Genomic DNA, 144,179 nt, shown 5'->3' with positions numbered 1-144,179 from the left:
CTTGGCTTTAATAGGCCCGTTTCAATTGGCTACGTAGCTAAACTAGCTTGCTAGCTAGCTAGTGCAGTTAGTGATAAATGTTGTGGAGAGGGCCTGGCTAACTAATAAATATCACACCAATGCTATTATTGAGCGAGCTAGCTAGTTGTTACCTACACAGTTCTCATTGCAGCTTTTTCTGTGCTGTAGCTAGCAACAACCATATGCATGGCGTAAGACGTTTGCTAAGTAGCTAGCTAGTTAGCTAAGTGTTTAGCAAGCAAACCAGGCCCAAACAGGGCATGCCGATACAGATAGGGAGACTTATTCAGCTGGATATTTTACAATGCTAGATAAACCATACATTAGAAATTCCATTTCACAGGCTGTAGCTACGTTTTAGCTTGACAGTTCACGTACAGAAAGCGAACGCTACGTCGTGGTGATAAAATAACGTAATCTTTACCGAGCACGGCACGCACGTTACGACGACAGACATATTGAAGCATCCAGTGTTAACGGTCTGCTACTAGCTAGCTTGCATAGTGAGGAGCAGTTGGTTGCTTGTTAACTAGTCACAGAGGCACCCATCTGCCTGTTTTTAATAGTAGCTAGCTAACGTGACACTTTTTGAATAGGTTCTCGTCTTACCTTTTGTTTTCAGATTTCAGAAATGGCTGCTACTGTTGCAGTGCTCAAGAGTAAGGCTAGTTAGCTGCTTTCGCTAACGTTGACCTAACGAGATGTTTACGGGCGTCGGTTTGCGCAGTCACGGATGGTGTTATCGCAGAGTTCCATAGTCGTGATAGAGAATTTGGCAATCGATTTGGAGTACAGTGATCCCTCGCCACTTCGCGGTTCACTTATCGCGGATTCGCTATTTCGCGGATTTTCATAATGCATTTTTTTTTTTTTTTGGTGCATTGTGCTCTGCATTCTGATTCGCTAAAAACTCACTCCCGCTTCTTGTATCAAAACATGCTACGAATTGTGCTATCATTTTGTCGTCTCGTGCAGTTATGTGTACGTACATAAAACAGCTTGGCAAATTTACATTAAGTTGGCCAGGAAGGAAGGAAGGACTAACGCTTGGTCGCTTAGCAACCATGGTGCGAATGGCCACTGAACTTAAGCGAGTAGCTGAGGAATGGGACCCTTTGATGAGCCGTTCATTACAGTTCTCCAACGTAATCGATGGTGGCATGTCGGTGTACAAGGATCTTTTTGCAAAGAAGAAAAAAGAGCGACAACAGCTGCCTATCACTATGTTCTTCTCCCGAACAAACACACCTGCACCGCGGGCTTCAGAAGAAGAGAACACTGCAGAGCGCAGTCAGGATGCAGCGGCCCAGTCTGAAGAGCAGTGAAACGGCCTACACGTGAGTCACTGTATTTGTATACATGTAATAGTTGCTAATTGTAAAAAAAAAAAAAAGTTTTCTATTTCGCGGATTTCACTTATCGCGGGTCATTTTCGGAACGTAACCCCCGCGATAAACGAGGGATTACTGTAATATAATTAATTGGATATTGACATTTCATATTTATTACATTATAATATCACAAGAAACACAAAAATGTAAGCAAATATGTTTGTCTTTGCCAGTATTGAATATTAACTGGTCTGTAAAATACCATTCAAGAAAATGCCCGTATTTAAGTAATTAATTCATAACAAACACCGTGTGTTAGTTACCACTTTCATGTTTAACTACATATTTGACAATAACTATCTGACATAGATGGGCAGATGGGTCAGTTAGGACAATAGTCAATCATGATTGTTCCTGGTTACAGATTATTGAGCTATTGGCTTAGTTGGTTTATGGGTGCTGGCCTGTCATGTAACCTAGTTCATAAAATACAATGCATAATGTGTAGACACATTACTCCTCTGTATTGTTGGCTTACAGTGCATTCGGAAAGTATTCAGACCCCTTGACTTTTTCCACATTTTGTTATGTTACAGTCAGTGGTGTAAAGTGCTTCAATAAAAATACTTTAAAGTACTACTTAATTCGTTTTTTGGGATATCTTTACTTCACTATTTATATTTGACAACTTTTACTTCACTATATTCCTAAAGAAAATAATGTACTTTTTACTCCATACATTTTCCCTGACACCCAAAAGTACTGATTGTATTTTGAATTGCTAGCAGGACAGGACATTGTTAAATTCATGCACTTATCAAGAAAACATCCCTGGTCACCCCTATTGCCTCTAATCTGGTGGATTCACTAAACACAAATGCTTAGTTTGTAAATTATGTCTGAGTGTTGGAGTGTGCCCCTGGCTATACGAAATAAAATTTAAAAAAGAACATTGTGCCGTCTGGTTTGCTTAATATAGGCAATTTTAAATTATTTATACTTGTACTTTTGATACTTAAGTATATTTAAAACCAAAAACTTTTAGACTTTTACACAAGTAGTATTTTACTGGGTGACTTACACTTTTACTTGAATAATTTTCTATTAAGGTATCTTTACTTTTACTCAAGTATGACATTCGGGTTCTTTTTCCACCACTGGTTACAGCCGTATTCTAAAATATACCCCATAATGACGAATCGAAAAAAGTGTTTTAGAAATATAGACAGGCACGCACCTGTCTATATAAGGTCCCACAGTTGGCAGTGCATTTCAGAGCAAAAACCAAGCCATGAGATTGAAGGAATTGTCTGTAGAGCTCCGAGACAGGATTGTGTCAAGGCACAGATCTGGGGAAGGGTACCTACCAAAAAATGTCTGCAGCATTGAAGGTCCGCAAGAACACAGTGGCCTCCGTCGTTCTTAAATGGAAGAAGTTTGAAACCACCAAGACTCTCCCTAGAGCTGGACGCCCGGCCAAACGGAGCAATCGGGGGAAGGGTCTTGGTCAGGGAGGTGACCAAGAACCCGATGGTCACTCTGACAGAGTTCCTCTGTGGAGATGGGATAACCTTCCAGGAGGAGAACCATCTCTGCAGCACTCCACCAATCAGGTTTATGTTAGAGTGGCTAGACGGAAACCACTCCTCAGTAAAAGGTACATGACAGCCCACTTGGAGTTTGCCAACAGGCACCTAAAGGACTCTCAGACCATGAGAAACAAGATTCTCTGGTCTGATGAAACCAAGATTGAACTCTTTGGCCTGAATGCCAAGTGTCACATCTGGAGGAAACTTGGCACCATCCCTACGGTAAAGCATGGTGGTGGCAGCATCATGCTGTGGGGATGTTTTTCAGCGGCAGGGACTGGTAGACTAGTCAGGATTGAGGGAAAGATGAACGGAGCAAAGCAACGAGAGATCCTTGATAAAAACCTTCTCCAGAGCACTCAGGACCTCAGACTGGGGCAAAGGTTTACCTTCCAACAGGACAATGATCCTAAGCAGACAGCCAAGACAATGCAGGAGTGGCTTTGGGACAAGTCTCTGAATGTCCTTGAGTGGCCCGGACTTGAACCCGATCGAACATCTCTGGAGAGACCTGAAAATAGCTGTGCAGTGACACTCCATATCCATCCTAACGGAGTTTGAGAGGATCTGCAGAGAAGAATGGGAGAAACTCCCCAAATACAGGTGATCCAAGCTTGTAGTGTCATACCCAAGAAGACTCGAAGCTGTAATCGCTGCCAAAGGTGCTTCAACAAAGTACTGAGTGAAGGGTCTGAATACTTGTGATATTTCACTTTTATACTAAATTACCAAAAAAAAAAAAAATTCTGTTTTTGCTTTCTCATTATGGGGTGTGTGTAGATTGATTAGGGGGAAAAACAATTTAATACATTTTAGAATTAGGCTGTAAGATCAAGGGGTCTGTTAGGCTGTAAGATAAAAAAAAAATCAAGAGGTCTGACTACTTTCCGAATGCACTGCATGTGAAAGGAACATGAACAATGTATCATTATAGATAGGCTACATAGTTCTCTAAGGAGTATAGTTCTCTACATAGTTCTCTGTCTCAGTATGTAAAAATGTAATAAAATGTATGCACTCTACTGTAAGTCGCTCTGGATAAGAGCGTCTGCTAAATGACTAAAAATGTAAAATGTAAAAATGAAATGATGGATCCCATGAAATCATCATGGAATTGTTATTCAGTGTGTATTTATTCCTTGTGTCACTATTTCTATTTTATGTAGGCCTATATTTATCTTTAATTCTGCATTGTTGGAAAAGGACCCGTAAGTAAGCATATTACTGTTAGTCAATTCCTGTTGTTATTCCTCTATGGGATCGGTGTCCCTAAACCGGGACAGTTGTTGCTAATGTGTCTAGAATGACGTAAGTAACAGCCAACTTTCCAGGACATAGACATGTCTAATATGAGGATAAAGCTTAAATTTGTGTTAATCAGTGAAAAAATACCATGCTATTGTTTGAGGAGAGTGCACAGCAACAAAACACATCACGGCAACTAGTTTGATACATTCACCTCTGAATCTTGCTCTGATTTGTCATCCTAACGGTCCCAGAGATAGAATATAGAGTAGTTTTGTTTGATAAAATCAAATGTTATATTCAAATGTAGGAAATTGGTTCTACAGTTTGAACCCCTGCTGTCTCTGGAAAGAAAGAAAACGCATGTTTTTTGGTTTGTATTATCTTTTACCAGATCTAATGTGTCATATTATCCTACATTAATTTCACATTTCCACAAACTTCAAAGTGTTTCCTTTCAAATGGTATCAAGAATATGCATATCCTTGCTTCAGGTCCTGAGCTATAGGCAGTTATATTTGGCTATGTCATTTTAGATGTAAATTGAAAAAAATGGTCCGATCCTTATTGAGTAGCATGTGACAAATACAATTTGATTTGATCTGTTTTTCCTCCCACCATGATGGCATGTATTGTGGCATGCCTGACTGCATGTTTATGCTTTATTTAGCACCAAATTGAAAACAAAGCCTAAATGTTGAGAATGTGACAGCAAAGATATTGATAACTAACCACAAATGATAACTATAAATAGGTTTCTCCTATTCATCTGGGGGTGACAGAAAAGTGCTCGCCATCACTAACCAGGTTTACATCCAAACTTTTTATGTGAGGAAAGTACATATCGGATAAAGCATGTCCTTACAGGCCTGATAGAAACGGAACTTTCCAAATGTTGATTAAACAAAATATGCTAGACAAAATTTGATTTTTTTTGTGCCAGTAAATGAATATTAGAGAAATGCCGGTGGAAATGCTTATGCTCAAATATTGATTAAATAACCATCATATAGAAGTAAAGTCACGCGATGACATTTTGCGTGGTCCTCCCACTAAGACTCGTCGGGAAAGCATGCAGTTTATTAATTTATTAAGGTACAGATTGAATAAATCTGGGGGAGGAGTACAAGGTGATGAGATTGATTCTCCTTTCCCACAGGGTGGTGAAAGTGGAAGGGGATGAGCTTGATTCTCCTTTCCCATAGGGTGGTGAAAGTGCAAGGTGATGAGCTTGGTGCTCCTTTCCATTAAATATCTAGGGTCTTATTCTGGTGACATGATGATCAATGCTTGATTGCCGTTTGAAAAATAAAAATAATCTCGCTCTTTTGTAAAGCGGCAGGGACAGATTATAATGTTTATGCATATTATAATCTCATTATAGACTATAGGCTATGTGCGCTCTAGCGGCTAGCCAACAGTGCACAGATAAATTAACTTAAATGCAGCTGAAAGTCTATTATAGCCACACAATTTTTTTTACAAATAGCTAGGTTTCCATCCAATATTGCGTTATTTAGCAAGTGTCCACACTCTGGTGTGTCCCCACTCTGGTATTGGCAAGTGCGCTCTAGTCAACAGCACTCATCCCCTTCCACTTTCACCACCCTGTGGGAAAGGAGAATCAATCTCATCACCTTGTACTTCTCCCCCAGATTTATTCAATCTGTACATTAATAAACTGCATGCTTTCCCGACGAGTCTTAGTGGGAGGACCACGCAAAATGTCATCGCGTGACTTTACTTCTATATGATGGTTATTTAATCAATATTTGAGCATAAGCATTTCCACCGGCATTTCTCTTATAATTCATTTACTGGCACACAAAAAAATCTAATTTTGTCTAGCATATTTTGTTTAATCAACATTTGGAAAGTTCCGTTTCTATCAGGCCTGTAAGGACATGCTTTATCCGATATGTACTTTCCTCACATAAAAAGTTTGGATGTAAACCTGGTTAGTGATGGCGAGCACTTTTCTGTTGACTAGAGCGCACTTGCCAATACCAGAGTGGGGACACACCAGAGTGTGGACACTTGCTAAATAACGCAATATTGGATGAAAACTTAGCTATTTGTAAAAAAAAATTGTGTGGCTATAATAGACTTTCAGCTGCATTTAAGTTATTCTACTAGCTGATAATGTGGATAGAATAGGGTAATAGGGGGAAACTAGCTCCCTAGCGTAACTGCCCTCCCCTGTAATTCACAAAAACATACATTTTGAAAAGGTTGTAGATATATTCCAGTGAAGGTAGATCTATATATATTTTTAAATATACAAGTAGGAAAGCCTTAAGATAAATAATCCACTTGTTTAAAGAGAAACATTTAGATAACTTTTTAGGAAAGTGGTAATATGTTGGATGAGTGTGTTGGGGGCAACCTGCCCCCAGGGGCTAGTTACCCCTTTATGGTTATGAATGTTTTTCTACCTGTCATTTAGACAATGATTAGCCCAGTTAGCACTCGTTTATGCTAACTTACTAACTAGCAACTTCACAAGCAGTAAATGCTAGCCAGTTAGCTAGTTAGCATAAACTGCTAGGAATACTAGCTAGCAACCTTAACGTAACTTAATATCAGTTGTAAATGTTTCCACTAGTGACTGATAACTTTACAGTTAATGCAACTTTATAGCCTTTTAGCTATTTTACACATCATTTTATGTCATATAGCTAGATAGCTATCTACATTTTTAAGAGAGCTTTTCAATTGGCATCTCTCCCCGTTTTCAGTCACATGTGGGGACTGGATTAGGTGTGAGCAGTGACGAAGGTGGGCTCATGAGTTGTGCTCCAATTTTCCTTGGGATAGCTTTATTTGTGACCTACAGGCACAAATTAGAAGCATAAGAGAGTTGCCACATAATTCGTTAAGGTATTGTTATTAAATGTTATATTCTAATGTTATTATTTATATTCCATTCCAATATTATATTCCAATGAATTATTGTTTTTATTAATTAAAAACAACCATTGAAAACCTTTTGCTCCTGAATGTCATTTTAAAGACTGCTGGGATTTAAAATCTTGTATTATTCCAAACATATTTAGTGCAATTGTACATAATGGATTGTATGGAAAAGTAACAACAAAGAAAGAACAAAGAAAATTAATGTGCAGGTGAGTTAAGAGGGACTTTACATCAAATCTCCTCATAGTGCAGATATTAATGGTGACATGTGCAACACCATTTCCCTGCATATTATTTGACAACTAGACATAGCTTTTAAGTACTGCTTTCTAAAGAATTTGTAAATAAAACTGATTAAATGGATTTTAACACACTTGTGTGAAACCCCATGCCATAATCCTCTACCTGGGTAACTTCTAAAAACAACATTTCATGAAATAACTTAAAAAGTGTCAACTGTAGCCATTTATTTCCCTTTATAGTTTATTCGTCTAAGCATGTCCTTCATCCACATACCAATTTCTTTCCAAACGTAGCTTTTTTGTGTCAGCAATTAGACATTGTTCTTAGGAGGGAGGGCTAGTTACCTTTTAGTACCTTATGTCTTACAACCAAAAGAACATTGACAACATCCAGTACACTCACATTTTATTAGTCCATTACACAGTTAGATCAAGACAGACTCCCCTTCAACAATCCATGCCATTTATGTAAAAAGCAATGCATGTCAGTGTGAGTTTGTGAGTTTATATGTGTGTGAATTGTATGTATGTTTGTGTCTGTGCATGTGTGTGTGGGCGTGCGCAGCACATTTGAAATTCCAGCCATTAGAATGTATTCCAACCATTTAGAAATGTTAAAATCTACTGTTTGAAATGCTGGTGGTGTTGATGTTTTAGTGAGAGAAAAAAACGTTATACTGTAGGGATGTGTAGAGAGATGAAGAGCTATGACAGTTGTGATATCTTGCAGGTAAACTTGTTCCCTATTGAATGACAGATGAGATTGCAGGATGTAGAGCAGAATTATGATTTTTGACACAATAATTCCTCGCTAAAAACACACTTCACACAAGCTGGGAAATGGGAATTCCTTTCAGTAAAGCCTTCTTATCCAGAAAGGTCTGCTTGCAGCTCCTTGTTCCGGCGCACTTCGGCTGCATGCATCTCCTAGGAAAAACCATTAACACCACAAAGAGAAATCTGTCAAGACGCAGGTGACAGGTTATGTTGTCTACAGCCTAGAAATATGTCAGAGTACTTAGCTAGTTCTGTTCTGAGCATAGATCTTTATTTCTCTGACCAAGAAAAGGTGGGGCGTCAGACTTAGAGATAGAGCGGAGAGAGAGAGAGAGAGGAGAGAAAACAAAACAGGCCCTCACCTTCTCACGGAGCCGCTGCTTCAGTGAGTTCAGGTATGCCTCCCGGTTCGCTTTCTTCACCTCCATTTTGGAGTTGAGCTTCTCTTCCGCCATCTTGCTGAAGTTGTTGTTCTCTTCCATGGCCTTGTGCAGCACCTCCTTCTCATGCTCCCTCCGCTCAGCCAAATGCCTCAGCACCTGAGCCTCCTGGGACTAGGGAGCAGAGAGAAAAAGTGCACTCTTTTCATGCACAGATTTTGTTAGCAGTGTATATTTACTGAAAATGAATGTCAGTATACGGCAGTAGTATGCTAACCCAATGCTAACTTTTATGATTTTCCGTAACCCTAACCTCACTTAAATTAACTTAACCCCTGTCCCTTAACATAACCTTGACCCTAACCATAACCAATTTCTATCCCTATGCTAAAGTGTTTGTTTGCTGGTAAAATATCCAGTTCCTATTATGTTGTAGGAAAGACTGATGATAAAATCATTTCCCCAATATCAGGGAATTGAATCAAAATGCTAATGAGTAGCCTGATCATTTATTGTCAAAGCATTCAACCAGATTTTGCCCCCAGACTTCCACATACACATTTCCCTCCTCCCTACGATATATTCCAGCAGCCATGACAGGCGCTCCCCAGACTTTTCTTTCCCTCAGGGAACCCAATGACAGGTCTGTCTGGGTCTGTCTGATACGCAGCGATTAAGCATTGAAGCAGTTCTCACCCAACAACGATAATTAGTCATCAGTTTTTCTAATTAAGTGGAAATGCAAGGTAGAAAAAGGCTCACAGAAAACCCAGGAAATCCCCCTAACTGAACTAGGATGATGAAGCAATGGGTTGCTACGTTTTCATGAAATGTCAGATATCTGTCTCTTTTTCAAGGTTGTGTTCATTAGGGCATGCGACAGAAAACGTTTTGAAAAGTTTAGCAATGGAAAAAGACAATAGGTATTTCTTATTGGACAAGTCCAGGTCATTTTTCTTCCATTTGTTGCCTAATGAACACAACCAAGCTCATTCATGTGTGACAGCTCTGGCATTTCAGTAGAGGGTCTGGATGTCTAGAGAGAGACTGGTATTTGTTTCCCCATCTCATTCATCTTTCCTTACAGCTTCTTCGCCTCCTTCTCCCCATTGAGTGATGATCTTTTCCTCATTTCACTTAATCTCCTGTTTACGCCTCTTCTTTCGTCTCTCCTCAGCAAAGTCAATAGCCCTTTACCTCACCAGCTTCTTGTCTCTCCTCCTCCTTTTCCTCCCTCTGTCTCCCTTGCCTTGCCTTCCCTTCTCTTACCTTAAAAATGCCTTATGCCTTGAGCTGTTCTTGTCTATTGATGTTCTGTATTATGTCATTCGTATTTTGTTTCATGTTTTGTGTGGACCCCAGGAAGAGTAGCTGCTGCTTTTGCAACAGCTAATGGGGATCCTAATAAAATACCAAAAAATACCTCTCAGCAAACTAAATTAACATACTTCACATGTTTTTTTCCTCTCCCCTCCTCCGTGACTTCCTTCATACACTTGCACCCTTCCATCATACACTTGCACCCTTCCTTCATACACTTGCATCTGTCATCCTCTCTTACCATCCTACTCTCCTCAGCAACCTCCATGAACTCTATGAACCTGAAATGCTTTTCCCCCTCCTCACCCCCCCATCCTCACTTCCTTCTCTTGCACTCTCCTTCCCCTCTGTTCCCATCTCTTACCTTCCGCCTGTCCTCAGCAACCTCCATGAACTTCTATCTCACCTGCTTTCCCCCCCACTCTCTCCCTATCCTCCCTTTTCTTACTCCCTCCCTCCTTTCCCTCCATCCTCTTGTCTTACCTTCCTCCTCTCCTCAGCTGCCTCCAGTCTCCTCTGTAGCTCATCCAGGGAGATGTCCCTCTTGGGGGGCGAGGTCAGGGCGGGGGGAGAGGCCAGGGGACTGGGCCTGTCCGGGGACAGGTCGGTGGGGGACTTCAGGATCACCTCAAAGGACTGGCCCGACAGTCGCTTGTTGATGGGCTTCACCTCCAGGTCTATTGAGAGAGACAAGACAAATAAGACACACAATGGCTGTTGTGCATTACCCTAGATGGGTGGGTGCTACACATTGGTGGTAGATTGTATGGCCGGTAATTCATCCTATGTAAAGTGTTTTGAGACTAAGAACGAATTTAAAGCCAAAATACAACATTCACATTAAAAAACAAAGCACACTTTGGGCTGACCTCCAAATTGGTAGTTGGTGGTGGGGTATGATGTCTGGGGGTATAGGCAGGAGCAGATGAGAGACATCATGGACATCTCCTTGATCTTCTCTGTGTAGGCTTTAAGGAACAAGGAAACAACGAGAGACATGGTAAGATATTCCAATGATATACAGGGTAAAATAATCGTCCTATTTTTATTTGCCATATTCCTTTGTGACCATGGCAACCATGGCCCCAGGTTTTTAGGAGGAAATGTAGTTAAGAAGGCTAGTATTACAAGGCTGTATACAGTGCAGCTGGGATGAGATTGAAGGTGTGTCTGCTATAAAAACGTGAAAGTGCAGTAATGGCACTTTCACAGCAGATTGAGTTAGAGACTATTGCATTACCTGCCAACTGGACTAGTTTTTAAATTTCAGCACTTTGGCAGAGTCATGTGAGTGTGTGTGTGCGAGAGAGAGAGAGAGAGAGAGAGAGAATGAGTGTCCCTGGTGCTACCCATACTGTAATTACAATGCTAGAGATACTTGTAATCTACTTTTACCACTATGCATGGTTATGCAAATCCAATAACCAGGGTCGGATTACCGAACGGACACGCAGGGATATGTGTGTCATCCCCCCCCCAGATAGCATATGATAGCAAAATGTGTAGAATAGCAGGAAATTTGCTTTAAATTGCAAAATTCTGTCTCAGCCTCAATGCAAAATTGTGCATTCGGAAAGTATTCAGACCCATTGACCTTTTCCACATTTTGTTACGTTACAGGCTTTTGATAAAATGTATTAAATTGTTTGTTTTCCTCATCAATCTACACGCAATACCCCATAAGGTTTTTAGAAATGTTTTTGCAAATGTATTACAAATAAAAAACTGAAATATCACATAGACATAAGTATTCAGAAAATGTACTCAGTACTTTGTTGAAACACCTTTGGCAGCATCAAGTCTTCTTGGGTATGACGCTACAAGCTTGGCACACCTGTATATCGGGAGTTTCTCCCATACTTCTCTGCAGATCCTTTCAAGCTCTGTCAGGTTGGATGGGGAGCGTTGCTGCACAGCTATTTTCAGGTCTCTCCAGAGATGTTAGATCGGGTTCAAATCAAATCCAGGCTCTGGCTGGACCACTCAGGGACATTCAGAGACTTGTCCCGAAGCCACTCCTGCATTGTCTTGGCTGTGTGCTTAGGGTCGTTGTCCTGTTGCAAGTTGAACCGTTGCCCCATTCGGAGGTCCTGAGTGCTCTGGAGCAGGTTTTCATCAAGGATGAAAACATCCCCACAGTATGATGCTGCCACCCCCATGCTTCACCGTAGGGATGGTGCCAGGTTTCCTCCAGACGTAACGCTTGGTAATAAGGCTAAAGAGTTAAATTATGTTTACCAATAGAAGGCAGTATTAACTCAATACAGGGTTTGCTTTCTGCTCTCCATAGCCGTTTAAATGTCTGTCCACATAACCGTGCTCGGAAAAAGTCTTAGGTAGCTTACGCCAAGTGTATTCCGGTAATGTTATTCTAGGTTCAAATGAAATACTAAAATGTATTTACGTGTCCGGTGTCATGAATCTAAGAAGCATTCTAAGATACTACAGAGTCCTTCCCCAGATCTGTGCCTCGACACAGTCCTGTCTCGGAGCTCTACGGACAATTCCTTCGACTTCATGGCTTGGTTCATGGTTCATGGCTTGGTTTTTGCGCTAACATGCACTGTCAACTGTGTGACCTTATGGTGTGTGCTTTCCAAATAATGTCCAATCAATTTAATTTACCACAGGTGGACTCCAAACAAGTTGTAGAAACATCTCAAGTATGATCAATGGAAACAGGATGCTCCTGAGCTCAATTTCAAGTATTATAGCAAAGGGTCTGAATACTTAGGTAAATAAGGTATTTCATTTTTAGTAAACATTTCTACAAACCTGTTTTCACTTTGTCATTATGGGGTACTGTTTGTAGATAGATGAGGGAAAAGTGTATCCACTTTAGAATAAGTTGTACGTTGTAACGTAACAAAATATAGAAAAAGTCAAGGGGTCTGAATACATCCCGAATGCACTGTATAGAATAGCAGGACATTAGCTTTAAACTGAAACATTTTCTCTCAGCCTCATGACAAAATGTGAACAATAGCATGAGATGAGCTATAAAACAGCAAATGTTTCTCTCTGACCCATGGCAAAAAGTATAGAATTGCAGGAAATTTGCTTTTAAACTGCAACATTTTCTCTTTGCCTCAAGACAAAATGTGTAGAAGAGCATTATACAATTGCAACATACCAAATGCGGTAGTCCGGCCCTGCCAATAACTGTGGTAAAACCAAGCCCAAAGTTAACCCACCAAAGCTTAAGATGGCTAGCTCTGATAATAGACAGTATTGGGTTGTGTTCATGAGGCACCAAACGGAGAAAAAAAACAGACAAACAGCGAGGGACTTTCGTTCTAGATTGCTGAATGTTTTACAGCCTTTTTCCCTTGCATGCCCTTATGAACCCCCCCCCCCCCAAATAAATAGCTGTGACACAAAGCAACTGTTTAGCATTCTGTCCCTCTGGGTAATGAAGCTCTGTCTAAGGTTCACACCCAGATCAGTCAGCAGAGGCGAGGGAGAAGACGCAGCCTACAGATCACAGTTACACTTAATCAATACAGGTCTAATTACTATTGTGTTAAAGGTCAGTGTTCTCATTATTTATGGTCTAAGATATGATCAGCAATGTGGGGGACATGTAGCTTTTAGGCTTGTTTGTCAGGGGAATTTCATTTACGACTTCTATGCTGAAGGCAGGGTTTGTCTGGAGGTCGCTGATAGGACACATGAAGGGATTATCCAAGTGCCAGGATGTACTGTAGTCAGGTTTTGGGGAGTGAACTGGGGCTGAATGGATTTAATACCGTTGAGGTAGAAGGTTTGGTAACGCTTAATGTACTTAATGTAGCTTCTTATGAAGTGTTATTTTGCCATATGGACATTCACAACACCTTATAGATGCAGTCAACATTATGAAACTGTATAACAAAGCAAACAGGTATGAGAGGCCGTGATATGTTGTGAATATATCACAGCTAAGAGGCCTCTCCTGTAGTTTTATTATCCAGTTCATCTTTAAGGTGTTATATGAATGTTTATAAGGCAATGTATAGTAACACCTCATCAGAAGCCACTTAAAGGAAAGTATGACAGTTTTTCCTTTCACAAATTAAAGGAAAATATGACCTGCACTCTCTGTAGCACACCAAACACAGGGAAAGACCCACTAATATGGGAGTGCAACCTAGTATGGAAATATCCACTAACTATCAATCAAATCAACTAATAGAAGACTGGTGACCTTTCACCATTTGAATTGCCTTATTGTGTGACTACGCCACCTTCTCTTCTGATGATGAAGATACTGTACTTTACAGCTGAGTATGTTCCCCTTCCTGTCACTGCTCCACAGCAGCACAGAGACTTAACATGTAATATTAATCTCATCCAAAGCAGTCCCCCCACCCCCTCAACCCCTAAGTTTTCACATGGTCCCTCCCTGGCCCCTGTAGGAACCATGCCACTGAATGCAACCACTGAACAAGTGCGGGTTACGTAAGTAGCGTGTGCTCCGCAGTCTGTGTTCAGTGGTGTGCATTCTGCAGTGTGACTTGTTTTATGCTTGGCAGGGTGTGTGAGCCACTGGAGTGAATTCACCAGCACCCGTCTCAAAGTACTGCTCAGTTGTGGTGCGTTAAGAAACTCATGCCAACCTACATATTGTATATGAAAGACACCATCTGCTGTAGTATTTTACACCAGTGGTTCAAAACCTGGGGTACGTTTACCCCTAAGAGCAAGGAGAGATAATTGGGACGCGCCCCATGACTGCCTGTGTGTTGGTCCTGTCTGAAGTCAGTCGTCCTTTAATGCTAATGAGGCAGGAGCCTGAGCATGTCTAGACGATTAGCCCCCGGAAATACTACTTCCTCTTAAAGATCAATGCCTTTTAAGGTGGCTTGCTGCTGCTGAATAGATAAGCAGGCTGTGTTGGAGCAGCTGTGTTGGAGCAGATATACCGACCTGCTCTAACTCTCATGGGTACATGAGGAAAGTGGGCACAGCACGCACCCTGGAGTTTAAAAAAAGGGATCCTTTATTTAAACATTTTTCAAAGTGCCGTTAATGTTTCAGCCATGTTAGCCTTGCAAACACATGTAAGGCCCCTTTCCATCGCAGTCGTGTAACACAGTGTCGCAGATGATCCATAAATCATATTGATGGGGTTCCTGCCATGTTAAACACTGCTTCCACATTTGTAGAGATCTGCTACAAATCTGATTTGTCTCAGATCTCTACTAATTACAACTAGGTGTGATGGATTTCAATGCAAGAGATAATTAAGCATGTGTCTCTAGTGTCTGTGTGTAGGTGGACAGCACCGTGATGCTGAAAGGGCTTACGCCTGAATATAGAATCTGTGCAGGATAGAAATATTGTCCAAATGTGAGAGTCAGCAACTGCGCAACTTTTTCCAATGCTCATTAAATTGTGTAACATTTACAGTGTAAATGGCAAAGCAAGAGTGGTCAGAGCATTGTCAAATCTGAAAAGGGAAAGATTATGTGTTATACCTTTGCTGTCATCCCTGCTCTCATTGCATAAATTGCTATGTTCTGTGAATATTTTGTAAACATTCTTCCAATGTCATCTCAAAGACAGGGTGCAGTACCTTAGAGCAACTGTACATTTTATGTATTTTGTATCTATTGTATTGTGTTTACCCTCATTGTGAAACTGACTGTATAAATACAAAAATGGAGAGAGAGAGAGCGAATGAGAGAATGAGAGAAGGGTCTGTAGGTGCACGTGCCCCCAGAATACTTTACTTGGCAGTTCTATTTAGGAAGAAAACTGCGTCCTGCATTGAGCAGCAGACATCTTATTCTCAGCAGGAAGCCTCCATCCTCCCTTTAAAGTTTAAAGTTGCACTGTAAAGGTCTAGGATCAGTTTGCCCTCCCCAAATGCTAGCCTTGTGCATTAGTAGAGGAAATGCAAAACGAACCCCAGACCAGTGTCTAGGGGAAACTTCATCCTACTCCTTATAGAACGCAGGGGCTGAGCTGCTTCCTGAATCATGCCAGGAAACAGCAGATGATTGTGGCTGCAGCTACACACACCTTTACGATGCACTCTTAAAGGGGCAGAGCACTCAAAAATGTGATTTTACCATGTTTTATATATATTTCTACACTATAAAGTTTGAATAATACTGTGAAATTGTGAAAATTATGATAATGCACTTTTAGTGTAAGTGCTGTTTGAAAAGACCACATGACATTTTTGTTTGTTTGGCTTGGTGGGATTTTTGGAAAGCCTGGTTAATAGACCAATAAGAAAGATAGTTTGCCCTCCTGTCTCCCAATAACAGCTCGTTTTCAGGTTACATATACCTCCCATTAGGCTTCTCCAATTAGGCCCCTCTCTCAGACAACTCCAGGACAGTTCCAGCAAAATTCTTGCTTGAGAAATTGCATTTTGCTAAGAATATATATATTTTTTTTTTGACCATTTTAATTTAAAACAATCACAGTAAGGTACTTAATTGTTACCCAAAAATGATTTGTTATTGAGAAGAAAATGACTGCATTGGACCTTTAAAGAGAAGGCACGTTTTCGACAACGAGGCTGGGTCGCTAGGGTAATCTCAGTGGCTGTTTTTTGCCTGGTCATGTGCTGAATTATTGAGGAGTGATGTCAACTTCCATCCTCCTCTTCCTCCATCCATTTGCGTGTGCGCGCATATCACACAGAGATACACACACAGCTAAAGCCTCACACAGATTCATGCACACAAAGCTAAAACTACACATACACACACATCAGTATACGCACACCTCCTGCTGTGTGCCTCCCTCCTGCTGTGCACACACACAGTCTTCCATGCTGGTGGGCGTGCATTGTAAATTATTCAAATGCTCTTTTTTAGAAAGGTGTCCTTGCTTGGTTTTCTTTGGAATAATAATCCCTGTGGTCCCCCCAAAAAAACATCGGTCTACTCCTGCAGTGGAGAGCCAACAAACCCTTAGACCCCCATAACATGGCTGACATTGCAGAGGCTGAGAATTCATCTCTACAGCAGTGCCAGAGCCCTAAGTGCCTCAGTAGGGAAGGTAGGTTCATCAGAGAAAGTAAGGGACTGCTGATATTTACCAAGGTGCTGAATATGTCTATGGAGTGTGGGGCTTATTCCAACAGCTCCATGAAGGGGTTCAATGGAAGCAAAAAAGTCAATGCTCTATGATCTACTACATGAGCCCTCCCCAATCACACACACACACACACACACACACACACACACACACACACACACACACACACACACACACACACACACACACACACACACACACACACACACACACACACACACACACACACACACACACACACACACACACACACACACACAAACACAAAATAAGTCTATGATGCATAAACGATTGGATTAATCAACCATTTTCACTGTAACCTAACAGGAGAAAACTAAATCAGACTTTGTGGCACAATTTCAGGAAATCAATTACTTAAATCCTATTTATTTCACTATATGCCCAATCCACAAAAAAATGAACCACAAAATATCCCCAATCCACAAAATACTGTGCCAAAAGCCCCCCTTCTACAGTAATAGAATACTATCTCCTCCAATAGCACTGCCTGACTAACTCGGTGTCGCTTGGGAAATTAAGTAATTTGAGGCCCATATTTCATGTGCATGCTTCCAGATGAAACCTTAATATGATTTCTCCTTTGGCTCAGCAGCACCCCTCCCCACTCTCTCTCTCTCGCTCTCTCTCTCTCCCCCTCCTTCCCTTAAGCTCTTGTTACCCTGGCAGCCTCTGCAGAATTGTTTATCACTTTATTTCCAGATCTCTCCATCCTACTATCTTTTCTCTCTCTTCTTTGTAAACACTTGCCTTTCTTGTCTTGATCTATTCACGGCTACAAAATAGTTCTTTTCAATCTCTCTTTTCAGTCTCTCCTCACAGGAGACTAGGTACAACTTCAAAAGAACAGACTTTGATCATAACGAGTTAGCATGTAACGACGTACCACTGGTGGGAACCCAGCAGACACAGAACACCCAGAAGCAAAGAACACCATAGGGGGTTCACCTACTTTCTAGACCACTTAAGAAACAGATACAGATACACAAGCTGTGATCACTCCCCCAAACATTCCAAGGGAAGGTTCCAATAAAATAGATTGTTCCCTTCCCATCAACATTATGTATCCCTTTGTTATAGATCTCAAACTTTCTGGATTGGCAGATTATGTTGGGTGTAAGCAAACATATGATTATAGCTCCACATAGGCCAGCTAGTCGCTATATTGCTTAACCCTATTTGATACTTTTAGATCCCAGAAGGAGAATCAACCAGGACAGAGGGGAAGGGGGTGAATAATCAGAATGGAATTGGGCCATTGATTGGAACAGAGCGCAAAGGTCAAAGCAGTTCAATTTTGACAGGAAGTGCGAGCTTGTTCTTTAACCTCCCTCTTTTGATTCGCTCAATTCTCTTCCAGCCGGACTGAGACAATGGCAGAGACAACAAACAAGGACTGACTCTAGCTAGTTTTGGGTTAGGTTTGAATGTGCATTATCTCTATCTGTCCACCAAAAGTGCTACAGTAAAACCATTGTACAAATGTATATAAATTAAGTAATACATTTGAGAGTATCATCTTTACAGTAGGCTTTCAGTGAAAAATGGGCATAAAGCATGCGTTTAGCTGAGGAGTTAGCTAATTCTTTATTATTATAAGATAATGCACTGTACAGAACAAATAACCTGTATTCCTGTAATACAACTGAACACATGGACTGCTGTTGTATACTCCCCTGATTCTATCTGTTGCTAAGGGTGTGGCCGCTACTGCTCAGCACTGAGCTATTGATCCACAGCAAGACACACACACACACACACACACACACACACACACACACACACACACACACACACACACACACACACACACACACACACACACACACACACACACACACACACACACACACACACACACACACACAGTCATGATATAGGCCAGCTCTACCAGGAAGAGGGGTGACAAAGTGTTTAATCTGCAGAATTTAGATATCACTGGTGGCCAGGTGTCTTTCCTTGAGGCTTTTTATATTAGCTCCAGTTCTCTCCCCCCCCACTGACTAGGGTGGAGGCCTTAGAGGCTTCTCGCTCACCAATCTTTCTCTCTCTCTGTTTACCAGCTGAGCTCTAGTGAGCAGGGTGCTGGACCTAGTGGCTAATGTCTGGTGTCGGTCTGCAGTCAATACACATGTGACATTGGCTATTTAGGACTAGGCCAGGCACAACACACCTGACAACCTTTTACATGACATAGACATAAACCATCCAGATTTCAAACCATCTAAGAATGTAAGAAATGCTTTCTTTGTTTATCTAGTGTGTGTGTGTGTGTGTGTGTGTGTGTGTGTGTGTGTGTGTGTGTGTGTGTGTGTCTGTGTGTGTGTGTGTGTGTGTGTGTGTGTGTGTGTGTGTGTGTGTGTGTGTGTGTGTGTGTGTGTGTGTGTGTGTGCGTGTGTGGTTAACCAATATCACTGCTGAGAACTAAAGATCTAGTGGTTTGGTTCCTGTTTTGTTCTATGAAAACCCTACTACTACTCCTGTGTGTCCTTTAGAGGACAGTTTGTTTTGGTTACTACAATAAACTTTGGTATATGTATAATAGCAATACCAGCTAATCTACAAATTTGATGAATTACTTGTCATTTGTTGCATAGCTGTCTCCTAGTGACTTATCCTTCTGAAGAAGATAATCCTTTATATAATTACATCTCTCTCTCCCTCTCACACACACACACACACACACACACACACACACACACACACACACACACACACACACACACACACACACACACATACACACACAAAACAATCATAATAAGACATGTTCAAACTTTGGATGAACATTTACACTAATTTTGGAGTAAGTTGCAAGCAAGAGAACCGATGACCAAAATGTTACCTCCCCACATCAGTAGCCTATTCAGCAATTGTATTGCCACAATTGGCCAAATCTATATCATTGCACATTTTAATTATCTATGTCTCCAGTGACTCCTTTGCTTACTTAAAAAAAACTGGATAAACATTTCAGTTTTGAGCTTTGATTGGTGCCCGTGGGATGCATCCATCAAAGTCTATTCATTTCCACAAATTAATATTGATCAGAAATTTCTTACTGTATGTCATATTGGGGATCTTACATTATTTGAAATGACGCAAGTTGTGCTGTAAAACATAACTCGCGCTAAGCGACATTGTGACAAAAGGAGTGGTCTCATCTGCATCAGGACCAGTAACCTTTCATCAATATCACAAAGACCGTCGTTTATACAACGTTTGAAATATTCCATCAAAGGCTTTACTGTTTGAGTGTATATTCAGCGTAATCTAGCCTAACATTTAGTCAATAGGTAGGCTAGGTGACTCTATATATGGTAGCCTTGTCTGTAACATGAAGTGAGTGCAGCCACACGGGTTGCTACTAGTCACCCAGACAGGTCGCACCTCGAGCCATCACCAAATCTACAGTAACGCAGCCGACTATGCTTGAAATAACAAAGCTTTTCCCCGACTCTTACCTGATACTGTGCTCGCCATGGTAACTGACGGGAAAGGCGATGAGGGAGAAGAAATGGTTGTGTATCCGTGTGAGGTTGGAAGCTGTCCGCTGCTGCGTTAATGAACAATGAACAACGCACTCTAGTCAGATCTAACCGGCTGCGGTCTGTCAAGAGGAGGAGTTAAGGAGAAGAGGCGGAGGAGTGAGCGCTAGAAGACACACGCGTGCACGCACACAGGATATGGGTGGCTATAAGGATGGACAGAGGCAGATGGATGGGTGTATAGGATTATTATCTAAGACTAACAGAAAATGGTAGCATTCACTTTTGGCACCTTAAGAGGCATGGGCATAGGTGTGGATTAAGTACACCCCTTCAGCACCACGGACAGTGCCAACGACCACCAACCAATTTGTAGTCTATTCTCGTGTATTCAAATGGCAATTTGTAGTCTATTCTCGTGTATTCAAATGGCGAGTTGTTTGCAACTGCTTGTACATCTATAGCCAATAGTAAAGTCAGTAAAATGTCATTGTCTCCAAGTTCACACTCCTAAAAGCTGTCTTTCTCTTTCCACAAACCAAGTTGCATAACCCAAACAATCTATCGCTCTACTGTATCTATCTACACTACATGGGCAAAAGAATGTGGGCACCTGCTCGTGGAATGTCTCATTCCAAAATCATGGGCATTAATATGGAGTTGCCCCCCCCTTTGCTGCTATAACAGCCTCCGCTCTTCTGGGAAGGCGTTCCACTAGATGTTGGAACATTGCTGCAGGGACTTGCTTCCATTCAGCCGCAAGAGCATTAGTGAGGTCGGGCACTGATGTTGAGCGATCAGGCCCGCAGTCAGCATTCTAATTCATCCCAAACTTTAGGGTTGAGGTCAGAGCTCTGTGCAGGCCAGTCAAGATATTCTACACCGATCTTGACAAACCGTTTCTGTATGGACCTCACTTTGTGCATGGGGGCATGAAGTGCTTTGAGAGACTAGTCAAGGACCATATCACCTCCCCCCTACCTAACACCCTAGACCCACTCCAATTTGCTTACCGCCCCAATAAGTCCACAGACGACGCAATCGCAGCCACACTGCACACTGCCCTAACCCATCTGGACAAGAGGAATACCTATGTGAGAATGCTGTTCATCGACTACAGCTCAGCATTTAACACCATAGTACCCTCCAAACTCGTCATCAAGCTCGAGACCCTGGGTCTCGACCCCGCCCTGTGCAACTGGGTACTGGACTTCCTGACGGGCCGCCCCCAGGTGGTGAGGGTAGGTAACAACATCTCCACCCCGCTGATCCTCAACACTGGGGCCCCACAAGGGTGCGTTCTGAGCCCTCTCCTGTACTCCCTGTTCACCCACGACTGCGTGGCCATGCACGCCTCCAACTCAATCATCTAGTTCAGGAAACAGCAGAGGGAGCAGCCCCCTATCCACATCGATGGGACAGGAGTGGAGAGGGTCGTAAGTTTTAAGTTCCTCGGCGTACACATCACGGACACCCACACCCACACAGACAGTGTGGTGAAGAAGGCGCAGCAGCGCCTCTTCAACCTCAGGAGGCTGAAGAAATTTGGCTTGTCACCAAAAGCACTCACAAACTTTTACAGATGCACAATCGAGAGCATCCTGTCGGGCTGTATCACCGCCTGGTACGGCAACTGCTCCGCCCACAACCGTAAGGCTCTCCAGGGGGTAGTGAGGTCTGCACAACGCATCACCTGGGGCAAACTACCTGACCTCCAGGACACCTACACCACCCGATGTCACAGGAAGGCCATAAAGATCATCAAGGACAACAACCACCCGAGCCACTGCCTGTTCACCCCACTATCATCCAGAAGGCGAGGTCAGTACAGGTGCATCAAAGCATGGACCGAGAGACTGAAAAACAGCTTCTATCTCAAGGCCATCAGACTGTTAAACAGGCACCACTAACATTGAGTGGCTGCTGCCAACATACTGACTCAACTCCAGCCACTTTAATAATGGAAAAATGTATGTAAAAAATGTATCACTAGCCACTTTAAACAATGCCACTTAATATAATGTTTACATACCCTACATTACTCATCTCATATGTATATACTGTACTCAATACCATCTACTGCATCTTGCCATCTTTATGTAATACATGTATCACTAGCCACTTTAAACAATGGCACTTTTATATGTTTACATACCCTACATTACTCATCTCATATGTATATACTGTACTCTATACCATCTAATGCATCTTGCCTATGCCGTTCTGTACCATCACTCATTCATATATTTTTATGTACATATTCTTCATCCCTTTACACTTGTGTGTATAAGGTAGTTGTTGTGAAATTGTTAGGTTTGATTACTCGTTGGTTATTACTGCATTGTCGGAACTAGAAGCACAAGTATTTCGCTACACTCGCATTTGGCTGCAGGGGCAGTATTGAGTAGCTTGGATGATAGGTGCACAGAGGTGCCCAGAGTAAACGGCCTGCTCCTCAGTCATAGTTGCTAATATATGCATATTATTATTAGTATTGGATAGAAAACACTCTGAAGTTTCTAAAGCTGTTTGAATTATGTCTGTGAGTATAACAGAACTCATATGGCAGGCAAAAACCTGAGAAGTTCCACTTCCTGTTTGGATTTTTTCTGAGGCTGCTAGATTTTCAACCAAGCTCCCATTGAAATTACAGCGAGATATGGAGGAGTTTTCACTTCCTACGGCTTCCACTAGATGTCAACAGTCAATAGAACTTGGTCTGATGACTAATGTGAAGGGGGGCAGAAGGAGACAGGAATGATTCACCACTGCCATGAGGTGACCACGCATTGAACACGCGAGAAGCAGAAGGGGGCAGAAGGAGACAGGAATGATTCACCACTGCCATGAGGTGACCACGCATTGAACACGTGAGAGGCAGCTCCGTTCCATCGCTCAACTGAAGTCAATGTAATTCTCCGGCTGGAACGTTATTCAAGATGTATGTTAACAACATTCTAAAGATTGATTCAGTACATCGTTTGACATGTTTCTACTGACTGTTACGGAACTTTTGGACATTTCATCACGTTATAGTGGACACACTTTGTGACTTTGGAATTGTTTACCAAACGCGCTAACCAAAGTAGCTAATTGGACAAAAATAACGGACATTATCGAACAAATCAAGCATTTATTGTGGACCTGGGATTCCTAGGACTGCATTCTGATGAAGTTCATCAAAGGTAAGGAAAGATTTATCATGTATTTTCTGGTTTCTGTTGACTCCAACATGGCGGCTAATTTGGCTATTGTTCTGAGCGCCGTCTCAGATTATTGCATGGTTTTCTTTTTCCGTAAAGTTTTTTTGAAATCTGACACAGCGGTTGCATTAAGGAGAGGTATATCTATAATTCCATGTGTATAACTTGTATTATCATCTACATTTATGATGAGTATTTCTGTTGAAACGATGTGGCTATGAAAAATCACTTGATGTTTTTGGAACAAGTGAATGGAACGCGCCAATGTAAACTCAGATTTTTTGATATAAATATGAACTTTATCAAACAAAACATGCATGTATTGTGTAACATGAAGTCCTATGAGTGTCATCTGATGAAGATCATCAAAGGTTAGTGATTCATTTTATCTCTATTTCTGCTTTTTGTGACTGCTATCTTTCACTGGAAAAATGGCTGTGCTTATTGTGGTTTGGTGGTGACCTAACATAATCATTTGTAGTGCTTTCGCTGAAAGGCATATTTGAAATTGGACACTGTGGTGGGATTAACAACAAGATTACCTTTAAAATGATATAAGACACATGTATGTTTGAGGAATTTTAATTATGAGATTTCTGTTGTTTGAATTTGGCGCCCTGCACTTTCACTGGCTGTTGTCATATCGATCCCGTTAGCGGGATTGCAGCCATAATAATTAACATCTGCTAACCATGTGCATGTGACAAATAACATTTGATTTGATTTGACTTTGTTGTCCTTATGCCATTTTTCCACAACTTTGGAAGTATGCTTGGGGTCATTGTCCATTTGGAAGACCCATTTGCGACCAAGCTTTAACTTCCTGACTGATGTCTTGAGATGTTGCTTCAATATATCCACATAATTTTCCTACCTCATGATGCCATCTATTTTGTGAAGTGCACCAGTCCCTTTTGCAGCAAAGCACCCCCACAACATGGTGCTGCCTCCCCCATGCTTCACGGTTGGGATGGTGTTCTTCGGCTTGCAAGCATCCCCCTTTTTCCTCCAAACATAACGATGGTCATCACGGCCAAATTGTTCTATTTTTGTTTCATCAAACCGGAGGACATTTCTCCAAAAAGTACTATGTCTGTCCTCATGTGTTGCAAACCCCAGTCTGGCTTTTTTATGGCGGTTTTGGGGCAGTGGCTTCTTCCTTGCTGAGCGGCCTTTCAGGTTATGTCGATATAGGACTCGTTTTGCTGTGGATATAGATACTTTTGTACCTGTTTCCTCCAGCATCTTCACAAGGTTCTTTGCGTTTGTTCTGGGATTGATTTGCACTTTTTGCACCAAAGTACGTTCATTTCTAAGGGACAGAACGCGTCTCCTTCCTGAGTGGTATGACGGCTGCGTGGTCCCATGGTGTTTATACTTGCGTACTATTGTTTGTACAGATGAACGTGGTACCTTCATGCGTTTGGAAATTGCTCCCAAGGATGAGCCAGACTGGTGGAGGTCTACAATTTCTTTTCTGAGGTCTTGGCTGATTTCTTTTGATTTTCCCATGATGTCAAGCAACGAGGCACTGAGTTTGAAGGAAGGCCATGAAATACATCAACAGGTACACCTCCAATTGACTAAAATTATGTGTCACGACTTCCACCAAAGGTGGTTCCTCTCCCTGTCCGGGCGGTGCTCGGCGGTCGGCGTAGCCGGCCTACTAGCCATCACCGATCCATTTTTCCTTTTCCGTTTGTTTTGTCTTTGGTTCTTTCACACCTGGTTTCATTTGCTTTATTTCTGTGTGTATAATTACCCCTGTTGCCTGCTTAGGTTTGTGAGGGATAATTTGTGTCATGTTGCTCCTTGAGGTTGTGCCTCAGTTATTTTCACGTATATACCAATTGTGTATAAGTTTAAGGAGCGTTGTTTTTCCTCCTTCCGTCAGTAACTGTGTTCCCTTTTGTCGTGGGCGTTTATTTGGTATTGTACCTGACCCTATTGTTGTGGACTTGCCTATTAAAAGACGCTACTTGGACATCTCTGCTCTCCTGCGCTTGACTCCTTCACCTACCTCTAAATACAAAATCGCAACATTATGTCAATTAGCACATCAGAAGCTTCTAAAGCCATTACATCATTTTCTGGAATGTTCCAAGCTGTTTAAAGGCACAGTTAGTGTATGTAAAATTCTGACCCACTGGAATTGTGATACAGTGAATTATAAGTGAAATAATCTGTATGTAAACAATTGTTGGACAAATTACCTGTGTCATGTGCAAAGTAGATGTCCTAACCGACTTGCCAAAACTATAGTTTGTTAACAAGAAATTTGTGGAGTGGTTGAAAAACAAGTTTTAATGACTCCAACCTAAGTGTATGTAAACTTCTGACTTCAACTGTATCTACAGTGCCTTCGGAAAGTATTCAGACCCCTTGACATTTTATTATGTGACAGCCTTATTCTAAAATGTTTTAATTGTTTTTTTCTCTTCAATCTACACACAATACCCCATAATGACAAAGCAAAAACAGGTTTTTAGAACTTTTTGTAAACTTATTACAAATAATAAACTGAAATATCACAAGTATTCAGACCCTTTACGCATCACATTGTTGAAGCACCTTTGGCAGCGATTACAGCATTGAGTCTTCTTGGGTATGCCCCTACAAGCTTGGCACACCTTTATTTTGTGAGTTTCTCCAATTCTTCTTTGAAGATTCTCAACATGATGCTTGGTATCCAAGCGGGCTGTCGTGATTGGTGGAGCGCTGCATAGATGGTTGTCCTTTTGGAAGGTTCTATCATCTCCACAGAGGAACCTTAGAGTTCTGTCAGAGTGACAATCAGGTTCTTGGTCAGCTCCATCACCAAGGCCCTTCCCCCCTGATTTTTCTTTTGGCCAGGCGTCAAGCTCTAGGAAGAGTCTTGGTGGTTCCAAACATCTTCCATTTAAGAATGATGTAGGTCACTGTGTTCTTGGGGACCTTCAATGCTGCAGACATTTTTTGGTAGGTCCCCTCCCCCAGATCTGTGCCTTTGGAATTTTTGTTTTAGAATCCGTCTCTCACAGTTGAAGTGTACCTATGATAAAAATTACAGACCTCTACATGTTTTGTAAGTAGGAAAACCTGCAAAATTGGCAGTGTATCAAATACTTGTTCTCCCCACTGTATATAGGAAAACTGTACATGTAAGGAGTCCTTAGCAATACATTGTTTCAGCTTACTGGTTCAGGTTTAGCTCTGGTCCAGGGCACTTGTGAGCATTCCTCCACTTGTAGTAGGGGATTGTGCGCCAGTCGTAGTGGCGGAATGTGCACTAACGTGGAAGAACTTTCACCAACGACTGGACCAGAGCTAGGTCAGTTTGGGCTCTTCTAGCTTGTTGCACCTTGGAGCTCCAAGATGTGCTTCGTCATTTTGGGATAAAAACACACACAACAGTGTTGAAGCAAGAATGTCTGGAGCAAGAATTGTTGATATGAGTTTTGTTGTTGTGGTCAATTAAATCTTGAACTGGCCTCTCCTTCTTGATACTGGCAGCAGAGCATGGCAAAGCTTCCTGTCTGTGAAAGAAAATATCCATGTTTTTATATTGCATTTATATTGGAAAAAAGCTATATCCACCAATTTTTCACATTTGTGTTTTTTCCTCAGAAATTATTGCTTATATGTACCTTCACATGTGTGTAAAATCTTACTGTTCTGAAATGTTCTATTAATAGGTTTTAGAAGTGTATTAAAATGGGTTTTGTTGCAAAAACGCTATTTATCAATTGTTTAGCTGGAATGGAATATTCAAGTCCTGTATTTTTGACTGTGATATGTGGTTGAACTGTAAGTCGCTCTGGATAAGAGCATCTGATTAAAATGTCAAATGTTTATATTTTACTTACAGATCTATATTGCTGTATTGATAATTCAATTATACCGTTCTTTATAAAAAATGTAGGCTAGTTACTTTTCACAGTTCACTATGTAAAACTTAGCAGTACTACTTGTTTCTCTCAGTGAGGCGAATATATAGCGTTTGCAACAAAACATGATAATTTGTCTCTCTGAAATGAAATCACCAAGTGATAGATAAAAAAACAAATACATGTATGCCATTGAACAACCCAATGACTGTATATATGAACCCCATGTCAGATTTCATATTGAGGTGAACATCCAAGTGTCTTGTTTTCATTAAATAAGCATATTATTTTTCTTATTATCTACTTCTGTCTGACTTTTTGAGATCAACTTCTACAACGAATACATTATGTCTAATTAAGCAATAAGGACCAAGGACTTGTGGTACTGTTAATGGCCATTATATCACTGTTTATGCATGACACAATGCAGAGCACCTGGATGCAGCCACAAACCCCCGAGGTGCCTCATTGCTATTATAAACTGTTTACCAAAGTAATTAGAACAATAAAAGTATTGTTTGTCATACCCGTAGTATAACACTGTTTCAGACAATCAGCATTCAGGGCTCGAACCACCCGGTTTATATGGCGCTTTTGATAATTTCTGGGTGCTCTGCTAATTTACGAGAGAGAAAGAGAGCATACCTCCTACCATGTTTGTCTGTCTATGAGTGTGGTTGTGTAGTCTGCACGTGTGTGTGTGTGTGTGTGTGTGTGTGCGCAAAATGTCTTTGATTTCATATCAATGACACTGCCGGACAACATCACAGACATTCTGTTGTGAATAAAGACTATAAGCATTGGCCACTATACAAATTCAATTCAAGCAAACGCATCAACAGTCAGAGCACATAATAATCTAATGTCCATCGAGTTAGTAGATGAGCCTATCATGAGGCAGCAAAGAGCCATGCCTTTGCTTGTAATCTTTGCGCAAGTGCGCATGTGTGAAAGCAGAGAGTTCGCGCCAAGCATGAAAGTTGAACCGCACTGACTGTCTTTAATTCCGGTGAATTGAATTCGGGGAGATACATCAGCCAAGCAACTCCATACATCCTTAGTTATGTTTCAGGTGCTGACCAGTTCTGTGGTTTGACAGCCTGTACTTGTTAGTTTGCTTTAGCTAAAGAGCTAGTTTACTAATCTGCTAATGTAGCCAGCTAGCAAGCTGCGCGAGCCTGCTGAAAAACGATGCCTCCACTGACTTTGAAAGGGATAACTGTGGATTTCCCTTTCACCCCATACGAATGTCAGAAGGATTATATGAGCAAGGTGATTGAGTGTCTACAAAACGTAAGTGTGCTTTATGGACCTTCAAACATGACCATCTTGCTATCAAAGTTAGCAAGCTATCCAGGAAGTGCATTTTTTTGTGTGAAATGTCATTGGCCGTCGGGTCAGATTGAGGTGGGTTTAAGATGGGTACAGTAACTTGTAGAGTCAACATGCTCAGATAAATAAATTGGCTAGCTATCAACCTGAATTAATAAATGCAGGAATTAATACAAAATAATAATTTTAAAAAGTAATGCAAACAACCTAGCGACAGTGGAAATGTAAACTCTTAATCCCCATGTATGGACAGTGGCCGCTACACAAACCAACAGATTCTCAGCAGTGCAAGGGGAACGCTGTTGAAACACATTTTAATAAGTGTATTTCAGAAGGTAAATGGGGTTCTGGAGAGTCCGACAGGCACGGGTAAAACCCTATGCCTGCTGTGTGCCACCCTTGCCTGGAGGGACTACTTCAAAGACACCATTTCTGCCAGGAAGATAGCAGAAAAGATGGGAGGAGCAGAGCTTTTCCCCAACACACCATTGGCATCGTGGGGGACCGCTGCAACAGATGGAGACACAACAAGTATGGGCACCACACACATAGCATCTGTTCTGCATGAAAAACGGCTAATCTATCATATAACTGCCATCGTGATGTTGCTGATTGCAATACTAGGCTAATTCAGCAAAATGTGCAGTCCAGTTCACATAATCTGATCAATACTGATACAAACTATGTTGTTTTTCTTAACACATTTTGTTTTCTTTAGTAGATCACCATGCTTTTATATTTACACCTGTATGTTAATACATTTTTGAATCCCTTTTATGATATCTTTGTCCCTTGTAGCTTATTATACTGATATTCCAAAGATCATCTATGCATCCAGGACACATTCTCAGCTGACCCAGGTTATTAATGAGTTAAAGAACACTTCCTACAGGTAAGGGCCTTCTTGTTAATCCTAGAAGACTCACACCCTTGTGTACGTTGCAATTATCGTCAGTGTTAAAATGGTGTTGTTGTTTTCTGACTTTCAGGCCCAAAGTGTGCGTGTTAGGATCCAGGGAGCAGCTTTGTATTAACCCGGAGGTGATGCGTCAGGAGAGCAACCACCTTAAGGTACAGAAAGGATAGGAATAAAGTCTGAGAGGTCAACACAGCTTGTGATGAATCAACCATATTAGGATGGACAGTAGAGGTGCAGTGAGCTTCTGTCAACGTGCAATTAGTAGATGTCAAGTCAGAATGTGTGAGGCATCAAATTAGTTTGTGTTCTGTCTTTACCAAATCAGTCTATACCCTGTTCTAATCACTTTACCAAATCCATATGTTTTGCTTCTACAATTCATGATTTACAGTTTTCAATCTTTATGGTTATAAATAACACATGCTGTCCTTTACAACTTATTTTTATCCATAAATATACACGTTAGACATTATTTTTGGATTTCAGAGCCTCAGTTGATATATCCTGAATCTGACTGACATGGTATTCTCTTCCCAGGTTCACATGTGTAGGCAAAAGATATCCACCAGGTCGTGCGTCTTCTACAACAATGTTGAAGGTATGCGTGTAAATAGATTGAGAGAGGATGGCTCATACCACAGAATTAAATAGAACACTACTATAAAATATCACACTAGTATTATGTGTATCTTTATGCCTGATACTGTCTTTAAGCACTGACTTTTATTATCCTCTGATTGAGGACATTGACAAAATCTAGTAAAAACAGAAGTTCATAAGCTATTGTGTACAGCTGTCTAATTCCCCCCCCCCAAGATAGTAACTGTCATTGACCAATAGTTGAATTAATTTAAATGCCTGCAATTAATTGTGAAATCGGATATTTGATTTTCTCCCAACTCCAGAGAAGAGCATGGATAAAGACCTGGTGAACTCCATTCTGGATGTTGAAGATCTGGTGAAAGCTGGCAACAAGCAAAGGTATGAAATCTCCCATTCCACCCCTTCTTGTACTATTCCACCCCTTCTTCCAAACCCCTAGCTTTACCAGCTTGGCTACAAACCGTTATCATTAGTCTTGTTTGTGGAGGGCATATTGGAATATTAATGTCTCTGGAGCATTTAAGCTGCAAATGCTGTTTCATGGGATGCAGGTTGCCAGATATATAGGCTTTCAGTTATAGCTGGAGCCATCAGTTACAGTATGGCATCCCACTGGATTCCCTCTGAAGTGCCACCCACACTGGCAACTAATAGAAACCTGGGAAACAGGAGGATGTATTTTGAGGCATTGTGTTTTGTAATTAATTTGTCTTGCAATTCAGATAGGCAGGGGGTGTAAGGACTAGAGGCAAACTTTTGGATGTAGCCATATGGGATTTGTAATTATTCACTCAACTACAGTTTTGCCAGGGAGGTTTAGTTTGAGACTATTGTGTTTTTACAAGGTCAATTCTTTTCATACTTATTAATGAAGATGGATTGAATTCAGTCTTTCACCTGTGCCTTTCATCTTCATTCCAAATCACACTGAACTCATCTGTTTTTTTCTCTTTGCCATACTCTTTCTTCATGCAATCATTGACTTATTTCTGGAGAGGACTTTAATGGAAATGTTTTGGAAATGTATTGATTTACTGGAGCATCCCGTTTTCTTTGTCTCACAGTTGCCTTGTTTTCATAGGGTCTGCCCATACTACCTCTCACGCTCCTTGAAACAGCAGGCAGAAATCATATTCATGCCTTACAACTATCTACTGGACCCAAAGGTGAGCCAAGTGTTCCTCTGTGATTCTGAGAATGCGAGGCCACATGGGTCATATTTATTAGTGCACACCATAGCAAAATGTTTTGCACCGAGCACAAAAACAAAGGTTTCTTATTGGATAAGTTAAGGTAGTCTCTCCCTCTCCAAGTCTGTTGTCTTCTGTTTGGTGCCAAGTGAATACGACCCTGATGTGTGAGGAGGCACAATCATTTCTCCCTGAAAATGGTCTTGACCGTTCTTTAGCTTTATAGTAGTAGCAAGTAATTTACTTAATCAAACAAGAATTCACAGAGCATCATACAGTATATCCAATGCTACCAAGTAAGATTTATTGACCTGTCAGTTGACTGGCTTTGTTGAATCAAATTTAACTGCTCGTTATGATGTATTATTGTTGAATCACACTAAAGAAATGTGTGTCTCTTTTCTCTCTCTGCAAAGTTATAATGCAATATTTTAGATTTCAGTTTCAGCCAGTTGCTTAATAGTAGTACAAATTAGAGGTCGACCGATTATGATTTTTCAACACCGATACCGATTATTGGAGGACAAAAAAAGCCGGTGCCGATTTATAAAAAAAAAAAAAAAATAATGTTTTATATATATAAATATCATGCACACACACACATTTTTGTAATAATGACAATTGCAACAATACTGAATGAACAATGAACACTTTTATTTTAACTTAATATAATACATAAATACACACACACAGCTCTGAAGTGACAATGATACGGAAGAGTCTGCTTAGGAGACAAATACTCTCAATTGTTTGAATAAAAATAGAGTTTAAGTTACCTGTGATGAATGTTGAAAACAAAAACTGTCATTTCTATATGCAGGAAATCCTATTTTAATAATGGGCATGGTAAGAATTGACGACCAAAGTGCGAGTCATAATTCCCATGACACCTTCTAGCAAAATCTGAAAAGCGGTTCCTTCATTTATTCCATAGGATATTTCTTAGATTCACTTAAAATAAGGTCTGTGTTTCGTGTAGGCTTACACCACCTTGCCAATTTTATAACTGTGTAGATATTGTTAGGATTTATGTTTATGCACTATAGCCTGCTACCATATTGTATGAAGATGAATATTGTTTTGTTACACACACACACACACAAACAATACAGATGTATGTGTGTAAAGACTGACCAACATAGAGTGACAGGCCATAAAAGCTGTGGTCAATCTGGAGAGGGGAGGGGTGCATATCTCTGGGCCAACCAGGGAGGGTAGGGCACTGGACAATACCAAATAAGGAACTGTTTGAGTGTAGAATCGGGGGGAGACACAAGACGGATCTAATCTACGCAACGACCAGATGCGGACATCTGCGAGAAGGGGACCAGTCTGAGTACCGGCGATAGGCTGAGCAAAGTTTAAACCACGCTCAGCCTCTACTGTGATAGTTCCAACGCGTCTGTTGGCCTATGTCATCACGGTATAAGAACAGCTGTTTACGTACTTCCTGCCAGTTCCCTGTTTTACCCTGCGCGGTGATACAGCAAACCCGTATATACGAAAATTGCATTTGCCATTTCATTTGCCATTTGCGTTAATTAAACATAATTCAAGAAAGTTAGCAGACCTTGCTTTTTATTTATCCTGATACCAGATTTGTTACACGCAGCGCTCAATATCCATAGGACAAGGTAACTCTGATCAATATTGCCTAAATATAAGCGAAGATCATTTTTTTTGTTGAGTGGATTTATGAAAATATGTTGACAAACGTTACCTTATCCTAGTGAGATTTACACGGGTATCAAAACGTAGAGGCGGTTTAAGCCTGCACGAAACACAGACCTTATTTGAAGTAGATCAAGACATTCTCTATGGAAGACATGAACGGTAAAATAATGAAGGAACCCCTTTCAAGTTCAGCCACAAGTTATTACAGGATTTATAACGCGTCGACTATTTCTCTCTAAACCATATACCTTTGACTAATCCGGAAACTATCAACTCGAAAACAAAACGTTTATTCCGTTCCTTCCGTTCCATATTTTATCTAACGGGTGGCATCCATGAGTCTAAATATTCCTGTTACATTGCACAACCTTTAATGTTATGTCATAATTACGTAAAATTCTGGCAAATTAGTTCGCAAAGAGCCAGGCGGCCCAAACTGTTGCATATACCCTGACTCTGCGTGCAATGAACGCAAGAGAAATTACACAATTTCACCTGGTTAATATTGCCTGCTAACCTGGATTTCTTTTAGCTAAATATGCAGGTTTAAAAATCTATACTTGTGTATTGATTTTAAGAAAGGCATTGATGTTTATGGTTAAGTACACATTGGAGCAATGACAGTCGATTGATTGATTGTTTTTTATAAGATAAGTTTAATGCTAGCTAGCAACTTACCTTAGCTTACTGCATTCGCGGCACAGGCAGGCTCCTCGTGGAGTGCAATGTAATCAGTGTTAGAGTATTGGACTAGTTAACTGTAAGGTTGCAAGATTGAATCCCCCGAGCTGACAAGGTTAAAAATCTGTCTTTCTGCCCCTGAACGAGGCAGAACGTTCCTAGGCCGTCATTGAAAATAAGAATGTGTTCTTAACTGACTTGCCTAGTTAAATAAAGATTAAATAAAGGTGTAAAAAAATAAATAAATCGGCGCCCAAAAATACCGATTTCCGATTGTTATGAAAACTTGAAATCGGCCCCGATTAGTCGGCCATTCCGATTAATCGGTCGACCTCTAGTACAAATGTAAGCTTTGGAGAAACTGCTGTGTCATGCCTGCCTTGAAAGGGTCTGTACGTGCTGCTTTTAGGTACTTGGTCAATCTTACTTACAGCAGATGTTTCTCATGTGCTAGCCATTAAACCCCTGTCAGGCTTATTTTAGACTGCTATATTAGCATGCTTTAGTCATGACATGGATGCATATAGAATACATATTGGCTTTAAAAGTAGATTTTCACAAAATTGTGCTCTTTTCACAATTCATTTTACATTTCTTCCTCATTGCTTGACAGAGTCGCAGGGCGCACAACATCGAGTTGAAAGGGGCAGTGGTCATTTTCGACGAAGCGCATAACGTGGTAAGTTGGACTGCAGGTCTCCTTGGTTTATTCATGTGCAATGGGGGTCATTGATAATTGATGATCCCCTTCTTCACCCACCACCATTTTGAAACATCTAAGTTCCACGAAGATATAAAGCATTCAGCCTTTCTTAAAGGAAAATGTTAATACAATATTTAAGGTAGTCAATTATCCAAAGCACTTTTTTGGCTAAATGCCTTCATCGGGGCACAATAGGAAGATACATTTTTAATAAGAGGATGTTGATGGGGGTACATTGCAACGTGTGCACACAGTTCTGCAAAAAATATAAGTAAATCTGCAAGTTGCAAAAAATACCACCCACACATTTCATCAATATACACTCCCCTATGTATTTATTTGGAAAGTAAAGCTAAATCTTTTAAATTGTCTCTTTACTCCAGCATTTTGGATTTGAGATCAAATGTTTCATGAGTCAACAGTACAGAATGTACCATTTTTTTATTTGAGGATATTTGAATACTTATCTGTTTTATCCCAGTTATTTTCTATCCTCTACCTTCAGGGTCGTGTTCACTAAAGCACACTGTAAAACATGAAAATCAAAACAATATTACTGGACAAATTCAGGTAGTACCTTGCCTTTTTACAACCTTTTCTCCCTACTGAACAACACTATCCTGGTGTGTCCTATTAAACCCACTCCAGCCAGAGCCAGTGTGGCAGCCTTCCGTGAGAGAGCCTGAGAACAACCTGCTCTCCTCTGGGTGTTACGCAATCTGCCTGATCACACACACCGCACTGCAGTCAGTGTACACCCTCCCTGCCTGCCTTTTTAGACCACAACCAGATCGGAGTGGGGGACGGAATAGAACATGGGGAGACGATGTGCAAGTCACGCAAGGCTGTTGGCGCCCAGCCTCCTGGCACTAATAGGAGCCCCTGACTTTGCAATAATAACCCGGCAGTCATATGCTCCAAAACCAACTACCAAGAACAAACGTCGCACAGCACTATAACATTGTGGTACATGGTCATGAATAGAGTCAGAGAGGCATATTTGTCATAAATAGTACATTTCTATCCACAATGTTTGCCTACTGAACGTGGCCCTGATTGGCTTCTCCCCCTGTGAGAAAAATGTCCATTATCTTTATAGCCATCTTCACACTGTTGGCTTTCCTTTACAACTATTGTTTTTGACTGTGTGGATAGAGAATTGAGCAATATTTATTTCAGTAAGGCATCATCGGCAGTAGCTGTAGTCTGCTTTTGTGAAACTAAAGAGCAGCCATTAAATGACTGCCAGACAAATAGAAACTGCAGAGCACGAGCATGACTAAGGCAAATAATCGAGATCTGCATCCATAGTGTGTCGACACTGCCACCCTTAGTCCCCCAAAGTCCCAACTTCAATCCATTTTATAGGTCGGAAGAAAAAACGAGAACCAGCCAAGTTGATTTATTTCTTATGTCTCCATTTTAATTTCAGGCAAAACTGGTTTGCTTGTCCAGGAGTTTGGAGTTATTACAACTTTGAGAACAATCTGGAAGGCTGCCAAGTGGCTGGCTGTTGTCTCTTCAGTCTCCCAACTCTGATTGCCCACTGCAGTACTATACAGTGCATTCGGAAAGTATTCAGACCCCTTCACTTTTTCCACATTTTGTTACGTTACAGCCTTATTCTAAAATGTATTAAATAAAACATTTTCCTCATCAATCAACACACAATAACCCATAATGACTAAGCGAAAACAGTTTTTTTTAAAAAATTGTTGCCAATTTATAAAATACATTTAAAAAACGAATTTACATAAGTATTCAGACCCTTTTGCTTTGAGACTTTGATTGATCATCATTGAGATGTTTCTACAACTTGATTGGAGTCCACCTATGGTAAATTCAATTGATTGGACATGATTTGGAAAGGCCCAAACCTGTCTATATACCGTCCCAAAGTTGACAGTGCATGTCCGAGCAATAACCAAGCCATGAGGTCAAAGGAATTGTCTGTAGAGCTCCGAGACAGGATTGTGTATCAAAAAATGTCTGCAGCATTGAAGGTCCCCAGTAACAGTGGCCTCTATCATTCTTAAATGGAAGAAGTTTGGAACCACCAAGACTCTTCCTAGTGCTGACCACCCAGCCAAATTGAGCAATCGAGGGAGAACGGGCCTTGGTCAGGGAGGTAACCAAGAACCCGATGGTCAACCTGACAGAGCTCCAGAGTTCCTCTGTGAAGATGGGAGAACCTTCCAGAAGGACAACAATCTCTGCAGCTCTCCACCAATAAGGCCTTTATTGTGGAGTGGCCAGACGGAAGCCACTCCTCAGTAAAAGACACATGACAGCTCGCTTGGAGTTTGCCAAAAGGCACCTAAAGGACTCTCAGACCATGAGAAACAAGATTCTCTGTTCTGATGAAAACAAGATTGGTTTCTAAATGCCAAGCGTCATGTCTGGAGGACGACTGGCACCATGTTTTTTAACGACAGGGACTGGGCGACTAGTCAGGATCGAGAGAAAGATGAAGGGAGCAAAGTACAGAGAGGTCCTTGATGAAAACCTGCTCCAGAGCGCTCAGGACCTCAGACTGGGACGAAAGTTCGCCTTCCAACAGGACAACGACCGTTAGCACACAGCCAAGACGTGGCTTCGGCTGCAGGAGTGGCTTCGGGACCAATCTCTGAATGTCCTTGAGTGGCCCAGCCAGAGCCCGGACTTGAACCCGATCTAAAATCTCTGGAGAGACCTGAAAATAGCTGTGAAGCGACGTTCCCCATCCAACCTGACAGAGCTTGAGAGGATCTGCAGAAATGATTCACCAACATCCTAATATATTCCTCCATTAAGAAAGGTTTGAGCATGGCGGATTACGGTTCAACCATTACCAGGTATTACGAGACCATTTTTCAGGTATTTAGCACTTTGTGCAAAACTCATGAACAGGAAAATATCCATTAGGCACTAAACGGAAGAAAACTGACAAACGGGGATGGACTACCTGGATGTTTTGGAAAAAAAGTACTCCTTTTCGTTTGCAAAACAAAGGAAACTGTTTCCGTTGTTTACCCTTATGAACATGAACCACTGTAAATTTTGCCTTTGACTGCTCTGACCACTGAAAATGCCCACAGGAGAAGATGTGTGAGGAGTCCACATCCTTTGACCTCACGCCCTACGACCTGGCATCAGCCATCGATGCTGTGGACAAGCTGCTAGCGGAGCAGGCCAAAGAGGCCGGGCGAGGAGACGTCTCGGAGGACTTCAATATGGAATCCATAAACGGGGGTCAGAATAATTATTGTCTACACAATTTGGAAACTCATTGTAAGAACAAGCGTTCATGATTCCAGAGATCTTTGAAGTAGTGTCCTCCTGGTTCCATTGATTGAGTAACGTGTGAATTGTATTGTTATGACAATTTTACTACATTGTTCAATTTGAAACGGAAACAGTTTTTTATATTTTTTATTTGAAAGTGCCACCTATAACAATTCTTTCATTCCAGGTTTGAAATTGGACATAACCACCATTGCTAAAATAAAACGTAAGTTATTTTATCCTAATGTTTGTCATGCAACCATCATACACTCCTATCTTTAAAAGGACCAATCAGCAGTTGCTACATCCATTTTTGGACTTATAAATGAATTATATGTACCCAATGATTCATGAAGAATTTAACTTATAAATGCCTCATGAGCTTAGTCGTACCCCATCAGAACCCAAAATATAAGCTTGTTTTATGCCAATGTTTGTAAACAAAGAACATTTTAAACAAGAACTATATATATTTTTTAATTTAACCTTTATTTATCTAGGCAAGTCAGTTAAGAACAAATTCTTATTTACAATGACGGCCTACCGGGGAACAGTGGGTAAACTACCTTTGTTCAGGGGCAGAATGACAGATTTGTGCCTTGTCAGCTCGGGGAAGAACAAGCCGCCCCCTATATAGCTTCAACACATGGTTAAAACTACCATTTTGATATGGATGGCATCTTGCATCTATAGCCCTATGCATTTGAGAGTGGTTACATTTCTCCAGCCCCATCCCTTTTACCAAACCAGGGTGAGGGAGACTGCTTTGTTATTGTTTCTACTGCTGATTGCTGCTTTAAGAAGCATGGGATTTCACCAATGAATGTGTCCAATGGTTTAAATGTGTAATATCTGAGAGATTGCACTGCACAACTCCCTTCTTACATAAATTGTTTTGCAGAGATACTTCTGGATCTGGAGGCGGCCATTGATTCTTACGACGTGCCGGACAAGGGGATCACCAAACCTGGAAGGTGTGTGCTTCTGGGTTTTACAGAGGGTATACGTGATATTAATATTGAGATGTTTTTGCTTATGGCTGTCATCACCACCCAAAAGAGAATTAAGGATAAAGTCAGTGCATTTATTTTGGAACTCACCTCATAGCACCATTGCAAAAGCACTTGACAGGCTATGCATTTGGTTACTGCTGTCATCTCCAAAGATAATGAAGGGTAAAGCACATTTTACACTTCATGCACATTAGTGTATTTTTTTTGTAATGCCCTTCAAAGCATCGTGCTTGCATTTACAGTGCCGTCAGAAGATTTTCACAACCCTTCACTTTTTCCATATTTTGTTGTATTACAGGCTGAATTTAAAATTGATTAAATTGAGAGATTATGTAACTGGCCTACACCCCATAATGTCAAAGTGGAATTTTGTTAAAAATGAAAAGGTGAAATGTCTTGAGTCAATAAGTATTCAACCCTCCTTTTTTTGTAGCAAGCCTAAATACAGTGCATTGGGAAAGTATTCCAACCCCTTGACTTTTTCCACATTTTGATACGTTAGTCTTATTCTAAAACTGATGAGAGAATGTTTTTATTTAATCCATCTACACACACTACCCCATAATGGCAAAGCGAAAACAGGTTTTTAGAAATGTTTGCGAATATATTAAAAACAGAAGTAACTATTCCGACAGTGCCAAGACTGTGCAAAGCTGTCATCAAGGCAAAGGGTGGCTACATTGAAGAATCTCAAATATAGAATATATTTTGATTTAACACTTTTGGTTACTACATGATTCCATATGTGTTATTTCATAGTTTTAATGTCTTCAATATTATTCTACAATGTAGAAAATAGTAAAAAAGAACAAAAACCCTTGCATGAGTAGGTGTGTCCAAACTTTTGACTGGCACTGAGAGATTATGTAGAGATTACAGTGCCTTCGGAAAGTATTCAGACCCATTGACTTTTTCACATTTTGTTACATTACAGCCTTATTCTATAATGGATTAAACAAATATAAATGTTTGTAAATGTATTAACATTAAAAAACAAATACCATATTTACATAAGTATTCAGACCCATTGCTATGAGACTCGAAATTGACCTCACTTGCATCCTGTTTCCATTGATAATCCTTGAGATGTTTCTACAACTTGATTGGAGTCCACCTGTGGTAAATTCAATTGATTGGACATGATTTGGAAAGGCACACCTTTTAGAATAAGGTTGTAACGTAACAAAGTGGAAAAAGTCAAGGGGTCTGAACTTTCTGAATGCACTGAACAATTATCTGTGAGTTCCCTCAGTCGAGCAGTGAATGTTAAGCACAGATTCAACCACAAATGCCTCGCAAAGAAGGGCACCTATTGGTAGATGGGGGGGGGGGGGGGGGGAGACATTGAATAACCCTTTGAGCATGGCGAAGTTATTAATCACACTGGATGGTGTATCAATACACTGTCACTACAAAGATACAGGCGTCCTTCATAACTAATTTGCCGGAATGAAGGAAACTACCCAGTGATTTCACCATGAGCCAATGGTGACTTTAAAACAATTAGAGTTTAATGGCTGTGATAGAAAACTGAGGATGGATCAACATTGTAGTTACTCCACAAGCTAGCTAAATAACAGAGTGAAAATAACAACAGAATATGAACAGAATATTCTAAAACATGCATCCTGTTTGCAATAAGGCACTAAAGTAAAACTTCAAAAAATGTGGCAAAGAAATTAACATTATGTCTTGAATACAACGTGTAGACCTAAGCGCAGGCAAAATCCTGGAGGAAAACCTGGTTCATTGTGCTTTCCAATAGACTCTGGGAGACAAAATCAGCTTTCAGCAGCACAAAAACCTAAAACACAAAGCCAAATATACACTGGAGTTGCTTACCAAGACGACATTGAATGTTCCTGAGTGGCCTAGTTACAGTTTTGACTTATGTTCAAGCAGAATTCTATGGCAAGACTTGGAAATGGGTGTCTAGCAATTCTCAACAACCAACTTAGCAGAGCTTGATGAATGTGCAAATATTGTACAATCCAGTTGTGCAAAGCTCTTAGAGACTTACCCAGAAAGACTCACAGCTGAAATCTCTGCCAAAGGGGATTCTATCATGTATTGACTCAGGGGTGTGAATACTTATGTAAATGAGATATTTCTCTATTTCTTTTTCAATAAATTTGCAAACATTTCAAAAAGCATGTTTTCACTTTGTCATTATGGGTTATTGGGTGTAGATTGAGGATTTGTATTGTTTTAATCCATTTAGAATTCAGGCTGTAACACAACAAAATGTTGAATAAGTCAAGGGGTATGAATACTTTCTGAAGGCACTGTAGAAGCGCTCATCCACATTCTGTACACTTTTAAATCATCCCTCTCAGCTTCATCTACGAGTTGTTCCAGAAGGCTCACCTCACATTCGACACAAGGACACCCATCTTTGAAGCCCTGGAGCAGATCACTGGATATCTGGCTGGAAGTGAGTCTCTCTGTTCATATGGCTTACCCTTTATTCAGCCATTCTGATGTGATATCAAGTTCAAATCTAAAATAACATTTTGAAAGCTAATTCAATGAAAATTCTCAAATGTTATTATTGGGCTGTTATATGTCCACTTGTCTGAAGTCCTGAGTCATTGTAGTCTTAGGATTTAAGTTACGCCTTCCATTATTTGCTTTCACTTTTCACTGCCCTTTTCTAGTACTGTACCTTACATTGTCATTCGAATGCTGAGTGTCTGAACATAGTGATGGCGGTGATACTATAAGTGTTTATTTCAATTAACAGAACCAGGCATATTCATGAACACAACTGGATTACAGAAATTGGCGGACATAATTCAGGTTTGGTGCACTTTTAAAGCGTTGTTTTTTTTTCTTCCTTTCATGTATTTATTTTTAATAACATTTTTACACTAAATGTGCAGATGTAAAAACAATGCATTGGAATTGAAAGATGTTGAGCACTTCTCAGGCCTAATGATTTTCAGAGGCTTTCCTGTCCTACAGATGGGACAGAGGGAAGTACAGAAACAGGATCAGGGAAAGAAAGAAGAGGGGGATGATATAGAGGGATTAGAGAAGGGAGATGTGGTTGAAATAAAGCAAAATGCAAAGCATTGGAACAGGAACAATGTCCTTGCTTTAAGTCTATCAATGTATGTCCGATGTGAATACTGTATCATGTTCTTTCTCTTTTATCTCACTAGCTGGTGTTCTGCGTTGATACACAAGAGGGCAACAAAGGTGCAAACATGCCGCTCAACATGCAATCCAGCACCACTAAATTTAAGGTGTGTAATAGGCACTGCAGTCACTCACATCTGTATCTGGAAATACAAATGCCAATCAGAATTGTAAATTTGAACCATGGTTTTAATACTGTTTTGGCACATATCATCTGTCACAGGTCCATATCCATAAAGACACCAGCCATCATAAGAAAAAACAAAATACTGATGTGTGGTCTTCATCTTCCTCCAAAAAACAAGGTAACAGTATGTCAGTCTTTGTTGAACAAATACATTTCTTCAAAAATGGAGAAGAGAGATTTATTTTTTCACTTACTTAGCGAATGCAGCTAGCTAGTTTAGCCTACACAAACACCCGGCTCAGAGAGAGATGTTATGTTAGCTACCTGGCTATGGCTATCCAAAACTGAAATTCTTCTAAGTCAAGCTGAGCTTTTGGTTTTCTTAATTTATTGCCACAGGCCCACCGGTGTAAATGCTAAACTGTTTGCGGACTGTACACTCTACTGCATGAGTGTAGTGGGTTTACTAATGCGTCAGTTCTATTAGCTATGCTAACTATGACGTTAGCTAGCTAATATGGTGACAACGATGTAGGCTGTGTAGCAGTTATGATAGGAAGGTTTGACTTGGAATGTTTTTTTTTTTCCTGGTCACAGACAGCTAATGTGTTGTGCACTGAAGTCCACAAGTGAAGGGAAAATGTGAGAGAGGAGGATAGCGTGTAGATGTGAGAAGGAATTGCAATGAGCAAAGTGATCATGCTGTTTGTATCTGGCTGCAATGAAAGTGAGCTGTGTTTGCATGTGATCAGGGGTGTATTCATTCCGCCGATTCTGTAGAAAAACATTTCTTAAACGGAAGAAAACAGAACGAAACGGCCATAAACATACCAGAATTTGTCCAATAGAAACTCTAATGATTGGACTAATGATTACAACCTAGATCAGCAAGAGTGTGCAAGGCAGTCACCTTGATTACTAAAATGTTTCTCTCAACCTGTGCACCTACATTGTAAACTTTCATTCATAGGCTAGGTTGTAGCAACCTCATGATGACTATAGGGAAAATTTGAGTCTCATGTAGTAGCCCAAACATATCGATGTTACATTGAGCTGGGTGAATGGAATATGAATGATATGCTGTACTAGAAATAAGGTCATGCTCATAAAAAAAATGTGATAATAATTGTCCTCCCTCATCTTAAACGGTACCGACCACCACAGGTAGATATTTCCTTCATTATAACAAAATATTCTTAAAACATAAAGATAAGTATTTTTATATACATATCCTTTTTTATTTTTCAAAATAATAAACATAGGCTTTTTCATGAACTGCTCTAACAGTAACACTATGAACACTGATCTCAAGTTGCCTAGACAAATGGGTTAATACTCCGTAGGACTACAGTGTATAGCACTAAGCAGTGCTGAATTAGAGATCCATCTCTGTGAGGTGGCCTCTTGAGGACTCCATTGTAACTTTTGATTGGTAGCCTCCAATCATGATTTACAGTGCATTCAGAAAGTATTCATACCCCTTGACTTATTCCACATTTCGTTACAGCCTGAATTCGAAATGGATAAAATATAAAAACCCATCTACACATAACGACACAGTGAAAACATATTAATTAGCTAATTTATTGAAAATGAAATGGAGAAATACTACATTTACATAGGTATTCACACCTTTTTGCAAATTGAGCTCAGGTGCATCCAATTTCCTTTGATCATCCTTGATGTCACTACAACTTGGGAGTCCACCTGTGGCAAATTCAATTATTTGGACATGATTTTGAAAGAAACACACATGTCTTTATAAGGTCCCACAGTTGACAGTGCATGTCAGAGCAGAAACTATACCATGAACTCCAAGGAACTGTTCATAGGTCTCCGAGAGAGAATTGTGCTGAGTCATATATCTGGGGAAGGGAATAAATCATTTCTAGAGTGTTGAAAGTTTCCAAGCGTACAGTTCCATTGGGAAATGGAAAAAAATATGGATCTACCCAGACTCTGCCTAGAGCTGGCCATCCAACCAAACTGACCAACCGGCCAAGAAGGACCTTGGTCAGGGAGGTGACCAAGAACCCAATGACAGAACTACAAAAGTTATTTGGCTGAGATGGGAGAACCTGCCAAAAGGACAAGTCTCTGATTAGAGAAATGTTACTCTTTTGGCCTGAATGCAAAGCACTTTGTCTGGAGAAAACCAGGCACAGCTCAACACCCGTCTAATACCATCCCAACCGTGAAGCATGGTGGTGGCAGTATCATGCTATGGGGATGCTTTTTAGAGACAGGGACTGGGAGACTGGTAAGGATAGAGGGAACAATGAATGGAATCAAATACAGGCAAATCCTTGATGAGAACCTGCTTCAGAGTGCAAACAACCTTAGACTGGAGCGAAGATTCAGAACAAGAATGTGAATCTCCTTGAGTGGCCCAGCCAAAGCCCAGACTTGAGTCCCATTGAAAAGCCCAGACTTGAGTCCCATTGAAAATCTGTGGGAAGACTTGAAGATTGCTGTTCACCACCGCTCCCCATCTAATTTAACCGAGCTTGAGAAAATCTGCAAGAAAGATTGGGAGAAAGTCCCCCAATCCAGTTGTGCAAAGCTGATACAGACGTACACATACAAGATGACTTAAAGCTGTAATCGCCGCCAAAGGTGCTTCTACAAAGGATTTCATTTAAAATAAATGTTTCTAACATTTCTAAAAACATGTTTTCCCTTTGTCATTATGGGGTATTGTGTGTAGATGGGTGAGAATGTTTCTCTCTCCATTCAATCCATTTTGAAAGCAGGCTGTAACACAACAAAATGTTGAATAATTCAACGGGTATGAATACTTTCTGAAGGCACTGGCATTGGGCGATATTACGATATAATATCGGCCAACCCTTTGAGACACACCGTTGATGGTAACGACATTGTGATGTAACAGACGATAGTTTTTATATATTTATATTTTTTATCTACGATATTTTAACCTATTTGTACATGACTGGCACCGCTGGAGTCGAGCAGTGCACAATAGTGACCTCACAGCCGGGGACACGCCAATTCACCTTCCTATTCCCATTTGCCATTGCCTTTTTCAATGGCAAATGAAAGACTTAGCCTACTATTAACATAATGTAAGAGTAGGCCTACAATGTATGTAGATGGAGCGGAGAGTGCCAAAAGCTGTGCAAAATGTCAGATGACATTTATCTCGCTCACCTCCAATGTCGGATGATCATGGGCCTTTTGTAGCAGACACTCCTTTTTAATCTGGCTTGTTTTTTTTCAAAGCTTAATTTCCCATTTTTGTCCCAATCGCCATTTTATTTGAATGTGACATGTTGGTCTAAGCATATTTTTCATGATTAACTTTAAAATGGATCTAGGAGGCCAGTAACAGAGTTTTATCTTAGAAAGTTATGTTTGTGAATAAAAACATGATATGGTAATGAGAGCGAGCGAGACAACCAACAATTGCAATATAGAATAATTGAATGGGAAGTTTAGACAAACCTTATAAGTTTCTGGCTTCCACCTGACCAAAGCTTTATGAAAAACAAGTTGTGTGCTGCAGGAAAATCCTTGCAAACCAACAGCCAATAATATAGCCCTACACTAAATACAAATTGTATTAAATAAAGTTTGCAGTAAACGTTACATGTACAAGTTAAACTTCTAAACAGATATTTATATGATTGTGGAAGTGTTTATTCATATCCCTGAATTGCGCAACAGGTGTTACATAAGTTCTCACAGCAGCACTTTCAATAACCGGGAAGAAAAAATGTATGTCGCCTATAAAAAGAATAACCCACATTTGGATAGGCTACAAATTACACTAATTAGCTCTCCCAAGAAGACTGGCCAGTGATGTCTTCTATGGTGAACATGTGCTCTCAGTTGAAATCGTCTGAAATCACCATTTGAAAGGGTCTCGTGTCACACTGTAGGCCTACAACGTTGGGTTCCAAATCACCATTCAAAGTTAGCGGTACCATATATCACAATATGATTTATGTTTATTAATTTGCACACAAGAAAATACAATATTGGTAAGATTTCCACATTGTAGTCTAATGATTAGACTTTCATCGGTGGTTTGTGCATGACACAGGCTGCATTACAGATTGTTTACTGCATTGCTAGGCAACACAACGACGCGCCCCAGGTAAAAATAAATAACTACATAGACGATACAATTGCGTATCAGTGATGTTTGGACAGGTTGATGGGACAATATCATGCCAGACATCGCCCTACCCTAGAAGGCACTGTATCTAATGGAAACAGGGTGTTTCATGTATGTATTTTGAACACTGAGATCTCAGTCTGTATTCACAAAGCGTGTCAGTGTAGGAGTGCTGATTTATGATCAGTTTGGCCTTTTAGATCATAATGAATAAGATTATATTGACGGGGAACCTGGGGCTTTATGTACCAAGCGTCTCAGTGATCAGCACTCCTACTCTGAGGCGATTTGAGAATAAAGGCCCTTGTACTACAGGTTGACATTGAGATCCCTGTACATTATAGAACAGAAGTCCACTGCTCTCCTCCTTGAAGAAAATCTGAATCAACCGGTCACTTTAGATCTAGCTAGAGGCAGTGTTGCTTGGCCATTCTCTATCCAAAATCTGTCTGCAGGCAACTGAGCTAGACAGAGTGTATTATGGACATCTGCGCTCATGTTTGGACCGAGTTCCCTGGTTGAATGATGTACCATGGTGTTTTACGATTTTAAGAAACCAGTGGTGATGTAATGTTTTCTGGTGGTGTATTCCAGGAAATGTTCTGAGTTACTGGTGCTTCTCGCCTGGGTTCAGCATGCAGGAGCTGGTGAGGCAGGGCGTGCGCAGCATCATCCTCACCAGCGGTACCCTCTCCCCTCTGTCCTCGTTCACCTCCGAAATGCAAATGTGAGTGTGTCATTTGTCAACCACACACATACAGTGGGGAGAACAAGTATTTGATACACTGCCGATTTTGCAGGTTTTCCTACTTACAAAGCATGTAGAGGTCTGTCATTTTTATCATAGGTACACTTCAACTGTGAGAGACGGAATCTAAAACAAAAATCCAGAAAATCACATTGTATGATTTTTAAGTAATTAATTTGCATTTTATTGCATGACATAAGTATTTGATACATCAGAAAAGCAGAACTTAATATTTGGTACAGAAACCTTTGTTTGCAATTACAGAGATCATACGTTTCCTGTAGTTCTTGACCAGGTTTGCACACACTGCAGCAGGGATTTTGGCCCACTCCTCCATACAGACCTTCTCCAGATCCTTCAGGTTTCGGGGCTGTCGCTGGGCAATACGGACTTTCAGCTCCCTCCAAAGATTTTCTATTGGGTTCAGGTCTGGAGACTGGCTAGGCCACTCCAGGACCTTGAGATGCTTCTTATGGAGCCACTCCTTAGTTGCCCTGGCTGTGTGTTTCGGGTCGTTGTCATGCTGGAAGACCCAGCCACGACCCATCTTCAATGCTCTTACTGAGGGAAGGAGGTTGTTGGCCAAGATCTCGCGATACATGGCCCCATCCATCCTCCCCTCAATACGGTGCAGTCGTCCTGTCCCCTTTACAGAAAAGCATCCCCAAAGAATGATGTTTCCACCTCCATGCTTCACGGTTGGGATGGTGATCTTGGGGTTGTACTCATCCTTCTTCTTCCTCCAAACACGGCGAGTGGAGTTTAGACCAAAAAGCTCTATTTTTGTCTCAACAGACCACATGACCTTCTCCCATTCCTCCTCTGGATCATCCAGATGGTCATTGGCAAACTTCAGACGGGCCTGGACATGCGCTGGCTTGAGCAGGGGGACCTTGCGTGCGCTGCAGGATTTTAATCCATGACGGCGTAGTGTGTTACTAATGGTTTTCTTTGAGACTGTGGTCCCAGCTCTCTTCAGGTCATTGACCAGGTCCTGCCGTGTAGTTCTGGCTGATCCCTCACCTTCCTCATGATCATTGATGCCCCACGAGGTGAGATCTTGCATGGAGCCCCAGACCGAGGGTGATTGACCATCATCTTGAACTTCTTCCATTTTCTAATAATTGCGCCAACAGTTGTTGCCTTCTCACCAAGCTGCTTGCCTATTGTCCTGTAGCCCATCCCAGCCTTGTGCAGGTCTACAATTTAACCCTGATATCCTTACACAGCTCTCTGGTCTTGGCCATTGTGGAGAGGTTGGAGTCTGTTTGATTGAGGTTGTGGACAGGTGTCTTTTATACAGGTAACGAGTTCAAAGAGGTGCAGTTAATACAGGTAATGAGTGGAGAACAGGAGGGCTTCTTAAAGAAAAACTAACAGGTCTGTGAGAGCCGGAATTCTTACTGGTTGGTAGGTGATCAAATACTTATGTCATGCAATAAAATGCAAATTAATTACTTAAAAATCATACAATGTGATTTTCTGGATTTTTGTTTTAGATTCCGTCTCTCATAGTTGAAGTGTACCTATGATAAAAATTACAGACCTCTACATGCTTTGTAAGTAGGAAAACCTGCAAAATCGGCAGTGTATCAAATACTTGTTCTCCCCACTGTACATACAAACACACAGAGGAAAAAAGCTATAACAGGAAATTAGCCATCAACTTTGTTCATCACATACTTGTCTTGTCATTTAGCAGATGCTCTTGTCCATAACATAAGAGACAGTTCTGTTTTTAGTGTTTTCTACTGACCGTTGGTTTCCTTTTTTGGGTTTCACTTCTTCTCTTGACCCCTTGCCCCCACAGTCCCTTTCCAGTATGCCTGGAGAACCCCCATGTGATTCAGCATGATCAGATCTTTGTCAGCATAATTGACCGCGGTCCAGACAGCGTGCAGCTCAGCTCAGCATTTGACCGCAGGTGGGCACCTCCACCGCTGTGATTACCCTCTCTGGGGTGATTATACAGTGCCTTTGGAAACTATTCAGACGCCCTTGACTTTTCCCACATTTTGTTACATTACAGCCTTTTTCTAAAATATATTTAAAAATTCACTCCTCAATCTACACACAATACCCCATAATGACAAAGCAAAAACAGGTTTTTAGAAATGTACGATCATTTATCAAAAATAAAAACGTAAATATCACATTCACATACGTATTCAGACCCTTTACTCAGTACATTGTTGATGCACTTTTGGCGGCGATTACAGCATCAAGTCTTCTTGGGTATGACGCTACAAGCTTGGCACACCTGTATTTGGGAAGTTTCTCCCATTCTTCTCTGCAGATCTTCTCAAGCTCTGTCAGGTTGGATGGGGAGCGTTGCTGCACTGCTATTTTCAGGTCTCCAGAGATGTTCGATCAGGTTCAAGTCCAGGCTCTGGCTGGGCCAATCAAGGACTTTCAGAGACTTGTCCTGAAGCCACTCCTGCGTTGTCTTGGCTGTGTGCTTAGGGTTGTTGTCCTGTTGGAAGGTGAACCTTCGCCCCAGTCTGAGGTCCTAACCTGCTCCAGAGTGCTTTTCATCAAGGATCTCTGTACTTTGCTCCGTTCATCTTTGCCTCAATCCTGACTAGTCTCCCAGTCCCCGCCGCTGAAAAACATCCCCACAGCATGATGCTGTCAGGTTTTCTCTAGACGTGAAGCTTGGCATTCAGGCCAAAGAGTTCAATCTTAGTTTCATCAGACCAGAGAATCTTGTTTCTCATGGTCTGAGAGTCTTTAGGTGCCTGTTGGCAAACTCCAAGCGGACTGTCATGTGCCTTTTTACTGAGGAGTGACTTCCATCTGGCCACTCTACCAATAAGGCCTGATTCATGGAGTGCTGCAGAGATGTTTGTCCTTCTGGAAGGTTGTCCCATCTCCACAGAGGAACTCTAGAGCTCTGTCAGAGTGAGCATCGGGTTCTTGGTCACCTCCCTGACCAAGGCCTGTTCTCCCGATTGCTCAGTTTGGCCAGGCGGCCAGCTCTGGGAAGAGTCTTGGTGGTTCCAAACTTTTTCCATTTAAGAATGATAGAGACCACTGTGTTCTTGGGGACCTTCAATGCTACAGAAATATTTTGATACCCTTCCCCAGACAATTCCTTTGAACTCATGGCTTGATTTTTGCTCTAACATGCACTTTCAACTGTGGGACCATCTATAGACCCGTGTGTGCCTTTCCAAATCATGTCCAATCAATTGAATTTACTGCAGGTGGACTCCAAGTTGTAGAAACATCTCAAGGATGATCAATGGAAACAGGATGCACCTGAGCTCAATTTCAAGTCTCATAGCAAACGGTCTGAATACTTAAGTAAATAACCTATTTCTGTTTTTGTTTTTTTATATAATTTTGCAACAATTTCCAAAAAAACAACTGTTTTCGCTTTGTCATTATGGATTATTGTGTGTAGACTATTTTATTTTTTATCCACTTTAGAATAAGGCTGTAACGTAACAAAATGTGGGAAAAGTCAAGGGGTCTGAATACTTTCCGAAGGCATTGTATGTATATATGATAATTTTAGCTTAATTAACACACATTCACTATTTGTTTCAAAGGTTTGTCCCTGAAAACATGGCATCTTTAGGGAACACTGTTGGTAAGATGAATATATCCTACAAATTAATATCTGTCCGTTGTTCTTGATTTGCGGTGGCATTTGTGTATCTTGCCTTTGCAACCATGAGAGAAACTAGTTACACATCATAACTGTTTTTGTATATATTGCAGTGTTCATCAATGTTAAAACATAATGCCAGTCCTTTTTATACTGCAAAATGTTATTTGTGCATTGTTTAAAGTACTTGGGGTAATCAAATTGACTTGTCTCAGTAGTGATGTGTAGAGTTGTCGTGAGATGTTTTGGGGATTTAGAGGTATCTTTAAAAAAAATGTCAATGGTCCAAAGTGAACAAAAGTATTTAATGTATTGATTAATAAAAACAAATGCTATTAAAATATATATTTTTTACTAGTGTAATGTGTATCCTTAAATGTTATGTCATTGGTGTAAACACCTTGAAAATCACTCATTACAGAGATATACAAGGACCTTGAGATTGACCTCCAGTGGCAAATTGTCATCGGGGGAGGGGTATATTAAAGGGATACTACTGAATTTTAGCAATGATGCCCGTTATCTACTTCACCTAAGTCAGATGAACTCGTGGATACCATTTGTTTCTCTGTGTCCAGTATGAAGGAAGTTAAAGGTAGTTTCACTAGACTTCCAGGCATTGCTCTAATGCTAGAGAGCATTGGCTCGAGAAACATACTGGAGACAACCCATTCTACTAAATTACCTAAATTCTCATTCTTTCTCTTTTTTCTTTCTGCAGTGAATCTGGGCCGCGTTGTCCCTCACGGTTTGCTGGTGTTCTTCCCCTCTTACCCTGTGATGGACAAGACTCTGGAGTTCTGGAGGGTGAGTGCAGCTCAGGGATCCCTCAGAAGAGAGGTTGTCACCATTTGAACACCCTCAATTCAGCAACTTTTTTGAAATTCCACCCATACGTTGATAACTTTTTCTATGAAAGTACTTTTTAGGTTAGGATCTGAATATCAATCCATTTCCTGCAGCGAATGAGTTTGTGTTGAATTGAACCAAGGCCTGATGTAGAGGTAGCCTTGTATGCGTACAGTATGTGCTGATGCAGACTTTACACTTCTATGGTTACCTACACATGGCAACAGTCGTTGCCATGTGTTGGTAACTGCGTGGATGCAAGGTCTGGAAAATGACGTCACCGTAATGCAGAAATTCAACGCTGGAGCAGGCATAGGACCAGATCCAAAGCAGTGTATGTTGCCTAGACGGCTGAGAACATGCGGTGTGATGAATCATAATTTAAAGACCTTATCCAGTGCCTTCGGAAAGTATTCAGACCCCTTGACTTGTTCCACAATTTGTTATGTTACAGCCTTATTCTAAAATTGATTAAATAAAAAAATCCTCAGCAATCTACACACGATACCCCATAATGACAATTGTTTTGCTAATTTATTAAAAATAAAACGGATACCTTATTTACATAAGTACTCAGACCCTTTGCTATGAGACTTGAAATTGAGCTCGGGTGCATCCTATTTCCATTGGTCATCCTTGAGATGTTTCTACAACTTGATTGAAATCCACCTGTGGTAAATTCAATTGATTGTACATGATTTGGGAAGGCGCGCACACACGTCTATATACTGTCCCACAGTTGAAAATACATTTCAGAGCAAAAACCAAGCCATGAGGTCGAAGGAATTGTCCATAGAGCTCCGAGTGTCGAGGCACAGATCTGGGGAAGGGTACCAAAAATTGTCTGCACCATTGAAGGACCTCAAGAACAGTGGCCTTCATCATTCATAAATGGAAGAAGTTTGGAACCACCAAGAGTCTTCCTAGAGCTGTCCTCCTGGCCAAACTGAGCAATCGGGTGAGAAGGGCCTTGGTCAGGGAGGTGACCAAGAACCCGATGGTCACTCTGACAGAGCTCTGGAGTTCCTCTGTGGAGATGGGAGAACTGTTGGAAGGCGAAGGTTCACCTTCCAACAGGACAACGACCCTAAGCACACAGCCAAGACAACGCAGGAGTGGCTTCTGGACAAGTATCTGAATGTCCTTGAATGGCCCAGCCAGAGCCCGGACATCTCTGGAGAGACCTGAAAATAGCTGTGCAGCAACGTTTCCCATCCAACCTGACACTGCTTGAGAGGATCTTCAGAGGAGAATGGGAGACACTCCCCAAATACAGATGTACCAAGCTTGTAAAGTCATACTCAAGAAGACTTGATGCTGTAATCGCTGCCAAAAGTGCTTCAACAAAGTACTGAGTAAAGGGTCTGAATACTTATGTGACTGTGATTTCATTTTTTCAAATAAATAAATTAGCAAACATTAATAAACCTGTTTTTGCTTTGTCATGGGCGATTGTGAGTAGATTGAGGGGGGGGGACAATTTACCAATTTTAGAATAAGGCTGTAACGTAACAAAATGTGGGAAAAGTAAAGGTCTGAATGCTTTCCGAAGGCACTGCGTGTGTAGGGGATCCTCCTGCTTCTTTATTGATGCTGAGCCTGTGATGAGAATCCTCTGGTCTTACTTAATATAATACCATGCTCTTCTATGCCTGCTTTTTTCCCAGGCAAACGGGCATGCCGACCGCATTGAAAACATAAAGCCCATGTTTGTAGAGCCCAGGGGAAAGGGGATGTTCACGGAGGTCAGTGCTGCAGACATTCCCATTTAAAATGCTGCATGTACTCTGTCACTACCTGCAGTTTCGTGACCGTAACAGTAAATGACAGTCATCATGGGAATGTTTCTCCTGCACTATCTTTAGTACAGCGAAGCTAACTTAACCCATACCATTTCCCTTTTGTCTAGATAATTGATGGTTATTATGACAAAGTCAATGACTCGAAATCTAAAGGGGGCAGCTTCTTTGCGGTCTGTCGGGGAAAGGTAAGACCTGTTTGTTTGTCATGGTCAGTCTGTCTTCCCCATATCCTTGCCTGAAGTACTTCCTCTGCTCTGATGGCTTTATAGCACTTACTGGTTAAGATAGTCGCCCACTCACATACTGTAAATCACTTCTACCAAAAGGTCACTGTTTACCCTCCATGACCTAACATCGTCATGTTAGGGAAACATAGCATGCTACCTCATTTTTAATGTCAACATAGCAGTTCCTGATTTTGGCAAAGCAGAATGTCACCAGGCCTCATTGGAAAAACAGCACACTATTATACGTGACCAAATTAACACATTCTACAGCACAACGACAGAGTCATTTTCTGGGAATGCTTTAAAGTCCAAAAGTTATGTGTAGAATTAGAAAGTTGACTGTCAGAAGTATTACAATCTAAATTTACTTTCAATCTTTGTCTGCATATTTCAAGACATTCCATATAAGGGTGCATCAGTGGCATGCATTCATGGATGTCAAGGGAAGCCAGGCTTCCTGAAACAATTCAAAGAAAAAAATAAACACATTATTTTATATCTTTCGTCTCTGTGTTTCATAATTTACCCTTTAATTCGCAAGAGGCTGAATGTATCTCGCAGGAGAAAGCATCCGAGCAAGCGAAACAGCGCCCCTCTGTCTCTTTATGTGTAGCCCATCTATCTGATTCTGTCTGGTCAAAAAGAGTGAAATTGTTGCCGCAATGGAAGCCAGCGAGCATTTGGCCTCCCTTGATAATAAAATTAAATAATAGCCAATCAGCGTTGAACTAAACGAGCTCAACTGTGAATGGTCCTGGCACACCCCAAAAAAAGTTTAGGGAAGCCAGTTTCGATTTGCCTTTTCCACACCAATCACAACAAAAACCAAACGTCATTGACAGAATTTTTATTATATTTTCACTTCTGAGCTCTGGTGGCTGGCTACCTAGCTAAAATTGTCCCTTTCCAAAATTAGTCCTGAATGGAGATAGGGGTTTGGACTTGTGGTTTTATTTAATTCTCCGTGCTGGCCAATCAATGATTATTACGCCGATTCTGATCTAACCATAAATTCATACATTGTGCCCCTTGCCGGAAGTTCAATATGTAGCTAAATGTAGTAGGCTATTGTTGCCTCTGAAAGGAAGTTAGGCTAGGTAGCAAGAATTTAAGCCAGGTAGCCTAGGACAACAAAAACTAAAAGAGTGTAGGCTACTTTATGACTGATTCATATACCATTTTGGCAACATGAAAGAAGAGGATGCCATTGGTGGTTCTCTACAGGTAGGGTGAGTCAACATGTTTTTTTCTACTTGCAAGCACCCAAACACACACAAATATTAATGCAATAATGTAAAGTGTTGGTCCCATGTTTTATGAGGTGAAATAAAATACCCCAAACATTTTCCATATGCACGAAAAGCTTCTTTCTCTAAAATGTGTTTATATTCCTGTTTATGAGCATTTCTGCTTTGCCAAGATAATCCAAACACCTCACAGGTGTTGCATTGCAATTGGCATGATGACCTCAGGAATGTCTACCAGAGCTCTTGTCAGAGAATTTAATGTTAATTTCTCTACCATAAGCCGCCACCAACATCGTTCAACCCTCCTCACAGCCGCAGATCACGTGTAATCATGCCAGCCCAGGATCTCCACATCCGGCTTCTTCACCAGCGGGATCGTCTGAGACCAGCCACCAGGACAGCTGATGAAACTGGGTTTGCACAACCAAAGAATTTCTGCACAAACTGTTATAAACCGTCTCAGGGCTTGTCGTTCTGACCAGGGTCTTGACCATACTGCAGTTCAGTGTCGTAACGGACTTCAGTGAGCAAATGCTCACCTTCAATGGCCACTGGCACGTTGGAGAAGTGTGCTCTTCATTGAAAGGAATAAGCTACGGTCAATGAACACAATTGCATTTTATCGATGGCAATTTGAATGCACAGAGATACCGTGATGAGATCCGGAGGCCTATTGTTGTGCCATTCATCCGCCGCCATCACATGTTTCAGCATGATAATGCACAGCCCCACGTCAGAAAGATCTGTAAACAATTCCTGGAAGCTGAAATGTCACAGTTCTTCCATGGCCTGCATACTCACCAGACATGTCACCCGTTGAGCATGTTTGGGATGCTCTGGATCGACGTGTACGACAGCGTGTTCCAGTTACCGCAAATATCCAGCAATTTCACATAGCCATTGAAGAGTGGGACGACATTCCACAGGTCACAATCAACAGCCTGATGACATCTAAGGAGATGTCGCACCGCATGAGGCAAATGGTGGTCACACCAGATACTGACTGGTTTTCTGTTCCACGCCCCTACCTTATTTTGAAGGTGTCTGTGACCAACACATGCATATCTGTATTCCCAGTCATGTAAAATCCATAGATTAGGGCCTAAGGAATTTATTTCAATTGACTGATTTCTTTATATGAACTGTAATTCGGTAAAATATTTAGAAATAGTTTTCAAGTTGCGTTTTATTCTTTTTCCAATGTATTTAGCTTATGTTGATTGGACTGGATTGTTTTTGGTATCTTTTAGTTGTCACTGTATTAGACTAAGCATAGGTGATTTTGATTATGTTGAAATGTTAAAGCTGGAACAGTATAGGCAGCTCCTGTTTTCTTTGCGACTTGTGGTAGCCTAACTCTGCATGGCTCTAAATCAATAGTAGTTTAGTAGTCCAAAAATTTCTGAAATACTAACTTGTTTGTTACATGCAATATGCTTTGTGGACTTAACCGGACAGATGTTGCTCTCCGGTTTTATAATGAAACACAGGTGTGGTTGAATTTATTCTGCCACTCTGTCTTCTTATTGTCTCTGCCTTAGGTCTATATGTCACGGTGGCAAAGCATATGAACTAACAGGTTATAGAGCAAACAACGCAATTATCACAATGCATAAGTTGTAATATGGCTATTTTTCTTCCTTGGCTTTGCTTTCCGAGTGATAAAAAAGAAAAGAAAAACGTTTTCTTCCCAAACACCGCTACTGGGGTGTAGTAAGATATCTGATGGGCTGGACGATACTGTTCTCGTCAATTATCTATAAAAAAAATATATACTTAAACTGGAAATCAACCAATTCTCCATCGTTAAGACAATGGAAAAAATCATATACTTCATTATGTCAATATTGAAAGAACGCGTGCGATGGAGAGGAACAAAGTAATGCAATTTGAGGATGTAGCAGAGACAATTGCAGTTACTGGAGATAGGGGTGAGAATTTGTCTGGGCGGGTATGATGTCGTTGTCTGTTTGTATTGTGTAAAAAAAATTAGGAAAAACCTGCACACATGCCTCCGAGTTCTAGGCATTGCTCATACCTGAAAAATACTGCATTGTTTGAGAACCATTTCGCAGTAGAGAGATATATTTGAAATGGTGTCTATACAACCAGAAACTGGTTGATACAGTATGACCTCATTATGACTTAATTTCAACCAGTTTTGCCCATTGCATCCTCTCAAGCACTGGCTGCTGTTTTGTTTTGAGTTTGAATTAAAACAAATAATGTACTTACATTTGTTCCTGGAGTGTTTCCCGTCGTAATCATTTCATTGGGTAATCTACTTCTTGTGAACAGAAACCTTATAAAAAATATTGTTTAAGCCTTTTGACATAAATATCTTGTAGCAAATTCGGGGGGTACCGCTGATCGGGACTTGAACCCGTGTCCAGTGACTATCAACCCAACACCTTAGCTGTTACGCCAAGAGATCCAAACCGCTTGACGAGGTCACACATCCACTACCCCTTCTTTCGGGGAAGCGTTCCCCGCGCCTCTCTATACCAAGTCCCTGAGTTTCACATGGCCCTCTGATGGCCTCACGGGTGCCATCCCACTTCTGATACCAATGTAGAAAATGAAAAAAGCAGACATAATGCAGTGCGACTCGTTTCACAATTAGTTGGAAGATGTTGTCCCCTTTTTGTTCAGTCTCAGTGGAGGGAGGGGGCTGCTCTCTACCTCCCTCCGTTGAGACTGACCATTAGATTCAAGCACTGTCAGACCAGTGGAGAATTTTTTTTTGGATAATATATTTTCAATCGTCAATTTTATGCTCACTCAGCTGTGCTTCACAAGTACTACAACAACTGATCTATTACTGGTGTGATCATACCTCAAGTTTTGAAATATTATTTTGAAATGGTCTGAGAAGAACAACATTGGCAGGTCAATTCAAGCATATCCAATATGCAGTAATCTATTGGGCCAACCCTACTGCACAAACCTCGTTGTTCTAGAACTGTAAAAGGTTAATGTTGTTAATGTTGCATAGGCTTCTGTTTTTTTAAGTCATGTTTAAAATACAAAAAAAATCTGAGCGGTAGATCTCGGATTGCATTTTGACTCAAAGTGAAATTGACCACTACCTCAGCTGTCACGGCAAGATATCCAAACCTCTTAACGAGGTCGCTAAGTATTAGGTTAAGGTTGCTACAATTTTGACAACGCATGGAGACATCACTCTGAATTCATCTTAAGCCCATACATGGTATTTTCTGTGTGCCTTGATTGGTTTCCTTGTACCTCTGCCAGGCCAGCGAGGGGCTGGATTTTGCTGACACGTATGGCCGAGGGGTCATAATCACTGGCCTCCCGTTCCCGCCCCGCATGGACCCCCGGGTCATTCTGAAGATGCAGTACCTGGACGAGATGTGCAGGAAGAAGACACCCGGGGTGCAGGTATGGAGGAAGCCCCTTCGCTGGTCGTCTGACTGATGATATATTACAGGATTTATTAGGGCTTCACTAATAGGTACCCTTACAGAAGTGAAGTTCATGTCAATTCACATTTTTTTTCACTAAAAACAAAACATATACTTTAAAACATATTTTTGGCAAAGATGTTCATGCACTAAGAAGTTGGACATCTAGTTAATATGTGTTTTTCTCTGCCTTTCCGTGTGTGTCTGTAGTACCTGTCGGGGCAGAACTGGTATCGACAGCAGGCGTCCAGGGCAGTGAACCAAGCTATTGGAAGAGTCATTCGCCACCGTGATGACTACGGGGCTATCTTCTTGTGCGACCACAGGTCAGTATTGTATGCTGGTCATTTCAGGTGATCATCGGGTACAGTTGAAGTCGGAAGTTTACATGCACTTAGGTTGGAGTCATTAAAACTTGTTTTTCAACCACTCAATACATTTCTTGTTAACAAACTATAGTTTTGGCAAGTCGGTTAGGACTTCTACTTTGTAATTTTTCCAACAATTGTTTACAGACATTTCACTTATAATTCACTGTATCACAATTCCAGTGGGTCAGAAGTTTACATAAACTAAGTTGACTGTGCCTTTAAACAGGTCCAGAAAATGATATCATGGCTTTAGAAGCTTCTGATAGGCTAATTGACATCATTTGAGTCAATAGGAGGTGTACCTGTGGATGTATTTTAAAGGCTTACCTTCAAACTCACTGCCTCTTTGCATGTCTTCCGTTCTGTCTTCCTTATGGCTGCAATCCCGGTAACGGGATCGATATGACAACAGTGAAAGTGCAGGGCGCCAAATTCAAACAACAGAAATCTCATAATTCAAATTCCTCAAACATACATGTGTCTTATACCATTTTAAAGGTAATCTTGTAATCCCACCAAAGTGTCCGATTTCAAATAGGCTTTTCAGCGAAAGCACCACAAACGATTATGTTAGGTCACCACCAACTCAAAGAAAAATTCAGCCATATTTCCAGCCAAAGAGAGGAGCCACAAATAGCACAAATAGAGATAAAATTAATCGCTAACCTTTGATGATCTTCATCAGATGACACTCATAGGACTTCAAATTACACAATACATATATGTCTTGTTCGATTAAGTTCATATTTATATCCAAAAACCTCTGTTTACATTGGCGCCATGTTCAGAAATGCCTCCAAAATATCCGGAGAAATTGCAGAGAGCCACGTCAAATAACAGAAATGCTCATCATAAACTTTGATGAAGATACATGTTTTACATAGAATTAAAGATACACTTGTTCTTAAGCTGACCTGACCTCAACCCCCTTGATGTCTAATCCAAAGCTCTCCACCCGTATCCCCTATCGCACTCCCGTGACTTACTCCCGTCCACCCAGCACATTCCACAGCCACTGTCTCCTAAAGATGCCCTTTAACTTCTGATGTAAAAACTAGTCTCTTACACTCCTTTATGCCTTATCCTTCTGCTTCTGATCTATCATGTCTCTAGTATATCAATGTTCAAAGTTTACCCCGAATCCAACAGTAGTTATTTTTTCAATAGAGTCAACCATGTCTGTCTCTATTCAACATTGACACTGAATAGAACTTCTGTTTACGTTGTTCTGTTGTAAGGGTGGATTATTCGATCTAGTGTCTCTGTCAGTATCGTCAGACCGACCCTTACACAGTTTTGGTAACACTTTCTAATAACAGTCAGTAATAAACCAATTATAAGGCATTTAAAGTTTGCTCACCATTTCTCCCATTTGTAAATGTTAGTAAGCTAGTTATTCACAACTTTTATTCATAAATAATTCATAAGATGTTTAATATAGGTCCTTTTTTAAACTGTTTACTAATCATTAGTTAAGTGTTTTTGTGGTTCCTAATATAAAGTGAGGGCTATCTAGGCTATACTTTATAAATGTTTTGAGTGACCAGTGTAATTTCTCACAAAAGATGGACATTGGTAGACATTCCAGCAGTACCTGATACTCTTAAGGTGTCAAAATGGCTTAAATCATATGAATGATAAAGAATAAGCAGTAGCTTACCAACCTTTTCCAATGTGGTAGTAATGAGTTATAAATGGTGAACAAACTGTTTGTAAATGCCTTAAATTATTTATTACTGAACGTTATAGTGTTACGAGTTTTTCCTATCATGCAACTCTATAGTGTCCGTTGGCTATTTCCTCCAGGTTCAAAAGCACAGACGCACGTGCCCAGCTACCCTCATGGATAAGGCCCTACGTGCGCACTTACGACAACTTTGGAAATGTGGTCCGTGACGTGGCGCAGTTCTTCAGAGTTGCACAGAAACATGTAAGTGGGTCAAGCAGAAGAGTACATCTTGAGTGACTTTCTGACTGCTTGAGAGAGAACCATTAAATTATACATTTGGAATGTACTGTAATAATAACCCTTAAAGGAAAGGTTCACCCATTTTGAATGTTATTGTTTTTGTGCATCTGAGTAATGTTATATCAATGCCCTGGGTCATAAAAAATAAAAAAAGTATTTCACCTTTTATTTAATCAGGTAGGCTAGTTGAGAACAAGTTCTCATTTACAACTGCGACCTGGGCAAGATATAGCAAAGCAGTGCGACACAAACAACAACACAGGTTACACATGGAATAAACAAACATACAGTCAATAATACAATAGAGAAAGTCTATATACAGTGTGTGCAAATGAGGTAGGATAAGGGGGGTGAGGCAATAAATAGGCCATAGTGGCGAAATTATTACAGTATGGCAAATTAAACACTGGGGTGATAGATGTGCAGAAGATGATTGTGCAAGTAGCGGTACTGGGGTGCAAAGGAGCAAAATAAATAACAATATGGTGATGAGGTAGTTGGATGGGCTATGTACAGGTGCAGTGATCTGTGAGCTGCTCTGACAGCTGATGCTTAAAGCAAGTGAGGGAGATATGAGTTTCCAGCTTCAGTGATTTTTGCAGTTCGTTCCAGTCATTGGCAGCAGAGAACTGGAAGGAAAGGCACCCGAAGGAGGAATTGGCTTTAGGGGTGACCAGTGAAATATACCTGCTGGAGCGTGTGCTGCGGGGTGGGTGCTGCTATGGTGACCATTGAGCTGAGATAAGGCGGGGCTTTACCTAGCGAAGACTTATAGATGACCTGGAGCCAGTGGGTTTGGCGACGGATATGAAGTGAGGGCCAGTCAACGAGAGCATACAGGTCGCAGTGGTGGGTAGTATATGGGGCTTTGGTGACAAAATGGATGGCACTGTGATAGACTACATCCAGTTTGCTGAGTAGAGTGTTGGAGGCTATTTTGTAAATGACATCGCCGAAGTCAAGGATCGGTAGGATCGTCAGTTTTACTAGGGTATGTTTGGCAGCATGAGTGAAGGATGCTTTGTTGCGAAATAGGAAGCCGATTCTAGATTTCATTTTGGATTGGAGATGATTAATGTGAGTCTGGAAGGAGAGTTTACAGTCTAACCAGACACCTAGGTATTTTTAGTTGTCCACATATTCTAAGTCCGAACCGTCCAGAATAGCTGGACGGGTGGGTAGGTGTGGGCAGCGGTCGGTTGAAGAGCATGCATTTAGTTTTGCTTGCATTTAAGAGCAGTTGGAGGCCACGGAAGGAGAGTTGTATGGCATTGAAGCTCGTCTGGAGTTTAGTTAAGTGTCCAAAGAAGGGCCAGAAGTATACAGAATGGTGTCGTCTGCGTAGAGGTGGATCAGAGAATCACCAGCAGCGAGAGCGACATCATTGATGTATACAGAGAAGAGTTGACCCGAGGATTGAACCCTGTGGCACCCCCATAGAGACTGCCAGAGGTTCAGACAACAGGATTTGACACACTGAACTCTGTCAGAGAAGTAGTTTGTGAACCAGGCTAGGCATTCATTTGAGAAACCAAGGCTGTTGAGTCTGCCGATAAGAATATGGTGATTGACAGAGCCGAAAGCCTTGGCCAGCTCGATGAATTGTCTCTTATCGATGGCGGTTATGATATCGTTTAGGACCTTGAGCATGGCTGAGGAGTGCACCCGTGACCAGCTCGGAAACCAGATTGCATAGCGGAGAAGGTACGGTGGGATTCGAAATGGTCGGTGATCTGTTTGTTAACTTGGCTTTGGAAGACCTTATAAAGGCAGGGTAAGATAGATATAGGTCTGTAGCAGTTTGGGTCTAGAGTGTCTCCCCCTTTCGAAGATGGGGATGACCGCGGCAGCTTTCCAATCTTTGGGGATCTGACGATACGAAAGAGAGGTTGAACAAGCTAGTAATGGGGGTTGCAACAATTTCTGCGTATAATTTTAGGAAGAGAGGGTCCAGATTTTCTAGCCCAGCTGATTTGTAGGGGTCCAGATTTTGCAGCTCTTTCAGAACATCAGCTATCTGGATTTGGGTGAAGGAGAAATGGGGTTCTGGTTCTACATTTTTTTGAATGGGGCATGCTTATTTAAGATGGTGAGGAAAGCACTTTTAAAGAACAACCAGGCATCCTCTACTGACGGAATGAGGTCAATATCCTTCCAGGATACCCGGGCCAGGTCGATTAGAAAGACCTGCTCGCTGAAGGGTTTTAGGGAGTGTTTGACAGTGATGAGGGGTTGTCACTTGACCGCAGACCCATTACGGACGCAGGCAATGATCCTGGTTGAAGACAGCAGAGGTGTATTTGGAGGGCAGGTTGGTTAGGATGATATTTATGATGGTGCCCGTGTTTACGGATTTGGGGTTGTACCTGGTGGGTTCATTGATAATTTGTGTGAGATTGAGAGCATCAATCTTAGATTGTAGGATGGCCGGGGTGTTAAGCATGTCCCATTTTAGGTCACCTAGCAGCACTAACTCTGAAGATAGATGGAGGGCAATCAATTCGCATATGGTGTCCAGGGCACATCTGGGGGCAGATGATGGTCTATAGCAAGCGGCAATGGTAAGAGACTTGTTTCTGGAGAGGTGGATTTTTAAAAGTAGAGGCTCAAATTGTTTGGGCACAGACCTGGATAGTAAAACAGAACTCTGCAGGCTATCCCTGCATTAGATTGCAACTCCACCCCCTTTGGCAGTTCTATCTTGTTGGAAAATGTTATAGTTAGGGATGGAAATTTCAGAGTTTTTGGTGGTCTTCCTAAGACAGGATTCAGACATGGCTAGGACATCCGGGTTGGCAGAGTGTGCTAGGGCAGTGAATAAAACAAACTTAGGGAGGAGGCTTCTAATGTTAACATGCATGAAACCAAGGCTTTTACAGTTACAGAACTCAACAAATGAGAGCGCCTGGGGAATGGGAGTGGAGCTAGGCACTGCAGGGCCTGGATAAACCTCGACATCACCAGAGGAGGAGTAGGATAAGGGTATGGCTAAAGGCTAAAAGAACTGGATGTCTAGTACGTTCAGAACAGAGAGTAAAAGGAGCAGATTTCTGGGCACAGTGGAATGGATTCAAGGTGTAATATACAGTCAAGGGTATGGTAGGATGTGAATACAGTGGGGGTAAACCTGTGCATAGAGTGACGATGAAAGAGATTTTATCTCTAGGAATATAATTTAAACCAGGTGATGTCACCGCATGTGTGGGAGGTGGAACTAAAGTGTTAACTAAGGCATATTGAGCAGAGCTAGAGGCTCTACAGTGAAATAAGGCAATATTTACTAACCAAAACAGCAATGGACAAGGCATATTGACATTAGGGAGAGGCATGCGTAGCAGAGTGATCATAGGAGTCCAGTGAGTGGCTCCTGGCACTCCAGAAGAAAGTCTTTTGTGGCCCCCTCGTGCTGTTACGTCGGAAGACGGAGGGCTCCGTGTGGCAAACCAGGCCAATTGGCAAAATAGATATAGTGGCCAAAGAATTTGTCCGATGGGCCTCTTAAGCTAACAGTCCAATGTGCTCTAGACAGCTAGCGGGCCGCGGCTAGCAGGCTTACGGATAGGCGGGACGTCAGGGGACGTTGCAACGGAGGAGCCAGTTGAGAGACACCCTCGGGCGAATCACGTCGGTAGTCCAGTCGTGATGGGTCGGTGGGGGTCCAGGCCAGTCGGCAAAATAGGTATTGAAGCCCAAGGAGTGGCTGATGGGCCTAGCAAGGCTAGCTCCAGGCTAATTGATTCTTGCTTCGGGACAGAGACGTTAGCCAGGAGTGGCCACTCGGATAGCAGCTTCCTAGCTGCGATGATCCAGTTGGGGGGGGGGAAAGGATTGGAAACATTTCATGTTTTCATGTGTATCTGAGTTATTGGCGTTCAAGCAGCAGCACTGTGATAGTCGCTCTCATTACACTGGAAATGAATAGGAATACGACTTTTAGATCGCGAAAACCTCTATCATACATGTTAGATTTCAGTACTGGCCGACGTTGTAACTCGGGAGGATGTCTTCTCTCTTTTTGCGATATTCCTTCCTCAAGAAATGTGTAATTTACCGGAGGGTCTAGCACATTGTTCCTATTTGTCTGCCTTTTTAGTCCAGGGTGCATTGCATGGTGCCGTTGCCAGATATATTATAGAAAGGAGATATGGATCCAATGAATGGAGGAACGTACAGTGCATTTGGAAAGTATTTAGACCCCTTGACTTTCTCCACATTTTGTCACTACAGGCTTATTCTAAAATTGATTAAATTATTTTTTCCCCTCATCAATCTGCACACAATATCCCATAATGACAGTTTTTTCTTTTGTGGAATTTTGCACATGTATTAACATTAAAAACCTGATATCACATTTACATAAGTATTCAGACCCTTTACTCAGTGCTTTGTTGAAGTACCTTTGGCAAAGATTATAGCCTCGAGCCTCGGTATGATTGATGGAGTGCTGCGGAGATGGTTGTCCTTCTGGAAGGTTCTCCTGTTCTCCACAGAGGAGGTCTGTCAGAGGGGTCATTGGGTTCTTGGTCTCCTCCCTGACCAAGGCCCTTCTCCCCCGATTGCCCCATTTGGCGGGGTGGCCAGCTCTAGGAAGAGTCTTGGTGGTTCCAAACCTCTTCCATTTAAGAATGGTGGAGGCCACTGTGTTCTTGGACTTTCAATGCTGCAGAAATGTGTTGGTACCCTTCCCCAGAAATAAACTATTTAATTCATTTTAGGATAAGGCTGTAACAAAATGTGGAATAAGTCAAGGGGTCTGAATACTTTCCGAATGCACTGTATAACCTCCCACCCAGCAGACTGTGGACCAATTGCGTTCACGCTGTCATACTGCGTCATGTGGTTGCTAAGCTAATCATCACACAATCCCTTTAAGTCCCGTGTATATTTCGAGAAACGTGCCTATTTCCCTTGTAAGTATGTAATGTCATGATTCCAAAGCTATAACATATTACAGATGACAAGTTAATTATCTCACATCTCGAGATAATTAACAAAGATTTGTAATGTACTTCTTGTTGACGAAATTCGTGCTAATGTTACGTTTTTGAGCTAGTGCCCAATAGACTCTTTGGAGGAGAGCGCTCCTTGTCCCAGAATCGTCCAGAATGCACTGCGCAACCCATTGACGTAGCATGGGCAACATTAAACTGCAGATACTTGTATGCAAAAAAAAAATTGCGCTGTAAAGGAGGAGTTGTGTTCTGATATTATGAGGGGGTTCCTGATGAATTTGCCATCTCAAAAGGGGTCCCAGAAACAAACATGTTTGGGAACCCCTGGCCTACAGTTCTGGCCGAATGTATTGGCACCCTGCACTTTTCTTAAATAATTCCTTATTTCTTCTAAAAATTTGTTGAAATTGAAAAATAACTTTTGGTCTCCACACACAATTTGAACCATTTTAGTTTTTGGTAACTGAAGTTTACAATAAAAGTTCTGAAAAGAAAAACAAATGGCATGGACAAAATGATTAGTACAGAAGAGCTTATACTTGGTTTGCATGGTCTTTTGCCAAGATAACTGCTGACATATGCTCTTCGTAGCCATCAGCTTGCTGCACCTTTCTACTGGTGGTTTTGCCCACTCTTCAGCTGCAAACTGCTCCAATTCTGCAATTTTTGAGGGGTGCATTTGACAAACTGCTGTTTTCAGATCTCACCATAGGTTTTCCATGGGATTCAGATCTGGGCTAAACGCTGGCCACTCCAGAACAGTCCAGTGTCTATTCTTGAACCATTCCTGTGTGCTTTTTGATGTGTTTGCGGTCGTTGTCCTGCTGGAAGACCCACCACCTTCAAGGGATGCCCCGCTTTTGGACACTGGGTTGAATAGTGGATGTGTCGGCATCGAGTAATTGTCTCTGGCCCCCTCCCAGTTAGGGGGAGTGACGAGCTCTACAGCAGAGTCTCAGCACTCAATCGCTGGTTGAAAACTGTTTTCTGCCCCTCCCAAAAGATAGAATTTGTAGATAATTGGCCCTCTTTCTGGGACTCACCCACAAACAGGACCAAGCCTGACCTGCTGAGGAGTGACGGACTCCATCCTAGCTGGAGGGGTGCTCTCATCTTATCTACCAACATAGACAGGGCTCTAACTCCTCTAGCCCCACAATGAAATAGGGTGCAGGCCAGGCAGCAGGCTGTTAGCCAACCTGCCAGCTTAGTGGAGTCTGCCAATAGCACAGTCAGTGTAGTCAGCTCAGCCATACCCATTGAGACTGTGTCTGTGCCTCGACCTAGGTTGGGCAAAACTAAACATGGCGGTGTTCGCCTTAGCAATCTTATTAGGATAAAGACCTCCTCCATTCCTGCCATCATTGAAAGAGATCGTGATACCTCACATCTCAAAATAGGGTTACTTAATGTTAGATCCCTCACTTCAAAGGCAGTCATAGTCAATGAACTAATCACTGATCATAATCTTGATGTGATTGGCCTGACTGAAACATGGCTTAAGCCTGATGAATTTACTGTGTTAAATGAGGCCTCACCTCCTGGTTACACTAGTGACCATATCCCCCGTGCATCCCGCAAAGGCGGAGGTGTTGCTAACATTTACGATAGCAAATTTCAATTTACAAAAAAAAAAATGGCGTTTTCGTCTTTTGAGCTTCTAGTCATGAAATCTATGCAGCCTACTCAATCACTTTTTATAGCTACTGTTTACAGGCCTCCTGGGCCATATACAGCGTTCCTCTCTGAGTTTCCTGAATTCCTATCAGACCTTGTAGTCATAGCAGATCATATTCTAATTTTTGGTGATTTTAATATTCACATGGAGAAGTCCACAGACCCACTCCAAAAGTCTTTCGGAGCCATTATCGACTCAGTGGGTTTTGTCCAACATGTCTCTGGACCTACTCACTGCCACAGTCATACTCTGGACCTAGTTTTGTCCCATGGAATAAATGTTGTAGATCTTAATGTTTTTCCACATAATCCTGGACTATCGGACCACCATTTTATTACGTTTGCAATCGCAACAAATAATCTGCTCAGACCCCAACCAAGGAGCATCAAAAGTCGTGCTATAAATTCTCAGACAACACAAAAATTCCTTGATGCCCTTCCAGACTCCTTCTGCCTACCCAAGGACGTCAGAGGACAAAAATCAGTTAACCACCTAACTGAGGAACTCAATTTAACCTTGCGCAATACCCTAGATGCAGTTGCACCCCTAAAAACGAAAAACATTTGTCATAAGAAACTAGCTCCCTGGTATACAGAAAATACCCGAGCTTTGAAGCAAGCTTCCAGGAAATTGGAACGGAAATGGCGCCACACCAAACTGGAAGTCTTCCGACTAGCTTGGAAAGACAGTACCGTGCAGTACCGAAGAGCCCTCACTGCTGCTCGCTCATCCTACTTTTCCAACTTAATCGAGGAAAATAAGAACAATCCAAAATTTCTTTTTGATACTGTTGCGAAACTAACTAAAAAGCAGCATTCCCCAAGAGAGGATGGCTTTCACTTCAGCAGTAATAAATTCATGAACTTCTTTGAGGAAAAGATCATGACCATTAGAAAGCAAATTACGGACTCCTCTTTGAATCTGCGTATTCCTCCAGGGCTTAGCTGTCCTGGATCTGCACAGCTCTGCGAGGGCCTGGGATCGGGAGAGACACTTAAGTGTTTTAGTACTATATCTCTTGACACAATGATGAAAATAATCATGGCCTCTAAACCTTCAAGCTGCATACTGGATCCTATTCCTACTAAACTGCTGAAGGAGCTGCTTCCTGTGCTTGGCCCTCCTATGTTGAACATAATAAACAGCTCTCTATCCACCGGATGTGTACCAAACTCACTAAAAGTGGCAGTGATAAAGCCTCTCTTGAAAAAGCCAAACCTTGACCCGGAAAATATAAAAAACTATCGGCCTATATCGAATCTTCCATTCCTCTCAAAGATTTTAGAAAAAGCTGTTGCGCAGCAACTCACTGCCTTTCTGAAGACAAATAATGTATACGAAATGCTTCAGTCTGGTTTTAGACCCCATCATAGCACTGAGACTGCACTTGTGAAGGTGGTAAATGACCTTTTAATGGCGTCAGACCGAGGCTCTGCATCTGTCCTCGTGCTACTAGACCTTAGTGCTGCCTTTGACACCATCGATCACCACATTCTTTTGGAGAGACTGGAAACCCAAATTGGTCTACACGGACAAGTTCTGGCCTGGTTTAGATCTTACCTGTCGGAAAGATATCAGTTTGTCTCTGTGAATGGTCTGTCCTCTGACAAATCAACTGTACATTTCGGTGTTCCTCAAGGTTCCGTTTTAGGACCACTATTGTTTTCACTATATATTTTACCTCTTGGGGATGTTATTCGAAAACATAATGTTAACTTTCACTGCTATGCGGATGACACACAGCTGTACATTTCAATGAAACATGGTGAAGCCCCAAAATTGCCCTCGCTAGAAGCCTGTGTTTCAGACATAAGGAAGTGGATGGCTGAAAACTTTCTACTTTTAAACTCGGACAAAACAGAGATGCTTGTTCTAGGTCCTAAGAAACAAAGAGATCTTCTGTTAAATCTGACAATTCATCTTGATGGTTGTAAAGTCGTCTCAAATAAAACTGTGAAGGACCTCGGCGTTACTCTTGACCCTGATCTCTCTTTTGACGAACATATCAAGACTGTTTCAAGGACAGCTTTTTTCCATCTACGTAACATTGCAAAAATCAGAAATTTTCTGTCCAAAAATGATGCAGAAAAATTAATCCATGCATTTGTTACTTCTAGGTTAGACTACTGCAATGCTCTACTTTCCGGCTACCCGGATAAAGCACTAAATAAACTTCAGTTAGTGCTAAATACGGCTGCTAGAATCCTGACTAGAACCAAGAAATTTGATCATATTACTCCAGTGCTAGCTTCCCTACACTGGCTTCCTGTTAAGGCAAGGGCTGATTTCAAGGTTTTACTGTTAACCTATAAAGCGTTACATGGGCTTGCTCCTACCTATCTTTCCGAGTTGGTCCTGCCGTACATACCAATACGTACGCTACGGTCACAAGACGCAGGCCTCCTAATTGTCCCTAGAATTTCTAAGCAAATAGCGGGAGGCAGGGCTTTCTCCTATAGATCTCCATTTTTATGGAACAGTCTGCCTACCCATGTGAGAGACGCAGACTCGGTCTCAACCTTTAAGTCTTTACTGAAGACTTATCTCTTCAGTAGGTCATATGATTGAGTGTAGCCTGGCCCAGGAGTGTGAAGGTGAACGGAAAGGCTCTGGAGCAACGAACCGCCCTTGCTGTCTCTGCCAGGCCGGTTCCCCTCTCTCCACTGGGATTCTCTGCCTCTAACCCTGTTACAGGGGCTGAGTCACTGGCTTGCTGGTGCTCTTTCATGCCGTCCCTAGGAGGGGTGCGTCACTTGAGTGGGTTGAGTTACTGACGTGATCTTCCTGTCTGGGTTGGCGCCCCCCCTTGGTTTGTGCTGTGGTGGAGACCTTTGTGGGCTATACTCGGCCTTGTCTCAGGATTGTAAGTTGGTGGTTGAGGATTTCCCTCTAGTGGTGCGGGGGCTGTGCTTTGGCAAAGTGGGTGGGGTTATATCCTTCCTATTTGGCCCTGTCCGGGGGTTTCTTCGGATGGGGCCACAGTGTCTCCTGACCGCTCCTGTCTCAGCCTCCAGTATTTATGCTGCAGTAGTTTGTGTCGGGGGGCTAGGGTCAGTTGGTTACCTGGAGTACTTCTCCTGTCTTATCCAGTGTCCTGTGTGAATTTAAGTATGCTCTCTCTAATTCTCTCGTTCTCTCTTTCTCTCTGAGAACCTGAGCCCTAGGACCATACGTCAGGACTACCGGGCATGATGACACCTTGCTGTCCCCAGTCCGCCTGGCCTTGCTGCTATTCCAGTTTCAACTGTTCTGCCTGTGGTTACGGAACCCCTACCTGTCCCAGACCTGCTGTTTTCAACTCTTAATGATCGGCTATGAAAAGCCAACTGAGATTTATTCCTGATTATTATTTGACCATGCTTGTCATTTATGAACATTTTGAAAATCTTGGCTCTCTCTAATTTTCTCCTTCTCTCTTTCTTTCTCTCGGAGGACCTGAGCCCTAGGACCATACGTCGGGACTACCGGCCGTGGTGACTCCTTGCTGTCCCCAGTCCGCCTGGCCTTGCTGCTATCCCAGTTTCAACTGTTCTGCCTGCGGTCATGGAACCCCTACCTGTCCCAGACCTGCTGTTTTCAACTCTTAATGATCGGCTATGAAAAGCCAACTGAGATTTATTCCTGATTATTATTTGACCATGCTTGTCATTTATGGAAATTTTGAAAATCTTGGCTCTCTCTAATTTTCTCCTTCTCTCTTTCTTTCTCTCGGAGGACCTGGGCCCTAGGACCATGCGTCGGGACTGCCGCCCGTGGTGACTCCTTGCTGTCCCCAGTCCGCCTGGCCTTGCTGCTATTCCAGTTTCAGCTGTTCTGCCTGCGGTTATGGAACCGCCACCTGTCCCAGACCTGTTGTTTTTCAACTCTTGATGATCGGCTATGAAAAGCCAACTGAAAATTATTCATGATTATTATTTGACCATGCTTGTCACTTATGAAATTTTTTGAACATCTTGGCATAGTTCTGTTATAATCTCCACCCGGCACAGCCAGAAGAGGACTGGCCACCCCTCATAGCCTGGTTCCTCTCTAGGTTTCTTCCTAGGTTTTGGCCTTTCTAGGGAGTTTTTCCTAGCCACCGTGCTTCTACACCTGCATTACTAGCTGTTTGGGGTTTTAGGCTGGGTGTCTGTACAGCACTTCGAGATATTAGCTGATGTACGAAGGGCTATATAAAATAAAATTGATTGAATTGATTGAATAGTGAACTCAAACACCTTGATAATCTGCTGATTTCATGATGCCTTGCACATGTTCAAGGCCTCCGGTGTTGGCGGAAAAGCAACCCCACAGTATTATCAAACCTCCCCATGTTACTTGAATCTTCTTTTCTAAATTAAAATTGTAAACTTAAAGTTTCAAAAACAAAAATGTTTTTGCAATGTTGAGAATCCACTTAACAATGTTTATATATATATATATATATATATATATATGAATTAGGGAATTATTTAAAAAATGTGCAAGGTTGCCAATACATTTGGCCGGAACTGTACATCTTTCCTCAGAACTGTAGCCTACAGCTCTCCTCAGAACTGTAACCAAGATTTTTCATCAGAACTGAAGCCTACATGTAGCCTTTCCTCAGAACAGGGAGTCTATCTCCCTCGATGACACTGTGGGTAGTGTCAATGGGTGATTCAGAGTTGCAGAACTGGGGATGAAACTGTTATATTCCTCCATTTGGTTATGTTGTTTCACTGCAGACGTGGGACACAATTTTTGTTGAATTCTGACCTTAATCTTGACCTCTGAACTCTTTGACTGTTCCAATGTCCCAGAGGCCTCCTCCAGAGAAGAAGCCTACAAAGGGGAGCTGTGGTGGGGCGGTACACTCGGCAGATGCCCAGTGTGTCAGCGCCGGACCCTGCCACTCCTCCGAAGGCTCCACCAAGGGAGGTTTCGCCCAGAAGGCCAAAGTACTGGACTCCCACGTGCCCAGTCTGAAGAGACGACGGCTGAGTGAGTATCTACACCGCACATGCAGTGGCACCAAGCATGGTTTGAGTGAACGTTTTAGTTGCATAACAATATGTCTCCTTAGGCTTTTGCTTCTCATCAGTTCTCTCATGTGCAGATCTGCGTTAAATACCTATTAAATACTATTTGAGATGCACTTGACTTATCGCTTCCTCCGGCGGGGGTACAGGTTAGTCGTGGTAATTTGTCCATGTAGTCACTTTATCCCTTCTTACATGTACAAATTACCACAACTAACCTGTACCCCTGCACGTTGACTCGGTACTGGTACCCCCTTTATATAGCCTCGTTATTATTTTGTGTTATTTTGATTTTTTTCTTTCGTTTATTTAGTAAATATTTTTTTCTTAACTCTATTTCTTGAACTGCATTGTTGGTTAATAGCTTGTAAGTAAGCATTTCACGCTAAGGTCTACATATAATATCCGGCGCTGACATAGATGGCCGCCTCGCTTCGCGTTCTCAGAAAACTATGCAGTATTTTGTTTCTTCTTCTTATTTCTTACATTGTTACCCCAGGAAATCTTAAGTTTTATTACATACAGCCGGGAGGAACTATTGGATATAAGAGCAACATCAACTTACCAACATTACGACTAGGAATACGACTTTCCCGAAGTGGATCCTCTGTTTGGTCCACCACCCAGGACAATGGATCGGATCCCAGCCGGCGACCCAAAACAACGGCGCCGCAGAAGAAGCGGTCTTCTGGTCAGGCTCCGTAGATGGGCACATCGCGCACCGCTCCCGAGTTTACTACTCGCCAACGTCCAGTCTCTTGACAACAAGGTAGACGAAATCCGAGCAAGGGTTGCCTTCCAGAGAGACATCAGAGATTGTAACGTTCTTTGTTTCACGGAAATGTGGCTCACTCAAGACACGCTATTGGAGTGGGTACAGCCACCTGGTTTCTTCAAGCATCGCACCAACAGAAACAAACATCTCTCTGGTAAGAAGAAGGGCGGGGGGGTATGCCTTATGATTAACGAGACGTGGTGTGATCATAACAACATACAGGAACTCAAGTCCTTTTGCTCACCTGACCTAGAATTCCTTACAATCAAATGTCGACCGCATTATCTACCAAGAGAATTCTCTTCGATTATAATCAAAGCCGTATATATCCCCCCCAAGCAGACACATCGATGGCCCTGAATGAACTTCATTGGACTCTATGTAAACTGGAAACCACATATCCTGAGGCTGCATTCATTGTAGCTGGGGATTTTAACAAGGCTAATCTGAAAACTAGACTCAAAATTATATCAGCATATCGAATGCACTACCCGGGCGGGAAAAATCCTGGACCCATGTTACTCTAACTTCTGCTATGCATACAAAGCCCTGCCCCACCCTCCTTTCGGAAAATCTGACCACTACTCCATTTTGTTGCTCCCAGCCTATAGACAGAAACTAAAACAGGAAACGCCCGTGCTCAGGTCTGTTCAACGCTGGTCCGGCCAATCTGATTCCATGCTTCAAGATTGCTTCGATCACGTGGACTGGGATATGTTCCGCATAGCGTCGGACAATAACATTGATGAATACGCTGATTCGGTGAGCGAGTTTATTACCAAGTGCATCGGTGATGTTGTACCCACAGCAACTATTAAAACCTTCCCCAACCAGAAACCGAGGATTGATGGCAGCATTCGTGCAGAACTGAAAGCACGAACCACTGCTTTTAATCAGGGCAAGTCGACCAGAAACATGACCAAATACAAACCGTGTAGCTATTCCCTCCACAAGGCAATCAAACAAGCTAAGCGTCAGTATAGAGAGAAAGCAGAGTCACAATTCAACGGCTCAGACACGAAAGGTATGTGGCAGGGTCTACAGTCAATCACGGACTACACACAGAAAACCAGCCCCGTCGTGGACGACGATGTCCTGCTCCCAGACAAACTAAACAACTTCTTTGCTCGCTTTGAGGACAATACAGTGCCAACGACACGGCCCGCTACCAGAAACCTGCCGACTCTCCTTCACCGCAGCCAACTTAGAAAGCTAAGGTAACTGAGCTAAATGACTTTCGCCCCGTAGCACTCACCTCCGTCATCATGAAGTGCTTTGAGAGACTAGTCAAGGATCATATCACCTCCACCCTACCTGACACCCTAGACCCACTCCAATTTGCTTACCACCCCAATAGGTCCACAGACGACGCAATCACACTGCACACTGCCCTAACCCATCTGGAAAGGAGGAATACCATTGTAAGAATGCTGTTCATTGACTACAGCTCAGCATTTAACACCATAGTACCCTCCAAACTCGTCATTAAGCTTGAGACCCTGGGTCTCGACCCCGCCCTGTGCAACTGGGTCCTGGACTTCCTGACGGGCCGCCCCCAGGTGGTGAGGGTAGGAAACAACATCTCCACCCCGCTGATCCTCAACACTGGGGCCCCACAAGGTTGCGTTCTAAGCCTTCTCCTGTACTCCCTGTTCACCCATGACTGCGTGGCCATGCACGCCTCCAACTCAATCATCAAGTTTGCAGACGACACTACAGTGGTAGGCTTGATTACCGACAACGACGTGACGGCCTACAGGGAGGAGGTGAGGGCCCTCGGAGTGTGGTGTCAGGAAAATAACCTCACACTCAACGTCAACAAAACAAAGGAGATGATCGTGGACTTCAGGAAACAGCAGAGGGAGCACCCCCCTATCCACATCGGTGGGACAGCAGTGGAGAAGGTGGGAAGTTTTAAGTTCCTCGGCATACACATCACGGACAAACTGAAATGGTCCACCCACACAGACAGCGTGGTGAAGAACCAACCTCAGGAGGCTGAAGAAATTTGGCTTGTCACCAAAAACACTCTCAAACTTTTACAGATGCACAATTGAGAGCATCCTGTCGGGCTGTATCGCCGCCTGGTACGGCAACTGCTCCGCCCACAACCGTAAGGCTCTCCAGAGGGTAGTGAGGTCTGCACAACACATCACCGGGGGCAAACTACCTGCTCTCCAGGACACCTACACCACCCGATGTCACAGGAAGGCCAAAAAAATCATCAAGGACAACAACCACCCGAGCCACTGCCTGTTCACCCCGCTATCATCCAGAAGGCGAGGTCAGTACAGGTGCATCAAAGCTGGGACCGAGAGACTGAAAAACAGCTTCTATCTCAAGGCCATCAGACTGTTAAACAGCCATCACTAACATTGAGTGGCTGCTGCCAACATACTGACTTAATCTCTAGCCACTTTAATAATTAAAAATTGGATGTAATAAATGTATCACTAGTCACTTTAAATTATGCCACTTTATATCATGTTTACATACCATACACTACTCATCTCATATGTATATACTGTACTCTATACCATCTACTGCATCTTGCCTATGCCGTTCGGCCATTGCTCATCCATATATATTTGTATGTACATATTCTTATTCATTCCTTTACACTTGTGTGTGTGTAAGGTAGTTGTTGTGAAGTTGTTAGATTACTTGTTAGATTTTACTGCATGGTCGGAACGAGAAGAACAAGCATTTCGCTACTCTCGCATTAACATCTGCTAACCATGTGTATGTGACAAATAAAATTTGATTTGATTTTGATTTGACCTGTTGTATTCGGCGTATGTGAAAAATAAAATGTGATTTTAATTTGACGTTTGCACTGTTGTGACTATTCTATTGGTTCTATTGTACTGGGTGGGCAAACTAAATAAATCGCAGCTGTAATATATGAAAGTCTTTTTTTAACCAGGTTAGTCTTGTTGAGATGATACAAAATCTATTTTTCAGGAGAGACCTGAACCATTTGCCACAGGTCTGGTCATGTTTATGGGTCTGGAAGTGACTCGTCTCATCACCTCTTATCACTTGTCTCATCACCTGTCTCCTGTTTCTGTTCTCAGATGAGCATGGCGGCAGTGAGGGGAACGGCATGGCTAGGCTGTGCATCGAGTACGAAACTGAGATGGAGGCGAGCCGAAGGAGGCCGGCCGGCCTGCTGGACGCCCTGGAGCATAGCGACAGCCGCTATGGAGATGAAGACGAGGCCCTAGGGGGCGAGGAGAGGGTACACTTGGCTTTACTACAGAAACCTCTGTCTGAACAGATGAGTTGGAGGATGGTGGTCCTTCAAAATAATATCAACGAATGTTTTACTGAACATGTCTAGTTAAACTGATGCAGAAGGAGAAATGCATGTTTCACTGCTTTGATGCAACTGCCAATTTCGTTTTACCAGATCAAGCTGAGTCCTGTACTCACTTAGGGAAACGGTCCTTAAGTGATGAAATAAGGAGACTGATTGGTAAACGCTAGGAACCCACAGCATTGAGAAAAAAACGTGTTTTAGTTGACTAAATATGAGCTAGCATACAGTTGAAGTCAGAAGTTTACATACACTTAGGTTGGAGTCATTAACTTGTTTTTCAACCACTCCACAATGTTTTTGTTAACCAACTATAGTTTTGGCAAGTCGGTTAGGACCTCTACTTTGTGCATGACACAAGTAATTTTTCTAACAATTGTTTACAGACAGATTATTGTTTACAGACAGATTATTACAGACAGACTTGTTTTTCAACCACTCCACAATTTTTTTGTTCAACTATAGTTTTGGCAAGTCGGTTGGTACCTCTACTTTGTGCATGACACAAGTCATTTTTCGAACAATTGTTTACAGACAGATTATTTCACCTGTAATTCACTGTATCACAATTCCAGTGGGTCAGAAGTGTTTATACACTAAGTTGACTGTGCCTTTTAAACAGCTTGGAAAATTCCATAAAATGATGTCATAGCTTTAGAAGCTTCTGATAGGCTAATTTACATAATTTGAGTCAATTGGAGGTGTACCTGTGGATGTATTTCAAGGCCTACCTTCAAACTCCGTGCCTCTTTGCTTGACATCATGGCTAATTTCTTTTGATTTTCCCAAGACCTCAGAAAAAAGACCTCCACAAGTCTGGTTCATCCTTGGGAGCAATTTCCAAACGCCTGAAGGTACCACGTTCATCTGTACAAACAATAGTAGGCAAGTATAAACACCATGGGACCACGAGGCCGTCGTACCGCACAGGAAGGAGATGCATTCTGTCTCCTAGAGATGAATGTTCTCTGGTGCGAAAAGTGCAAATCATTCCAAGAACAACAGCAAAGGACCTTGTGAAGATGCTGGAGGAAACGGGTACAAAAGTATCTATATCCACAGTAAAACGAGTCCTATATCGACATAACCTGAAAGGCCGCTCAGCAAGGTAGAAGCCACTCCTCCAAAACCGCCATAAAACAGCCAGACTACGTTTTGCAACTGCACATGGGGACAAAGATCATACTTTTTGGAGAAATATCCTCTGGTCTGATGAAACAAAAATAGAACTGTTTGGCCATAATGACCATTGTTATGTTAGGAGGGAAAAGGGGGAGGCTTGGAAGCCGAAGAACAGCATCCCAACCGTGAAGCATGGGGGTGGAAGCATCATGTTGTGGTGATGCTTTGCTGCAGGAGGGACTGGTGCACTTCACAAATAGATAATTTTCCTACCTCATGATGCTATGTTGGTATATTGAAGCAACATCTCAAGACATCAGTCAAGAAGTTAAAGCTTGGTCGCAAATGGGTCTTCCAAATGGACAATGACCCCAAGCGTACTTCCACAGTTGTGGCAAAATGGCTTAAGGGCAACAAAGTCAAGGTATTGGAGTGGCCATCATAAAGCCCTGACCTCACTCCTGTAGAAAATCGGCAGAACTGAAAAAGTGTGTGCGAGCAAATTGCCCTACAACCTGACTCAGTAACACCAGCTCTGTCAGGAGGAATGGGCCAAAATTCACCCAACTTATTGTGGGAAGGTGGTGGAAGGCTACCGGAAATGTTTGACCCAAGTTAAACAATTTAAAGGCAATGCTACCAAATACTAATTGAGTGTATGTACATTTCTGACCTACTGGGAATGTGATGAAAGAAATCACACCTGAAATAAATAATTCTCTCTACTATTATTCTGACATTTCACATTCTTAAAATAAAGTGGTGATCCTAACTGACCCAAGACAGGTAACTTTTACTCGGATTAAATGTCAGGAATTGTGTACTTTATTAGATAATATTTCAATGGTAATATAAGCTCTATCTATTTCTGTTACCCCCCTCTACAAAATACTTATACTGTTTTTCATTGATTTATTAGTTAAAATTAACATTATTAAATCAAACTGATTTAATCAAATATCATTTCATACTTGTAATCAATGAAAATGAAACATAATGCTATTGTTTCCCTTATCGCTAGCAAGTACGTGGCGCTTGCTAAGCTCTACATACAGTTTCCAGTAATCCGCTCACTAAGATTTTGTAAAGCCATACAGTCATTTTGTGTCAGCACAATCAAAAGGTCACACATTTAACTACAGGGCTTATATTACCCTTCGGATGACAGATTCACCACCAGTGGTTGAGCACCTTTTATAATGGCCAATTGTTTACTCTTTTTTTCTAAATGCCATTTCCCACTTAACGCTGAGCAAACGAACAAAGGATGTGTGTTTATGTTCTGAACAAAACGCTCTCCGGTTCCAGTTCCCAAAAGCCATGTGGAGGCGGTGGTTGTCTCAATACACATGTTTAGTAAGTTAGGAAATAAAGATACCTATAATAGTAGATACCTGCAAGCTTAGGCTAGTTATTGGATGTGGTAACACTACTTTTGAAGTTAGTCAGTTATGCACTATAGACTTTGTTCCTTCAAATATCTTAGCATGCGACTTAGAATGAGCCAAAGTATGGGGCATGTATTCAAAGTGGTGTAGTATGGAGATTATAACGTAACCATATGATATCTTTGAGTTGAGGGGGGGGGAACATATCCCGTCTGCTCTTTCACTCAATATGTTCCTGAAATATCAAATGTCCTAAAGTATTATTATTATTTTTTTAAGCAAAAGTGTTTGTTTTTTTAGTATAAATGTAGTACTGAATATAACTGCTGATGATGCTAACAACATTGTCTGATAATGGTTCCATTCTGTTTAGGCTAATCGCATATCCACGCTGTCTCTTCAGTACGACAAGCGCGTGGATGACGAATTGCGTGGTGGAAAACGAAAAATCAAAGTGGTCCAAAAACGGGTATGTGAAATGCTGCATGTCTAAACACAACTGCTGTTAAAAGCTCTATAGCGCACTAAGTTTGAGGCCTATGTGTAACTCATCCTCACGCTTCCCCCAACTCGTAGCGGCTTGGTCACAGAGGAATGATGGCACAAACAATTATTTTAGAAATACCCTATAAGGCTAATGCTAAGACCTACCCCCAGCTCCAACACACTGTCTTCATACCACAGTCACAAGAGCCTCTCACTCCATTGTTTATGTGTCACCCGCGTTGTTGATCCCTATCATCATTGGCACAAGGATGCGTTGGCTGGGGTTTGTGGAACAAAATACATTGAACGGGAGTTCCATTATTTATTCTGGCACGGAGGTTTCTGTGTGTGATACTGACTCATGGAAAATCGTGCTGTGCATACCTATTGTTGAGTCTTGTCTGTTTGGCCAACCGTGAACATCCTCATGGTTTGTATTAATATTACCTAGGTACAATGAAATGGCACTGTCATGTTGTAGAAATTAACTTGTGACGCAATATAAGTTTTGAATCTGTGAAGAAAACTCATTGAGACACATTCAAATTGATAAAATTGGCTAAATAGTAGGTTTTCAAGAGAAATTCAGGTCACAGTATGGACTATGAAAAATGTATAGTTTAATTTTGTCCAGATAGTTTTATCAAATATACTACCGTAAAACTTAAATTAATAGCCTGGGCGTTTATTTGCTTCAGTCACTGAACACAATCGGTGCTTATTAGCGTCAAGCTTCTATTTGAGCCAGGCGTCTCTTTCCAACAGTAGTGTGCCGTCTGACTGAGAACTCAATACACTTAAGGAATTTGTCAAGCCAGCCTGTACTAGCAGCGAAGTCAGACGCCCCATTGTCACTCAGTGTCGTAGATCTCCTTTGCGTTCACCCTGATCATCTTACGCCACACCCGGAGTTTGATCACTGCTAGCTTGAATTTGATGTTTTCTTTTTGGTGGCGCAATGGCTAGCAACAATGACATAATAAAATAAATAAATTATGACCAGAGCGGTGTCCATGGTAATCTTGTAAACAATTCATTTAGACCAAGCAGTTATTTGAAACGTACAGTTATTTGCTGAAATGTGTGCCGATGCCCAACTATTAAAAGTCTAAGCGTTTAATTTAAGTTTTACGTTAAGTTGTAGGTTTATTTCACACTATGGTGAATCAATTCTGTGTTATAGTATGGTGGTTCTTTGAATTGCGGTGGCATTGATTTGGGCAAAGCATTTGGGAAATAATTTACTTATTTTTCTGGATTTTTAAATGTAATTTGGTTAGATCTTACTATTCAAAATTATTTGTACCATTGTGATAACATTGTGCCACCAATAGGAGTAGTAACACCAATGACACATTTTAGGTCATTGAAGATTTTCTTAAATGGAGGCCACAGATGCATAAAATTAATGATTATTAACCCTTTAAAAGAACATTTACTAAAGTGATATGATTAATAATTTTGTTCACAATGTAATTAGCCTTCATTTAAATTAAGTAACACCAATGACACTTTGTATTTAGACACACTACATGAGCAATGGAATCCTCATATTTTACATACTAAAAGGATTATTCTTTAATATAGACCCCTCCTACTGTAATAGTTTGCTATTGGAGGTAATGCTCAAGGCCCCTGTATCTTAGTAATTAATTATTTAACACCAATGACACAACTATTGACATAAAACAAATTTGTCACAAATGCGCTGACGGAGGGGTAAGTTTGTCAACACAGGCTTGATTGAACTACACTGAAAAAAATATAAACGCAACATGTAAAGTGTTGATCCCATGCTTCATGAGCTGAAATATAAGATCCCTGTTTTTGTGAGCTACTTTGTTTGACAAGATAATACATCCACCTGACAGGTGTGGCATATCAAGAAGCTGATTAAACAGCATGATCATTACACATGTGCACCTTGTGCTGGGGACAATAAAAGGCCACTCTAAAATGTGCAGTTCTCACACAACACAATGCTACAGATGTCTGAGGGAGCATGCAATTGACATGCTGACTGCAGGAATGTTCACCAGAGCTGTTGCCAGAGAATGTTTTATGTTAATTTCTCTACCATAAAACGCCTGCAACATCGTTTTAGAGAATTTGACCGTAAGTCCAAACGGCCTTAAAACCGCACCACGTGTATGGCTTCGTGTGGGCGAGCAGTTTGCTGATGTCAACGTGAACAGAGTGCACCACGGTGGAGGGGGGGTTATGGTATGGGCAGGCATAAGCTACGGACAACAAACACAATTGTATTTTATCGATGGCTATTTGAATGCACAGAGATACCGTAACGAGATCGAGACCTGAGGCACATTGTCGTGCCATTCATCCGCCGCCATCACATCATGTTTCAGCATGATAATGCACAGCCCCATGCCGCAAGGATCTGTACACTATTCCTGGAAGCTGCTAGTTCTTCCATGGCCTGCATACTCACCAGACATGTCACCCATTGAGCATGGTTGCAATGCTCTGGATTGACTTGTACGACAGCATGTTCCAGTCTCCACAAATATCCAGCAACTTCGCACAGCCATTGAAGAGGAGTGGGACAACATTCCACAGACCACAATCAACAGCCTGATCAACTCTATGCCAAGGAGATGAGTCACGCTGAATGAGGCACGTGGTGGTCACACCAGATACTGACTGGTTTTCTGATCCACGCCCATACTTTTTTTTGTTTTAAGGTGTCTGTGACTAACAGATGCATATTTGTATTCCCAGTCATGTGAAATCCATAGATTTCATTTATTTCAATGGGCGGATTTCCTTATCTGTAACTCAGTCAAATCTTTGAAATTGTGGCATGTTATGTTTTATTTTTGTTCAGTTTTCTTATGCAGTAAAGTAAGGTGATTGGTTAAAATTGTGTGACACCTCAGAATTTCTAAATCCTGGAGGGACTGCAAAGTATGGAGTAGATTTGGCGTTCTCTTTTGTCCCCTCGTTTTGAATGTTTTCCACAGTAAACTCCCCGGTGATGACCTCGTACAATTCCAAGCAATCTTCCTTCCACCTCGTTTAGGCCCCCTTAAACAGCTCTCACTCAAATGTCATGTATATGTTATGGAGTGGAACTGTACGAGTGGAGGGAGAGACAGAGGTACAGTGCCTTCGGAAAGTATTCAGACCCCTTGACTTTTTCCACATTTTGTTAGGTTACAGGATTATTCTAAAACATTTTTATTTATTATAATAATAAACAATCTACACGCATTGCCCCATAATGCAAAAACAAGTTGGCATTTCTGCTAATTTATACAACAACAAAAAAACAATCACATTTACATAAGTATTCAGACCCTTTACTCAGTACTTTGTTGAAGCAGCAATTACAGCCTCGAGTCACATTGGGCATGACATTACAAGCTTGGCACACTTGTATTTGTGGAGTTTCTCCCATTCTTCTCTGCAGATCCTCTCAAGCTCTGTCAGGTTGGATGGGGATTGTTGCTGCACAACTATTTTCAGGTCTCTCCAGAGATATTCAATCAGGTTCAAGTCCGGGCTCTGGCTTAGACACTCAAGGATATTCAGAGACTTGTCCCGAAGCCACTCCTGCATCGTCTTAGCTGTGTGCTTAGGTTCCCTGTCCTGTTGGAAGATGGACCTTTGCCCCAGTGTGAGGTCCTGAGTGCTCTGGAGCAGGGTTTCATCAAGGTTCTCTCTGTACTTTGCTCCGTTCATCTTTGCTTCAATCCTGACTAGCCTCCCAGTCCCTGCCGTTGAAAAACATCCCCACAGCATGATGCTGCCACCACCATTGTTCACTGTAGGGATGGTGCCAGGTTTCCTTAAGATGTGACGCTTGGCATTAAGGTCAAAGAGTTCAATCTTGGTTTCATCAGCCAGAGAATCTTGTTTCTCATGGTCTGAGAGTCTTTCGGTGCCTTTTGGCAAACTCCAAGCGGGCTGTCATGTGCCTTTTTACTGAGGAGTGGCTCCGCCTGGCCACTATACCATAAAGGCAATTTTATTTGAGAATAAAGCAATAACATAACAAAGTGGAAAAGTCAAGGTGTCTGAATACTTTCCGAAGGCACTGTATAGGGGCTTCTATAGTTTTGGGGGGCATACAGTTATCACACGCTAACTCATAATTTCTTGTGACAGTTTTATATGTGCTTCAGCGTAAATGCCTTACAGGCACATCTCCCCACAGCGTTGTTCAAATAACTTAGAATAATAGGTATCATTCCATTCACCAACCAAATGAACACAGTGAAATACCCTTGCATCTCTCATGGCTAGACACACTAAGATGTATGACACACTAACACACCATATATCTCCCACGTCCCATAGAAAATCCCCCTGTCTCCTGATGTGTCAGAGGAGGGCAAAGCGGGAAAAGCCAAGTCGTTCCTGGCGGAAATGAAAAGGTCGCTGAGTCAGGTAAATTTCCAGCGAATAATGGCGGCCCTGCAGACGTACAAACGGATGGATGACCTTGACGAACTGCTGGCCGAGGCAGCCGACCTCTTCACCGGGGACACCAACACCCACAACCTGCTCCGAGGTGTGTGTATGTGTGCTTGTGGGTTCAGCTTGTATAGTAATGGATCTCGGCCTTGTGTGTTCGCTGCTGGGCTCATCTGAGTCATCAGGTCACTCTGACTCAGCTAGAGAAAATGGATCCTACTCAATGTTACATTCTAATGTTAAAGGAAAACATTTGCTGCATGTGCCGGACGTCCGTGTGCGTGCACAGCCTGTCCAGGAGTGGCGAAGGGCATGACTGAAGCATAGGGAAAAAATAACTAGCAATCAGAAGTCACATCGCTTGAAGTCGCACCCCTCTTGCATACATTGACCCCGAATGACAACAATAGCTGTCATTTAGGCTTGTCCAACCTAGAGTTCTCATCGGGTCTGAATATTTGAGGCCGGTTTTACCCATGCCCGGTGAGCTGAAGCCTGAGCCCAGGCTCGGTCCGACATCACAGAAATGTAATGAGTCCAACCCCCCCCCCCCCAAAAAACTGTTTCCTAGAAAACAGTACATTGATTTAAAGGAGGGAGTGGAGTGAGGAGATGAGGAAACAGCCCTTGTCTTAGAAAAGAGAAGAGAACTGAAAACTCACCTTTTGTTATGATAAACTGGATGGCAAATATTGGGATAAAGTCAGCAAATGCAATTGAAGTGTGTTATTTTTCTCTTGACTCGCATATAGGCTATAGTAGCCTTATATAATCTATCGAGCTGTTAGTGCGTCCTGTTTTCTGTCTTAACTCTCTTAACTCTCTAGGATAGGTGGGACGGTGGAGTCCCACTTGGCCAAAATCCAGAAAAAATGTAGCGCGCCAAATTCAAATATATTACTATAAAAATCAATCTTTCATGAAATCACACATGAAAGACACAAAATTAAAGCTACACATGTGAATCCAGCCAACATGTCTGATTTCAAAAAGGATTTATGGGGAAAGCACACCAAACATTTATGTTAGCTCAGTACATAGCCACAGAAAAACACAGCCATTTTCCCAGCAAAAGATAGTAGTATCAAAAACCAGAAATAGAGATAAAATGAATCACTAACCTTTGAACATCTTCATCAGATGACACTCATATGACATCATGTTACACAATACATTTATGTTTTGTTCGATAATGTGCATATTTATATCCACAAATCTCGGTTTACATTGGCGCCATGTTCAGAAATGCCTCCAAAATATCCAGAGTAATTACAGAGAGCCACGTCAAATAACAGAAATACTCATCATAAACTTTGATGAAAGATACATGTTTTACATTTAATTAAAGATACACTTGTTTCTAATGCAACCGCTTTGTCAGATTTAAAAAAAACTTTACGTAAAAAGCACACCATGCAATAATCTGAGACGGCGGTCAGATAGTAACAACATTTCTCCGCCATGTTGGAGTCAACAGAAATACGGAATTACATCATAAATATTCCCTTACCTTTGATTATCTTCATCAGAATGCAGTGCCAGGAATCCTAGTTCCACAATAAATTGTTGTTTTGTTCAATAATGTCCACTACTTATGTCCAATTAGCTAATTTTGCTAGCATGTGTAGTGCACGTGTCCAAACGCTCGCGCAGATGCAGGCAAACGTCGGACGAAAACTTCTAAAAGTTATATTCCAGGTCGAATAAACTGGTCAAAGTAAGTAGAGAATCAATCTTCAGGATGTTGTTATCATTTATATCCAATAAGGTTCCAACCGGAGAATTATTTTCATTCTCTATAAGTAATGGAACGCAAGACGATATAATGAGGAAAGCGCGTGACCAAGAACTGGCAATCTGCCAGACCACTGACTCATTCCCCTCCCATCCGGTCCCACAACACAGCATAAGCTTCATTCCACGTTCTACTGACTGTTGACATCTAGTGGAAGGCGTATGAAGTGCAAACAGATCCATATATTACAGGGAATTGAATAGGCGATGACTTTAACAACGACCACTCTCAGATTTTTCACTTCCTGTTTGGATTTTTTCTCAGGTTTTTGCCTGCCATATGAGTTCTGTTATACTCACAGACATCATTCAAACAGTTTTAGAAACTTCAGAGTGTTTTCTATCCAATAGTAATAATAATATGCATATATTAACATGTGGGACAGAGTAGGAGGCAGTTCACTATGGGCACGAAATTCACCCAAAAGTGAAAATGCTGCCCCCTATACCAAAGAAGTTAAGTATGTTAGCCTACTTAAATATACAGTATCTCAATCAAACATTCATTTCATTACACAGCATTCAAGTAATTATGCGTTTAAAGCTGAAATTCTTAATGGTGAAACTGCCACGTCCGTTTGCAATATTATAACAACGTAGAAGTTACTGCAGACGACAGACACCGTCTTTTTCACTTGGACATCATTGCACGCGCAATTTGGAATATAATTTTTTTCTTTTAATTCAACCTTTTATTTAAGTCAGTTAAGAACAAATTCTTATTTAAAATGACGGCCTACTCCGGCCAAACCTGGAAGACACTGGGCCAATTGTGTGCCGCCCTATGGGATCACGGCCGGATGTGATACAGCCTGGATTCGAACCAGGGACTGTAGTGATGTCTCTTGCACTGAGATGCAGTGCCTTAGACCGCTGCGCCACTCGGAAGCCCAATATGTACTGCAATTTCACTTCCACTCTGTCAACAACAACAAAACAAAAATATTACGGCCTTGACGCTGTTTGCCCCTACTGTGTATTTAATCTTTAAATACAACAAGCATTTAATTTTTTAAATAAAATTCTTATTAAAATTCTTAAGAGCCTTTAAATATTTTCTGCCATACATCCATTTGAATAATCGCTCAAAATCCCTGTTTGATATGCCTGATTAGGAAAACATTTTGATAAATTATGGGTCTACTTTAGATAGTTTACCAGGTCCAGCATGGCACATTAGCAGGGCAGTCATAGACAGTATTTTGTTTGGATGTGTCGCGTTAACAGATGCCATTGGAATAATGTGGCTGCTGAGAGACTGCAGTAGTAAAAGCTGCTAAGACACATATACTTATTTTTCCTTCTCAAACACAGCGTGGCAAGGCCGCAACCCGCCTGGCCTGAATCAATTCTTGGAATTTGAGGTCGGCCTGGTATAAGACCATCGGGTTTGGGCTGAGAATGAGAACTGAAGTCCAAACATGAGCCACTCCTGTGTGACAGTCAAATGATTTTCCTGGTTCTGTAATGTCTACTGTTTTTGGTCATTACTGTCAGTTTTCAAATAACTTCAAGAGAATTACATTAATCAGCATTTTGACTGCAACAGGACTTTGAAATCATTGTTACAAGAGAATCTGTTAGAAGCCGGATGTTAAAAGTGGTCATGGACAGTCATAGCCAGCACATGAGTAATGCAGTTGATGATATATGTAAGTTATGCAGGAAAAAGGAAGTTAGTTACACAAGTTCTCTTTTGTGGTGAGTCATGAATTAGGTCACATGTACACAAACGTTACACACATTTTAGTGTAGCGCATATCTTCTCTCTGATACAAGATTCCAAGGAAATTGTGTAAACTATGAACTGGCAAACTGTAGTATTGTATTCCTGTTTTTAGGAAATGTAACAGTTTTCAAGATAGGCATGGCTCATATCATAGGTTTGTTCATACAGGTATGCACTGGGGTTTGACCTCAAACCTTACTGTATTTCAGGATTCTACCAGTTCATACGACCCCACCACAAGAAGAGATTTGATGAGAAGTGCGTGGAACTGACTGGCCAGGGCTGTGGCTACAAACCCGATCACTCGCTCTCCAAGGAGGAGAAAGAAACACTGATGCAGAACGGGGGTATGCAGTCAATTCTTAGTTTCTGACACTGACCACTAGGATGCATTTAGTAACACTGTATTTTCCAGACATGTCAAGAGACTGGATAGAGTGTGATTGTACATGTGATGCATGAGTCATTTCACATTTAAGCAAGGATACCTTTGTGCAGCAAGATGACACACACCCAGTGTCTTGGCTTAATCATACCAGTTCATGACTCCTGAATCATTACATTCTGACTAGCCCAATCAGGACCAGCCCAAGCCTTTTGGGGGCCCTAAGTGAGATTTGGTTGGGAGGCTCCACACCTCATGTACAAAACATTTTACTGGCCCCCTCTTCACGATGGCAAGAAAAACATTTTAAAGTGAATTTCCTGCAATTCTACACATTTTGCCATGGGGAGTGGAGAAAATGTTCCAGTTTTAAAGCAAGCTTTCTGCAATTTTAGACATTTTGCCATGGTGTGAGGGAGAAGTTTAGCAATTATATAAAAAATGTCATGCAATTCTACACATTTTGCCAAGACTTATGACATGTTAATGATAGCCCTATCTAAATGAGTGACTAACAAAATCAATGGGGGACCCCTGGAGGTCAGGGCCCCTGGGCATATGCCCTGCATGCCCGTCGGTGTTCGGCTATGATTTATATATCTGGCTAGACGTTACCAATCTAAGAATTGTTAGCTGACATAGCTAATTGAGTGACTGTCAGTGACTGACATAACAAGAGACACACAGCCAAATGTAGAAATTGCACCTTGTTTTTTCTAATATGCTAAATCTCTCCCAGGGGCCCTAAGTCACCGCTTATGTCGCATATGCCTTTAGCTAGCCCTGAGCCTAATTGTCCGACAATAATGACCATTGTTGCAGCATGGCTTCAAAAATGCAACTTAGTGTTTTTGTATTTCCCCCCCTGAACAACCCAGTAACCTGGATTTGCTTTTGTTTTAAAGCCAAGCCGGGAAAGCTGACGAGTGTTGCTGTCGCTTCTGATTCAAGCTCCTCCTGCAGTCAGCTCAACGCCAGTCTGCTGCTTAATAAAGGCGGCCATCACCTTGGAATCCACGGATTGACTACAGAGGAGCATTTGCCAAAGAATCAAGTGCTTACAGGTACTGCTGGATACCTGGAGTGTATTCCGTGAGATGGAATGTTCATAACGTTTCAGATAGAAATGTTACAAATAAAGCTGACACAATTCCCTACGTTTCATCTGCACGACATCTGTTCTACATAATATATTTATATCTGAATGTTCCATAAAGTTGTGCCTTCCTGAACAGGCCTATTTTTTGGGGGGGGGCGGAGTCTTTAATTGAATCTTGAATCTTTGTTTTTGAACCAAGGATTCCCCTCTACATTCAGTTACAAACATGCAGTTACAAAGGAATTTTTATGCGCTTCAGCATAGATACCTTACAGGCAAATCTCCCCACAATGTTGTTCAACCGTTCGCCATGACAGATGTGGTGTTATTGTTCCAATCTTTCGCCAACCAAGTTTACACCATGAAATACCACCACATATTTCATGGCTATGTATGAGCATGACACAAAGATCGAGCATGATAGAGATATGAGAGGCCACATTCACGCACATACTGTATAAAAGTTTACATGCTTTTTCTTTTACTGGTTTAGCCAAATCCTGAAAGGGTTGAACGTGTTTGTCTTGTTCTGTGCTCACCAGTTGATCCTAAATGCAAAGACCAAGCACCAGTCCAATCTGCTCAGAAGAGTCAAATCTACGCCAGTTTCATAGCGGATGTGAAAAAATCCATTGGACTTGAGAAGTCCAACCAACTGTTCTCAGCTATTCAGAGCTATAAGAAGACCGACAACTATGATAGCCTGGTGGGCACAGTAGTGAGTTTGTTAACTGAGAAAAACGAAGACTTTAACCTCCTTAGCAGTAAGTTCTTGACTATTAGAGTTGAGCGTCTTGGCAAGCACACTTCTTTGCATTCTCACTTAAATCTGAAATTAAATCAAATCGTAACAGTTGAACATCCATCGATGAACCATGAAATGCTACGGAATAGATGTATATTATTTTTGTCATCCTTTGTGTCCCTAGCATTTGCCCTGTTCATCCGGCCTCACCATAAGAAACAGTACAAAGAGATACTGGACGCCTTGATAGGTGACTCCACAGGCTCAAGTGCTTCCTCTGGGATTTCAGGCCAACTAATGCAAGGTGAATGGACAATTCGCAAGTGCCTTCAAGAGAGAATAACTTGTAGCAATTCAGTAGAAGTCCTTGTATTGTCAGCACTATTGTAACTACAGTGAGCATAAAGTCTATAGAAGTAATTATTGAACTCATTATTTTTGTTTAACAGGCGTTGTTAATTAACACTTTGGTAGTGTTGAAAACAGCTGTTTTGCAATAATGACCATTTTAATTTAATAATGTGATTAAATGTAATTTAACAAAGTTAGAGTTGAAAAAGACATAAGCATGTAAAAGATATGAACACATTAACAGAATTTTACAGTGTCAACCATTTTTCAATGCACTTTTGGGTCTCTCAGTTTCAACGCCTGGGAAAGCACAAAGGAAGATCTCGTCTTTCTTTCCCAGCAGCCAAAGGAAATGAAAGCTGTTAGACGTGGAGCCTCTAAGAAGAATCCCCCTACTCTGATGCTGCTAGTGTTTTATTGTATGGAAATTATGGTAACAAGTGAGGGTTTTGTGGTGTTGTAATAAATGTATGCAGATTATGGTAATATTTTCCCAACATATTTTATAACTTTTTTTATTAAACAAATGTTGATGTGATTGTTTCTTCTTTTATTATATCATGTAAGATATTGATCAAAATATTAGGTTGTTATTTACCACACACCCAGTTGTTTTCTTATCAGACAGGCTTTGATGGGTGCTAAGAGCTGCTTTGTCATCAACTGAAATATGACAGTAGTGAACTGTTAAATTAACTGTTAGACATAATACTCTAATTTCTCCTGAAGGTTACACTACTTGTTCACACGTGAGCACATCAGGATGGGAGAAATGATTGGTATGCCACCCTATGGTCTTGAACATATGTTGCATTTCGTATGGTATATATTAATTTGTGGATGTCCATCATCCATTATGTTACGAATTTGCAAAACGTACAATGTTACAAATTCGCGAAACATATGGCCCGATTTCCAATTTATTGTGGCTGAAGTTAGCTAGCTGGGGGTAGGGTTCGCATAAACGGTTAAGGGAAGGATTAGCTAACATGCTATGGAGTTGAAAAGTTGCTAAAAAGTAGTAAATGGTTGCAACGGTTGTAACTGATGAGATTCGAACTCAACTTTTGGGTTGCTAGACTTTCGCTGTATACACCCGACCAATCACCCTCCTTTCGTTTTTGCCTTAAGTAACTTGTCTTATTTAACGATACCAAACGTAACATATATTAATTTGAGTGTCCCGGATTTATGTTTATGTTACGTCTAGTTTATGTAATACCAAAGGCAAAACTGAATTACCGCGGAAGCGGTAATTTTGCTCTTGTCGTTGGAGAAGGGCTTCCCCGAGTATTAGTCATCAGATAATGTAGGCCCTATAAATTCAAAAGACGTTGAACATGTTAACATCAGTTGCTAGCTGACAAGAGAGAAAAATGCATCCGGTGAGTATTATTTTTCTGCTCAAATATAGCGGGCTCTTCAGTGCCTATGGGAAATAAATGGATATTAGGCTATTTAACTCTTGAAGCTGAACGCCTCAAATAGTAATTTGATGGATTTGGACAGTCATATTGAGAGACGTAGACTCACAAAAGTTATGATTGATTCTAAATGATAACATTACTCTCTTCCAATAGCTGACAAATTGTTTTCTGCCTCTCCTGGTATTTGCGCTCTGTGGTGGCAGCGTGCCAGAGTCAGGCGCTCACACACCGACTTATATCTGGAAAGATGACGCGACAGGGGATTCCCTTACTTGCGACCTATGCGCTCCTGGAACTTACTTACTGAGGCATTGCACAAAGGACCGCAAGAGCGACTGCGGACCTTGTCCAAGGTCCCACTACACAGAGATCTGGAACTACATCGAGCGGTGTCAATACTGCAATCGTTTTTGCACGGCTGATGAGATTGAAAGCGTGCCGTGCACCCAACTGCACAACCGACAGTGCGAGTGCAAGGACGGGTTTTACATGAGACATGGGTCATGTTCAAGGCACAGAAGGTGTACACCCGGGGAAGGGGTCATCTCCGATGGTAGGTTAAGTGATAATATGTTTGGCTACCCTTCATAATGAATACGCCTTTTCCACTGCTATGTTTCCAGTTGGCTCTGCAAACCACTGCAATCTGTTTACAGATTAAATACACTTTGTATGATCAATATTCTTATTTTCCAGGAACCGCACACACTGATGTGAAATGTGAACCTTGCCCAGTGGGCTTCTTCTCTGCAGAGTCCTCCAGTAGGAAAACATGTCAGAAGTTTTCTGTGTGTGCCCCAAGTCGCACCACTATACCTGGCAATGCCATGAATGATGTTTACTGCTCAGCATGTACGAATGGTTCAAGAACACATGAAGGTGAGAATATTTTGTCCATTCTGTTTAGTCTTTTTTGTAGGCATAGGGAAAAACATTTATTAATGATAATTGTATAATGCTTTCTTATCTACCAAAACTGAAAATGAAAAGCCTTAATTGTGCGTCACAAAAGGTGGAATTATTTATTGTAATGCAGTCAATTAATATGGTCTTGGTTTCTCTCCTTTTCTCTTTCTCTCTCACTCTCTCAACCACTCAGATGAAGCTATATGTGATGGGGAGTTGATGGAATTCCTGGCACTACAGATCCTCACACCAAGAAAGGACAAAAGACTGGTGGCTGTGCTCAGGAGGAGTGCTGGTAAAGCCACAACCAAAAATGCAACTGTACTAGACCTCCTCAAAACTATTAAGAACAAACCTGGCAAACCTTTTGCTATTCAAATGCGTGATATCCTGAACACAGACAGGCTGCTCCATTTAAGAACTAAAGTCAACAAATGGTTTCCTCATATGAATTTATAGGGCTAATATACATCACCACATATTGTAAACAGTTTATGTTCTTCACGTTTTTGTTTTGTATCCATTATCTTATTTTATTCTTATTTATTGTTGTTTATACACCTTGTGGGTGGGGGCAATGGTTAAAAAAATAGAAGACTAGTGTTTTGTTGTTGAATTCCTCATTGTGCAGTATATAAGAATACATCACTATGTTGCCAAAAAAGTTCAAGACTTATTGTTTCCCTTCAATAAAATGCATTCAAAAAGACTAACTATTTTTGCTACTTTCTTAGGCTAAAAAAATGTATGTTTACACCTATGCAGTACCTTTAGCAATAATAATAATAAACCTCTACTTTAGTGAAGAAAACAATTATGACAGGTGTGTTGTAATAAAAACGAGTGGTGTCCACTGATTAAATGCAGTCTTTATGCATTATAAAGAGGGAAAACCCAGATATTCACAAAGTTTGTGATGTTTCTAAATGCAAAATAGATTTGTGGTTTAAAATTAAATTAAGCTGCTTTATTTTAGGGGTTTAGTGAAGGCGGGTCATTCACAAAATCATTTCAGCATCCAAACCCCAACTGTGCACCAGCAATTTGATGAATGGAGAAACATCCCTTACAAAACACCTACGTGTATTTTCATTAGGCCTACACTTGTAGCCTGAATTGATTCATCCACTGTTGTCCACGCGCTCCTCGGTCTCAGCCACTCATCTCTGCCTTGTCCTCTAGCGTGCGTCTCAGCCACTCATCTCCGTCTTGACAAAATGTTAGTGTTCTCCTCATATCACAATTTGGAGCGTATACCACCCGGTTTCTAGTCAATTAGCTAATTTGTCATGCGGCTGACATGCAGTAATGTTAAATAATGGTGTAAAAGCTTATAGTTTTTTGGGCATGTTGTATTAATTGTGATAGGCTCACATTTTATCGGTACGGCTTACCACCACTATTTATTTTGCTTGGACCCCGTACTGGCCTGTACCGCCTTAGTTTCAAGTTTTTTGTCACATGCACAATTACAGTGAAATTACTTTCTTGCAAACTCAAAACCCAACAATGCAATAACCACTAACAATGTATTACTAGAAAAACACACAAGAAATAACAATAGGAAATATGAAATACACAATAAAGTAAGTATGTAAAGCATACTATATACAGGAAATATTTAAAATGTCAGTTCCAATACCATATTAACATGTGCAGGGATACTGGAGTGATGGAGGTAGATATGTATAGGGGTAAAGTGACTAGGCAACAGGATATAAGATGAACATAGTAGCAGCAGCTTGCATGTAATTGAGTGTGCTGGTGTGTAGAGTCAAATCAAATCAATCAAATAAAAGTTCATTTGTCACGTGCACCGAATACAACAGGTGTAGACCTTACAGTGAAATGCTTACTTACAGGCTCTAACCAATAATGGAAAAAAGGTATTAGGTGAGTCAGTATGAATGTTTGTGCATATTATGTGTGAGTGAGAAAATCATGGAGTGAGTGTGTGTGTTGGAGTGACAGTGTGTATGAGTGTGTAGGGCCCTGTGATCAATAAAGATACAAGGTAAACTCGGTCCATGTAGCTGTTTTGTTATCTATTCATCACTGGTATTGCTTGGGGGTAGAAACGGTTCAAAAGCCTGTTGGTGTCAGATTGAACTCTGTTGGTGTTACGTCTGAAGGTCATGCTGCACTTCAAATGGCAACGCTTGTCACCTAATACTTTCAAAAATAACCCTTTATGGCAATCTATGGTAACTTTGGTAATTTACACTTGAATAACTTTTAGAATATGTATTCATATACAGTGCCTGCACACCCCTTTTTCACATTTTGTTGTGTTACAGCCTGAATTTAAAATGGATTAACTTGAGATTTTCTGACACTGATCTACACACAATACACCACAATGTCAAAGTTGGACTTTGTTTTTCAACATTTTTACAAATGAATAAAAAATGAAAAGCTGAAATGTCTTGAGTCAATAAGTATTCAATCCCTTTCTTATGGCAAGCCTAAATATGTCCAGGAGTGAGATTCTGCTTAACAAGTCACATAATAAGTTGCATGTACTCACTCTGTGTGCAATAATAGTGTTTAACATGATTTTTTAATTACCCCATCTCTGTACCCCACACATACAATTATCTGAAAGGTCCCTCAGTCGAGTAGTGTATTTCAAGCACAGATTAAACCACAAAGATCAGGCATTCCAATGCCTCGCAAAGAAGGGAAACTATTGGTAGATGGGTAAAAAAAAAAAGCAGACATTGAATATCCCTTTGAGCAAGTTAATATGTTTTGGATGGTGTGTCAATTACAGTTGAAGTCGGAAGTTTACATACACTTAGGTTGGAGTCATTAAAACTCGTTTTTCAACCACTCCACAAATTTCTTGTTAACAAACTATAGTTTTTGCAAGTTGGTTAGGACATCTATTTTGCATGACACAAGTCATTTTTCCAACAATTGTTTACAGACAGATTATTTAACTTATAATTCACTGTATCACAATTCCAGTGGGTCAGAAGTTTACATACAGTAAGTTGACTGTGCCTTTAAACAGCTTGGAAAATTCCAGAAAATGATGTCATGGCTTTAGAAGCTTCTGATAGGCTAATTGACATCATTTGAGTCAACTGGAGGTATACTTGTGGATATATTTCAAGGCCTACCTTCAAATTTAGTGCCTCTTTGCTTGACATCATGGGAAAATCAAAAGAAATTAGCCAAGACCTCAGAAAACAAATTGTAGACCTCCACAAGTCTGTTTCATCCTAGGGAGCAATTTCCAAACGCCTGAAGGTACCACGTTCGTCTGTATAAACAATAGTACGCAAGTACTGTTTAAACACCATGGGACCACACAGCCGTCATACCGCTCAGGAAGGAGACGCGTTCTGTCCCTTAGAGATGAACGCACTTTGGTGCGAAAAGTGCAAATCAATCCCGGAACAACAGCAAAGGACCTTGTGAAGATGCTGGAGGAAATCGGTACAAAAGTATCTATATCCACAGTATAACGAGTCCTATATCGACATAACCTGAAAGAATGCTCTGCAAGGAAGAAGCCACTGCTCCAAAACTGCCATAAAAAAGCCAGACTATGGTTTTGCAACTGCACATGGGGACAAAGATCGTACTTTTTGGAGAAATGTCCACTGGTCTGATGAAACAAAAATAGAACTGTTTGGCCATAATGACCATAGTTATGTTTGGAGGAAAAAGGGGGAGGGCTTGCAAGCTCGAATAACACCATCCCAACCATGAAGCACGGGGGTGGCAGCATCATGTTGTGGGGGTGCTTTGCTGCAGGAGGGACTGGTGCACTTCACAAAATAGATGGCATCATGAGGTAGGGAAATTATGTGGATATATTGAAGCAACATCTCAAGACATCAGTCAAGAAGTTAAATCTTGGTCACAAATGGGTCTTCCAAATGAACAATGACCCCAAGCATACTTCCAAAGTTGTGGCAAAATGGCTTAAGGACAACAAAGTCAAGATATTGGAGTGGCCATCACAAAGCCCTGACCTCAATCCTATAGAAAATTTGTGGGCAGAACTGAAAAAGCGTGTGCGATCAAGGAGGCCTACAAACCTGATTCAGTTACACCAGCTCTGTCAGGAGGAATGGGCCAAAATTCACCCAACTTATTGTGGGAAGCTTGTGGAAGGCTACCGGAAACATTTGACCCAAGTTAAACAATTTAAAGGCAATGCTACCAAATACTAATGTGTATGTAAACTTCTGACCCATTGGGAATGTGATGAAAGAAATGAAAGCTGAAATAAATCATTCTCTCTGCTATTATTCTGACATTTCACATTCTTAAAATAAAGTGGTGATCCTAACTAACCTAAGACAGGGAATTTTGACTAGGATTAAATGTCAGGAATTGTAAAAAAAAAGAAAGAAAAAAAAAGAAAAAGACTAGGTGTAAGGTGTATGTAAACTTCCGACTTCAACTGTACATCCAGTCACTACAAAGATAGAGGTATCCTTCCTAACTCAGTTGCCGGAGAGGAAGGTAACTCAGGGATTTCACCATGAGGCCAATGGTGACTTTAAATGTTTTAAAGTCACCATTGACTTTAAAGGCTGTGATAAGAGAAAACTGAGGATGGATCAATAACATTGTAGTTACTCCACAATACTAACCTAAATGACAGAATGAAAATAAGTCTGTACAGAATAAAAATATTCCAAAACATGCATCATCCTGTTTGCAATAAGGCACTAAAGTAATACTGCAAAAATGTGGCAAAGAAATTAACTGTTGTACTGAATACAAAGCACTATGTTTGAGATGAACACAACACCTCACTGAGTACCACTCTTCATATTTTCAAGCATGGTGGTGGCTGCATCATGCTATGGATATGCCTTCATTTTGGATAAGAAGAAACGGAAAAGAGCTAAGCACAGGCAAAATCATAGAGGAAAACCTGTCTCAGTCTGCTTTCCAACAGAAGCTGGGAGACAAATTCACCTTTAAGGAGGACAGTAACCTAAAACTCAAGGCCAAAAATACACTGGAGTTGCTTACCAAGATGACATTGATGACATTGAATGGCCTAGTTAGCAATGATCAACAACCAACTTGACAGCACTTGAAGAGTTTAAAAAAAGACTCACAGCTGTAATCGCTGCCAAAGGTGATTCTAACATGCATTGACTCAGGGGGTTGAATACTTATCTAATCAAGATTAGTCTTTTATTTTTCATTAATCACATTTTTGGGGGGGAATTTTTATTCAACTTTGACATTACAGAGTATTTTGATCGTTAAAAACAAGAAAATATATTTGAATCCCAAATTATAACATAACAAAATGTGGAAAAAGTCAAGGGTTGTGAATACTTTCTGAATTAACTATATATATATATATTTTTTTTTATCTGTCCATATTTTCCATGGGTTTCTAGTGGATAGGCCATATGGTTATAGAGAAAATGGTCTAATTAATGAAAAAATTATCTAATTAACAATTACTTTAAATTAACTCTTGTAACTATTTACTTTTTTTCACAACTGCCACCAGTTTGGCACCAAAATATTTACAACAAAGACATAGTAAAATAAAAGTGTGTAAAAAAACAGGTATATTTCATGCTGAAACCCTCATTTTAAACACCAATGGTATTCACTAAGTTTTTATGGTTTATTTTTGGGATTATGTTTTACAACTTTGTCATTACATTTTTTATATTTATTTTATATTTTATACTATTTTATATATTTTACATGTGATAAGACCACACAGAGAGCCAGAGATAATTACAGACACCTGGGGTGGCTGGTAGCCTAGCGCTTGGGTAGGAGATCCAGCACCCTGAGGTTTGCCCGTTTGAATTCTGGGTCCAACGGGAAAAATCTGGTGGGAAGTGAGCTGGCAACCGGAGGGTTGCTGGTATCAAATCTTAGATTCCATTGCCTGCTGTGTGCCTTTGAGCAAGGTAATTAACCCCCCACAACAACAGCTCTCTGGGCACCCAGTGTGGCAGCCCCCTGCACCTCTCCAAAACCTGTATATGTACAGTGACAAGAAAAGTATGTGAACACTTTGGAATTACCTGGATTTCTTCATAAATTGGTCATAACATTTGATCTTCATCTAGGTCACAACAATAGACAAACACAGTGCCTAAATTAATAACACATAAATAATTATACGTTTTCATGTCTTTGTTGAACACACTGTGTAAACATTCACAGTGCAGGGTGGGAAAAGTATGTGAACCCTTGGATTTAATAACTGGTAGACCCTCCTTTGGCAGCAATAACCTCAACCAAACACTTTCTATAGTTGCGGATCAGACCTGCACAACGGTCAGGAGGAATTTTGGACCATTCCTTTTTGACAAAACTGTTTCAGTTCAGCAATATTCTTGGGACGTCTGGTGTGCACTGCTCTCTTGAGGTCATGCCACAGCATCTCAATCAGGTTGAGGTCAGGTCTCTGACTGGGCCACTCCAGAAGGCGTATTTTCATCTGTTGAAGCCATTCTGTTGTTGATTTACTTCTGTATTTTGGGTCGTTGTCTTGTTGCATCACCCAACTTCTGTTGAAATTCAACTGGCGGACAGAGCCTTACATACTCCTGCAAAATGTCTTGATAAACTTGGGAATTCATTTTTCCGTTGATGATAGCAAGTTGTCCAGGCCCTGAGGCAGCAAAACAGCCAACACCATGATGCTCCCTCCACCATACTTTACAGCTGGGATGAGGTTTTGATGTTGGTCTACTGTGCCTTTTTTAACATAGTGTTGTGTGTTCCTTCCAAAGAACTCAACTTTAGTTTCATCTGTCCACGGAATATTTTGCCAGTAGCACTGTGGAACCTCCAGGTGCTCTTTTGCAAACTTCAGATGTGCAGCAATGTTTTTTTTGGACAGCAGTGACTTCCTCCGTGGTGTCCTCCCACAAACACCATCATGTTTAGTGTTTTACTCATCGTAGACTCGTCAACAGAGATGTTAGAATGTTCTAGAGATTTCTGTATGTCTTTAGCTGACACTCTAGGATTCTTCTTAACCTCATTGAGCATTCTGCGCTGTGCTCTTGCAGTCATCTTTACAGGACGGCCACTCCTAGGGAGAGTAGCAACAGTGCTGAACTTTCTCCAGTTATAGACAATTTGTCTTACTGTGGACTGATGAACATCAATACTTTTAGAGATACTTTTGTAACCCTTTCCAGCTTTATGCAAGTCAACAATTCTTAATCTTAGGTCTTCTGAGATCTCTTTTGTTTCGAGGCATGGTTCACATCAGGCAAGGCAATGTGAATAGCAAACTCAAATATATATATATATTTTTTTTATAGGGCAGAGCAGCTCTAACCAACATCTCCAATCTCGTCTCAATGATTGGACTCCAGGTTAGCTGACTCCTGACTCCAATGAGCTTTTGGAGAAGTGATTAGCCTAGGAGTTCACATACTTTTTCCAACCTACACTGTGAATGTTTAAATGCTGTATTCAATATAGACAAAAAATACAAAAATTTCTGTGTTATTAGTTCAAGCACACTGTGTTTGTCTATTGCTGTGACTTAGATGAAGATTAGATAAAATGTTATAACCCATTTATGTAGAAATCCAGGTAATTCTAAAGGGTTCACATACTTTTTCTTGCCACTGTATGTGTGTCTTTCGGAAGGGTTAGGTTATAAGCAGATTAAACATTTCTGTTGGACCTTGTGTGTAATTGACCAATAAAGTTATCTTAATCTCTTAACCTCTTAACCTGTGATAATCTGAAGTTTCCACAAAGGCCACTAGAAAGCCCAAAATCTCAGTTCACATTAATATAGCCCCGCTTTGCAACGCTATTTGTGACTAACACAACTTTATTCATGGATGAAGACATTATATAAAGCAAAATTGAATGCTGAAATTTGATATAAGAATAGCATTTTATAAATGATGCCCCAGGTACTCCATCTAGGACCTTGCCACCTGGCATTGAAATTAACATTTAATTACAGCACTTTCATCAACATGGTCTCTATGCATTAGGTTAGCCACACAAGCCTATAAGTAGTAGGTCAAATGCATTGGTGCCTCCAACACAAATTTCTATCAATTTCAATCCACATGCTTGACTGCCAAACGTCTAAAAACGTGTTAAAATAACATCCAATAGCCACTGCTAAGAATCAACAGTAGACCTATAAGCAGTAGGACAAATGCACCGCAGCCTCCAACTCAAATTAATCAACTATTTCAATCCACATTATGGGTGCCTGCCAAATCTAGAGATAATCCTTTCCCAGTGGCATGCACTGACTGGTCTAGTAACTGTTGGTATTTACACAACTATGTTGAAACTGACTCACCTAGCAAAAACTTGGTCCCTATGGTATTTGTTACTCAATATTCATGCAGTGTGTTCTTAACAAGATTGGTATGCCCAACTCCTACGCTGGTTGCTCAGTGAATGGATGGCCTTTTCATGATCTTTCCATTATTATGTCATTATACTAAAGCAAGATTGTAATTTTCCAAGATTTTCTTTTTTTTTTACACAAGATGGTAATGTTCCATACATGACTCAAAATTGTTGAAACCATAAGGAACATCCAAGGCAACAGCTACTATGAGTTTTTCCAGGGTTGTGGAAAATAGAAAGACCACTTATTGTATTCACAGAACCAGTATTATGATCCCACTGGGAAACAGCCCCAAAAAAATCAATGCGATGACTTGGAATCAACGTGGAAAACTGATTGGATTTGCAAAAAGTCGTGAATGTAAGGGAATTTCATCTTTTTTTCACCCAACTTTTAACCTGAATCCAATGACATGGTGAAATGTTTTGTTGATTTCACGTTGAATTCCCGTTAGTTGACAACTCAACCAAATGTAAATCAAAACTAGATGTTGAACTGACATCTGTGCCCAGTGGGATGACATTTTCAATAATTGATGGTGTTTTCTCAGCAGTGTCTTGCTATTCTGGTAAATGGTGTACATTCTTTCCCAGAAATCCAGCATGTTTCTTGCAATATTAAAGTGCTTTATTTGTAAGTTTATGGTTTATTACAGTGGGTACTAACCTTTTCTGAGTCAAGATCTCTTTCTGAGTCAAAATGCATGCTGAGATCTACCGCTCTGTTTTTTTTTATTACCATGACTTAAAAAATGTAAGCCTATGCGACAATAACCAATTAAAAACAGTACTGTTGCAACGAGGTTTGTGCAGTAAGCTACAGGCTCAATACATTATCACCGCATACGGGCTTTGCTTGAATTGACCTGCCAATGCATTGTTGTTCGGGACATTTTAAAAAAATTTACCGGTTGGTGACCACTGGTTTGTTATGTTAATGGTGAATCTGGATAATAATGGAAGTTATTTTGAATGTGTACTCAGGGTCAGATTGATAGTATTGAAACTGTTGCTAGGGTTGGGACAAAAATGGAATTTGGATCACTAGTAGTGTCACGCCCTGGCCTTAGTATTCTTTGTTTTCTTTATTATTTTAGTTAGGTCAGGGTGTGACATGGGGAATGTATGTGTTTTTGTATTGTCTAGGGTGGTAGTATGGTTTAGGGGGTTAAGTAGAGTAGATGGGTTTGTGTTTAGTGTAGGTGTCTAGCTGTGTCTATGGTTGCCTGAATGGTTCTCAATCAGAGACAGATGTCATTAATTGTCTCTGATTGGGAGCCATATTTAAGACAGCCATAGGCATTAGGTTAATGTGGGTAATTGTCTATGTTGTACGTTTGTAGCTTGTGTGTGCACTTACGTCTATAGCTTCACGATCGTTTGTTGTTTTGTTTCAGTTTGTTAAAGTGTTCGTTGCGTGTTTTTCCCTTCTCAAATAAAAGATAATGTATTTTGCACACGCTGCGCCTTGGTCCACTCTCTCTCAGCAAGACGATCGTGACAGAATTACCCACCAAAGGACCAAGCAGCGTGTGAAACAGCAACAGGACCCACCTACACAGGATTCATGGACATGGGAGGAGATATTAGATGGAAAGGGACCTTGGGCACAACCGGGAGAATATCGCCTCCCTCGTGAAGAGCTGGAGGCAGCTAAAGCCGAGAGGAGGCGATATGAGGAGGCAGCACGGAAGCAAGGCTGGAAGCCCGCGAGTACAACCCAAAAATGTATTGGGGGGGGGGGGGGGCTAAAAGGGAGTGTGGCGAAGTCAGGTAGGAGACCTGCGCCTACTCCCTGTACTTACCGTGGAGAGCGAGAGTACGGGCAGACACCGTGTTACGCAGTAGAGCGCATGGTGTCTCCTGTACGTGTTCATAGCCCGGTGCGGGTTATTCCACCTCCCCGCACTGGCAGGGCTAGATTGAGGATTGAGCCGGATGTCATGAAGCCGGCCCAACGCATCTGGCCACCAGTGCGTCTCCTCGGGCCGGCTTACATGGCACCAGCCTTACGCATGGTGTCCCCGGTTCGCCTACATAGCCCGGTGCGGGTTATTCCACCTCCCCGCACTGGTCGGGCGAAGGGGAGCATACAACCAGGTAAGGTTGGGCAGGCTCAGTGCTCAAGGGAGCCAGTACGCCTGCACGGTCCGGTATTTCCGGCGCCACCTCCCCGCCCCAGCCCAGTACCACCAGTGCCTACACCACGCACCAGGCTTCCTGTGCGACTCCAGAGCCCTGTTCCTCCTCGACGCACTAGCCCTATGGTGCGTGTCTCCAGCCCATTACCACCAGTGCCTACACCACGCACCAAGCCTCCTGTGCGTCTCCAGAGTCCTGTGCGTCCTGTTGCTGCTCCCCGCACTAGCCCTGAGATGCGTGTCTTCAGCCCGGTACCACCAGTGCCGGCACCACGCACTAGGCCTAATGTGCGTATCCAGGGTCCAGTATGCCCTGTTCCTTCTCCCCGCACTAGCCTGAAGGTGCGTGTCCTTAGCCCGGTACCTCCAGTTCCGGTACCACGCACCAGGCCTACAGTGCGCCTCAGCCGGCCAGAGTCTGCCGTCTGCCCAGCGCCATCTGAGCCATCCGTCTGCCCAGCGCCATCTGAGCCATCCGTCTGCCCAGCGCCATCTGAGCCATCCGTCTGCCCAGCGCCATCTGAGCCATCCGTCTGCCCAGCGCCATCTGAGCCATCCGTCTGCCCAGCGCCATCTGAGCCATCCGTCTGCCCAGCGCCATCTGAGCCATCCGTCTGCCCCGAGCCATTAGAGCCGCCCGTCTGTCCCGAGCCGTCAGAGCCGTTCGTCAGTCAGGAGCCGCTAGAGCCGCCAGTCAGCCAGGATCCGCCAGAGCCGCCAACCAGCCAGGATCATCCAGAGCCGCCAACCAGCCAGGATCTTCCAGAGCCGCCAACCAGCCAGGATCTTCCAGAGCCGCCAACCAGCCAGGATCTTCCAGAGCCGCCAACCAGCCAGGATCTTCCAGAGCCGCCAACCAGCCAGGATCTACCAGAGCCGCCAACCAGCCAGGATCTTCCAGAGCCGCCAGTCAGCCAGGATCTTCCAGAGCCGCCAGTCAGCCAGGATCTTCCAGAGCCGCCAGTCAGCCAGGATCTTCCAGAGCCGCCAGTCAGCCAGGATCTGCCAGAGCCGCCAGTCAGCCAGGATCTGCCAGAGCCGCCAGTCAGCCAGGATCTGCCAGAGCCGCCAGTCAGCCAGGATCTGCCAGAGCCGCCAGTCAGCCAGGATCTGCCAGAGCCGCCAGTCAGCCAGGATCTGCTAGAGCCGCCAGTCAGCCATGAGCAGCCAAAGTCGCCAGTCAGCCATGAGCAGCCAAAGTCGCCAGCCAGCCATGAGCAGCCAAAGTCGCCAGCCAGCCATGAGCAGCCAGATCCGCCAGCCAGCCATGAGCAGCCAGATCCGCCAGCCAGCCATGAGCAGCCAGATCCGCCAGCCAGCCATGAGCAGCCAGATCCGCCAGCCAGCCATGAGCAGCCAGATCCGCCAGCCAGCCATGAGCAGCCAGATCCGCCAGCCAGCCATGAGCAGCCAGATCCGCCAGCCAGTCATGAGCTGCCCTCCAGTCATGAGCTGCCCTCCAGTCATGAGCTGCCCTCCAGTCATGAGCTGCCCTCCAGTCATGAGCTGCCCTCAGTCATGAGCTGCCCTCCAGTCATGAGCTGCCCTCCAGTCATGAGCTACCCCTCAGTCCGGAGCTACCCCTCAGTCCGGAGCTACCCCTCAGTCCGGAGCTACCCCTCAGTCCGGAGCTACCCCTCAGTCCGGAGCTACCCATCCGTCCGGTGGCACCCTCTGGGATGGTCTTCAGTCCGGGACTTGCTACAAGGGTCGCCGCTCCAGAGGCGCCACCAAAGCGGGTATTGACAATGGTGGAGTGGGGGCCTCGTCCCGCGCCCGAGCCGCCGCCATGATGGGGGCCACCCCGGACCCTCCCCTTCTGTTTCAGGTTCTGCGGCCGGAGTCCGCACCTTTGGGGGGGGGGGGGGGGGGGGTACTGTCACGCCCTGGCCTTAGTATTCTTTGTTTTCTTTATTATTTTAGTTAGGTCAGGGTGTGACATGGGGAATGTATGTGTTTTTGTATTGTCTAGGGTGGTTGTATGGTTTAGGGGGTTAAGTAGAGTAGATGGGTTTGTGTTTAGTGTAGGTGTCTAGCTGTGTCTATGGTTGCCTGAATGGTTCTCAATCAGAGACAGATGTCATTAATTGTCTCTGATTGGGAGCCATATTTAAGACAGCAATAGGCATTAGGTTAATGTGGGTAATTGTCTATGTTGTACGTTTGTAGCTTGTGTGTGCACTTACGTCTATAGCTTCACGGTTGTTTTGTTTCAGTTTGTTAAAGTGTTCGTTGCGTGTTTTTCCCTTCTCAAATAAAAGATAATGTATTTTGCACACGCTGCGCCTTGGTCCACTCTCTCTCAGCAAGACGATCGTGACAAGTAGTTTCCTATGCTATTCACATAGGCCTACGCTTCACCATTCTCCATGCTTTGTCTGCCCACACAAAAACTATTCTTACGTCACTGACAGCCGATACTGCTGCCCTTTCTGTGTTATGATATGCCTACCTGATTTCATAACACAAGATAATCCTCACAATAGTCTTAACCCACACAGTGACACCTACAGCGATTACGCTTTCAACAGACTCATAAACCCATAAACCGTAAACCTCATAAAAGCACAAATTCTATTCATTCACACCTGAGAGTTCTCACAATATATATAATCTATTAATATACCAGAGTGATTGTAAGAGTGATTCACACACTGTAAATAACCAACTGTTAATAAGTATCTCGATTAATCATTGAAGATCATGTAAATAAATATATTGATGCATCCCTCATCAAGGGGGATTAATCCCTGCTCTCGTGCTCTGTGATGAATCATGAATGTATTCTAAGAGTGGCGCGAGAGAATACAGTAGACGCCATGTGTCTGAAAGTGATTGATGACCTATTTTATGTGTCACGTGGTTATGCCCATTTATGTACATCCTGTCCGGATGTCCTCACGCTATGTACCTCCTGTCTCGAATGTTCTCATACTATCGAGTGAGTGCTGATGTAACCTGATAGTGCAGCTGTTTTGGGTAAAGCATGTGTTTCCAATAAAGCTGTCCTGGTGTTGAACTGAAAGAAGATGTGAAACCGTTGGGAAATTTGGGAATTTATGTAGTGATTGGGGAGGCCTGAGTTTGACAATTTTAAACAGATGGGAATTTATATAGTGAATTGGGGAGGCCTGAGTTTCAACATCTGAAACAGTTGGGAATTTTTGTAGTGAACTTAGGGAGCTACTGTTTAGGGAGCTGGTGAAATGAAAAACTGATTATGGATCCCCATTAGCTGCTGCCAAAGCAGCATCTTCTCTTCCTAGGGTCCAGCAAAATGAAGGCAGTTTATACAATTTTAAAACATTACAATACATTCACAGATTTCACAACGCACTGTGTGACCTCAGGCCCCTACCACATATCTACAGTACTAAATCCATGTGTATGTATAGTGCGTATGTTATTGTGCGTGTGTGTGTGTATGCATGTGTCTGTGCCAATGTATGTGTTGTTTCACAGTCCCCGCTGTTCCATATGGTGTTTTCTTATCTGTTTCTTAAATCAAACTTTACTGCTTGCATCAGTTACTTGATGTGGAATAGAGTTCCATGTAGTCATGGCTCTATGTACTGTGTGCCTCCCATAGTCTGTTCTGGACTTGGAGACTGTGAAGAGACCTCTTGTGGCATGTCTTGTGGGGTATGCATGGGTGTCTGAGCTGTGTGCCAGTAGTTTAGATAGACAGCTCGGTGCATTCAACCTCTAATAAATAAAAGTAGTGATGAAGTCCATCTCTCCTCCACTTTCCTCCACACATACAAATTGGATGTCATTGTCTTTCAGACCTGTTAGAACTGTTGGTATACATTGAGAGATGTCGTAGAGAGAGAGAGAGGGAGAGAGAGTAATATTACACAATTAAATAATAGATCATCACACACAGACATGGCTTCATAGTTGTTCATAGTTTGTCATAGTTTCTAATTATCGTTTCTAATCATAGTTTCTAGTCTGAGAGGTTTGATATAATAAGGTCAAATAGACCCTATGAGGGCAGAAGCTATTGTTTACAAACAGTATGAATAAAAACAATGGCTACTGTTCAATGGATAAATAGCCTTCATTTTTAAAAACATACATGTCAATTAAAACAATTAAGACACATCATTCTTAAATAATATATATCTATATACAAACATCACATTGAATATTCAACTCACCTTCAAAAAGATCCATAAGGAAGGAAGGATTCCCAGATGATCTTTAAATTGTTCTGTCTTCATGCTGTTCTGGGCTGATGGCTATTGGAGAGGGGAGGGGCAGTTGAGTGAGCTGGTGCCTTTTATGGCCCTGCCTCTGGGAGCCTGTCAGCTTGTGACATGATGAGAGAGTGGAAGAGGGCCGACCTGTAAGATATGTTGTGCTATAAACATACTTCTATTTGAAGAGATTTTTGACCATTCAGGGAACTACTATCAAAGAGTCATGAAATCATTAAAAAATGTATGTCTACACTAAAGAATGTGAATTTGCTCATAAAAATACTGTTTGACAAGTTATATGCATGAAAATAAAGATGCTTAAAACATTTGACATTTTGGAGAGATTTTTGGACACTGTAGGGGCCTCCTAGGCCTTGTTAAGGACAAATGGTATACGATATCTGCTCCATTTTTGGGGCACATATTGACATGTGTACAGCTCAATAGGCATTTTGTTACATTTCAGTCTTCTGTGATGTATTTAAAGTGGTATATTGGGTTGCAAACTCAAAAATGAATACATTTAAACTAAATCTGACATGTTACTGGTGTCTTCTTTTTTAAGTCCATAACCATGTGTGTGAGGTGTACACTTTTGTTTCACAGTACATTTGTTTAAGACTACCAAGAAACATTCTGTGTGCCCCAGATTTAGCCCACTGCAGTAGAGAGAGAGAGAGAGAGAGAGAGAGAGAGAGATTTAATTCATTGAAGGTAAATCACAATACACCTAGAATTGGTCTAGGAGACATGTTTTCTGTGGTTTATCGGTTTATCTGTTAGACTTGTCATAGGACACTCACTAAACCCTAAACCTCAACTAAATCGTGTAATAAATCATGTGGATATTGAGCAAGTTGTGATGACTAAACTGCTTGGAGTAACACTAGATTGTAAATTGTCAAAACCAGAGGTGTGTACTCGAGTCACAAATATGATGACGTGCAACTCAACTTTGACTTTAACACCAATGACTCGTGACTTGACTTTGACTTGAGCCTTATGACTCAGCCTGACTTGATACCCTCCCCAAGCCCAAATATATAAAAATTATGCTATTAAAAAAAGTGTGCAGCGCATCAACTCTTCATTTAACGGATTACAGTTTGAATCAGACAGCAACCAATCAAATTGTGCAGGCTGAGAAAAAGTTATGCGTGGCAGTGTAGAGGAACGTCGGCGGATGAATTCAGATGGAGCCCTTGGAAAGATGATACCCAAAATTATTATTTTTGGATATAAAGACGACGCTGTATCAACAAAAAACGGATTGCAACTTGCAAAACATGCGGGAAGAAAATTACAGACGGAGGTGCAACAATTTCCAACTTTGTTCGACATTTGAAGCTGCACAAAGAACGGTAAGTCGTGGCTAATATAGCCGACAGCTATATATGTTATTACTTTACTAGTGTATCATGTAGGCTAACGTAACGTTAAATCAATGAGCCTCCACACAGTCAGTCAGTGCGGGAACGTGATCATTGCACCCAAGATTGAGCTACAACTGGCTAGGCAGTTGGTAGCCTAAATCCTGCCTGATGTTACTGCTGTTCCTAAAACCATTGACATACGTTAGCCTACTGTAACCACACAGAGAGAGAGTGTGTGTGTGTGTGTTAAGGTTGGGCGATTGTGTACAAGGGTCTTTCTCATGGCGACCCATCTATATCCATGGAAATATAACGTTTATTTGGAAAGTAATAAATATATAGATATTTTTAAAAGCATTCATGATTTGCGTAAATGTAATATACTATTACTCTTGTTAAAAATATGAAATGGTATTACATTTGGTGAAGAGCACATTATGACTTGTTTAGGACTCGAAACTCAAAGTTTAGGACTTGAGACTTGACTTGATACTTGACGGTCTTGACTTGAGACTTGACTTGGACTTGCCTGTCTTGACTTGGGACTTGAGTGCTAAGACTTACTTGTGACTTGTAAAACAATGACTTGGTCCCACCTCTGGTCAAAACATATTGATGCAGTAGTAGCTAAGATGGGGAGAAGTCTGTCTACAGTGAGGGAAAAAAGTATTTGATCCCCTGCTGATTTTGTACGTTTGCCCACTGACAAAGAAATTATCAGTCTATAATTTTAATGGTAGGTTTATTTGAACAGTGAGAGACAGAATATCAACAAAAAAATCCAGAAAAACGCATGTCAAAAATGTTATGAATTGATTTGCATTTTAATGAGGGAAATAAGTATTTGACCCCTCTGCAAAACATGACTTAGTACTTGGTGGCAAAACCCTTGTTGGCAATCACAGAGGTCAGACGTTTCTTGTAGTTGGCCACCAGGTTTGCACACATCTCAGGAGGGATTTTGTCCCACTCCTCTTTGCAGATCTTCTTCAAGTCATTAAGGTTTCGAGGCTGACGTTTGGCAACTCGAACCTTCAGCTCCCTCCACAGATTTTCTATGGGATTAAGGTCTGGAGACTGGCTAGGCCACTCCAGGACCTTAATGTGCTTCTTCTTGAGCCACTCCTTTGTTGCCTTGGCCGTGTGTTTTGGGTCATTGTCATGCTGGAATACCCATCCACGACCCATTTTCAATACCCTGGCTGAGGGAAGGAGGTTTTCACCCAAGATTTGACGGTACATGGCCCCGTCCATCGTCCCTTTGATGCGGTGAAGTTGTCCTGTCCCTTTAGCAGAAAAACACCCCAAAAGCATAATGTTTCCACCTCCATGTTTGACGGTGGGGATGGTTTCTTGGGGTCATAGGCAGCATTCCTCCTCCTCCAAACACGGCAAGTTGGGTTGATGCCAAAGAACTCCATTTTGGTCTCATCTTACCACAACACGTTCACCCAGTTGTCCTCTGAATCATTCAGATGTTCATTGGCAAACTTCAGACGGGCATGTATATGTGCTTTCTTGAGCAGGGGGACCTTGCGGGCACTGCAGGATTTCAGTCCTTCACGGCATAGTGTGTTACCAATTGTTTTCTTGATGACTATGGTCCCAGCTGCCTTGAGATCATTGACAAGATCCTCCTGTGTAGTTCTGGGCTGATTCCTCACCGTTCTCATGATCATTGCAACTCCACGAGGTGAGATCTTGCATGGAGCCCCAGGCTGAGGGAGATTGACAGTTCTTTTGTGTTTCTTCCATTTGCGAATAATCACAGAAACTGTTGTCACCTTCTCACCAAGCTGCTTGGCGATGGTCTTGTAGCCCATTCCAGCCTTGTGTAGGTCTACAATCTTGTCCCTGACATCCTTGGAGAGCTCTTTGGTCTTGGCCATGGTGGAGAGTTTGGAATCTGATTGATTGATTGCTTCTGTGGACAGGTATCTTTTATACAGGTAATAAACTGAGATTAGGAGCACTCCCTTTAAGAGTGTGCTCCTAATCTCCGTTCGTTACCTGTATGAAAGACACCTGGGAGCCAGAAATCTTTTTTGATTGAGAAGGGGTCAAATACTTATTTCCCTCATTAAAATGCAAATCAATTTATAACATTTTTGACATGCATTTTTCTGGATATTTTTGTTGTTATTCTGTCTCTCACTGTTCAAATAAACCTACCATTAAAATTATAGACTGATAATTTCTTTGTCAGTGGGCAAACGTACAAAATCAGCAGGGGATCAAATACTTTTTTCCCTCACTGTATAATAAAGTGATGCTCTGCCTTCTTAACAACATTATCAACAAGGCAGGTCCTACAGGCCCTAGATTTGTCGCATCTTGACTACTGTTCAGTCGTGTGGTCAGGTGCCCCAAAAAAGTACTTAGGAAAATTGCAATTGGCTCAGAACAGGGCAGCACGGCTGGCCCTTGGATGTACACAGAGAGCTATTATTAATAATAAGCATGTCAATCTCTCCTGGCTGAAAGTGGAGGAGAAATTTACTTCATCACTACTTTTATTTATGAGAGGTATTGACATGTTGAAGGCACTGAGCTGTCTGTCTAAACTACTGGCACACAGCTCGGACACCCATGTATACCCCACAAGACATGCCACAAGAGGTCTCTTCACAGTCCCCAAGTCCAGAACAGACTATGGGAGGCACACAGTACATAGAGCCATGACTACATGGAACTCTATTCCAAAACAAGTAACTGATGCAAGCAGTGAAATTTGATTTAAAAAACTGATTAAAAAACACCTTATGGAACAGCAGGAACTGTGAAACAACACAAACATACACACACACACACACACACGCACGCACGCACGCACGCACGCACGCACGCACGCACCCACGCACGCACTATACATACACATGGATTTAGTACTGTAGATATGTGGTAGGGGCCTGAGGCCATGCAGTGTGTTGTGAATGTATTGTAATGTTTTTACATTTTATAAACTGCCTTCATTTTGCTGGACCCCAGGAAGAGTAGCTGCTGCTTTGGCAACTGTTTCAAATGTTCAAACTCAGGCCTCCCCAATTCACTATATAAATTCCCATCTGTTTAAAATTGTCAAACTCAGGCCTCCCCAATTCACTATATAAATTCCCATCTGTTTAAAATTGTCAAACTCAGCCCTCCCCATTCACTACATCAATTCCCATCTGTTTAAAATTGTCAAACTCAGGCCTCCCCAATTCACTATATAAATTCCCAAATTTCCCAACGGTTTCACATCTTCTTTCAGTTCAACAAGGTCACTACACATCAATCACCAGGACAGCTTTATTGGAAACACATGCTTTACCCAAAACAGCTGCACTATCAGGTTACATAAGCACTCACTCGATAGTATGAGAACATTCGAGACAGGAGGTACATAGCGTGAGGACATCCGGACAGGATGTACATAAATGGGCATAACCACGTGACACATAAAATAGGTCATTAATCACTTTTGGACACATGGCGTCTACTATAATTCTTCTGTGGCGGACCTTCATCCTTTTCATAAATGATGATGAGTAAATGCAGAATATGGGGATATGCTCATTGGCAAGCAGCCTTGACTTTGCAATTCCTATGGCTTATACTAGATGTCAACAGTCTTTGTTCAAGGTAACAGGCTTGTTTCTTACAAAATGAGGAAGAATTTGGAGTTTTGGTACAAAGAGTCACAGTGTAAAATCAGTCTGTCGGCGTGCAACGAAAAGGACTCGCCTGCTAATTTTAGTTTTCTATTGAACATACTTCTTTCCGTATGAAATATTATAGTTTATTTACATTTTAAGGTACCTGAGGATTAAATATAAACGTAGTTTGACTTAGTTGAACAAAGTCTAGCGGTAGCTTTTTGGATTCCTTTGTCTGCATGTTGAACGAGTGGATTACTGAAATCGATGGCGCCAACTAAACAGACTTTTTGCGATTATAAAGAAGGATTTTCTATAACAAAACGACCATTCATGTTATAGCTGGGACCCTTTCGATTGCAAACAGAGGAAGATTTTCAAAAGTAAGTGATTTATTTAATCACTATTTGTGATTTTATGAAGCTTGTGCTGTTTGAAACATATGTTGATGTGGGGCCCCGTCCTCAAACAATCGCATGGTATGCTTTCGCTGTAAAGCCTATTGTAAATCGGACAATCCAGTTAGATTAAAAATCATTTAAGATTTTAACCGATATAAGATACTTGTATGTTCATAAATATTTAATATTACGATTATTTATTTGAATTGCGCGCCCTCCAATTTCACTGGATGTTGTCGACAGGTGTCCCACTAGCGGTATAATATTATAAAATAGTATTATTTTAGCTTATTTTCCCATGATAGCATGGAAAAGTCCTTTCTGTACTGATACAGATATTTGATTGTTGTCACACCCTGATCTGTTTCACCTGTCCTTGTGATTGTCTCCACCCCCTCCAGGTGTCGCTTATTTTCCCTGTGTTTCCTGTCTCTCTGTGCCAGTTCGTCTTGTATGTCTTTCAAGTCAACCAGCGTGTTTTCCCGTACTCCTGCTTCTATTCTCATTTTGCTAGTCCTCCCGGTTTTGACCCTTGCCTGTTTTTTGACTCCGTACCCGCCTGCCTGACCATTCTGCCTGCCCTGACCTCGAGCATGCCTGCCACTATGTACCTTCTGGACTATTAACTAGTTTTGACCTTTGGTCGTGGACAGGCAATTCTCTTGCCTACGCCTTTTGGATTGATTAATAAATATCAAAGACTCAAACCATCTGCCTCCTGTGTCTGCATCTGGGTCTTGCCTTGTGCCCTTATAATTGTCTTCATAATCTGCCTGCTCTCGCCGTCCACCAACTTCCCATCTGGCCCTAAACCAGTATAATTGTATATTCTCTTCATCCCCATCGTTGCTGCAAATGAGAACGTGTTCTCAGTCAACTTACCTGGTAAAATAACGGTAAAATAAAATAAATAAATAAAATAAACTGCATTTATTTTCAGCAAACTTAACATGTGTAAATATTTGTATGAACATAAGATTCAACAACTGAGACATAAACTAAACAAGTTCCACAGACATGTGACTAACAGATATGGAATAATGTGTCCCTGAACAAAGGGGGGGTCAAAATAAAAAGTAACAGTCAATATCTGGTGTGGCCACCAGCCTCATTAAGTACTGCAGTGCATCTCCTCCTCATGAACTGCACCAGATTTGCCAGTTATTGCTGTGAGATGTTACCCAACTCTTCCACCATGGCACCTGCAAGTTCCCAGACATTTCTGGGGGGAATGGCCCTAGCCCTCACCCTCCGATCCAACAGGTCCCAGACGTGCTCAATGGGATTGAGATCCGGGCTCTTCGCTGGCCATGGCAGAACACTGACATTCCTGTCTTGCAGGAAATCACGCACAGAACGAGCAGTGGCATTGTCATGCTGGAGGGTCATGTCAGGATGAGCCACATGAGGGAGGAGGATGTCTTCCCTGTAACGCACAGCATTGAGATTGCCTGCAATGACAAGAAGCTCAGTACGATGATGCTGTGACACACCGCCCCAGACCATGAAGGACCCTCCACCTCCAAATCGCTCCCGCTCCAGAGTACAGGCCTCGATGTAACGGTTATTCCTTCGACGATTAACGCGAATCCGACCATCACCCCTGGTGAGACAAAACCGCGACTCGTCAGTGAAGACCACTTTTTGCCAGTCCTGTCCGGTCCAGCGACGGTGGGTTTGTGCCCATAGGGGACATTGTTGCCGGTGATGTCTTACAACAGGCCCACAAGCCCTCAGTCCAGCCTCTCTCAGCCTATTGCGGACAGTCTGAGCACTGATGGAGGGATTGTGCGTTCCTGGTGTAACTCTGGCAGTTGTTGTTGCCATCCTGTACCTGTCCCGCAGGTGTGATGTTCGCATGGACCGATCCTGTGCAGGTGTTGTTACATGTGGTTTGCCACAGCGAGGACGATCAGCTGTCCATCCTGTCTCCCTGTATCGCTGTCTTAGGCATCTCACAGTACAGACATTGTAATTTATTTCCCTGGCCACATCTGCAGTCCTCATGCCTCCTTGCAGCATGCCTAAGGCATGTTCACGCAGATGAGCAGGGATGCAGGGCATCTTTCTTTTGATGTTTTTCAGAGTCAGTAGAAAGGCCTCTTTAGTGTCCTAAGTTTTCATAACTGTGACTTTAATTTCCTACTGTCTGTAAGCTGTTAATGTCTTAACGACCGTTCCACAGGTGCATGTTCATTAATTGTTTATGGTTCATTGAACAAGCACAGGAAACAGTGTTTAACTTCTTATGGCTGGGGGCAGTATTGAGTAGCTTGGATGAATAAGGTGCCCAGAGTAAACTGCCTGCACTCAGTCCCAGAAGCTAAGATATGCATATTATTAGCATATTTGGATAGAAAACACTCTGAGGTTTCTAAAACTGTTTGAATGATGTCTGTGAGTATAACAGAACTCATATGGCAGGCAAAAACCTGATAAAAAAATCCAACCAGGAAGTGGGAAATCTGAGGTTTGTAGTTTTTCAACTCATCGCCTATCGAATATACAGTGGGATACTTTAGAACCTTGTTTGATGCTTCTACTGTGAAGGAGGGGGGAATGAGGGCTCTTTTAGTCAGGGGTCGGGCAGAGTGCCATGAGCTGACCACGCGCGTTCACGTGAGAGTTAGCTTGCATTCCATTGCATTTCTGAAGACAAAGGAATTCTCCGGTTGGAACATTATTGAAGATTTATGATAAAAACATCCTAAAGATTGATTCTATACATCGTTTGACATGTTTCTACGGACTGTAACGGAAGTTTTTGACTTTTCGTCTGCACCTAGTGATCGCGCCTCATGAATTTTGATTACTGGGCTAAATGCGCGAACAAAAAGGAGGTATTTGGACATAAATGATGGACTTTATCGAACAAATCAAACATTTATTGTGGAACTGGGATTCCTGGGAGTGTATTCTGATGAAGATCATCAAAGGTAAGGGAATATTTATAATACTATTTCTGACTTTGTTGACTTTGTTGACATGGCGGATATCTGTATGGCTTGATTTGTTGTCTGAGCGCTGTACTCAGATTATTGCATGGTGTGCTTTTTCGGTAAAGCTTTTTTGAAATCTGACACAGCGGTTGCATTAAGGAGAAGTGTATCTATAATTCCATGCATAATAATTATATCTTTTATCAATGTTTATTATGAGTATTTCTGTAAATTGATGTGGCTCTCTGCAAAATCACCAGATGTTTTGGAACTACTGAACGTAACGCGCCAATGTAAACTCAGATTTTTGTATATAAATATGAACTTTATCGAACAAAACATACATGTATTGTGTAACATGAAGTCCTATGAGTGCCATCTGATGAAGATCATCAAAGGTTAGTGATTAATTTTATCTCTATTTCTGCTTTTTGTGACTACTCTCTTTGGCTGTAAAAATGGCGGTGTTTTTCTGTGACTAGGTGCTGACCTAACATAATCATTTGGTGTGCTTTCGTCGTAAAGCCTTTTTGAAATTGGACACTGTGGCTGGATTAACAACAAGTTTATCTTTAAAATGGTGTAAAATACTTCTATGTTTGAGGAATTTTAATTATGAGATTTCTGTTGTTTTGAATTTGGCACCCTGCACTTTCACTGGCTGTTGTCATATCGATCCCATTAACGGGATCCCAGGCATAATAATTAAACCCTTTACAATGAAGATCTGAAGTTATTTGGATTTTTACGAATTATCTTTGAAAGACAGGGTCCTGAAAAAGGGATGTTTCTTTTTTTGCTGAGTTTATGTTGGTTTGTTTCACTGTTAGTCACAGTTTTGGTTCTCAAAGAGCAAAGTTATGAAAACAAATGCTTGTGCTCTCTTTACATAAGGACTTCAGCAGCTAATGGGGATCCTTAATAAATACAAATACTGTACAAATTACAATGTATTTTTAATGGCCTATAAGAAGGCTTATTGTACTCCTATTGAATGGAATTGATCCCTGGACCCTTTTTCTCCCCAATTCCGTGGTATCCAATTGGTAGTTACTGTCTTGTCCAATCGCTGCGACACCCGTACAAACTCGGGAGAGGCGAAGGTCAAGAGCTGTGCGTCCTCTGAAACACAACCCAGCCAAGCCACACTGCTTCTTGACACAATGCCTGCTTAAGCCAGCCGCACCAATGTGTCGGAGAAAACACTGTACACCTGGCGACCGTGTCAGCATGCATTGAACCCGGCCCACCACAAGAGTCACTAGTGCGCAATGGGACAAGAACATCCCTGCCGGCCAAACCCTCCCCTTACCCGGACAACGCTGGGACAATTGTGCATCTCCCGGTCGCGTCCGGCTGCAACAGAGCCTGGACTCGAACCAGGATCTCTAGTGGCACAGCTAGCACTGCGATGCAGTGCCTTAGACCACTGCACCACTCGGGAGGCCTACTCTCATCTAATTTTAAGTCAAAAATACATAATACACATAGATGGGTTAGCTGACAACCTTACGAAAACAATACGCACACTTCAATGGGGCAGAAGGCTGTGTGTTGTTGTGATTTTGGATGGCCATATCGCTAGCAACAATGACAAGAAACTACCATCTGGAAAATCATTGTTCTTGATATCATGTCTTGTTTTGAGGCGTCTATGCTAATATGGCAAAAATCCGATAGCTAATTAACCAACAGTAGCAATATATTTGAGACAACAAGTGCTCATTTTGCAAATGTATTTGTTTTCAATAAACATTGGAAACGAAATAAAGTTTACATGTTGTCAACAATCTAAGCCAACCCATCCGTTTAGCCCCATACAGTTGAAGTCGGAAGTTTACATACACCTTAGCCAAATACATTTGAACTCAGTTTTTCACAATTCCTGACATTTAATCCTAGTAAAAATTCCCTGTCTTAGGTCAGTTAGGATCACCACTTAATTTTAAGAATGTGAAATGTCAGAATTATTTATTTCAGTCTTTATTTCTTTCATCACATTCCCAGTGGGTCAGAAGTTTACATACACTCAATTAGTATTTGGTAGCATTGCCTTTAAATTGTTTAAATTGGGTCAAACGTTTCGGGTAGCCTTCCACAGCTTCCCACAATAAGTTGGGTGAATTTTGGCCCATTCCTCCCGACAGAGCTGGTGTAACTGAGTCAGGTTTGTAGGCCTCCTTGCTCGCACACGCTTTTTCAGTTCTGCCCACAAATTTCCTATAGGATTGAGGTCATGGCTTTGTGATGGCCACTCCAATACCTTGATTTTGTTGTCCTTAAGCCATTTTGCCACAACTTTGGAAGTATGCTTGGGGTCATTGTCCATTTGGAAGACCATTTGTGACCAAACTTATTGACTGATGTCTTGAGATGTTGCTTCAATATATCCACATAATTTCCCTACCTCATGATGCCATCTGTTTTGTGAAGTGCACCAGTCCCTCCTGCAGCAAAGCACCCCCACAACATGATGCTGCCACCCCCGTGATTCACGGTTGGGATGGTGTTCTTCGGCTTGCAAGCTTCCCCATTTTTCCTCCAAACATAACGATGGTCATTATGGCCAAACAGTTCTATCTTTCTTTCATCAGACCAGAGGACATTTCATCAAAAAGTACGATCTTTGTCCCCATGTGCAGTTTCAAACCGTAGTCTGGCTTTTTTATGGCGGTTTTGGAGCAGTGACTTCTTCCTTCCTGAGCGCCTTTCAGGTTATGTCGATATAGGACTCGTTATACTGTGGATATAGATACTTTGTACCGATTTCCTCCAGCATCTTCACAAGGTCCTTTGCTGTTGTTCTGGGATTGATTTGCACTTTTCGCACCAAAGTACGTTCATCTCTAAGAGACAGAACGCGTCTCCTTCCTGAGCGGTATGACGGCTGCGTGGTCCCATGGTGTTTATACTTGAGTATTATTGTTTATACAGATGAACGTGGTACCTTCAGGCGTTTGGAAATTGCTCCCAAGAATGAACCAGACTTGTGGAGGTCTACACATTTTTTTCTGAGGTCTTGGCTAATTTCTTTTGATTTTCCCATGATGTCAAGCAAAGAGGCACTGAGTTTGAATGTAGGCCTTGAAATACATCCACAGGTACACCTCCAATTGACTCAAATGATGTCAATTAGCCTATCAGAAGCTTCTAAATCCTTGACATCATTTTCTTGAATTTTCCAAGCTGCTTAAAGGCACAGTCAACTTAGTGTATGTAAACTTCTGACCTACTGTAATTGTGATACAGTGAATTATAAGTGAAATAATCTGTTTGTAAACAATTGTTGGAAAAATGACTTGTATCATGCACAAAGTAGATGTCCTAACCGACTTGCCAAAACTATAGTTTGTGAACAAGGAATTTGTGAGTGGTTGAAAAACGAGTTTTAATGACTCCAACCTAAGTGTATGTAAACTTCCGAGTTCAACTGTAGTTGCGCACGCATCAGTGTTGTTGCTAAACAACCAACCTTTCTATAATCTTTATACAGTTATCTATGCTGGTTTATACAACGGGCGGGTCTAATCCTGAATGCTGATTGGTTAAAACCTCATTCCAGCCAGTGTCTATTCCATAAGTTACCACCGGCTAAAGCTTTGATGTTGAAATGCCTATTTACTCTGTTCCATCTGACTGTCTAATCAGCCCAGCCAGGCAATTTATGAACTTGATCTCCACTATAAAAAGCAAGTAGACATCTCACATTTCTTTTAGACTAGCCTTTAGTTTTCAACAGTGGAGATTTGTATAAACCTTGCCTGTCTGTCTCTCCGACATTTGCAACATTGTTTCAATATTCAAATTCGTGTTGTGTTCTTAAATGTTCACTTACAACTGAATCTACTCCTTCCTCAACATCTCATACCCTCTCAGGCAACCCTAGCTCAATCACTGGCTGAAGGAGAAACCAAGGTGGGATAACAGGACGAACCACAGATGAGCTAAACTCCCCCCCAAACAACCCCATCTCTCTCGCAATGCCATTGCCTATCATAGGGATAGGGAATGTCAAGTCATTCTAGGGATAGGGAATGTCAACTTCCAAACTTCTTTATCATGTATTCTATTGTGGACAGACATTGACAAGTCTCTTCTAATTCCATAGGCAAAAATGTCCTGCACGGGGGGAAAACCATGAGCCTATTGATTACTGACAGCTAAGTAGTAGGTTACATTTGGCGAAGACTCCTTTCCTAATGTTTTCATGAAGGCCAAAACTGAAACTATTTTTATTTGACATGATAAAGAATGTCATTTGTTTCTGTGTAATGGTAGAACATAGTCTTGACACTAGAGGGCAGACACAGACAGGGAGCTAGAGATATCTATGCAGCTATTCTATAGACATTCCCTTTTACAGTGGTCCGTTTTCTTGTTTCATACACTGTATATTAAATATAGATATGATAAATAACAGTAATGTCCAACATGTGTGACTCTGTCCAATGTCCACCACACCTGCATCCTGTAATCAGATAATGCGTCCACATTCAGTGGCATAATATGTCTGGCCAGGTGTATTCAGCATCTGAAGCATATTAAGCATTTAGACCCGAGTTGAAGTTGGTGAAATATACTTCCCCATCACGTGAGCGACAGTTGGAAAGCCAATCTCTGACTGAACCATTTATTATTCAGACAAATCATAGAAACTCTACTCTATGTCTCCATCTAGTGAGACAAACAAAGCATCACACAGTCTGAGATGTACTACTTTTTAGTCCTTTTTCTTACAGTAAACCATTTTCTCATGGTTGATGATCACACACATTAGTTACACTTTTCCATTATGTTGGAAGAGGTCAAGACTGTTTAACATACAGCCTTCATCTTCATGAAAATGGATGAAAATGGACCATATGCTGACACATGCACATTTGTGGCCTGCTGGAGGTCATTTTGCAGGGCTCTGGCAGTGCTCCTCCTGCTCAAAGGCGGAGGTAGCGGTCCTGCTGCTGGGTTGTTGCCCTCCTACGGCCTCCTCCACGTCTGCTGATGTACTGGCCTGTCTCCTGGTAGCGCCTCCATGCTCTGGACACTACGCTGACAGACACAGCAAACCTTCTTGCCACAGCTCGCATTGATGTGCCATCCTGGATGAGCTGTACTACCTGAGCCACTTGTGTGGGTTGTAGACTCCGTCTCATGCTACCACTAGAGTGAGAGCACCGCCAGCATTCAAAAGTGACCAAAACATCAGCCAGGAAGCATAGGAACTGAGAAGTGGTCTGTGGTCACCACCTGCAGAATCACTCCTTTATTGGGGGTGTCTTGCTAATTGCCTATTATTTCCACCTTTTGTCTATTCCATTTGCACAACAGCATGTGAAATTTATTGTCAATCAGTGTTGCTTCCTAAGTGGACAGTTTGATTTCACAGAAGGGTGATTGACTTGGAGTTACATTGTGTTGTTTAAGTGTTCCTTTTATTATGAGCAGTGTATAATAATAATCAATAATTTTGCTCTTTATTTAACCATCTTACATATAAAACCTTATTTGTTCATCGAAAATTGTGAATAACTCACCACAGGTTAATGAGAAGGGTATGCTTGAAAGGATGCACATAACTCTGCAATGTTGGGTTGTATTGGAGAGAGTCTCCGTCGTAAATCATATTTAGTGTATTTGTATTTAGTGTTCATGCTAGTCAGGGCTGAGAATCCACTTTCACGTACACTACCGTTCAAAAGTTTGGGGTCACTTAGAAATGTCCTTGTTTTTGAAAGAAAAGTCCATTAAAATAATGGACATTTGTCCATTAAAATAACATCAAATTGATCAGAAATACAGTGTAGACATTGTTAATGTTGTAAATGACTATTGTAGCTGGAAACGACAGATTTTTAGTGGAATATCTACATAGGCGTACAGAGGCCCATTATCAGCAAACATCCCTCCTGTGTTCCAATGGCACGTTATGTTAGCTAATCCAAGTTTATCATTTTAAAAGGCTAATTGATCATTAGAAAACCCTTCGCAATGATGTCAGCACAGCTGAAAACTGTTGTTCTGATTAAATAAGCAATAAAAGTGGCTTTCTTTAGACTAGTGTGTCACGACTTCCACCGAAGTCGTTTCCTCTCCTTGTTCGAGCGGTGTTCGGCGGTCGGCGTCACCGGTCTTCTAGCCATCGTCGATCCACTTTTCATTTTACATTTGTTTTGTCTTGTTTTCTTACACACCTGGTTTCCATTTCCATCATTAATCGTTGAGTATTTAAACCCTCTGTTCCCACCATGTCTTTGTGTGGAATTGTTTGTTTGTAAGTGCTTGTACGCTATGTTACCGGTGCGCGTCGGGTTTTGTACCCATATAGGTTATTTTTGTATTGCCGTGGGGTTTGTATTAGACTGCTCCGGCTATTACCTATCTCTGCTCTCCTACGTCTGACTTCACTGCCACCAGTTCCGCAACCCTTACATAGTGCAGTATCTGGAGCATCAGCATTTGTGGGTTCGATTACAGGCTCAAAATGGCAAGAAACAAAGACCTTTTTTCTGAAACTCGTCAGTCTATTCCTGTTGTACAATCTAATGAAAAATTAAAGTTAGGATACTGCATGGTAACACAATCACAGATTCGTTAAGGCCATCTCCCATATGACTCATACACTGAGTTTAAAGCAATTTTACTGTGGTAATGTAAAGTTATGGCACCCTGAAGTCCACAGTAACACATTGCACAAATGGCCATTGTTGTAGGCTTTCAGTTTAACAGTTTTTCAAGATACAAGCTACAATTTGCTGTTCTTAGCAAGCTCATAGATGCGTCTGTGCCCAACAGGTCTGGGAAAAACATTGAAGGGTCGGGTGGAGCCAGTGCTGGCGGTGGTTCTGCCTAAAGGTAAATCCCTGGACCAGTGTGCCAAGCTCACCGGGAGGAAGACCCAAAAACAAACATGGGCAGCAGTCGTGCCACAAGAAGAGAACCAGAAATGCCCGATCATGCAACCCTGGGGGTGGCACACTGTCTTTGACTTTCTGAACCGCAAGCTGGGGAGTGGGGAAGTCAACCCTAAGGCAGGGGTTATTGGTGGCTTACAAGGAGGGAGGAGACCAAGAGGAGCCTAAGCGTAAAGCTGTTCTAGGCGTTGGAGATCCAGAGGCTCACTGAGTCCCTGAGCCGATGGACTAGGAGTTAAGGAAGGAAAATACTGTGGCACTCGCCTCGCTGACGTCATGTTTTAAGATGGATGCCCAACACCCATACTGAAGCACTTTACCAGCAATCAGATTTGAATGACGGTATTGTTTCTAAACAATTTAGCCTACACTCATGTCAATGCTAGATGGATCTTTGCTGGCTAGAGATGGGTTTAGAATTTGCAGCATGTCACATACATTGCCTTCAGAAAGTATTCATACCCCTTGACTTATTTCACATTTTGTTTCAGCCTGAATTCAAAATGTATTAAATAGATTTTTTTCTCTCACCCATCTACACACAATACCCCATAATGACAAAGTGAAAACAGAAATATCTAATTTACATAAGTATTTACACCCCTGAGTCAATACTTTGTAGATGCACCTTTGCAGCAATAACATCTGTGAGTCTCTTTTGGGGTAAGTCTCTAAGAGCTTTCCACACCTGGATTATCCTATATTTGCCCATTTTATTATTTTCAAAATTATTCAAGCTCTGTCAAATTGGTTGTTGATCATTGCTAGACAACCATTTTCAGGTCTTGCCATTGACTTTCAAGTAGATTTAAGTCAAAACTGGAACTCGGCAACTCAGGAACATTCACTGTCTTCTTGTTAAGCAAGTCCAGTGTAGATTTGGCTTTGTGTTTTAGGTTATTGTCCTGCTGAAAGGTGAATTCACCCCCCAGTGTCTGGTGGAAAGCAGACTGAAGCAGGTTTTAATCTAGGATTTTGCCTGTGTTTAGCTTTATTACATACATTTTTTATATTGAAAAACGACCTTGTCCTTAACGATTACAAGCATACCCATAACATGATGCAGCCACCACTATGCTTTAAAATATTGAGAGGTACTCCGTAATGTATTGGATTTTCCCTAAACTTAACACTTTGTATTCAGAACAAAAAGTGAATCGCTTTCCCACATTTTCTGCAGTATTACTTTATTGCCTTGTTGCTAACAGGGTGCATGTTTTGGAATATTTGTATTCTGGACAGGCTTCCTTTTCCCTCTGTCAATTAGGTTAGTATTGTGTAGTAACTACGATGTCCATCAGTTTTCTCCTATCACAGCAATTTTAAAAACTGTTTTAAAGTCACCATTGGCCTCATGGTGAAATCCCTGAGTGGTTTCCTTCCTATCCGGCAACTGAGTTAGGAAGGACGCCTGCAACTTTGTAGTGACTGGGTGTATTAATACACCATCCAAAGTGTAATTAATAACTTGAAAAATTATATTAAACACTATTATTGCACACAGAGTGAGTCCATACAACTTATTATGTGACTTGTTAAGCACATTTTTACTCTGGAACTTATTTAGGCTTGTCATAACAAAGGGGTTGAATACTTATTGACTGAAGACATTTCAGCTTTTAATTTTTTATTAATTTGTAAAAATGTCTTAACACAATTCCACTTTGACATTCAGAGATTGTGTGTAGTTCAGTGACAGACCATCAAAATTTCAAAGAACTTTTAACGTTTCTTCAAGTGCAGTAGCAAAAACCATCAAGCGCTATGATGAAACTCTCATGAGGACTGCCACAGGAAATTAAGACCCAGAGTTACCTCTGCTGCAGAGGATAAGTTCATTAGAGTTACCAGCCTCAGATTGCAGCCCAAATAAATGCTTTACGGAGTTCAAGCAACAGACACATCTCAACATCAACTGTTTCTTAGGAGACTGTGTGAATCAGGCTTTCGTGGTTGAATTGCTGCAAAGAAACCACTACTAAAGGACACCAATAATAAGAAGAGACTTGCTTGGGCCAAGAAAGACGATCAATATACATTAGATCTGTCCTTTGGTCTGATGAGTCCAAATGTGAGATTTTGGTTCCATCCGCCGTGTCTTTGTGAGACGCAGAGTAGGTGAACGGATGATATCCACATGTGTGGTTCCCACTGTGAAGTATGGAGGAGGTGTGATGGTGTGGCGGTGCTTTGCTGGTGACACTGTCAGTGATTTATTTAGAATTCAAGGTGCACTTAACCAGCATGGCTATCACAGCATTCTACAGTGATCCGCCATCCCATCTGGTTTGCGCTTAGTGGGACTATCATTTTTTTTCCAACAGGACAATGACCCAACACACCTCCAGGCTGTCTAAGGGCTATTTGACCACGAAGGAGCGTGATGGAGTGCTGCATCAGATAACCTGGCCTCCACAATCACCCGACCTCAACCCAATTGAGATGGTTTGGGATGAGTTGGACCCCAGAGTGAAGGAAAAGCAGCCAACACGTGCTCAGCATGTGTGGGCACTCCTTCAAGACTTTTGCAAAAGCATTCCAGGTGAAGCTGGTTGAGAGAATGCCAAGAGTGTGCAAAGCTGTCATCAAGGCAGGGTGGCTACTCTGAAGAATCTAAAATATAGAATATATTTTGATTTGTTTAACACTTTTGTTGGTTTCTACATGTTTCCATATGTGTTATTTCATAGTTTTGATGTATGAAATAGTAAAAATAAAGAAAAACCCTTGCATGAGTAGGTGTGTCCAAACTTTTGACTGATTTTGCCAATGTTTTTGCCAAGATTTTGCCAATGTTTTCAGAAATTATTGTACATTTTTCATTCTTTGTAAATATTAACCTCATGCACAACAAAAATTAAAGTGTACTGGAAATTCTTTTTTTTTGCTGAAGAAAGGCTTTGTTTTCATATTTGTTTTTCTTACAAAAACTTTGACAGATTTTGACAGAAGAAATTGGAATCGTTTTGACCAGATGTGGCTGCCAGCTTTAATGGGCTCTCGCCCACCTCAAATGTGATTTTTACTCACTTGGGGATTGAAACCTTGGGAGTTCAGAGACCTTTTGGGAGGTTTGAAGTGAAGCCCTTCCCTTCACCCCGCCTCCCGCCTTCCTCATACTCAGCCTCTTTGAAGCTACTGCTATTGTCTCTTTTTATAAAATAATGAAATTGGAGAATGAGTTCTTTCTCCCCATACACAGACATTGTCTGAAGCAGCCGCGTGATGGGGGTGTGGTGATTGAATCTACTGATCCAGACGGACATTTTTAGCAATCTCACTCTTGGTCTTTCAATTATTTTATTAAAAGGTTGAAATCGTGATTCAGAATATAAGGTGACTTCATGCTTTTGAGAAAGGAGTGTACTCATGGCTGCTTTGGTACAGATGCTTTTGCTATCGCCTATGAACACTTTCTATTTGAAGGTGACCTATGAATAAAAATGGATGCTAATGTTTAGAATAAAAACGGGTGGGGGGCTGGACAAGTCTCCGCTGTGCTGCAGACAGCTGTATTGGTCCACTAATACAGGACTATTAAAGTCCCAGTGAGCCACTTTTGTGAAATGATATTATATATATATATATATATGGGTATATCATCTCTGTATACCCGTCGCAAGACCCACTGGTCGATGCTTATTTATAAAACCCTCTTAGGCCTCACTCCCCCCTATCTGAGATATCTACTGCAGCCCTCATCCTCCACATACAACACCCGTTCTGCCAGTCACATTCTGTTAAAGGTCCCCAAAGCACACACATCCCTGGGTCACTCCTCTTTTCAGTTCGCTGCAGCTAGCGACTGGAACGAGCTGCAACAAACACTCAAACTGGACAGTTTCATCTCAATCTCAATGATGGACACTTACTGACAGTTGTGGCTGCTTCGCATGATGTATTGTTGTCTCTAGCTTCTTGCCCTTTGTGCTGTTGTCTGTGCACAATAATGTTTGTACCATGTTTTGTGCTGCTACCATGTTGTGTTGCTTCCATGTTGTCATTTTGTGTTGCTACCATGCTATGTTGTCATGTGTTGCTTCCTAGCTATGTTGTTGTCTTAGGTCTCTCTTTATGTAGTGTTGTGTTGTCTCTCTTGCCGTGATGTGTGTTTTGTCCTATATTTATATATTTAATTTATTTTTTATTTTTATCGCACCCCCCATCCCCGCAGGAGGCCTTTTGCCTTTTGGTAGGCCGTCATTGTAAATAAGAATTTGGTCTTAACTGACTTGCCTAGTTAAATAAAGGTTAAATAAATAAATACATATATTTTTTTTTATATATATATTTTTTCTTCAGATTTTTCAGGGGGTCTCACAAAGACACATGCTAGTGTGGCGTTAAAATAGAGGTGGAGACAACCTCAATATCACAAGACAGCGATGTCAAATTATTAAAAGATTACAATACTATAAAGACAATGTATGTAAACATCGTAAAAATCAACCCTGTCCAGAGACTATTTGGATAAATGCGTTGCGCCTTTCGGAGATGCGCCACTCGTAGCCTACTCTGTAACTTAACCCTTTTCTGTTTCTACTGTCTGCATTAGGGCCTAAGTGTAATTTTATTTATACTGTACATGAATTGTATTTTGTACACACATCAAGATACTCAGCTCGTCCATCAGTGACCCAGAGAGAGAATGTGTTTGTGTGTGTGTGTATGTTGTGTGTGCGAGCATGCGTGAGTGTGTATGTGTTTCACACACATTTCTTGGGCCTCATGCTCTAGATTCATTAGCTGTTGGGTTTCCAATGTTGTTCGCTTGTATTTCGACTGATTAGCCTTTTAAGAGGTCTTCCCTGCTAAATGGCACTCATCCCAGCTAGGCTTATGTGATTAAGGAGATGTGATTGTAGAATTTATTGGGTGGTTCTTTGACAGATGTTTTACATAGGGATTGCATATAACCTTTCCACTACCAACAGGACAGCTAGGCTACAGGCTAATTGGAATGACTGAGCCTCTGCGTACTCTAGAACGTATCGTATCTTCCTTGTCCCCTTGTGTATCTGTTACTTCTGATTCATACACAATGATATCCAATGCCAATTTCGGCCATTAATTGTTGCAGCATTTTATTTTAGGGATCCGATAAATACTTTCCTACGGAATAGATTTTCCACCAATTCCATTAACCTTTAAGCTATATGCATTTCAAAGATTTATTGGCTAATCAATTGGAAAATGGGTATCAGAAACCAATGACTTTCATATCCCACTGCAGTGCATTATCATTTTAGGTGGACCTGTTGAAAGACAGGGAAAACGCATCCTTCCTTCTTTCCTTCCTCATTTCTGTCCTTCCTCATCCCTTCCTTCTTGCTGTCCTTGCTCATCACTTCCTTCTTTCTGTCCTTACTCGTCACTTTCTTCTGTTGGTCCTTCCTCAGCCCTTCTTTCTGTCCCTACTCATCCCTTCCTTATAAATGTGCTTCCTCATCCCTTCTGTCTTTCCTCATTCCTTCCATCTATCTGTCCTTTCTCATACCATATCTCTTCATTCTCACCCTGTTTTCCTCATCCCTCCCGGCCATAGCCCCATATAGAGATTGTCTATATATGAATCTGGTGACAACTGATTTAACTGGATGTAATAGGTTGAAGGTGATGCATGGGAACAGGGCTGTAAGAAACCAAGCAGATCATTGACTGCGACATAGCGCAATGGATGGATTTATTTTCAGATATTTGAAGGTTGACTGTTGCACTGGTTTCGCTCTTGTACCCAGTGTCTATTTGCAGTATCTGTTTGCCTAATCAGATTTGACTCATTAAACTCAAACTATACTGATATTCTCAATTTTTAATCGGTTATCAAAGGGTTTGAAAATCAAGCTGGGGAAAAAATCACTAAGATAATTAAAGGTCCTTTTCTCAAAGATGAATTGAATAACCTGATATTTTGTGCTTATTAAGTTAATTTAGTTCCATGGCCTTTTGTCTCCAACTATTTAAATATTGCAAATGGTGCAAACCAACGAAGAGAAGATTGATATTAGTATACTACAATATGTCATTAACTACTTGAGTTTGTACAGTATGTCCGTTTGCCATTGCAATAATGCAGACCATAGTCTTACTCAAAAGTCTTGTGTCTTATCCAGACCATCATTATTCCATCAAGAAATCAAATTTTCCACCCACTATTGTGTATCAACGGGAAACTAAAATGTTGTTTTTGTTTTCTTAATTTCCGTTTTGATTTGATTATTTCATTGAGCACAAGTACCCTGAAAGATTCGGACAATGTGGTGTTCTCGACTTACTCTAGAGTGTAACGCAAAGGGCATACTTTCGAATTCATACAATCCAAGTTAACTTTTATTTTGCATTTGCTGAAGTCAGTGAACACTGCAAGTATTTAACCTTTTTAAAAGTGCTGTGCTTCCATATCGTGCCTAATGGCAATTTCTTTTCTGTCTGTGTTTTTCTATACACAGATCAATGCTAGTTCCTGTGCTGAGGCAGTGGAAATACAATCATTGGACTTGAGGTCAGGACTGAGGACATCTGTCTGAGCCTTCATGTGTAACATTAGATACTTTCATTGAGGCTAAATAGCAGTGAGCATTGAGCTGTGAGACCGAAGAAAAAGAAAATATAACTTATTTGCCATTATTGTGTCTCAAGATTAATTTCAGTATTTAAACGTTGATCAGTGAGCTTATACCACTCAAAGGTTAGGAATGGAAGAGTGGTTTATCCAAAAGTCAAGATTCTGAAAGTTTCTATTAAGTTTTTCATATGTTTCTGCAAGTTTTTTCTTACTGATCTACAGTACCAGTCAAAAGTTTTTCTTTATTTTTACTATTTTCTACGTTGTATAATAATAGTGAAGACAACCAGACTGTGAAATAACACATGGAATCATGTAGTAACCAAAAAAGTGTTAAACAAACCCAAATATATGTTATATTTTAGATTCTTCAAAGTAGCCACCCTTTGCCTTGACTTGATGACAGCTTTGCACACTCTTTGCATTTTCTCAACCAGCTTCACCTGGAATGCTTTTCCAGCAGTATTGAAGGATTTACCACATATGCTGAGCACTTGTTGGCTGCTTTTCCTTCACTCTGCGGTCCAACTCATCCCAAACCATCTCAATTGAGTTGAGGTCGGTGGTGATTGTGGAGGCCAGGTCATCTGATGCAGCACTCCATCACTCTCCTTGTTCAAATAGCCCTTACACAGCCTGGAGGTGTGTTGGGTCATTGTCCTGTGGACTAAGAAATGCTAGTCCCACTGAGCGCAAACCAGATGGGATGGCGTTTAGCTGCAGAATGCTGTGGTAGTCATGCTGGTTAAGTGTGCCTTGAATTCTAAATAAATTACTGACAGTGTCACCAGCAAACACCCACACACCATCACACCTCCTCCTCCATACTTCACAGTGGGAATCACACATGTGGATATCATCTGTTCACCTACTCTGCGTCTCACAAAGACACAGTGTTTGGAACCAAAAATCTCATATTTGGACTCATCAGACCAAAGGACAGATTTCCACTGGTCTAATGTCCATTGCTCGTATTTCTTGGCCCAAGCAAGTCTCTTCTTCTTATTGGTGTCCTTTAGTAGTGGTTTCTTTGCAGCAATTTGATCATGAAGGCCTGATTCTCCTCTGAACAGTTGACGTTGAGATGTGTCTGTTACTTGAACTCTTTAAAGCATTTATTTGGGCTGCAATCTGAGGCTGGTAACTCTAATGAACTTATCCTCTGCAGCAGAGGTAACTCTGGGTCTTCCTTTCCTGTGGCGGTCCTCATGAGAGCCAGTTTCATCATTTTTACGAATTATCTTTGAAAGACAGGGTCCTGAAAATGGGACGTTTCTTTTTTTGCTGAGTATGTTTTTAAAAATTCAGTAAATGAGTCTGAATGAACTGTTTCGCTGCCAGACAATGCTCCGCTTTTAGCCAGGTCAGTTTCTTTTACATGATTACATGAGTTTACATGATTACATGATTACATGAGTTTACATGATTTCATATGTGTTATTTCATTGTTTTGATGTCTTCACTTTTATTCCACAATGTTGAAAATAGTAAAATAAAGAAAAATCCTTGAATGAGTAGGTGTTCTTAAACTTTTGACTGGTACTATCTATGGACTGCTTGGACTGAAATGAACATACATTGGGAACTTTCAAACAAATACTTTATTCTTTTGAAATAGAAGTCTAATAAATCCCGTTGGTTAAGGGTTGAATAGAAACTACATTCTGGAATGATAAGGAAGACAATATAATGTGACATATCAGCCATCAATGGAAACATCAAACAAGCATATGGATGAATAAAAATCTAAATGCTCTCCAGTTATGCAATTTGTTGTTTTGTGGATTAACATTTGAACTCCAAAATGAACTCTTTTGCATATGTCTTAAATTTCACACCATCTATATTACACGAACAGATGCAGTCACTGCACTGGCACACTGTATTACATTGACTTGTGTGTTTCAACATCATATAGTGCTTCTATCACTGTTGCTCTTTGTTTGACAGAAAACTATAAACCCACAGTCTTTGATAAGGCTACTGGTAACCAGTAATGTGTTAATCAAATCCATAGTGGTTTCAAATCCGAATGTAACAACTCAGAAGTTATTCAATAGAGATACATTTGAATAGCAGTGTTACAAGAGAGATACAAAATCATACAGTGAACAACATTTAACCAAGATTTGAACGATAAAACTATCGTCCATGTTTAAAAAAATAGACTTTGTGCTCTTTTCATTGACAAATTACCTTTGTTCCATCATCAAAATCAATATCTAACAGCTGAGACTGCAAATATGGTTAATTAAAATCGTGCTCCTGAAACAAATTGAGAATCAATTTCACTCATCACCCAAACACAGGTAATCAAGATTGTATCGATTCATCAGGTTGTAAAATACATTTGTGAACTTTATTATGATCTGTGAGTCCCTATTGCTGATTATTATAATTGTCTTAGAATGGTGAACATACTTTTGGTAATGTAGTGTATGTGGACACCTGCTCGTCAAACATTTCATTCCAAAATCATGGGCATTAATATGGAGTTGGTCCCCCCTTTGCTGCTATAAAAGCCTCCACTTTTCTGGGAAGGCTTTCCACTAGATGTTGGAACATTGCTGCGGGAACTTGCTTCCATTCAGCCACAGCAGCATTAGTGAAGTCGGGCACTGATGTTGGGCGATTAAGCCTGGCTCGCAGTTGGCATTCCAATTCATCCCAAAGGTGTTCGATGTGGGTTGAGGTCAGGGCTTTGTTCAGGCCAGTCAAGTTCTTCCACACCAATCTTGACAAACCATTTCTGTATGGACCTCGCTTCATGCACGGAGGCATAGTCATGCTGAAACAGGAAAGGTCCTTCCCCAAATTGTTCCCAAAAAGTTGTAAGCACAGAATTGTCTAGAATGTCATTCGTTGTATGCTGTAGCATTAAGATTTCCCTTCACTGGAACTAAGGAGCCGAGCCCAAACCATGGAAAAGAGCCCCAGACCATTATTCTTCCTCCACCAAACTTTACAGTTGGCACTATACATACGGGCAGGTAGTGTTCTTCTGGCATCTGCCAAACCCAGATTCGTCTATTGGACTGCCAGATGGTGAAGCGTGATTCATCACTCCAGAGAGCGCATTTCCACTGCTCCAGAGTCCAATGGCGGCGAGTATTACTGTCCTGTGAAAATCCGAATGGGTCAGATCAGATCAGCTTGGCAATGGATGACAGTAACCAGACCCTCTCTCACCCACAGAAGGGACGAGGGAGCTGGTGGGGGGTTGACAGCTCACACCCTGTCGTAAATTAAAGGAGAGGAGATCCAGAGAACATCCCTCTCCAAATTAACACCTTTGTCTCCAGAGACTTTTCCCGCCGAAACTCTAACATGTTCTAAAGCGAATACTGGAAAAATATTCCTAACGTGAGGAGTGGTCTAGAGGCGAGCTAAAGAATAATAATTTCACATGGTTTGTTATTTTGTGATGTCATTAAGTGTTATAAAGGAAATATTGTAACTTTAAAAGTATATATACACCACATGTACAAAGTCTCCATCCTTTACGTTGTATATGAACTATGAAAAATGCTGACCGTATTTCTGTTAAGATAGGAATGTGAATTTAGGAGCCATGCGATAATTTGTCTCCTATAATCTTTGCACAGTAAGTATCCACACCCCGAGTGAGGTCAGAGAGCGTGTCAGCCTGATGGAACGTGTAAAGTGGTTTGAACCCTGAATACCAACACAAGGTGGAGAAGAGAACTCCCCTCAGACAATCACTGGTACAGCTGAATAGCTGTCCTAAGAAAGTATCTAGAAAAGCAAATTTAAGTGGGACCATTCTACTACTCTTCAAACCATCCTATTCTACTACTCTTCTCAAATCACCTTATTCTACTCATCATCACCAATGGGAACCGTCGACATGGCTGGCTAGCCCATCTTCCAAGGAGCATCTTCCGGAGTGAACAACAGTAGACGACAGGGGAGGGGAGACCCCTTTTGGACAATCAGAGCCTTACAAGTGTGCCGCTGAAAGGCCCAACACCCTTCCTAAGGAGGGCTGGTTCCGACAGAGATCCACAGCGTACGAAGGCATATAAAAATAAATACATTCATGATTTCTTACTCCAAACTGCCGGCGGTTCGTGTGCAAAGTATATGGTTACTGTGAGAGTAGTTCCTAAAATGTATCAACGATAAGTGTCTCTTTCTCTCCCTCTCCATGTTGTTGTGTAAGAAGCAGCCATATGTTGTGTCAGTCTGCTAGGGACTTTTTCCTAATGTATTAAGTGTATATGTTTATCCTGTGTTATCATTTAGTTAGCTAGTAAATAAATAATTAAACCAATTTGTGCAGTACTGAATCATAAGTAAGGCTGGGTTTTTTGCAGATGCAGGAAATTACGACTGTTCAGAATGATGATATGATACGAGGTTATGCTTAATACGTTGACTGTTTTATGGATGTGATAGGTAAAGTTTAAATTGGGAGATGGTAACTCTTTCAACAACCACTCTCGTGGTGCCCCAAATTCCTAATGAGTTAATTGTTACATGATTCATTTAGTAGGGTAACAATTAAACATAGTTAGTTGATTAGATAAATAACAGTCATCAGATTAATGAAAGTAAAGTCACGACACACCACTCCAGCCAACGCTTGGCATTGCGCATGGTGATCTTAGGCTTGAGTGAGGCTGCTCGGCCATTGAAACCCATTTCATGAAGATCCCATTGCTTCCAGAGGCAGTTTGGAACTCGGTAATGAGTGTTGCAACCGAGGACAGATGATATTTATGTGCTTCAGCAGTTTCCACTTCATAATAACAGCACTTACAGTTGACCGGGGCAGCTCTAGCAGGGCAGAAATTTGACGAACTGACTTGTTGGAAAGGTGGCATCCTATGATGATGCCACGTTGAAAGTCACTGAGCTCTTCAGTAAGGCCATTCTACTGCCAATGTTTGTCAATGGAGATTGCATGGCTGTGTGCTCAATTGTATACACCTGTCTGCAACTGGAGTAGCTGAAATAGCTGAATCTACTAATTTGAAAGGGTGTCCACATACTTTTGAATATATCATTTATGTCATCAGGCAAAATTAAATATCAGATAAACAAACTGTGATAGGATGTGATTTTTCCTGATGAACCACACATTTCTGTTATTTTTTTACATTACCCTCCATTTAATTGAAACAGATTCATTTAAGTTTCAGCATTTCAAGCTAATGAATCAGAAACCTTCCATGTCACCTCTGACACTGGTGTGTGTGTGTGTGTGTGTGTGTGTGTGTGTGTGTGTGTGTGTGTGTGTGTGTGTGTGTGTGTGTGTGTGTGTGTGTGTGTGTGTGTGTGTGTGTGTGTGTGTGTGTGTGTGTGTGTGTGTGTGTGTGTGTGTGTGTGTGTGTGTGTGTGTGTGTGTGTGTGTGTGTGTGTGTGTGTGTGTGTGTACGCGCACGTAGGCCAGCCCATCCTTAGAGTAATTCGTTATACATTGGTGAGGACTTGGGCTACGCAGCTCAATGTCAAAATTGAATTTTGAAGGATGTTTTCACTGTCAGCCTTTTGGCCTCATAAAGAATTCATATGCTCTGTGGAATCAATGAAAGACACACCCCCCCCATGTCTCAGTGAATAACCTCATGATAACCTGTGCAAAATGGCAACCGCAAATAAAGACAGTGGCTTACACGTTCAATCTAAAAAGCAACAAAAAAGGCATAAAATACAAATCAACCACTATTAGAAAACCTAGAAAGATATTGGCCTAGAGAGACTCACAGGTAACTTTGCATTGTAACTCCGTGTCTCTTGTCTTTAATCTCGGAATCGGACTTCCACACGGTTTCATTGTGTCTGGAATCTAGGTTTCTAGATCATTCCAGCCAGCCAAGGAGGAAGGAATAGTCCCAGTGTTCCCAATATACACACTAGTACAAACATCCAGAGAAATATCCTGTCAATGACCATGGCCACATACTTCCAGTCCTCCTTTACCTGATGGAGAAGAAGAAAAGAGATGAGATGGTCATTTCGAATATCCACACCACACCGCACATACATTTTACAGGCTGTCAATTTCTGCCCTTGATTGATTCCTCGCGAATGGATGATTTTTTTCATTACAAGGGGAAGCTATCCCTTCAATGTCAGTCATTCCCAGCTTGCTTATGAAATATTCAGGACAACATTGTTAAGCCTTATTTGTTTCAAAGAGAAGTACAGTGATCCCTCGCCACTTCGCGGTTCACTTATCGCGGATTCGCTATTTCGCGGATTTTCATAATGCATTTTTTTTTTTTTTTTGGTGCATTGTGCTCTGCATTCTGATTCGCTAAAAACTCACTCCCGCTTCTTGTATCAAAACATGCTACGAATTGTGCTATCATTTTGTCGTCTCGTGCAGTTATGTGTACGTACATAAAACAGCTTGGCAAATTTACATTAAGTTGGCCAGGAAGGAAGGAAGGACTAACGCTTGGTCGCTTAGCAACCATGGTGCGAATGGCCACTGAACTTAAGCGAGTAGCTGAGGAATGGGACCCTTTGATGAGCCGTTCATTACAGTTCTCCAACGTAATCGATGGTGGCATGTCGGTGTACAAGGATCTTTTTGCAAAGAAGAAAAAAGAGCGACAACAGCTGCCTATCACTATGTTCTTCTCCCGAACAAACACACCTGCACCACGGGCTTCAGAAGAAGAGAACACTGCAGAGCGCAGTCAGGATGCAGCGGCCCAGTCTGAAGAGCAGTGAAACGGCCTACACGTGAGTCACTGTATTTGTATACATGTAATAGTTGCTAATTGTAAAAAAAAAAAAAAGTTTTCTATTTCGCGGATTTCACTTATCGCGGGTCATTTTCGGAACGTAACCCCCGCGATAAACGAGGGATTACTGTATACACTGGCTAGAGCTCCTGGCCATATACTTTAGCTACATTGTGCTACTATCTTTTGCAGAGACCACCAATCTTTGCCTGAGAATTGCCCTGGCCTGTCTATTCAGCAGCTTCTCTTCACAGTAGAAACAATCCTCGATTGCTAATCAAAGGTTGTCTGTGTCACACCTGTTTGCCTATGACTCATCTATCGATATATCTTTACCAAGGACTTCAAAGTGATTTGCTGCCTATTGGTTTTCTGCTCGCAATACCACAACCCTGGTGTGCTTCAATAGAAAACACAGGAACTTTGTCTCAAGGACACCTGGAAAGGCTTGAATTGTCAAATTTAGGGGAGCGGCCATCCATTAAATATGAATGAATGGATTTGGCAAGGTAGTGAGAAAAGTCTCAAATGTAATTTTTTCTGAATACCCCAGAGCTAAACCTTACTTTTACCTAAAGCCTTTTCATGTGGATCATGACTACAATATACAGTATATCAGGGGTCTCCAACCTTTTCTAGCATTACTTTAAAAAAATGAAACGTGTTGCGAGCTGTTTGTTTTTGCTAGCTTTCAAATAGGTACATTCTTCTCCTCGCCCCTGCAACTCTTCCCCAGGTCTTTGGTGTACAAGATAAAGTAGTGCACTATGTTTTCTGTCAATAGACCTGGTAAAATAATGGTTAATAAACAACTCTAAGGGGGGGGCCCATAAAATCTGTTTTATATTTTCCCAAATTAAATTATTATTTTTACTCTCAAAATTACAATTGTAAGAGAGAAACAACGAAATTGGATGTTCTGAGTCCTTGTCAATGCTTAAATCACAGACACATTTTTTTGAAAACTAACAAATAGATTTTTGAGTGTAATTTCCCTTAAATTGTGCATCTAACCCTATTACAGGGGCTGAGTCACTGGCTTACTGGTGCTCTTTCTTGCCGTCCCTAGGAGTGGGTTGAGTCACTGACGTGATATTCCTGTCCGGATTGGCGCCCCCCTTGGGTTGTGCCGTGGAGGAGATCTTCGTGGGCTGTACTCGGCCTTGTCTCAGGATGGTAAGTTAGTGGTTGAAGATATCCCTCTTGTGGTGTGGGGGCTGTGCTTTGGCAAAGTGGGTGGGGTTATATCCTGCCTGTTATATCCTGCCACAGTGTCTCCCGACCCCTCCTGTCTCGTCTCAGCCTCGAATATTTACGCTGCAGTAATTTATGTGTCGGTGGGCTAGGGTCAGTCTGTTATATCTGGAGTATTTCTCCTGTCTTATCCGGTGTCCTGTGTGAATTTAAGGATGCTCCCTCTAATTCTCTCTCTTTTTCTCTTTTTCTCTCTCTCTTTCTTTCTTTCTCTCTTTCTTTCTTTTCTCTCTTTCTCTCTCAGAGGACCTGAGCCCTAGGACCATGCCTCAGGACTACCTGGCCTGATGACTACTTGCTGTCCCCAGTCCACCTGGTCATGCTGCTGCTCCAGTTTCAACTGATCTGCCTGCGGCTATGGAACCCTGACCTGTTCACCGGACGTGCTACCTGTCCCAGACATGCTGTTTTCAACTCTCTAGAGACAGCAGGAGCAGTAGAGATACTCTAATTGATCGGCTATGAAAAGCCAACTGACATTTACTCCTGAGGTGCTGACCTGTTGCACCCTCGACAACCACTGTGATTATTATTATTTGACCCTGCTGGTTTTAGGCTGGGTTTCTCTACAGCATTTTGTGATATCAGCTGATGTAAGAAGGGCTTCATAAATACATATGATTGATTGATCAAGCGTGTGAGGAATGTGCCGGTCTAGCAATGGTTCTGTACTGCTGCTGCTCATTTCATGGCAAAGTTTGCAAATAACAAATAATAGATACAAATGATGTACTTACTCATGAAATACTTCTGCCAGGTAAGTGTACTTTGTAGTTAACATTTAATTGAGACAGTTTTGTGGAAAGTATGTCCTTCAACCCACAAGACGGTTATCAAATCAACTGGCTACACACGTAGTGATAGACAAACGCACGCACCACAATATTGCTGAAAATGTACTGGATGATATTGTGTTAGGTTTGGCTTTTTAAGCCAATAGTGGCAAACCAGGGGTGGGAGAATTTCAATGTTTTGTTGATTTGAGAGTAGCTGGGAGCTTGTGGTGTCTGATACTTGTGAGATTTGTTTATGACAGTTTGCAATGGAAAGCGTGACAATTGCATGTATTTTCAGAATTGTTTGGCGAGCTACTCATATGTGGGCTGCAAGCTACAGTGCTAGTAGCTTGCGATCAACCTGTTGGAGACCCCTGCAGTATATCAAGTCATAGGGCAACCTTGCAAATTAAGGAACTCTGACAGAAAAGGTAATGTCAACAAACTCACTGAGAAGTCGGCGTCCTCTGCCCTGAGGTGGTCAGCGATGTACTGCACACCCTCTATGGCCCTTCTCATCGACGGGGATATTCTGGGGACCATGGTTTCCCGGATCACTAGATCAACAGTGGGCTCTGTGGAGGAGGCTCTAGCTAGTTGGTCTAGCAGAACCTGTCTCTTTAGCCTTCCTTCACCTACAGCCTCTCGGCCCTTGCCACCACCAGCAACCCCACCCCCTTCCTCGTGCAGGCAGCAGTACTGGAAGCTGTGGGAGCGGCAGCGGTGCCCGACCCTTTGGGGGGGCTCCCAGTTAGGCTCCCTCTGGTGGTCAAACACGTGCTCTACACTGTGGCTCCGCCCGTTGGTGGACAGTATTTGTGGCTCGTCCCGGGGAAGAGAGTGAACTGGACCCAGGGGACCCAGCGGCAGAGACGGGGGGGAGGATGACGGAGTGGAGGAGTGGGTTGAGCAGGACAAAGGGGAGGCAGTGTTCCCGAGTTTGCCAGGCTCCTCCAGGAGGATGGAGTACTGGCTGGAAGGGGAGCGGCAGAAGAGCTGGGGGGCCTTGAGGGGGTGCTCCTCCAAGGGCAGGCCCTGGGTAGGAGAGGGAGATGGTGAAGGGGAAAGGGCTAGGATGTTGGAGCTGTCAGAGGGGGTGGCAGGCAGTGTGTGTCCCAGCTGTCCTAGCTGTCCTAGCTGTCCTAGCCCCGTTTCCACCCCGGCCCAGAAAGACTGCGACTGACTGGCTGCTGTCGAGGAGCTGGTCCGGTGCATCATCTCAATCAGCTTCCGGCAGTTCTGCTTGGCTGTGGCCGGTGGCCGCTTCATGAAAAGCACACGAGGCACCAGGTCCAGGAAGACCCGGCGCACCCAGTGCGACATGCCGTGTGTGCGCGGCGAGCGGTGGTGCACGTTGAGCACAAAGACGGTGATGATAATCGAGAGGGTGACGAAGATCATTGTGAAGAGGAGGTACTCGCCGATGAGCGGGATGACCAGCGAGGTGGATGGGATGATCTCGGTAATGAGCAAGAGGAAGACGGTGAGAGACAGCAACACAGAGATACACAGGGTGATCTTCTCGCCACACTGGGAGGGCAGATAGAAGACCAAGACAGTCAGACAGGAGATCAACAGACATGGTATAATCAGGTTGATGGTGTAGAAGAGCGGCAGCCTGCGGATGATGAAGTAATAGGTGATGTCGGGGTAGATCTCGGTGCAGCACTCGTACTTCTTGGTGTTGTACTTGCCCACAGCGTTGATGATCACCCACTCGCCGCTCTCCCAGTAGTCCATCTGGTCCACATCACTGGCTATGCTGATCAAGTCGATCTTGGCACGGTCGTAAGTCCACGAGCCAAACTTCATCTTGCAGTTCTGCTGGTCGAAGGGGAAGAAGGTGACGTCAATGCTGCAGGAGGACTTGTAGATGGCCGGTGGCATCCATTTGATGCGTCCGTCGTAGAACAGGTGGGCCTTGGTCAGGTGGGTCACCGCGAAGTCACCATCAGCGCTACAGAGGAAATACATTAGAGAAGTAGCAACCCCTTGATTGTGTTATTCATGCAATATCATCATTGGAAATATGGCAGTTACTTTAAGGATTTAGTCTACAAATACTATATGGACCATTTACATTTTTTTTTTACTTTGCGTGCATTTCTTAAGTCAGCATTGGTTTCCAGACTTATATTAGCACTGAGCATTTGTGAAGAATTTAACAGATCAAAACCCAGTGTATATTCATGAACAATTTTACACAATACAAAACTATATTATCACTGACTGCATGTCAGGTACAATAAGGAACACACCAGCAAACACAATTTTTGAGGAACAACTGCCATTTAACTACAAAATGCATGTACTCATGTACTGAGTTTGCAAAATTCCCAAATGCATTTTGCCTGCCTGCTGCCAACAGTAAATGTAATTTGTGTACTACTAATAATTGACTGAGCTTTGAACTCATGCTTCCATGTTTGCATGGACTATTTTCACATTAGACCACACATGTTCATTTGTTGATTTCATGAAACTAAAAGTCTGGATGCAATGAACTGCGAAAGGTGATGATGTTTCTTTGTGATATCCAATCATTCACAAATGTCTGTATGGTTTACCTAGCCACCAGCCCAGTTATGAAAACCCAGCTGCAGGTTAGAAATCCAATCTAGCTATCCTTATCAGCTTACTGTCCTTTTACAGGATGTAAAACGTGTCCACCAGTGAGTATCAGTCAAAGGGATGCATGTTGTCTTTGACCTCCCAAAGCACATCCAATCACATTTTGTCCCCTATTCCCCTCCTAGTGTATTGCATTGTGCAATGTAATAAATCAAATACGTTTTGTTTATGACCAGGCCCATTTTGACTGACTTCTCTCCGATCTATTTTAGCCAAATTAAGAAATGACATAGGACGAAAGATTTGGCTCGATGCTTAAACATATTTCCAGCTGTTCTTAAACTCATCCCATTTGTTGTGAAGGGATTTCCCCAAACCGCAATCGTTACTCATCAACACAGCGGTCTATATAAGACAATATACATAAGCCGGTTCTGGTTTTCCTTTTTCGTTCAGTCCACGCATTCAGTTCCACTCTATAACGGTGACAAATGGTAATGATCAGTCTACTCTGGAGAACACTTGAGGGGGCAAAAGCGAGGGGCTGAGGGCATAACTACTAAATCCACCCCATATGTTCACTATTGGAATGACCCTTGAGATGGGGAAGCTGACTCATGCAGGTCCCAATGGGGATTCCCCAGAGTGGAACTGAGGGACAGACTAAGCGAAAAAGGAGTCGGAATTCGGAATCGAAAATCCGAATATGCATCAGTCAATATTGATGTCTTTCAAAACAAGTTGCTGTCCTGCTGTCAAACTATTAGACTGTTAGTTTCGGTACACCTTAGGCAACTTGTTTGAAGTGAAGGATTGCCCAAAAACAAGTACTTTACTTGTTATAAAGCACAATATCAGGCCTCCAGATGATTTCCGAGGGGATGCGGATGGAGGTGACATTCTCGTACTCCTCTGGGTTCCAGCGGAGTTTATAATCATTCCACTCCTGCGGTGAATAAAGATGAAATGTTCTATTCATGCAGGCACGTTACATTACAAATAATATATGTCAAAGGTAAATGTGCAATACTATCATGCCAATTGCTCTTGCCGTGACCGCACTCTCCGAGGGTGTGTTGGAATATGTAAAATATACATTTTCATTTCACACATGCATATAATACACACTTAGATAAGCACCCACCCACCTAATTATAATTATTTTTTAATTATAGTTCATAGAGATCAATTATATTCTATTCGTGTTCTATTTAATTCTATGGTACAGTTCATGTACAATGGAGCTCTGCATTTGATTCAAACGTACTTGTTTCACCCAGACGTTGGTCGTCATCATCTGGTTCTTCTCGTCCTGTTTGCACAAAAAGAAGGATGGAGTTGAAGGGTGTACCGTTAAAAATAAAAATATATATACTGTGCCTTCGGAAGGTATTCAGACCCTTTGACTTTTCCAAATGTTGTTACATTACAGCCTTGTTCTAAAATGGTTTAAGTAAAAAAAAATCATCAGCGATCTACACACAATACCCCAAAATGACAAAGCATAAACAGGTTTTTAGAAAAGTTGCACATTTATTAACAATTAAAAACTAAAATTTCCATTTACATTAGTAATCAGACCCTTTGCTATTAGACTCTAAATTGAGCTCAGGTGCATCCTGTTTCAATTGATCATCCTTGAGATGTTTCTACGACTTGATTGGAGTCCACCTGTGGTAAAATTTTATTGATTGGACATGATTTGGAAAGGCACACACTTGTCTATATAAGGTTCCATAGTTGACAGTGCGTGTCAGAGCAAAAACCAAACCATGAAGGAATTGTGCGTAGAGCTCCGAGACAGGATTGTGTCGAGGCACAGATCTGGGGAAGGGTACCAAAAAATGTCTCCAGCATTAAAGGTCCCCAAGAACACAGTGGCCTCCATCATTCTTAAATGGAAGAAGTTTGGAACCACCAAGACTCTTCCAAGAGCTGGCCGCCCAGCCAAACTGAGCAATCAGGGGAGAAGGGCCTTGGTCAGGGAGGTGACCAAAAACCCTATGGTAACTCTGACAAAGCTCTAGAGTTCCTCTGTGGAGATGGGAGAACCTTCCAGAAGAACAACTCTCTCTGCAGCACTCCACCAATCAGGCCTTTATGGTAGAGTGGCCAAACAGAAGCCACTCCTCAGTAAAAGGCACATAACAGCCCGCTTGCAGTTTGCCAAAAGGCACCTAAAGTCTCTCAGACCATGAGAAACAAGAGCCCCTGGTCTGATGAAATCAAGATTGAACTCTATGGCCTGAATGCCAAGCTTCATGTCTGGAGGAAACCTGGCACCATCCCTACGGTGAAGCATGGTGGTGGCAGCATCATGTGCGGGGATGTTTTTCAGCAGTAAGGATTAGTCAGGATCGAGGCAAAGATGAACGGAGCAAAGTACAGAGAGATCCTTGATGAAAATCTGCTCCAGAGCGATCAGGACCTCCGACTGGGTGGAAGGTTCACCTTCCAACAGGACAACGACCCTAAGCACACAGCTAAGACAACGCAGGAGTGTCTTCGGGACAAGTCTCTGAATGTCCTTGAGTGGCCCAGCCAGAGCCCTGACATGAACCCAATCGAACATCTCTAGAGAGACTTGAAAATAGCTGTGCAGCAATGCTCCCCATCCAACCTGACAGAGCTTGAGAGGAACTGTAGAGAAGAATGGGAGAAACTCCCCAAATACAGGTGTGCCAAGCTTGTAGCGTCATACCTATGAAGGCTCAATACTGTAATCGCTGCCAAAGGTGCTTCAAGAAAGTACTGAGTAAAAGTTCTGAATACTTATGTAAATGTGATATTTTTTATTTTTATTTTTATAAATTGGCAAAAATGTCTAAAAACCTGTTGTTGCTTTGTCATATTAGGGGTATTGTGTGTACATTGATGAGGAAAAAAAACAATTCAATCGATTTTAGAATAAGGCTAACGTAACAAAATGTGGAAAAAGTCAAGAGGTCTGAATACTTTACCAAGGCACTGTGTGTATTTGTATATATATATCTATATCATTTTTTTCTTCCAAAAACATTCTTACTCTATAGACACATAAGGTCACACAAATATTCAGGGAGATTGCGCTGCTTTGCCTCAAATTACCTACTAATGTCAACTTTGGTGTGGGAGGTAGCGTAGCGGTTAGAGCGTTGGGACAGTAACCAAAAGGTGGAAAAATCTGCTGTTCTGCCCTTGAGCAAGGCAGTTAGTCCCCACAACAACTGCTCCCTGGGAGTCAATGATGTGGACCTTGATTAAGGCAGCCCCCTGCACCTCTCTTTGTGTTAAAACTGCAATATGTCATTTAGTGGGCGTCCCGACCAAATTCATATTGAAATCTGCGTTATAGATCTGTTATTTTCATTGAAAGCAAGTCTAAGAAGCGGTAGATCAGTTCTATGTGCGATATTTCAATTCTTGCCATTCTTAAGTTTAATTTTTGCATCTTTTACTTTAGGTTTTGTACATCGGCTTCAAATGAGCTGAAAACACATTATTGTGGGTTATTGAAAATATACTTCACAGCGGTTTAGATGGTACAATGATAAACTGAAATTAGGCAAACTATTAGAATTTTTGCAACCAGGAAATGGTGGAGCGATTTCTGCATATTGAACCTTTAAATGCAGAAGACACATTTCGGTTGAATGCATTCAGTTGTGCAACTGACAAGGTATCCCCTTTTCCTCCTTTCAAAATTCTTATCAAGATGTTCCAAGATGAATATTTGGGTTAAAGTATGCATAGTGGTGAATAATGTATGATAATACAGTCCTGTAAAGCATTTTGAAAACCCAAACAATATGCTACCCACAAGTGCTTGTTGAATTTCTAATGAGCAGCTTTTTGGTCCCTAAACCCCTATGTCCTATTTGTCCCAAGAAAGCCATATGCTTCATGACTAAGTTACATAATAAACATTAGACAAATGTGTGAATACAACACAACGTAACATTCCTTTTGGAGAAAAAAAATCTGCCTGTGTTCTCTGTTCACAAGTCCCACACATGGTCTCCAGAGCTGAGCTGTCACTTCTTCTCACAGGTATCTTTTTCCCAATATACCACCCTGCTGCCTGAGAGGACTGAGACAGGACTATGAGGACGCCCTTGGGTAATCTTTGGCTGGTAATTCTAGCCAGAAATGACTCGTTTAGAGGCAGCAAAGCAGGCAAGTGGAGAGAGTAAGCCTTTTAATTGTGTGTCAACATTGTGAGGACCATCCCCTTAGGAAACATGGTACACAAGTTTAATCTAAAGCTTTTAATTAATGAGTTAAAGGCTGTGAAG

General features: G+C 41.7%; 5 protein-coding genes across 9 annotated transcripts in view; 2 read left to right on the top strand and 3 right to left on the bottom strand.

The window, feature by feature from the left end:
* Positions 1-770, bottom strand: part of LOC139557178 (glucocorticoid modulatory element-binding protein 2-like) — a 7,474-nt gene extending 6,704 nt beyond the window's left edge. Inside the window, exon 1 of one of the 2 annotated variants that reach the window (XM_071371635.1) lies at positions 631-770. The gene's annotated coding sequence lies outside the window, so the exon portion shown is untranslated. The remainder of the gene's footprint in view (positions 1-630) is intronic. The other variant, XM_071371636.1, reaches the window with a different exon arrangement.
* A 6,963-nt stretch (positions 771-7,733) lies between these two features.
* LOC139557176 (stathmin-3-like) lies at positions 7,734-20,665 on the bottom strand. Its single transcript, XM_071371634.1, has 5 exons — positions 20,342-20,665; positions 10,691-10,789; positions 10,305-10,498; positions 8,484-8,675; positions 7,734-8,271 (listed from the first exon to the last, which is right to left on the bottom strand). The coding sequence occupies exons 1-5, from the start codon at positions 20,358-20,360 to the stop codon at positions 8,212-8,214; spliced, it is 564 nt and encodes a 187-aa protein (XP_071227735.1). The 5' UTR covers positions 20,361-20,665; the 3' UTR covers positions 7,734-8,211.
* A 7,707-nt stretch (positions 20,666-28,372) lies between these two features.
* rtel1 (regulator of telomere elongation helicase 1) lies at positions 28,373-90,271 on the top strand. 4 transcript variants are annotated; one of them, XM_071371629.1, is made up of 33 exons: positions 28,375-28,727; positions 29,099-29,297; positions 29,565-29,658; positions 29,756-29,837; positions 30,223-30,283; positions 30,591-30,666; positions 31,370-31,454; positions 34,447-34,512; positions 37,614-37,767; positions 37,988-38,026; positions 38,702-38,774; positions 41,150-41,247; positions 41,557-41,612; positions 41,978-42,061; positions 42,178-42,259; positions 46,817-46,949; positions 48,781-48,894; positions 50,525-50,565; positions 51,305-51,390; positions 53,100-53,177; positions 53,342-53,419; positions 57,964-58,110; positions 58,344-58,459; positions 60,311-60,434; positions 71,885-72,065; positions 75,956-76,119; positions 79,081-79,176; positions 83,514-83,727; positions 87,363-87,500; positions 88,444-88,602; positions 89,180-89,401; positions 89,567-89,686; positions 90,025-90,271. In XM_071371629.1, exons 1-33 carry the CDS (start codon positions 28,626-28,628, stop codon positions 90,087-90,089), a joined length of 3,627 nt encoding a protein of 1,208 aa, XP_071227730.1. In that variant the 5' UTR covers positions 28,375-28,625; the 3' UTR covers positions 90,090-90,271. The 4 variants fall into 4 exon arrangements, with proteins under 4 accessions (XP_071227732.1, XP_071227730.1, XP_071227731.1 ...); XM_071371632.1 differs by having other exon boundaries at positions 28,622-28,727; positions 29,089-29,297; XM_071371631.1 differs by lacking the exon at positions 89,180-89,401 and having other exon boundaries at positions 28,373-28,727.
* A 752-nt stretch (positions 90,272-91,023) lies between these two features.
* On the top strand, positions 91,024-92,775 carry LOC139557175 (tumor necrosis factor receptor superfamily member 6B-like). Its single transcript, XM_071371633.1, has 4 exons — positions 91,024-91,118; positions 91,314-91,713; positions 91,857-92,039; positions 92,260-92,775. The coding sequence occupies exons 1-4, from the start codon at positions 91,110-91,112 to the stop codon at positions 92,523-92,525; spliced, it is 858 nt and encodes a 285-aa protein (XP_071227734.1). The 5' UTR covers positions 91,024-91,109; the 3' UTR covers positions 92,526-92,775.
* Positions 92,776-133,976: 41,201 nt separating this feature from the next.
* Positions 133,977-144,179, bottom strand: part of chrna4b (cholinergic receptor, nicotinic, alpha 4b) — a 10,743-nt gene continuing 540 nt past the window's right edge. The window contains 4 exon segments of the mRNA XM_071371628.1: positions 133,977-134,531; positions 137,785-139,291; positions 140,742-140,851; positions 141,173-141,217. Of these exon segments, the coding sequence (XP_071227729.1) occupies positions 134,406-134,531; positions 137,785-139,291; positions 140,742-140,851; positions 141,173-141,217 (1,788 nt within the window). The 3' untranslated portion in view covers positions 133,977-134,405.

The sequence above is a fragment of the Salvelinus alpinus genome, chromosome 28 (genome assembly GCF_045679555.1).
Source record: "Salvelinus alpinus chromosome 28, SLU_Salpinus.1, whole genome shotgun sequence".
NCBI classification, from domain to species: Eukaryota; Metazoa; Chordata; class Actinopteri; order Salmoniformes; family Salmonidae; genus Salvelinus; species Salvelinus alpinus.
The sequence above is the reverse complement of the archived record's forward strand: the minus strand, read 5'-3'. Positions and strand labels throughout refer to the sequence as shown.

What these genes read in the sequence shown, in the direction of transcription:
- LOC139557176 (XM_071371634.1), bottom strand. An exon ending in CAGCTGAGGAGAGGAGGAAG is followed by an intron (nt 8,676 to 10,304) that starts GTAAGACAAGAG and finishes TCTGCTCCCTAG; the next exon opens with TCCCAGGAGGCTCAGGTGCT. An exon ending in AGCAGCGGCTCCGTGAGAAG is followed by an intron (nt 8,272 to 8,483) that starts GTGAGGGCCTGT and finishes GGTTTTTCCTAG; the next exon opens with GAGATGCATGCAGCCGAAGT.
- rtel1 (XM_071371629.1), top strand. Translation starts at nt 28,626, where the DNA reads ATGCCTCCACTGACTTTGAAAGGGATAACTGTGGATTTCCCTTTCACC. An exon ending in AGACTCTGGAGTTCTGGAGG is followed by an intron (nt 51,391 to 53,099) that starts GTGAGTGCAGCT and finishes CTTTTTTCCCAG; the next exon opens with GCAAACGGGCATGCCGACCG. An exon ending in AAAGAATCAAGTGCTTACAG is followed by an intron (nt 88,603 to 89,179) that starts GTACTGCTGGAT and finishes TGTGCTCACCAG; the next exon opens with TTGATCCTAAATGCAAAGAC.
- LOC139557175 (XM_071371633.1), top strand. An exon ending in GGAAGGGGTCATCTCCGATG is followed by an intron (nt 91,714 to 91,856) that starts GTAGGTTAAGTG and finishes CTTATTTTCCAG; the next exon opens with GAACCGCACACACTGATGTG. An exon ending in TGGTTCAAGAACACATGAAG is followed by an intron (nt 92,040 to 92,259) that starts GTGAGAATATTT and finishes TCAACCACTCAG; the next exon opens with ATGAAGCTATATGTGATGGG.